Source organism: Triticum aestivum, chromosome 3D, assembly GCF_018294505.1.
Source record: "Triticum aestivum cultivar Chinese Spring chromosome 3D, IWGSC CS RefSeq v2.1, whole genome shotgun sequence".
NCBI lineage: Eukaryota > Viridiplantae > Streptophyta > Magnoliopsida > Poales > Poaceae > Triticum > Triticum aestivum.
In genome coordinates this window covers 328,214,071-328,358,249 of record NC_057802.1, presented here as the reverse complement: position 1 = coordinate 328,358,249, position 144,179 = coordinate 328,214,071, and the positions used below count along the sequence as shown (strand labels likewise).

Below are 144,179 nucleotides of genomic sequence, written 5' to 3'. Positions count from 1 at the left end.
CACTAGCTTGTGTAAGCGGGATCAGAAGCTTCATAAGAGGGCAGTGAATGCTATTGAGCCGGCGGTGCCGCATTACTTACGGTGGTCGGAGCAGCCTATTGTGTGGAGTCGTGAGGATCATCCGCCCTGGGTTGACAATCCGGGTCACCTGGCTCTAGTGGTGTGACGCCCCCGATTCAATCGTACACTAATCATGCACGCAAACGTGTACGATCAAGATCAGGGACTCACGGGAAGATATCACAACACAACTCTAAAAACATAAATAAGTCATACAAGCATCATAATACAAGCCAGGGGCCTCGAGGGCTCGAATACAAGTGCTCGATCATAGATGAGTCAGTGGAAGCAACAATATCTGAGTATAGACATAAGTAAACAAGTTTGCCTTAAGAAGGCTAGCAAAAACTGGGATACAGATCGAAAGAGGCGGATGCCTCCTGCCTGGGATCCTCCTAAACTACTCCTGGTCGTCGTCAGCGGCCTGCACGTAGTAGTAGGCACCTCCGGTGTAGTAGGAGTCATCGTCGACGGTGGCGTCTGGCTCCGGGCTCCAGCATCTGGTTGCGACAACCAGGTAGAAGGGAAAGGGGGAAAAGAGGGAGAAAAGCAACCGTGAGTACTCATCCAAAGTACTCGCAAGCAAGGAGCTACACTACATATGCATGGGTATATGTGTAAAGGGCCATATCGGTGGACTGAACTGCAGAATGCCAGAATAAGAGGGGGATAGCTAATCCTGTCGAAGACTACGCTTCTGGCACCTCCATCTTGCAGCATGTAGAAGAGAGTAGATGGTAAGTTCACCAAGTATCATCGCATAGCATAATCCTACCCGGCGATCCTCCCCTCGTCGCCCTGTGTGAGAGCGATCACCGGGTTATATCTGGCACTTGGAAGGGTGTGTTTTATTAAGTATCCGGTTCTAGTTGTCATAAGGTCAAGGTACAACTCCGGGTCGCCTGTTACCGTGGACACGGCTATTCGAATAGATCAACTTCCCTGCAGGGGTGCACCACATTACCCGACACGCTTGATCCCCTTTGGCCGGACACACTTTCCTGGGTCATGCGCAGCCTTGGAAGATCAACACGTCGCAGCCCTACCTAGGCACAATAGAGAGGTCAGCACGTTGGTCTAAATCCTATGGCGCAGGGGTCTGGGCCCATCGCCCATTGCACACCTGCATGTTGCGAGGGCGGCCGGAAGCAAAACTAGCCCCCTTAATACAAGCGCAGGCTTACGGTCCAATCCGGCACGCGCCGCTGAGTCGCTGACGTCACGAAGGCTTCGGCTGATACCACGACGCCGGTTGCCCATATCTTGTCCCACATGGCGGTTAGTGCGTATAAGGTCAACGACCCAACTCAGATCAAATACCAAGATCTCGTTAAGCGTGTTATTATGAAGTAACCGCGGACGCCGACCAGGGCCAGGCCCACCTCTCCCCTAGGTGGTCTCAACCTGCCCTGTCGCTCCGCCACAAAGTAACAGTCGGGGGCCGTCGGGAAAGTATGTCCTTTCAGGCCCCAATCCGTGAATCACTCGCGGGTACTCTACGAGCCGACCCGACTTTAGTCACCACATGTATCATGTATAAAGTATATAGTATATACCCGTGATCACCTCCCGAGTGATCACGGCCCGATAGTATAGCATAGCAGACGGACAAGAATGTAGGGCCACTGATGGAATACTAGCATCATATACTAAGCATTTAGGATTGCAGGTAAAGGTAACAACAATAGTAGCATGGACAGGCTATGCATCAGGATAGGATAAACGGAAAGCAGTAACATGCTACACTACTCTAATGCAAGCAGTAGAGATAAGAATAGGCGATATCTGGTGATCAAGGGGGGGGGGGCTTGCCTGGTTGCTATGGCAAGAAGGAAGGGTCGTCAACACCATAGTTGAACTGGGGGTCGCCGGCAGTCTCGAGGTCTACCTAAAAGAAGTAACGGAGGGGGAACACAATAAATAATAGAGCAATCAAAGCAACACAAAGAATAACATGGCAATACGCGGTGCTAGGTGTGCCCTAACGCGGTAGGAGGTGCTACCGGCGAAGGGGGGAAACGTCCGGGAAAGTATCCCCGGTGTTTCGCGTTTTCGGATAGATGAACCGGATGGGAAAAGTTGCATGTTCGCTATGCTAGGGATGTGTGGCGGACGAACGGGCTACGTATCCGGATTCGACTCGTCGTTCTGAGCAACTTTCATGTACAAAGTATTTTCAACCGAGTTACGGATTATTTTCTATGATTTTCCAAAGTTTTAATTCATTTTCTAGAATTACTGAAATTGTCTAAATCGAATTGAAGGCAGAATGTGCATTTGTTACGTAGTGTTACACTAGCCTATTTGTATGACAGTGGGACCCGAGGGGCTGGTCAACCATTTTACTTTGACTGGTCAAAAGGTGAGGTATGGCCCACATGTCATAGGCATCTAAATTAAATTAGTGTCTAGATTAGAATGGGGCCACATGTCATAGGCTATTAGGCTAATCTAGCACTAAACTGATACTAACTAAATAGCAGAATTAATTCTAGAACTAATCTAGCTAATTAAATTAGACCTAACTAGTCTGGGCCGGCCGCACACACACTCACACACACGTGCACTCACACAGCACACTACACGCAATGCTAGAGGTGAAATCTGTTATCTGTTAACAGAAGATAGCATTTTGTGATTTTCATAGGACTTAAAACCATGCATCAAATGAATTTGGTCCAGTGGTACAAAATGGAGTTTGTCAAATGTACTACCTTCACATGATAATTTTGCTCTTGCTAGTAGTTGTTTAGTCACTGTTTAGGGGCAGTCCAGGGGTTACTCAATGTAATATCGGTAAAGCTAGCTGCATCCACAGTAGTTAGCAGCAGCAATACAACAAAGCGGGTGGCTGGACAAGGGTGCGGGGCTGGCGTGGCGCAGGCTGTGAGCTATGAGCGGCGCGCGGCACAGGGCAGCGAGCGCGCGCAGAGGCGTGGACGGGCACGAGCCTGCACACGGGAGTAGCAGGAGAACTAGCAGCGGCCGGAGCCGGCCATGAGGTGGCTGGAGCTTGCGGGCGCGTTCGGGGAGCTCGGGTGAGCCGGCGGAGCGTGGCGGTGACCGGAGCTCGACTGAGCTCGGGGTCGTGGCTGTGGGACACAGCACAGGGGTTCGAGGACACGAACGGCATCGCCGCGAGGTCCTGAGCACGCCCACGTGCTTGGCCGGCCAGGAGGAGGCGACGACAGTGAGTGCAATGACGGCGACGAACTACGGTGGTGATAGTAGGAGACGGAGGGACGAGTTTAGGGGAGGGAGGAAATGTAGGGGCGCTCACATCGGTGACGGGGAGCCGCTCGTTGAAGCCGGAGGGGGTCGGGGCGGAGCTAATCGACGGGGAGGACGACGGCGGCCGAAGGCGAGGAAGTGGACGCGCGCGTCGTCGTGGTGACCTCCTGGCTCCGATCCAGCGGCTTAGTCAAAGCAGGGGAGCACCACAGAGCTTCTTGACGTGTTCCAAGGGCGCATGGTCGACGGGGAGCGCGGCGGGGAGGCAGCCCATGGCAACGGCGGCTGCGGGTCTGCGCTGTGGGGAGTAGAGGGGCGAGAAGAGGGGATGAGGAACGTGCTAGGGTTCCAGGGGGCTCGGGGGTGCTCTTAACTGCCGCGGGGAGGCGCTGGATGGCCAGCGTGTGGCCTCCCGCGGCCACGGACGACGCACGGCCGTCCAACGGGGCGCGTGAACAGGAGGTAGGAGATAAGGGGGTTAGTGGGCTGGATGTGTACTGTAGCAATGGGCTACAGTGCACAGTGCAGCTTTAGACTTTCTCCTAACTTTTTATTTTACTTTTTTTTCTTTCCTGCTTTCTTTTATTTCTTTAATGGTTATAGTTTTATAAAATACACTAACGGTTCCTAGATTAGTATTACTATATTTACTACTGCCACATTAATTTGGGTAACTATACAAAATAGTTTAACATTTTATAAATAATAAGAGGCATTCATTAAATTGGTTAAGCCGTTGTTTCATTCACATTTGAGTATTTAAACATCTTATAAAAGTGTGGTTTATCCTCCTAAATTACCTATGCATTATTTGGCACTACCCGAACATTTTATTTTTATTGTTTGAAAATTTCCTTGTTTTCCTTTAATTAAAATTTAAATTTGGATCGTTTTGAACTAACGCGAGATTAGCAACAGTAATCGAGGTGACGTGGCATCATTAGCTGAGGTTCATTGTAGCTTAAATATCCTTGCGTCACAATTCTCCTTCACTACAAGAAATCTCGTCGCGAGATTTTAAGAGGTGGAGTAAGGGGGAAAGACTAGGTTACGAAATTCTAACGGATCTTCTCGAACAGGTCGATCCATTACATAGACGTCTTCATTACTCTGTTTCCATCCATCATGATGAAGTCGGCATCCTTTCTTCGGGAACTCCATCGTACTTACGAAAGAATAAAGGGGGTATTCCGAGAGAACGGACCTCTGCAAGGTTGACTATCTGGTCGATAACATCGGGGAAGGTGGCGGAAATTAACTCTCGAATTGAAACTTAAGAAATTATCAAGAGCATAGTACGGAGGTATCATGGGAAGTTTCGAGCGGGCATGCAACCGTTCGATGACTGATACAGGGCGTGAAAGAGGTTCAAGCAACGGGGATAAGTATTGTGTCTGATACCAGAATTGGTGATCTCTCGGACGGTGGCTCGTGAATTACATGCGAGTCCACACGCGAGGAATAACTTTGGGAATAGGAGGTGTACAGGAGAGTCAGGTTTCGATCCTAGGGAACTGTGGGTTATGAGCCCACCATGTGGGTTAAAAGTAGGAAGGGCGGTGACGTCTTGCACGATCATGTAAGAAAGGTATATCAAAGGATAGCATGTCAGTTATGTTGGCAATAACGTTGGTACCAAGGGCGAGGGACGAAGAGAACCATTTTCCTGCTCGTTGAACGAGGCGGACCAATAAGGCAAAGTTCTCGTCCAGCGGTGGTTACCGGAATGTCATCAACAAAAGTAACATGGTCTTGCTGACAGGGTGGTTCAACGAGGTGTTTGCATAAGCAGAAGAATATTACTGCTTAGATCATATAGATCACAAGAAATGTTAAACAAAACAATGGAAAGGAAAATGTGATCATCAGATTAAACAGAACAACGGAAAGGAAAACACATTTCAGGGATATATCCTTCCCAAGGACAAGCAGAACATGATATCCATGACAGGATAGAAAGGAGAAAACCCTTTAGGTAAGGGGAGCAAAATTTCATGACATTACCCATGCAACGATGTTTGGATAATTGAGCAAGAAACATTTAGCATTGGGCTTCAAATGTTCTTGTTGAAAATCGGAGTACCACAGACATGCTTAGAGATAGCATTGGCATGGTCTTCAAGCAAAGATCAGACTTTGGATACACAATGGATCCATCAGGAACAACTTATAGAATAAGTCTTACAATTTCCTCATGGAAGAACGGATAGCCTTGCTAAAAAGGAAATTATAACAATAGGTCCTCCGGTCAGGTGTGCTAGGCATGACATCACCTTACTGAGTCATATAAAGACCAATGTTATAACTCTTGGAAATATGTTCCAACCATCTTATCTGACCGAGGTTCAGATCCGATTGGTGTCAGGATACCTCCGACCTAGGATGCCAGAGAATAAAAGGTACAACACAAATTGATGAGATGACAATGTAAGATTCTCGGGAAATGAACTATGGGAGCGAGTTCCAAAACAAAAGTTCATCATTAAACCAAGGAGAGGATGAGGAGGTGGCTGATGGACTCAGCGATAATTCATCAAGATTTCCAAAAAGATGGATTCGCACAATTAAGTGAACCAGGTGATAGCATTGGACACACCGAAGTATATAATGAGGTATGTTTGATGAGAACATCCACGATTAAATATTGAACGAAAATGCACCTGGAAATATGGACCAAGTAGGACGATCAAAGTTAGAATGGTGATTCGATAACAAAACTATCGGCCATTCACTTCGAAACAATAGGGTTGCTAGAGATATTAAATTATCACAACAGAGTTCACTCAACACGGGGGCCAAGAAAGAATGGTGATGGCGAGAAGAATCACTGCATCAAGAATTTTGAAGAGGTGGAGCAATCATTGCAACATTCTTGTCATAAAGGACAGTAATACTTCAAGGTAGAACATAATACAAACTGGATAGCAAGTTGCATCCATAACATGAACAAGTTTGTGATGAAAGGAAGGTAAAGATGTTGTCGATGGTAACTCAAATTACCAAGGGACGAGGATGGTACTTATCATCATGAATTTGATTGATATCCTAGGAGTCAAAATGTTGATGATGATCACGTCAAATTTTGTCGAGAGGCTCCACGAAGATGTAATAGATCGGTGATGACATCAAGTCAAAGGAATGATGAAGCGAAAGGTTAATGGAACCAAGGATACGACACAAACTCCAAACAAAGCTTGTTGTCCAAGCGAAATGATATGATGAGGAAGATCGACGTAAGCTTAGCATCATCGTCAAAAATTGTGTTCCGGGAAGAAGGACCATGTAGCACAGTTAAAATTTAGCACGATAATGATATAGCCAAACAGGCTAGGAATGGCGTGATCGGGTACAAACTCGTACTTAAAGAAGATTACCAAGAGTTGTTGAACCATAGTGCGGACTCGGTTCAGTTATCGGTGTCTTTGAGTGTTTAATAACTCAGAGCCCATGAAAAATTGTAATCAGTGAGAATGTAGTACTTGATGAAGAACTCATAAGAAATTATGTAGTTCCAAGATAATCTCGAGATACCAGGGGGGTAATACTTGACGACAGATCAAATAGAGGTTGGACTAGGGTATTGCTCTGCAGAAGACAAGTGCTTAAACTTGCACGAGAAATGGTATTTAAAGGAGAACATGGTCGGAACCACGATTGCAGAAGGCCAGATCCCAGATATAAGATGAACTTATACCAAGGGAATAATTAATTTAAGAGAAGCTTTAATGATAAGATCTACATCATGTCCATGGGCATGAACACAAAGTTCAAGGGTGACTCCCACTTCTTCAGTGCATAACCTTTCATTCACTGCTCTAGATAAAAATTATTTCAGCGTCAAAACCTACCTGGTGAATTACCAGAGGAGTATGACCCGTGAAAACTTTCGGATTCACAGAGATTAAGGAAGGCATAGGTTCAACCCATCGAGGCATCGTGGAAACATATACCACAAGCTTCGATAGTAATTTATCACTAGCTCGAAAGCAGAGCATGGTTGAGAAAGTAGAGGATACAATTTCACAAAGGCATTATGTATTCTAGGAAAGGCTCACAAGGTTATTGAATATGAAGGACGTTGTCAGATAAAATCCAACAAAGGATCTCGTGGTCCACAAAGGATCTGATGTGAGTATCGGCACACAACCAGAGGAAGAATCAATGCAAAGACATTGGACTATAGAAACAACCGACTAACTTAGAGCTCAATTGCAAAGGAATTATGATTTACAAAGCGAAGGATCAGAAGCAGACGCTCTGATCAAGGAAGGATAAGTTCAATAGACTTAGGGGCACAATCGACAACAATTTAATTGGAGAGAACCAGCTCATGTTTAAAATGACGTCTGAGCCGGAAGGATGAATCCTAGGATCTGATTGAGGATTTCTGGCACTCGCAACATATTGAATCAACGGACTCAAGATGATAGTGACAAGGGATGCCAATAAGATTACTAGACTTATGGGATTAACCATAATGCGAGCAAGCAAGAATTTCAAGAGCAATAGGCTGCTCACGATTTTCGGAAGATCGGGTACTATTTCAATGTATCTTGTGAACCATATGAACAACGGGGGAAGAACGGATACTCGGTAAGTGCGAGAAAATATCCGCAAGGGGTATTCATGAGGCAAGAACTGTAAAGCAGTAAGCTCAAAGGATTCTTGGAACAACGGAGAGCGGTTTGAGGCATCTTGTATTAACAAGAGCAACTGGGGACTAATGTAAGAATGGCAAGTGCATGTAGTTTTCTATAGGGGTTGACGGTGGAAGGGAATTGCAAACACAATGAGCACAAGTTCTCGGGATAACATCGGAGAGTATCTTCGGAATCCTTCGGCCTACCAAGCAATCATCTGGAGTGAGGGGTTCTCCAGGAGGAAGTAATTAGGAGAACCTAGAGTCAGAGTTAGTAAAATCAATTAACCCGAATAGAAGAGAGATCAGAGTCCCAGAGTATAGGTCGATGAATAAAAGATCCTAATACCACCCAATGGCGATGTGGGCCCATGGGCCGCACAGCCATGTTAGTAAAACAATTTTCATCGACTAGACTCAACTTCGGCCAAGGAGTGTGGAAGGGGGATTCCTACAGGCAGTCGGCTCTGAAACCAACTTGTGACGCCCCGATTCAATCGTACACTAATCATGCACGCAAACATGTACGATCAAGATCAGGGACTCACGGGAAGATATCACAACATAACTCTAAAAACATAAATAAGTCATAAAAGCATCATAATACAAACCAGGGGCCTCGAGGGCTCGAATACAAGTGCTCGATCATAGACGAGTTAGCGGAAGCAACAATATCTGAGTACAGACATAAGTAAACAAGTTTGCCTTAAGAAGTCTAGCACAAAATGGGATACAGATCGAAAGAGGCGCACGCCTCCTGCCTGGGATCCTCCTAAACTACTCCTGGTCGTCGTCAGCGGCCTGCACGTAGTAGTAGGCACCTCCGGTGTAGTAGGGGTCGTCGTCGACGGTGGCGTCTGGCTCCGGGGCTCCAACATCTGGTTGCGACAACCAGGTAAAAGGGAAAGGGGGAAAAGAGGGAGAAAAGCAACCGTGAGTACTCATCCAAAGTACTCGCAAGCAAGGATCTACACTACATATGCATGGGTATTTGTGTAAAGGGGCAATATCGGTGGACTGAACTACAGAATGCCAGAATAAGAGGGGGATAGCTAGTCCTGTCGAAGACTACGCTTCTGGCAGCCTCCATCTTGCAGCATGTAGAAGAGAGTAGATGGTAAGTTCACCAAGTATCATCGCATAGCATAATCCTACCCGGCGATCCTCCCCTCGTCGCCCTGTGTGAGAGCGATCACCGGATTATATCTGGCACTTGGAAGGGTGTGTTTTATTAAGTATCCGGTTCTAGTTATCATAAGGTCAAGGTACAACTCCGGGTCGCCTATTACCGTGGACACGACTATTCGAATAGATCAACTTCCCTGCAGGGGTGCACCACATTACCCGACACGCTCGATCCCTCTGGCCGGGCACACTTTCCTGGGGCATGTCCGTCCTCGGGAGATCAACACGTTGTAGCCCCACCTAGGCTCAACAGAGAGGTCAGCATGCCGGTCTAAATCCTATGCTCGCAGGGGTCAGGGCCCATCACCCATTGCACACCTGCACATTGTGTATGCGGCCAGTGAGCAGACCTAGCCTCCCTTATACAAGAGCAGGCATTCCAGTCCAACCCGGCACGCGCCGCTCAGTCGCTGACGTCAAAAAGAGCTTCGGTTGATACCACGACGCCGGTTGCCCATATCTTGTCCCACGTGGCGGTTAGTGCGTATAAGGTCAACGACGCAACTCAGTCAAATACTAAGATCTCGTTAAGCGTGTTATTATGAAGTAACCGCAGACGCCGACCAGGGCCAGGCCCACCTCTCTCCTAGGTAGTCTCAACCTGCCATGTCGCTCCGCCACAAAGATCCACACAGAGGGCCGTCGGGAAAGTATGTCCTTTCAGCCCCCAATCCGTGAATCACTCGCGGGTACTCTACGAGCCGACCCGACTTTAGTCACCACATGTATCATGTATAAAGTATATAGTATATACCCGTGATCACCTCCCGAGTGATCACGGCCCGATAGTATAGCATAGCAGACGGACAAGAATGTAGGGCCACTGATGGAATACTAGCATCCTATACTAAGCATTTAGGATTGCAGGTAAAGGTAACAACAGTAGTAGCAAGGACAGGCTATGCACCAGGATAGGATAAACGGAAAGCAGTAACATGCTACACTACTCTAATGCAAGCAGTAGAGAGAAGAATAGGCGATATCTGGTGATTAAGGGGCGTGCTTGCCTGCTTGCTATGGCAAGAAGGAAGGGTCGTCAACATCGTAGTCGAACTGGGGGTCGCCGGCAGTCTCGAGGTCGACCGGAAAGAAGTAACGGAGGGGGAACACAATAAATAATAGAGCAATCAAAGCAACACAAAGCATAACATGGCAATACGCGGTGCTAGGTGTGCCCTAACGCAGTATTAGGTGCTACTGGCGAAGGGGAAAACGTCCGGGAAAGTATCCCCGGTGTTTCGCGTTTTCGGATAGATGAACCGGAAGGAGAAAGTTGCGTGTTCTCTATGCTAGGGATGTGTGGCGGACGAACGGGCTACGTATCCGGATTTGACTCGTCGTTCTGAGCAACTTTCGTGTACAAAGTATTTTCATCCGAGTTACGGATTTTTTCTATGATTTTCCAAAGTTTTAATTCATTTTCTAGAATTACTGAAATTGTCTAAATCGAATTGAAGGCAGAATGTGCATTTGTTACGTAGTGTTACACTAGCCTATTTGTATGACAGTGGGACCCGAGGGGCTGGTCAACCATTTTACTTTGATTAGTCAAAAGGTGAGGTATGGCCCACATGCATAGGCATCTAAATTAAATTAGTGTCTAGATTAGAATGGGGCCACATGTCATAGGCTATTAGGCTAATCTAGCACTAAACTGATACTAACTAAATAGCGGAATTAATCCTAGGACTAATCTAGCTAATTAAATTAGACCTAACTAGTTTGGGCCGGCCGCACACACGTGCACTCACACAGCACACACACACACAATGCTAGAGGTTGAATCTGTTTTCTGTTAACAGAAGATAAAATTTTGGGATTTTCATAGGACTTAAACCATGCATCGAATGGATTTGGTCCAGTGGGATAAAATGGAGTTTGTCAAGTATACTACCTTCACATAATATTTTTGCTCCTGTTAGTAGTTGTTTAGTGGCTGTTTAGGGGCAGTCCAGGGGGTTACTCAATGTAATATTGGTAAAGCTAGTTGCATCTACAGTAGTTAGTAGCAGCAGCAGTACAGCAAGCGGGTGGCTGGACAAGGGTGCGGGGCTGCGCGGGAGCAACGGGCGGCGACCACATACGCGGGATGACGCGCGGAGGTGCAGCCAAGACGAGCTGCAGGCGGCAGCGCGGCAGTAGCAGGAGAACTAGCAGCGGCCGGAGCTGGCCATGAGGTGGCTGGAGCTTGCGGGCGTGCGCGGGGGAGCTCGGGTGAGCCGATGGAGCGTGGCGATGACCGGAGCTCGACCGAGCTCGGGGTCATGGCTGTGGGACACGGCACAGGGGTCGAGGACACGAACGGCATCGCCGCCAGGTCCTGAGCACGCCCACGTGCTTGGCCGGCCAGGAGGAGGTGACGACAGTGAGTGCAACGATGGCGACGAACTACGGTGGCGATAGTAGGAGACGGAGGGACGAGTTCAGGGGGGGGGGGAATGTAGCGGCGCTCACATCGGTGACGGGGAGCCGCTCGTTGAAGCCGGAGGGGGTCGGGGCGGAGCTAATCGACGGGGAGGACGACGGCGGCCGAAGGCGAGGAAGTGGACGCGCGCGTCATCGTGGTGACCTCCTGGCTCTGATCCAGCGGCTTAGTCAAAGCAGGGGAGCACCACAGAGCTTCTTGACGTGTTACAAGGGCGCAGGGTCGACGGGGAGCGTGGCGGGGAGGCAGCCCATGGCAACGGTGGCGGCGGGTCTGCGCTGTGGGGAGGAGAGGGGCGAGAGGAGGGGATGAGGAACGTGCTAGGGTTCCAGGGGGCTCGGGGGTGCTCTTAACTGCCGCGGGGAGGCGTTGGATGGCCGGCGTGTGGCCTCCCGCGGCCACGGACGACGCACGGCCGTCCAACGGGGCGCGTGAACAGGAGGTAGGAGATAAGGGGGTTAGTGGGCTGGATGTGTACTGTAGCAATGGGCTACAGTGCACAGTGCAGCTTTAGACTTTCTCCTTACTTTTTTTTTCTTTCCTGCTTTCTTTTATTTCTTTAATGGTTATAGTTTTATAAAATACACTAACGGTTCCTAGATTAGTATTACTACTACCGCCACATTAATTTGGGTAACTATACAAAATAGTTTAACATTTTATAAATAATAAGAGGCATTCATTAAATTGGTTAAGCCATTGTTTCATTCACATTTGAGTATTTAAACATCTTATAAAAGTGTGGTTTATCCTCCTAAATTACCTATGCATTATTTGGCACTACCCGAACATTTTATTTTTATTGTTTAAAAATTTTGTTGTTTGCCTTTAATTAAAATTTGAATTTGAATCATTTTGAACTAACGCGAGATTAGCAACAGTAATCGAGGTGACGTGGCATCATTAGTTGAGGTTCACTGTAGCTTAAATATCCAGGCGTCACAAGTGGTGGCGCCTCAGGTTGGGGGCTATAAGTTTACTAAGGTACTCATGGATGGAGGCAGCAGCATTAATATACTTTACTATGAAACCTTCCGTCGCATGGGACTGACCGACAAAAATCTTAAGCCGTCAAACACCGTTTTTCATGGGGTGGTGCTGGGTAAGTCGGCATATCCAGTGGGTAAGATATCTTTGGAGGTTGCCTTTGGAGATGAGCATGATTCTAGATCTGAGACTCTAACCTTCGAAGTGGTTAAGATCAAGAGCCCTTATCGTGCTCTGTTTGGGCGGCCGGCTTATGCTAAATTCATGGTGAGGCCTTGTTATGTTTACTTACAACTTAAGATGCCAGGTTACAAGGGCACCGTCACAGTGCATGGGAGTCGCAAGGTGGCCTTGGAGTGTGAAGAAGGCGATGCTGCTTATGCTGAATCAGTTTGTGCAACAGAGGAACTAAAATTTTACAAGGATAATGTTGACCCAGCAGACATGACGTCCTTGAAAAAGCCAACCACAGAGCATGATCCTTTGCTAAAGTTTAAGTCGGCAGACGACACTAAAGTGGTTGATTTTGTTCCTGGCGACTCATCTAAGCAGTTCAGCATCAGTGCTAATCTGGATCCGAAATAGGAAAGCGCGCTCATCGAGTTCATCCATGAGAACCGGGACATCTTTGCATGGAAGCCTTCAGACATGCCGGTGTACCGAGGGAACTCGCTGAGCACACTCCTAATGTTGACTTGAAGTTTAAGCCGGTCAAGCAATTCCTTCATCGTTTTAACAAGGAGAGGCGGAAGGCTATTGGTGAAGAAGTGGCCCGGCTCTTAGCGGCCGGGTTTATCGTTGAAGTTTTTCATCCTGAGTGGTTGGCTAACCCGGTGTTGGTGCTTAATAAGAACGACACTTGGCGAATGTGTGTGGACTACACGGACTTAAACAAGGCTTGTTCGGCTGATCCATTTGCTCTCCCTCGTATTGATCAAATCATTGATGCTACGACGGGTTGTGAGCGGTTGAATTTTTTGGATGCTTATTCTGGTTATCATCAGATCAAGATGGCGGTTAAGGACCAGGAGAAGACAACTTTCATTACTCCATTTGGAGCCTTCTGCTATGTGTCTATGCCTTTTGGGCTCAAGAGTGCTCAGGCGACTTACCAGCGGTGTGTGCAGAATTGCCTTCACAATCAGATCGGGCGTAATGTTCATGCTTATGTAGATGACATTGTGGTGAAATTCAGGATGAAGGAGACCCTGATTGATGATTTAAAGGAGACGTTTGGCAATCTTCGGGTTTATAAGATGATGCTTAACCTGGCTAAGTGTGTTTTGGTGTACCGGCGGGCAAGCTTTTGGGTTTTTTGGTTTCAAACCGAGGTATTGAATCTAACCCGGAAAAAATCAAGGCTATTGTGGTGGAAAGGAAAGAGGCAAGCAAGGAATATCCGGTTCAACGACTAGTTTACTACATCAGCGAGGTACTTATCGAGTCCAAACAGAGGTATCCGCATTGGCAGAAGCTTGTGTATGGGGTCTTCATGGCAAGTCGAAAGCTCAAGCAATATTTTCTGGGTCATCCCATTACGGTGGTTAGCTCAGCTCCTTTAGGGGACATCATCCAAAATAGAGAAGCCACATGCCGGGGTCACCAAGTGGGCCATTGAGCTTGGATCCCATGGTTTGAAGTATGTGCCTCGTACGACCATCAAGTCCCAAGCACTCATGGTTTTTATCAATGATTGGACAGAGTTGCAGACGCCTAAGGAAAAGCTGGATAACACGCATTGGACTATTCACTTTGATGGATCCAGGCAGTTGGAAGGCTCGGGGGCTAGAGTTGTCTTGACTTCCCCACGAGGTGATAAATTTTCTTATGTTCTCCGGTTAATGTTCCCCTATACTAACAATGCATCTGAGTATGAAGCCTTGCTCCACGGTCTTCGGATGGCTAAGGAGATGAACTTAAGCCGGGTGAGATGCTTTGGCGACTCAGATCTGGTAGCTCAGCAAGTTTCTGGCACTTGGGATTCTAAGGATCCACTCATGGTGGCTTATCGTCGAGAGGTTGATGCTATTGCGGGTCACTTCAAGGGTTACCAAGTTGAGCATATTGATCGTAGGAAGAATGAGGCGGCTGACACTTTAAGCCGGTTAGGGTCTCAGCGTAAGCCGGTGCCACCCAACACGTTCCTGGATGTTCTGCTTAACCCTTCTGTCAAATTACCTACAGAGGAGGATCTTGTTGTTCCTGACCCGGAAGTACAATTGGTGGCGGCTCTTCATGCTATTCCTGATTGGACAGTTCCATATTTGGCTTACATGACCCAGGGCGAATTACCTGAGGATGAGATTTTGGCCAGGCAGATAACCTGACGGTCTAAATCAATGACGATTGTTAATGGGGAGTTGCACCATCGCAGTGTCACAGGGGCGTTTCAACATTGCGTCTCTCCTGAAGAAGGCTGTGAGATTCCGCGAGAGATTCACGAAGGAGATTGTGGTCATCATGCCGGCTCTAAATCTCTCGTAGCCAAGGCTTTTCGTCATGGGTTTTATTGGTTGACGGCTCATGCTGATGCTGAGGATTTGGTCAGCAAATGTGACGGTTATCAGAAGTTCTCACGACGAGCTCATGTGCCAGCCCAAGAGTTGAGGATGATTCCAATTACTTGGCCTTTTGCGACCTAGGGCTTGATATGGTTGGGTGATACGTCTCCAACGTATCTATAATTTTTTATTGTTCCATGCTATATTATATTCTGTTTTGGATGTCTAATGGGCTTTATTATACACTTTTATATTATTTTTGGGACTAACCTATTAACCGGAGGCCCAGCCCAAATTGCTGTTTTTTTGCCTATTTCAGTGTTTCGCAGAAAAAGAATATCAAACGGAGTCCAAACGGAATGAAACCTTCGGGAACATGATTTTCGGAACAAACGTGATCCAGAGGACTTGGAGTCCACGTCAAGAAATCAACCAGGAGAGCACGAGGCAGGGGGCGCCTACCCCCTGGGTGCGCCCTCCACCCTCGTGGGGCCCATGTTGCTCCACCGACGTACTTCTTCCTCCTATATATACCTACGTACCCCCAAACCAACAGAGGCATCCACGAAAACCTAATTTCACCGCCGCAACCTTCTGTACCCGTGAGATCCCATCTTGGGGCCTTTTCCGGCGTCCTGCCGGAGGGGGATCACGGAGGGCTTCTACATCAACACCATAGCCTCTCCGATGATATGTGAGTAGTTTACCTCAGACCTTCGGGTCCATAGTTATTAGCTAGATGGCTTCTTCTCTCTCTTTGGATCTCAATACAAAGTTCTCCACAATTCTCATGGATATCTATTCGATGTAATCTTCTTTTGCGGTGTGTTTGTCGGGACCGATGAATTGTGGGTTTATGATCAAGTTTATCTATGAACAATATTTGAATCTTCTCTGAATTCTTTTATGTATGATTGGTTATCTTTGCAAGTCTCTTCAAATTATCAGTTTGGTTTGGCCTATTAGATTGATCTTTCTTGCAATGGGAGAAGTGCTTAGCTTTGGGTTCAATCTTGCGGTGCTCGATCCCAGTGACAGAAAGGGAAACAACGCGTATTGTATTGTTGCCATCGAGGATAACAAGATGGGGTTTATATCATATTGCATGAGTTTATCCCTCTACATCATGTCATCTTGCTTAAAGCGTTACTCCGTTCTTATGAACTTAATACTCTAGATGCATGCTGGATAGCGGTCGATGTGTGGAGTAATAGTAGTAGATGCAGGCACCAGTCGGTCTACTTGTCACGGACGTGATGCCTATATACATGATCATACCTAGATATTCTCATAACTATGCTCAATTATATCAATTGCTCGACAGTAATTTGTTCACCCACCGTAATACTTATGCTATCTTGAGAGAAGCCACTAGTGAAACCTATGGCCCCCGGGTCTATTTTCCATCATATTAATCTTATCATATCTATCAGATCTCACTCTCGTAAGTGACCGTGAAGGGATTCACAACCCCTTTATCGTGTTGGTTGCGAGGTTCTTATTTGTTTGTGTAGGTGCGAGGGACTTGAGCGTGGTCTCCTACTGGATTGATGCCTTGGTTCTCAAAAACTGAGGGAAATACTTATGCTACTTTACTGCATCACCCTTTCCTCTTCAAGGGAAAAACCAACGCAGTGCTCAAGAGGTAGCATTGGGCCTTTCAAGACGTCCAAGGATAAGAAGACCCACCTTTTGGTGGCAGTTGACAAGTTTACTAAGTGGGTTGAAGCAGAGCCGGTTAGCAAGTGTGATGCAACAACGGCGGTTCAGTTTATCAAGAAGGTGATCTTCCGTTTTGGCTTTCCCCACAGCATTATAACGGATAATGGCACTAATCTGTCTAAAGGTGCTATGAAAGAATTTTGTCAACGAGAGCATATTCGACTTGACGTTTCCTCCGTGGCTCACCCTCAGTCCAATGGTCAAGCGGAACGAGCTAATCAAGAGATTCTGCGAGGCATCAAGCCCCGGCTTATGGTTCCTTTGCAAAGAACGCCGGGTTGTTGGGTGGAGGAGTTACCTTCAGTGTTATGGAGTATCAATACAACCCCCAACAGGTCTACGGGTTACACACCTTTCTTCATGGTTTATGGAGCAGAGGCGGTTCTCCCTAGTGACATCCGTCACGATTCACCCCGTGTGGCGGCTTATGTTGAAGCTGATAATGAAAGAGCACGTCAAGATGCACTTGACCTGTTGGATGAGGAGCGTGATCTCACGGCGGCACGTCCAGCAATTTACCAGCAAGATCTACGTTGTTACCACAACCGCCGGGTCAAAACCAGAACCTTTCAAGAAGGCGACTTAGTGCTCCCGCTCATCCAGGATCAAACGGATATGCATAAATTATCACCGCCTTGGGAAGGATCTTTTGTGGTCAGCAAGAATCTGAATAATGGGTCATACTATCTTATCGACATTCGAGACCACAAGGACTCACGCAAATCGAAGGAGGAGACCCATCGGCCGTGTAATATTGCTCATCTTTGGCCCTACTACACTTGAGCCACCGGCTCTCGTGATGTACATAGTTTGATGATGTATATATTATAAACAGTATAATAAAGCCGACATCCCTGATAATTCAGGGCCTCTGTCGTTTCACTTCTTCGAAGCTGAGTCTTTATCATCATCTTACATGTTCACTTAAGAGGCTTGACGCCCAAATCACAGGGACCAAAGAGAGTTGGATGCGCAGCACATCTCAAACATAGGTCCCCGACGAGCACAACTCATAAGTATGTCACTTGGGGGCTTCCTGTTCAAACATAGGTGTATTCACCAAAGAGAACATAGAGTTACTACCCACTTGACCAGGTTATCTTGTTCAAACATAGGTGTATTCACCAAAGAGGACATAACCTTTACGGGTCATCCTACCTGTATACCAGCTGCTTCTTCATCAGGTAATCCTGATTGACCCGCCGAACTCTTAACAATCAATCTTTTATGGTGTATTCACCAAAGATCCTGAGCTTGTTAAGGTTAAAATGCCGGTTTGTCAAGTGAGAGCACGACTTACAAATAGTCAGGATAGATCCAGGCTCATACGCCGCCTTCCTTGAAACTTGGATAAATCGGCGTCTGGTGCACGATGCTACTATGACCCCGCGTACTCCTGATAAGTCTATCTTTAAATAAGACCTGAACTTATCTGGGTTCAAATGTCGATTGGGTAATGTGAGTGTCGGCTCACGGAAAGCGCGTACCTTCCAGTGGCCATCAGGCTAGTTTCATTGAAGAAGAAACTTTGGCTTGGCGGCCTGCAAAAGCCTCGAATTTTTTGATTTCTTATTTTTTTTATTTATATGTAATCTCTTTTTCTTGCCATATGGTTTTTACAAATCGGGCCAAGCTGCCCTATTTATGTCTCATATTTGAAGCATCTTTGGGTCTCTGCAACCCGCCAGGATGGCAGACTCTAAGTCACCAGAGAATAATAATCTTATGTTTAGAGTTATAGCTCTAAAAATTCTAACTGCATGGAGCTGATAGGCCGACAGTCTCAGCACACACCACAGGTACGATTTTTATTTAACAATTGTGTCAGCATTGTGGTTAGACCGGCCTTGGTTATGGACTATCCGTCCCTAGTGGCTTCAATTGGGTATCATGACCCGCCCGACGGTAAACCGCCAGGGCACTTGTGATCTGTTTGTGTGCAGGGTAATGATCAATCTGATCTGCATAAATTAACGTTGTCATAAGCATAAAGTGATGGTTTCTTAAACTGGCGGATCAGCAGTATTGCGCAAAACGGAAACGTGCACGATGGCACAGCAGACTAAAGTTTCACTAGCCTATTACATGGCTCCATGAGCCAAATAAGATCAAGTGTTTTCAAAAAAGATCAAATATAAACCGCCTGGCGGTTCACTCTTCTTAGCCTTGCTGACTTGAGGCCTCTGGGTCATCCTTTTCTGGATCTTCGTCCTCTTCCGCCATCTGGAGATTTGGTGATGACCAATCGATGCCACATAAAGCTTGAAATTCAGCCTCATCATCTATAAGTTCAGATAGGTCAACTTCAGGGGCGAAAGTATGCTTACGGATTGGAGGGATTAGACCCATCACTTTATAAGCCGGCGTGGGCATCTTCTAATTCTCCATGCTGCAAGCCGGGTGATATTTTGACAGATCCGTTTCATTTGCAATCAGACTGGCCAGAGGGCGTATTTCTTTCACACAGGCAGCAAAGTCCTTTTGATCAAATGAAGTGCCGTCTTCTTTTAAGCTTGGATATCCAGTGGCTACCTCAGACGGGTCTAGCTCTGGTAACCATGCCTTGGCCCAACTCAAAGCCGTCACAGCCGCGCCTCTTGCAGACGACCGCTTCATTTCATCCATCCTAGCAGGCAGCACAAAAAGTTTTTTCAAGACATCTATCAAAATAGTAGGTGCTTGATTAGTCGGAGAAATTGTGGCCAATGCACGCTGAGCTCCAGTGTATAGCTGTTCAACCAGTGTGTAAATAGCCTTGAGCTTCACAAGCATATCTTGGTTAAGATTCCTGCTCCTGGGACCTAAGGAAGTTATAGATTGGTTAGACACGGTTTATACTATCAAGGAAAATATTCATTTTTGATGATTAGCAAGGTGACTCACCAAAGATAGCAGAAACCATCTGGGTTACACGGTGTTTTAAACCAGTCAGCTCAGTGGTCACCTCCTGAAGAGCCGCCTCTGCTTTTTCAGCTCGCTGTGTCAAAGCCGTTTTCTCTTCAGTCCAGGCATTTCTTTCAGCCTCAAAATCGGTCTTCAGCTTCTCCTTTTCAGCCACGCTAAATTGGAATTTTGAATCGGCTTTCCGGGTCTCAGATTCTTGATTCTTCAGCCGGGTCTTGGTATCATCCAGTTGAGATTGAAGTTGAGCAGTGGCGTTCTGTACAAGCACAGATTTGCAATCACATTCATATCCGGGTATAGGAATATAAGTCCCAAGCCTTTTGCAAGCAATAACACTTGGCACTTGGGGGCTAATGTGTACCAAAAAATTCTTCATACAACGAGTTATCTGGCTAAGTCCCAAGCACTTTGTAAGCAAGAGTACTTAGCACTTGGGGGCTAATGCATATTTGCTCGTGTTTCATTACTACTTTATAATGACCCAGTTGTGCCACAGACAACCACAGCCGGCTCATGGGGGCTACACAAGTAAGTTTTGATCTTTTAACAATGATAAGTACCGGTTCATTCATGCTGATTAAAGCGGACCTTGGGGGCTACGGATGCAATGTTGATCATTCAACTCCAGTTTAACGCTGAAAGTGAAAGACGGCTTGTTGGAAGGATTTTTTTTATTACAAATGCTTTATACTCATCGCTATTCTATGTCTACAGCCTATTCTATTCTATTATACACAGTAGACTTGGGGGCTGACAGGATATGCATAACTTATTTAAGCCAGAATTCATACCTCATATTTCTGGTGCATCTGTTTCACCATATCAATCTCAAGATCGTGGCTGGTATGAACTTGGTTAAGATAACTAGAGAATACTTCACTGACGCTCACTTGAGAGTAATCGGCAATGTCAAATCTCACTTTCCGCCTTTCAACGAACTCGTCTTTGGCGGAGTGCTTGGCCAGGACGGTAGGTCGCCCTGGTTCTCTGAAGCTGGTGCCAGTAATCATAACATCTTCACCATGCTCTTCTGACAGCTTAAGTGAGCTCGAGGATTCGGTGTTCAAAGGATTGATATCTATATGATCATGGGAGAGATCTGGAATTTCTGGAGGGGCTTCATGAGCAGTTTCTTCCGGTTGTTTTTCAGAAGCGTCTGATGCTGGGACTTGCTGCTCCGACTCACAGACTTTAGGATCTTTAGCCGGCTTGGTCACCCTTTCCTTTTTACTAGGCTTTGCTTGACCACTGCACGGTTTATGACAAGTCAGTATAAGTATAAGAGTATAGGAAGTTGAAAATACAAAGTAATTGCTGTTACCCAGGGGCAGTTTTGAAAGCCGGCAGCTGGGTTTGTGATGAGTCGCTAGAAGAAGAGCGGGAAGACTCCTGATAGTTTGAGTCGGAAGAGTTAAGTGGTTGGCGAATAAGACCCGCTAGTGGGTAAAAAGAGTTTAAATTTGGAAGGACCTCGTTTCGACGCTTCCGCGGAGCTGGAGTGTTTGGTAAGCCGGAGGATAATTCTTTACCTCCGCTGGTCCGAGTCTGTCGCCGTTGTTCGTGCTGCTGTTGCTTCAAAAGAAAGTGAGGATCCAAATGATCTAAGGGGTGTGAAAAGCTTACTTTCCGGGTTACCCGTCGAAATTTCTGTCTTGGGAAAGGCTCTGAGTCGAAGGAAATAATCATTACCGTCTTCAACTGCTTGGCTGGCCCCTGTGTCATCCTAACAATAATCAGTGTCAATAAGATAATTGAAAAAGGAGCCAAGGGAGTCAAGGGCTACCTCTGACTCAGAATTGCCATTCAGTTCAAACATATCAGAAGCGCTTGATTTCTTCTTAGTTTTCTTGACGGTTTTCTTGGCGGCTTTCTTGGCAGCTTCATGGTCATATTCTTTCTTCCAAAAATCAGAGTCAGCCTATGGAAGTTATCAAAGTTGAGTTAATCAAAATATATGAATGATGAGGTAAAAGTAAATAATTTGGAGACTCACATCCGGTGGCGGGTTAAGTTTACAGAAAGGGTTCAAACCCACTTTACCGCAGTCTTCCGCATCTTCATTCAGAAGGGTCTTGGTCATTTCAGTAATTGTCTCGTCAGTCAAACGCAAGGAGCTGTGGCGTAATGGATCCTTTGTACCGCCCGTGTAAGTACACATCAGGCCGGGTCGGCGGCTCAAGGGTATGATTCACCACGAAACCCAGCACCGAACCAAATCAATGCCAGCTAACCCGTTTCCCAGCAGAGCCTTGACCTTCGCAATAGTGGGGGCAAGCTTTTTACGTTCAGCAGCGGTAAGCTTCTCAGGAAGATGATGCTTCGGGTCAAGACGCTGGACACAATAACCCGGCAGCGGATTCTCATCAGCCGGAGAGGTGTCTTTGCAATAAAACCATGTCTGGTTCCAATCTTTTGGGTGACTCGGCAAGTAAGCATAGGGGAAGATGGCATCTCTTCTTCGTTGAATTGAGATTCCGCCAAGTTCCAAGCTCGGTCGATTGGTAAACTCGTTTTGGCGGTTTAAATAAAAATACTCCCTAAAGAGTTCAACACTGGGCTCCTCTTGAAGGTATACTTCGCAGAAGACTTAAAAGTTGCAGATGTTTGACATGGAATTGGGTCCGATGTCTTGAGGATGGAGTTGAAACAAGTGCAGAATGTCTCAGAAAAATTTAGAACTGGGCGGTGAGAAGCCCCGATTCATGTGATCAGTAAAAGCAATGACTCCGTCATCCTTGGGCTGAGGTCTCTCTTCGCTTGGATCAGGGGCGCGATAATGCATGACATTCTTTGCTAGCAAGTACCTGATTTTGACAAAATCTTTGAGTGTGTTCTCTGTAACAATAGAGGGAACCCAGTTACATGAAGTAACTGTCTTTGGTGGCATTGTGAAGAGAGAAGCCTAAAGGAAAGAAAAATTTTGCCGGTTCAAATTGATTCATTAAGCCAGAAATAAAAAGCTGCAGTATATATTCAGAATGGCGGCTTAAATGGGGCCTAATGATATATGGGTAATTCTAAACCGGTGATGTAAGCCGCCATGACGAGCACCGGTATTCAATATCTGACAATAGCAAATTTTACTAAGTGTTGGGACAAACATGTTTCACAGATTGAAGCTATAAGATTGGATCTGCAGCTGTTCAGAAAAATGAAATAAAATCTATACCTAAGGTGGCGGCAGTAGAAAAGTGGGGATGCCAAGATGAGATCTGTTGCAATGATGATATATTCTGATATTAAAAACCAAGTGCTAAAACTGCTACCGCACAAGATTGGTGTCGTTTTTTCAGATCAAAACTATGCAATCTAAGAAAGAGAAGGAGGAACGGTGATGAACATCGACGAACAGGGAAACCCTAAGGCATATCTGTTAAGAGGAAAAGTGAAGGCTTACCGACGCTGATGAACAGCGGAAGAGCGCCGTGAAGTTCTGGTTCGTTCAGGGTGATGTAGCGGCCGGAGTCGAAGCAGTGGACGAAGGTCGACGGCGGCGGAGCTCACGCTGGAGCATTGCGAGGAGGAAGAGGAAGGCGAGAATGCAAAAGCGAGAGAGTGAAAAGAGGACCCATGGCCCTATTTATAAGGCTGGAAGGATAAGTGGCATGTGTGGGAATCGAGGAGACAAGAAAATGGATATGTGACGACGCGAGCGCCTTGATTTTCCGAGGTTCATTAAAAGGAAAAGATTTATTAAGATTTGGGCCGTATGTAATATTAATAACAGGTGACGTCATGACGGGTTGCCGCAATCTCAGGAGATGACGTCATGGCGGGTTACTATATAACACAGGAAGATGAAGAAGGATTTTTTCTAAGTATTGAAGATTGACATGAACAAGTTCAAATCAACCTGGGGCCAAATGTTGGGGATATGACTATTGGATATGACCCGCCCAGGAGGGGCCAGGTTATCCCAATGGCGGTTTATCTAAACAAAGCCCATGAGTATGTTGAAGATGGCGGTTCATGAAGTAGGCTTGTTAAATGGCCCAAACCCGAAGGCGGCTTAAGGCCCGTAAGTGTAAACCGCCATGTATATGTAACTTGTATTGTAAGGCATGTAAGATAAGTCACCGGGCCTGACACGTTTGTATGAGTCGGCCGGGACTCTGTAAGCCACGGGGCATCAACCCATGTATATATGGGGACGACCCGGCAGCGGCTTAGGGCAAGAAACAACAAGTCGAAGGCCAGACCAAGCGTATTCGCTCCCTGGTAATCGAAACCCTAGCAATACCACCTCAAACTGGATTAGGCTTTTACCTTCACCGCAAGGGGCCAAACCAGTATAACTCCTCATGTCCTTTGTCCCGTTTTAACCCCTTTAAGCTAACCTCGTCGCAATGGCTCCACAACTAAGTCCTTCTACTAGGACATCTGCCGTGACAATTCCATGACATCTTGGGTGGAGTCTTTGGAGCTGGAGCAGAAGCTTTGGGAGCTGTCTTGGGCTTAGAAGGGGCAGCCCCAGACTTGATGGCATCTCCCATCAGCTTTTGAGACTTTGATGCTGGTGCAACATCTTCTTCTTCTTCTTCATCATCAGATGAGTGCTTCTCAAATTCTACCATGGGATCCACTTTCTTGCACCATCTTCCTCTCTTCCTTTCCTTCTTCTTCTTGGCCTCACCAGCAGCCTCTCCTCCAGTTGATTTGGAAGTTTCAAGAGTGGAGGCTCTGGCCTTAGACATTGGAACTCTCTTGGAAGGTGCCTTCTTGTGCAGTCTGGCTTTGTTGCAGCAGCATCAGCATATTCCTTTTTCAGCACCTTCTTCTTGGAGCTGACCTCTTCCTCAGCAGCAACATAATCCTCATCTTCCGAGTTAGAGTTTCTCTTCCTCCTTGTCCTTGTAGCTGCTTTGGGCAGGTTGCTTGGGGTGCTCCTGCTACCCTCATCATAGCTGCTAGAGGGACTAGTGCCCTCACTCATGTTCACCTGCTCTTCTGACTTGTTCTGGCTATCACTCTGATCAGATATTCTGGCAAAGCAAACTGACAGCAGACCCCGTGAATAGTTATGGATGAGATAGAGTGGATGAGCATTTCGGAGCATGTAGAGGGACTAGTGCCCTCACTCATGTTCACAAAGTGCAGAGTTTTTGCAAAACAAATGAGTCAAAAACTTAGTTTTAGTTTTCCACAGAAAGCATTTCGGAGCTACCGATTTGTTAAACTCGGTGACACCAAAGCAACTTTTGGAGTCTAAACTAGTGAAATCGGTCAGACCGAGACACAGTTCGGTGACTCCGAGATTGCTAGGGTTTCACTGAGAGTTGAACTCGGTTACACCGATTCGCAAGTTTCGTTCAGACAGAAAACTACAAGTGCAATGGCCTAAGCCAAATCGGCGAGACCGATTTCCACAACTCGGTCGGTCCGAGATGAGTTTTGCGTAAACCTAACCCTAAATTTTCAAATCGAATCTAATCTAAAGGATGTTTTTGTTGGACAGGATGATCTCATACGTGGTAAAGAACATGTCATTTGCTTTGTGCTAAGAATCGGAGTAAAGGAACAACACAAAGATTCGAACTCATACCCTAGTTTGGTGATGAGCTCGCTACGGCGGCAACGGCGGGGTTGAATTCCGTTAACGGCGACGGAGACCAGCAACGGGAGGTCGCTGGCGACGAGAGGACGATCCGGAGACCCGAGGCGGCAGAGCAGGACACGCGCGGGCTGAGAGGTTTTGGAGAAATTTCCAAAATTTGACCCGTCGGTATATATATCCTGACCCTGTCGGTGTGACCGAGTGGAACAACTCGGTGGCACCGAGATGCAGAATTGCAAGCGGTTACTGCAACTCGGTGTGACCGAAAAGTTCTAATCGGTTGCACCGAGATTGAAAACCTAGATCAACACAGTGAACTCGGTCAGACCGAAAAGGATGAATCGATCAGACCGAAATGCACAGAGAGGTTTTGGAAGTTTAAGTCTATGACGAATTGGGGACTCCGAGTGCTCCTCACACAGAGTGTTTGAATCTGACTTGATCAAACTTTGTGATGTAGCATGAATAGAGTTTGAGACGAGAAAAGCATAGATAGCTAGAGGAAGTTCTTAGGCATTCTTGTCCATCCATTTGGCAAAAGGAAAAAAAAGCCAAACAATCAAAGCAACAAATGGATCTCCTCGAATGAGTAAAATATGCAACCAACATGCTCACACAATAAAATGGCAAATGAAATATGTGAGAAAGCATGCACAAACACTCTAGCATCTATCATGCAATTGGCGATGACTAGGTCATCTATATATGAGTATATTGACTTAGGAGTCAAATGAGAACATTTGATCATAGGTCATACTCATCGTTTAAGCACAAGTGGGGTTACCAGTTTTACATAAAGCATTGTTGTGTTCACACCATTAGAGTTGCTTTAGCTCAATATTTTGAGTAAAGCTCCCCCTAGATGTGATATCTCCCCTAAGAGGGATGAACTAACCTTGGGTTTTGTCGATGATGACTTCATGTAGATGTTGAAGATGTGGATGCTCAATGTTGATGTAGATCATTCGGAGCAATCCATTGAAGTGAGTTGCACTTTCAACTACATGGGTTAGGCCCACAAGGAACAAACAAGGATATCCATATACATAGAGTGAAGTTCACACAAGATGATGTCCATGAAAGCATTGGGTTACCTTGTCCCTTGTCTTACCAACAAGAGGGTTTGTGACTCCTTGAACTAGTGCAAGATGTGGAAGTTGTTTGCACTTGTCCTTGCCAAGATGATATGAGTGAAGTATGTTGGCGGAGTCACCCTCAAGAACTCTCTAGTTCTTCTTCTTTGGGATCCACATCAACTTGATGGGAATCCTTGGAGTTGTAGTCGTACTTGATGGAGTAGAACTTGATGTAGTCTTGGGAACCCACTTGACCAAGGCCTTGGGAGCTTCTTCAACTGCATCAATCTCTTCTTGAAGCTTGTCCTTGCCTTTTTGCTTGTGGTCTTGTGGTGGAAGATCATCTTGAGCTTGTGTCCCCTTGAAAGAAGTAGGATCATACTTCTCTTGTTGAGGAACAAACTTCGTCTTGGGGTATTGATCTTCTTCCCACTCAACTCCATTGGCATTGAACTTTCATTCAAAACCAACACCATGATTCTTCCGGTGCCTTCCTTGCTTGCGTACAATTTCCTCAAATTGCTTACTTCCGGCGAGGCTCTTGTAAACACCTTTCTCTATAACCCCCTTCGATAAGCTATTTTCTTGCTCAAGTGTAACTTGGCTAAGAGACTTGTTAGTGAAATCAAGAGAACTACTAGAAGCAACAATATTGGATTTAACATTATTGTTACTACTAGAAGAAGAATCTTTCTTACTCTTGTTGCTAGATTTTACTTGTGGCATGTAAGTAGACAAGAGTAAACGCTTGGCAATGTAAGAAGAACTTTTCGTGCGAAGATCATCATTGATTGCCTTTAATGAAAAAGTCTTAAGCTTGAGCCAATGTGTGTCCTTAGCATTTTGAGGGGTCCATATTCCTAGTCCATGCCATGCCAATCATTAAACTTTCTGAAATGATTATCTTGAAGGAGCATTAGTTCAATGAGCTATATGTTGTTAGGAATTACCAAAACCACCCAGGGATAGTTGCACTTTCAGCTTCCCAGACATGAAAAGTGACCCTCATAAGGGGCACCCGTTAACTAGTTGCTCCCTCCACTCCACTCAATGTCGTGCGCGCGGAATGGGAGCGCTCTTGTGAAATCACTAATTAATACGTACCCCTTGCAAAGGTTACCCTCAGTTCCTCTGATGATGACAAGTGACGCATATATGTCCATCACTTGTTGCAATTTGAGAGTCCTAGTCCACAGAGGGAAGGATGGATGAGTTTGTTTGTGCTTTTTTACTCCACTTTTTATAAACAAAGTATCTCTTGAATCATGATCTAAATTATGAAACATTTCGTTCCTTGTGTTGAGATCTTCAAAATTTGTTATCATAATGATAGGTTTGGACCACTACTAACATGTGCTTCCAACATAAACTCGTGCTCCAATCTAGTAATAACTTGTGCTCCCAACTAGTACCAATATGCATACTTTCAGCTACATGAATTTGTGCTCCCAACTAGTACCAATATGCATACTTTCAGCTACATGAATTTGTGCTCCCAACTAGTACCAACATGCATACTTCCAGCTACATGAATTTGTGCTCCTAAGAGCATCTACAACCAGACCGCTCAAACCCGTCTCAAACGCCCGGGCAGGCCACCCGGTCACTGCCGGGTCACGACTTTTTGACCCAGACAGGCCTCTCAAACGACCCTCAAACGCCCGTACTGACCGGCACCCCCATATCCCGCCCAAATATGGGGCGGATATGGGGGCGCCCAGGCACGCCCGCCACATCGGCCTGACGAAGGGGCCGCACACGGAAACGCCCGGAAACCCGGCGGTTCGACGAACGCCGCATCCGTCGCCGCGTGGCGCAGCTCCGGCAAGCCACGTAGTGCCTTGCCCGGCTATCTTATCTGGCCGGCGCCCCCAGCCTTAGCACATCTGCCTCTTCCCTCCCTCCTCCATCACTCGAGCCCGTTAGTCATGCCCCCATGCCACCGCTACTACACGATCCAGCACCGTTTCTTCCTCCTTGAGCAGCTCTGGATCCGTAGGGAAGCGGGGCTACCTCTGGAACCAAAGGAGGAGGAAGAGGAGGCGGAGGAGGAGGCGCCGGCGGAGGAGGAAGAGAAGGAGGAGCAGGAGCCGGCGGAGGAGGAGCAGGAGCCGGCGGAGGAGGCGCCGAAGCTGGATGTGGGGGAGGAGGAGGTGCCAACGATGGAGGAGGACGTGGGCGTGTGGCCGGAGCAGCACGTCATCCTGAGCTCCATCCGCTCGGAGTCGGCTGCGGAGGCAAGGCGTCGCCGCCGACAACAGATGGAGGCGGCCCAGGCAGCCCCGGCTTCGGCGCTGGCAACACAGTTGGTGCAGCACACGAGTGCTCTCGAACCAAGGAAGAATACCCAGAATAAAAAAAAGGAGGGCTCACGCGTGGAGCCCTCTCAAGCCGCCACACGGCGCACTCCCACACCCACTTGAGCGCGTGCGCTGTGCATCCGCAGGGGGTCTCTAGATGCATGTCATGACTGACACGAAAAATGCGACTGATTGCCTCAAAGTAATATTCTTTTATCAATCCATTAGTGGCCGTGAAACATGTCTTCTCTTAATTAAAAGATGATGTCTCATCAACTGTATGTCCTACTATGTATTTTATATCTAGTTAAATCTATATCTATATCTATACCTACTAATAAAATAAGGTGTCAATTTTTTCAGCCATTCACCGCCGAAAAGATTTTTTTTCTATCCAAGGTGGTACTAAATTCTTATGCTTTTGTCTGCTAGAGAAAAAAGCTTTTTCAGAATTTAGTACGTGGGCCGCGTGCTGTGACCCAGCGAAGCCAGCCCATTTATTTTTCTACCCACGCAGCTGGGGGAATTTATTTTTTCTCTCAAAAAAAGCTGGGAGAATTCTATCTTCCGCACAGGACGACAAATAGACGGAGCTTCACACAGGGCAACCAATAATGGATGGCCTATTTTTATTTCTTTCGATGTTTTACTTCTATTTTCATTCTCCTTCCTCTACCTCTTTTTTCCCTTGCAAGTTTAATTTCTTATAAAATTTATTTCTAAAATTCAAAATTCAGAAAAAAGCTCAGAACTAAAAACAAATCAAATTTTGTAAAATGTTCGGAATTCCAGAATTTTGTTGCTATTTTGAAGAATATTCGGGTCTTGAAAAAACTTTCCCATTTTTTACAATTTTTTTTATATTTCTGAAAAGAAAATGGCATTTTGAAAAATGCTCGAAATTTGGTTTAGTAAAATTTTCACAATTCAAAATAATGTTTGCGTATAAAAGATAAATATTTTTGAAAAATGTTATGAATTTTCAACACATGTTCCTGTTTCATAAAAATGTTCACAAAATCATATAATGTCCATGTTTTTATTAAAAAGATTGGTGCTTCCAAAAAATGTTTGTGAATTTTAAAATATGTTCCTATTTAAAATTTTCTTCGTGATTTTCTCAAAGCGTACATAATTTTCAAAAACATGTTCAGGATTTGAAAAAGGTTCATGTTTCCTACAATATTCAGATACTTCATAGCTTTAAATCTCCTCGGATGAAAGAAAATGTACATAATTTTTTTCTCCCGTTGCAACACACGGGCGTATGTGCTAGTAAGACTAAAAAAATAACCTTACAACATGTTTTGTTGTCTACACGACGTGCTTATGGTAACACTATATTATCAACCACTGACATGCCCTAAGAAGCGACGTCGAAGCAAGCTCTACCGGCGTGCTGTCGCAGCATTTTTTGTTGGAAACTGTGCCGATCGACATCTTGCAGAAGGAAATCCTCGTCCCGGCCAGCGCAAACACAATGAGAAGTAGAATCCACCAAACCCGTTTATAAGCACGGTTGAAAGTACAACGCGGACACCGACACACTTGTAACGATACGATAGTACAAGGCTTGATCGTAGCCTTGAGAACAACAAACTCGCGAAATTAAACGAATGCAGCCGCTTCAGTAGCCGGTACCCCGGCGCCAGGTAGTAGTACTAGTCTTCAACGAAGCCAAAGCCGCGGTATAAATACGGAAATGCTGCGGCCCGGGCGCGCCTACTGGCCGGCGGCGAAGGCCTCGACGGGGAAGGTCTTGGTGACGCCGGCGAGGCTCCTGAAGACGATCTTGCCGGTGGGCGGGTCGTCGACGGTGATCTCGTTGACGGGCGGCCACAGCATGAGCTCCTTGGCCTTGACGCCCTTGAGCTTCTTGATGCACTTGGTCTTGACGTAGCCGGTGATCTCCACGTCGTAGCTCACCTGCTTGCTCACCATCTTGAAGCGGTGCTCCACCTTCTTCTGCTGCGCGATCCACATGTAGCCGGTGGCCCGCACGAAGCCGACCTCGATCACGTCCGCGAGCGGCAGCAGGCCCAGGGGCAGCCCGAACTCCTCCAGCAGCGACGCCGCCAGCTTCAGGCCCTCCTCGTGCCCCTTCTTCACCACCGCTCCCTCCCTCTCGGCCATGGCTAGCTGCTAGCAAGCTTCGTTAATTAGGTGCTCGTGTCGTGTGTGCTTGTGTCTGAGGTTGCATTGCATCCGGCCGTGGGGGGTTTATAAGGCGTGGAGAAGAAGCAGGAGGCATGACCAAACGAGTCATGTCACGGACGGTGTGTCCTCGAATTCATCGTTGGGCTTTAGGAGTTTAGCTTCGGCGCGGGGAGGTTCGGCGTGACGATCATGGCGAAGGGAGGGATCGCGTTGTCTACTTCTGTGTGTTGCGACTTGAAACGTTTGCTTTGTGGAGTCCGGAGAGCCGGCAACGCGCGGGTGTGGTATTGCTGCTCCATTGGTCAGTTTTGCACCGTGAGAATCGAGTCGCTGTCAGCATTTTGCGGGAATTTGGAAAGTGCGACTGAGAATTCTGCGTTTGCTGGTGACGTCAAATCCCTTCCTTCATCTTTGTATGGGATCCGAGCTCTCCGTAACAATCCATGCTTTCAGAATGAGGCGCCACGTAGGATTCCCGTACTCGTCGGTTTCACTGAAGACTGACAGCATCTTCGAGACCAACAAGACAAAAGAGAACGGAAATCATCTTGTCAAACAGTGTTATAACTCGAAAATTACCGCGGAAATATTTGTCAAAACAGAAATACGTTCTGCCTGGACAGACAGGATTCGGAAGCAAATCAACACCAACATGGTCAACTCTGACCACAGAAATAACATGCTCAGAGCGATCTTCAGAAGCCGAGTGAGCCTTTACTTATCATCATCAGGCAAAGGAAGCAAATAACCAGTACGAAAGGTCAGCAGCCTCACAGGGTATAATAAAATGACAAAACATATACTACATACATTCAAACTAAACTCCCAGTTTTATTCTTGCGAACTAGTTGTCCGACAACAAAACCGCGGCAGTCCTTCATTCAACTTGTTGCTCCTTCAGGTTCTGAGATAGCAAGTGCATTATAGTTCGAACGCATACACTGATATAGCAGTTTAAAAAATACACCCACCGAAAGATCCTGCAGAACAGACTTTAGAAAGACTGCCGGAGTTCTGGTCGCACAAAATCAGCATCCGCAGTCACGGAGATGTCCACAGTGGGCCTCAGCTGAGCACAAAGTTCAATAGCGCCATGGATAGGGTCGGACATAAAATTGCTGATGCGTCTTGGTTTATTGATGCATTCTTGTCGACAGTCACAAAAAGCTTGTTGGGTCGAGACGTAGCAGTTATCAAGGGTCAACCATGACGGGCACTCGACGGGGAGCTCCTAACAGAGCATGGTTAATAGTACAGCCAACAATCGGCGGCTATATGAAGTTGCCACATCATTTATAGCCAACCTAATAGCCAACATGTATAGCGGCAATTTACAAAGTACTACTACTTCATTACTACATGGCCCACCTTACAATCTCACATTGTTTCTTGGAGCACGTGCTGCAGCCGGCTCTTAATCTGTAGCCAACTTCCCTTCTCTTTCCTCTTCTCTCTCATCCAACTCAGTAAACATACAATATTTTAATCCTTACAGCCTGCTGACTGTATCTTATTATACTTGCTCTAAGTGGCGCCCGCCGGTTTCAAAATCAAGACCTCTCGAGTCAGAGCGTACGGCTGTAACCACTAGGCCACCTCCGATCTAATGTGTCAACATACTTCCTTTTCTCCTTTTATTCTCTTTAGTTCACGAAACTTCTTTTTTTTTTCTTGTTCTTTTCTTAAATGCATGATTTTTAAAATCGATGAACGTTTTTTCCAATTTCGATTTTTTTTCTAATTTGAAGAGATCGATGAACTTTTTTTCAAATTCGCTGAACTTTTTTCAAATTTAAAGAGATCGATGAACTTTTTTTTTCTAAATTTGATGAACTTTTTTCAAATTCGATGAAGTTTTTCCAAAAAAGTTCATCGATTTAAAAATAAGTTCATTGATTTTCACAGAATTTGGAAAAAAATTCATCAATTTTTTAAAGCATCATCAAATTTTGGAAATAGTTCTTCAATTTGAAAAAGTTCACGACTACAAAAAGATTCACAAAAAAAGTTTACAAAAAACAAAAAAAATCATGAACTCGAGGAAAGTGCACAAAAAAGGACAAAAGAAAAAAAATGTTCTGAATAAAAAAGGAGAATGAAAAATATAATAGACAATAGAAAAAGGAGAAAAGACACAAGAAGGAAAAGAATGAAGAAATGTAACTAAGCACATAAGGTGAAGGTGGTTTGATGGTTAGTGCGGCGTGCCCTCAACGAGTAGGTCGCTGGTTTGAATCCTTGCGGTGCGCCACTTTTAGTTCTTACAATACACCCACCAAAAGATCGTACCAAACAGACTTTAGGAAGACCATCGGAGTTCTGGTCAGACAAAATCAACATCGGCAGTCACAGAGATGTCCACAATGGGCCTCAACTGAGCACAAACGTCAATAGCGCCATGATAGGGCCGGACATAAAATTGCTGATGAGTCTTGGTTTATTGATGCACTCTTGTCGACGGTCACAAAAGCTTGTTGGGTCAAGACGTAGTCGAAGCATGGAGCCCACTTCCTTGAGCACAAGCGAGCGGTCGTGGAGCAGTTATCAACCATGAAGGCTACTCCACGAGCGTGCATGAATGGGTTTAGGGAGTCCACAAACTCGATCACACTCTAATTGACGATCTCCTGACCCTTCTTTCCATGGACCTCATCTACATTGATGCAGAATAAAAAAAATTGAGTGCATGTTTCTCTACCAATGCATAGTCAGTGAGTCAAATACTCCTTTGAAATAAAGGAATCCAACCTGAGCCATCACAATGTATCTCCCTTTGATCACTCTAGAGCAACATCTGTATCTCCCTTTGAAATAAAGGAATCCAACCTGAGCCATCACAATGTATCTCCCTTTAACCACCCTAGAGCAACATCTGTAGCCCTTCCAATAACATCATAGATAAAATCAACAACGTGGAGTAACAGTTATCAACAAGCATACTTGAAGAAAAGAAACAATAATAAATATTGGATGATATGAAATTAATAAGTTCAATAGTAAAATGTGAAGACAATTCACACTTATGATACTTGGGGAACAACAAAGGCTATAGTGGATACCGGCACCATTGACCTCTTTACATTGAACATAAAGCCTTCTAATTGATGGGACCATTTCCTTGGGGCATACAGTGTACATACCAATGTTTTTAGAGCTCGCTTCGGTACCCCCTCCCACTAAAGTTATAAAGCGCAATACTGACCTTTGACAAATCTTATCCACTATTGTATGTACGGTGCGTCGCCCGCAGGATGTATATGCCTGTTATTGGGCCTGGCCCATTTATATATTTTTTCTTTCTTTCAAAATTCTTTTAAAATTCAAAAAAGACAACCTGATTGCTGGGATTCGAACCCGACACTCCACCTTTAGACCTGCAGAGTGATAACCAAAGGGACAACCTACCCGTTGTGTTAATTTACTTCTTCCTCGTTCTTATTAGAAACATAGCGTTTTTTTGCGAATTAGAAACATAACGTTAATAAGAAAAACATGTGTTCCGATCTGCCTTTTGTGTTTGTCCATTTTTCTTCAGGATTTTTTCATTTTCATTTTGGCTTTTTTTCCTTGTTTCTTTCAAAAAAATATTTTCTTAATTCGCAAGCTTTTAAAAAGTTTGTTAAATATTTTATGAACATCATTTAAAATTTCATGAACTTATTTAAAAAAATATAATTCCAATTTTCCTTGGAAATGCGAACATTTTTTATAACTTCAATCCGAAATTTGAAACAAAAAATTGGCGACCAAATTTTGAACCTGGAACATAAGATGAACATTTTTTGAAAATTTTCTGAACAATTTCTGGAAACAAAACATTTTTTAAATTGCCAAACAGAATTTCAAGACATAACATTTTTGACTACCGCACATTTTTCTAATAGTTGTGAAAAATTGAACAAAGACAATTTTTTTAAAGCATGAACATTTTCTGAACTTCCCAAACAATTTTGAAAATATGAATATCGGTTTGAAAAAGTTCATTGATTTGAAAAGAAGTTCATGAAGTTGACAATAAAGGTCACGAAACTGACAAAAGTTTATCGATTTGAATAAAAGTTCATGATTTGACAGTAAAGTTCAAGAAACTGAAAAAAATTAACCGTTGAAAAAGTTTACAAATTTGACAAAAAAATCACTAATTAAATGTTTTATTCATGGGACCGACTGGGCCGGTCCATTGTCGAGTGCAGAAACATGGAAAATTAAAATAACAATTTTAAGTGCCTGTTTAAATTATGATTTGGAATACTTTCTCATTCAAACCTCGCATGGATGCCTACATGGGCATGTCCACCCGCCTGGAGAAGTTGAGGTCATTCCATGAATGTCCAAAAAAACGCCATGTTCAATTCAGGTACGCCAGAAGGCTCTGTCTAATAGCGTGTTGTTTTCCTGACATTCTTGAAATGTCCCTAATTTTTTTCATGGCCTTCTATGACCAATTATAGGCACCATGCCAAGTTGTATGAGTTTTTGATAATTCTTGCATTTTCTCGATGAAAAATGGCCGATAAATAGCTGGACGTGACGCAACTTGCATCCGGTGCCGGAATTCGTTCGAACCTGACATGAATGCCTACAATTGGCATGCCCACCTACTACAAAATTTGGGGTCATTTGATGCATGTCCAAAAAAAACCATGTTCAATGAAGGGTATTCGAGTAGGCCAGAAGGCTCCGTTTGGGAACACGTTTTTTTGCCATCCATGAAATGACCCAATTTTTTCCAGTAGCTTCCAATTAAAGGCACCATGCCAAGTTGTTTTTACTATTGACATTTTCTGCATTTTCTGAATTTTTCCCGGTCAACAAAGATCAATAGATGGCCGCACATGTCGCAACTAGTATACAATGTTAGAATTAGTTCAAACCTGACATGGATGCCTTGTTGGGAAACGTAGCATGCAATTTCAAAAACATTCCTACGCTCACGCAAGATCTATGTAGGAGATGCATAGCAACGAGTGGGGGAGAGTGTGTCCACGTACCCTCGTAGACCGAAAGCGGAAGCGTTTGACAACGTGGTCGATGTAGTCGAACTTCTTCTTTTTCCGACCGATCAAGCACCGAACGTACGTCACCTCCGAGTTCTGCACACGTTCAGCTCGATGACGTCCCTCGAACTCTTGATCCAGCAAAGTGTCAAGGAAGATTTTCGTCAGCACGACGGCGTGGTGACGGTGATGGTGAAGTGATCCATGCAGGGCTTCGCCTAAGCACAACAAGAATATGACCGGACGCGTAAACTGTGGAGGGGGGCGCCGCACACGGCTAACAATTGTTGGTGTGTGTTCTAGGCGCCCCCTCCCCAAGTATATATAGGTGGGAGGGGGAGGGGACAGCCTTGGGGCGCCCCAAGTAGGAGGAACCCTACTTGGGGCCCTAGTCCAATTCGCCCCCCTTGGCACGTTTTCCGGAGGGGAAAGGAAGGAGGAGGGAGGAGGGAAGGAAGGGGGAGGCCAAACCCCTCCCCTTCCTTCTCTCTTCCCTTCTTTCCTTACCCTCAGGTGCGGCCCATACGGGGGGCGCAGGAGCCCCTGCTAGCTGCTGTGTTTCCCCTCTTGGCCCATTAGGCCCATATCTTTGCCGGGGGTGCCCGGAACCCCTTCTCGTGACCCGATATGTACCCGGTACTCTCCAGAACACTTCTGGTGTCCGAATACTATCGTCCTATATATCAATCTTTACCTCTCGACCATTTCGAGACTCCTCGTCATGTCCGTGATCTCATCCGGAACTCTGAACAACATTCGGTCACCAAATCACATAACTCATATAATACAAAATCGTCATTGAACGTTAAGCGTACGGACCCTACGGGTTCGAGAACTATGTAGACATGACCGAGGCACCTCTCCGTTCAATATCCAATAGCGGAACCTGGATGCTCATATTTATTCCTACATAGTCTACGAAGATCTTTATCGGTCGAACCGTAATGACAACATACGTTATTCCCTTTGTCATCGGTATGTTACTTGCACGAGATTCGATCGTCGGTATCTTCATACCTAGTTCAATCTCGTTACCGGCAAGTCTCTTTAGTCGTTTCGTAATACATCAGCCCGCAACTAACTCATTAGTTAGATTGCTTGCAAGGCTTCTTATGATGTGCATTACCGAGAGGCCCCAGAGATACCTCTCCGATACTCGGAGTGACAAATCCTAATCTCGATCTATGCCAACCCAACAAATACCTTCGGAGATACCTATAGAGCATCTTGATAATCATCCAGTTACGTTGTGACGTTTGATAGCACACAAGGTATTCCTCCGGGATCCGGGAGTTGCATGATCTCATAGTCAAAGGAATATGTATATGACATGAAGAAAGCAATAGCAATAAAACTGAACGATCAATATGCTAAGCTAACAGATGGGTCTTGTCCATCACATCATTCTCCTACTGATGTGATCCCCTTCATCAAATGACAACACATGTCTATGGTTAGAAAACTTAACCATCTTTGATTAATGAGCTAGTCTAGTAGAGCCTTACTAGGGACACGGTGTTTTGTCTATGTATCCACACATGTATCAAGATTCCGGTTAATACAATTCTAGCATGAATAATAAACATTTATCATGATATAAGGAAATATAAAATAACAACTTTATTATTGCCTCTAGGGCATATTTCCTTCAGTCTCCCACTTGCACTAGTGTAGCGATCCGACCTCAAACGGTCAGACAGTACTTGCAGGATTTATAACAGAGTGCAATCACACACTTATTACATCGAATGTCTCAAGAGAGAACTTATTACAAAAATATGGCTTAAGGCCATCTAAATAAGATAACCGCGGAAGCATCGAAGGTAAATGAGCCCATCAACTCCAACAGCATAGCTGAGTGCACGGCAATGACCTAGCACACCTTACTCTTCGTTTGAAAAGTCTGCGACATAATACGTTGCAGCCCGAAACGGGTCAGCACATGGAATATGCTGGAAAAATAACACTGTAGAGCAATGAGCAAAATAAATGCTAACACTACATGCATATATGGCTGGTGGAGGCTTTATGGTTAACATGTTTTTGCGAAAAGCCAATTTTTCCCTACTGCAAAGGAATATATTTTATTTAACCACAAAGTTGGTTGAAAACATTGAGAATGGAAACCCCATCTCAATCCCAATTAAATAGTAATTAACAACCCAACAAAATTAATTTAGAGTGTTGAGATCACATCAATGCTTCAAGAACCAGATACTGAAGATGTCCATAACCGGGGACACGGCTAACCATGATTAGTTTGTACACTCCGCAGAGGTTTTCACGCTTTTCCCTACAAGACTCGATCTCCTCCGTTGGATTTCTTGCACTACGTGGTGTTTGAGAAACGGATGATCGAGACACAGTCTTCCAGAAGCATTAACTCTTTCGACGGGTAAACGTACCACCTACATCCCCTACATCTGCTAGTTTACCACTGAAAGAGGTCACACAACATACTCAACTATGCCAGAGCCCATAATGGCTTGTGGCTGCACACAGAAGTTTCTAGCATGAAATATCTTATGATCCGTTTGAGCCTGGGTGGCAATCCATAGGATGATCACACGGATTCCCAGGGATCTCCTTGGACAACACTGAATTCCCCAGGTGCCCACAAACAATCCACCCAGATGTGTGTTAAAGTAGCCACCTTAAATAAACCCTTAGTTCATAATAATCTCACATCTATCATGAATCACTCAAGCAAAGCACGTCTATGAGCATAGCGTAACAGTATAAGCATAACGTAGAAGTAACTCCAGGGTTTGAAATAAAGGGCAATAGATTCTACCTCATTATCTACTTCCCAATACCCACATGTTATCAATCCTACTCATGCAATGTTTGAGGTTTGAAACTAATTCATAAAAACTAGGTAATAAAGGGGTATGATCAAAGTGTTACTTGCCTTGCTGATGGTCTGCAAACCCTAGAGACTCGTAGTAGCACGCTTCGCACTCCGGAAATTCTATCGCAAACAAACAATATCATACATAAGCACTCAAGCATAGATGCAAGGGTAAAACTCAGATGAGAAAGTCCAAACTAAAAGTTCAACTGAAGAGCTTCGATTTGCAAAAAGAATCAATCGAATCGGAGCTACGAAACTCAAACTACGATCAAAAGAAGTTCGAATTCAAATATGCTTGAAACCAAATTTTAATTTGTCAAAACCATTTTCAAGTTGGTTAACTGGAAAGAGGGGTTCGAGACGAAGATTTTTGGCGTTGGTTTCACTGGATTTGGACAAACGGTTGAAAAGTTGTGAGGGTTTGAAGATCAGGGGCAAATCTGTGATAAAAATAATCGTGGATAGGTCCCTGGCCGAAAATAGAATAAAAAGAAAAGACTAACGAACGAACGTTCATTATCAGAGATAAATGAACGAACGCGTTCGCGAACAGAGGCGTTCGGGTGAACGTTCGCTACATAGATTCGATCGAAGAAAACCGCGAAAACCCTAACCCTAAAAAAACCGATCTAGATCTACCGATTCACGGGCGGCGGCTCTGGCGGGGCTGTGGCGGGGCGGGGCGGCATCGGCGGGGTGGGGCGACGGCGCGGCGGTGGCGGCGGCTGCGGCTGCTACTGCTGTTGTGGAGGCGGCGGCGGCGGTGGTGAGGAGAGAGGGGCCGGGGGGTCCGGCTTTCAAAGCCTCGGGGGGGGGGGGGGGGGGGCGACGACTTGGGCAAGGGGCGGTGGCGAGAGGAGTCCGAGCCGGACTCCTGTTGGAGTCCGCCGGCGGCACGGCGGCGCGACGCGGGGAGGCGGTGGCGCGAGCGGGCCGGCGTGCTCGGCTGGGGCTTTGGCCCAGTCGGGCGGGAACTTAAAAAAAAATCCGCCGAAACACAAAAATCCTAATAAAATATAAATAAAATTCTAAAAATGCCAAAAACAATTTTCGCCGTCTAAATAAAATATTAAGAACAAGGTGAACATTTTTCTAGCCTAAAAATGCAATTTTGAAAAAAATGCATATTTTTCTAATTCAAATAAAATAGCAATAGAATACCAAATAAAATATTTATTTGATTTTAATGTTTTTCCTCCAATATTCCCCTCTTATTTTGGAGAAGTCATTTTGTCTCCACTCATTTATTTTAATATCGGAAATATTTTGGAGAGAAAAATTATTAAAATCAAAATGATCCTCTTTTCAAATTTGAGAAAAATTCGAATATGAAAATAAATGAAATCCCCAACTCTCTCCGTGGTCCTTGAGTTGAATAGGATTTCTAGGATCACAAACAAAATGCAAATAAAATATTATATGCATATGATGACCTATGTATAACATCCAAATTGAAAATTGGGATGTTAAAAACCTACCCCCCTTAAGATGAATCTCGCCCTCGAGATTCGGGTTGGCTAGAAAATAGGTGTGGGTGGTCTTTCCGCAGGTCTTCCTCTCGTTCCCATGTGGCATCATCCTCAGTATGGTGGCTCCACTGAACTTTGCAAAACTTGATAACCTTGCTGCGCGTAACTCGGCTGGCAAACCCGAGAATCTTGACGGGTTTCTCCTCGTAGGTCAGATCACTATCCAACTGAATTGCTTCCAGGGGCGCTGTATCTCTCAGAGGAAAATTTGGCCATCTCAGCATGGCACTTCTTCAACTGGGAAACGTGAAACACATCATGAACTCCTGACAATCCTTCGGGTAACTCCAGCTTGTAGGCCACTTCTCCCATACGTTCCAGAACTCGGTATGGTCCTACAAATCTCGGGGCTAGCTTTCCCTTAACTCCAAATCGTTTAACTCCTCGCAGAGGTGACACACGAAGATATGCTCAGTCTCCGATTTCATAGACTACCTCCTTGCGTTTTGTATCGGCCTAACTCTTCTGCCTGGACTGAGCTACCTTTAGTCTGTCACGAATCAACTTAACCTTATCTTCAAATTCTTTGATCAATTATGGTCCAAACAACTGGCGGTCTCCAACTTCATCCCACATTAATGGCGTCCTGCACCTTCTTCCATACAAAGCTTCGAAAGGTGACATCTTCAAACTAGCTTGATAACTGTTGTTGTATGAGAACTCCGCGTAAGGCAGATTATCATCCCAACTAGATCCATAATCTAGCGCATAGGCTCTCAACATGTCTTCCAGAATCTGATTGACCCTCTCGGTCTGTCCATCGGTCTGCGGATGAAAGGCTGTATTAAACTCTAGCCTGGTACCCAAAGTCTGGTGTAGTTGATTCCAAACTTCGAGGTAAACTGTGTTCCTCTATCTGATACGATGGTCCTCGGAACTCCATGCAGACATACGATCCTGGTCATATATATCTTGGCCAACTTCGCGCTTGTATACGTGGTTTTCACTGGAATAAAGTAGGCCACTTTGGACAAGCGATCGACTACTACCCAGATAGAATCATATCCTGATCGGGTCTTGGGTAATCCGATGATGAAATCCATGCCAAGCTTGGCCCACTTCCATTCGGGTATCGGCATAGGCTGCAGTAATCCTGCTGGCTTCTGATGTTCTGCCTTCACTCTCTGACATACATCACACACGGCTACATACTCGGCAATATCCTTCTTCATACCAGTCCACCAGAAACCTCCTTCGAATCCAAATACATCTTGGTGTTTCTGGGGTGTATCGAGTATGGCGAGTCATGAGCTTCCTGAAGTATTAACTTCCTGATCTCTGCATTATTGGGTACATAAACACGGTCCTCAAACCATAAAGTTTCGTGCTCATCCTCACGAAAACCTTTGGCTTTTCCTTTGCTCATATTCTCCTTTATCTCAGCAATCTCCTTATCATCCTTCTGAGCTCCTCGAATCTTTCCCAATAATGTAGACTAAACTTCCATTGCTGCAACAAAACCTCTTGGAACTATCTCCAAACGAAGTTCCTTGATATCCTCAACTAACTCCTGCGGTAATCCTCCGCTTACGAGGGTATTGACATAACTCTTCCGGCTCAAAGCGTCTGCTACAACATTGGTCTTTCCTGGATGGTAGTGCAACTTCATATCATAATCCTTTATAAGCTCCAACCATCTCCTTTGCCTGAGATTCAGCTCCTTCTGAGTAAAAATGTACTTCAAACTCTTATGATCCGTGTACACATCACAGCGGTTTCCAATAACAAAATGTCTCCAGGTCTTGAGCGCATGTACTACGGCTGCTAACTCCAAATCATGTGTGGCATAATTCAACTCATGCGGTCGAAGCTGGCGTGAGGCATATGAAACAACTCTTTCGTCCTGCATAAGTACACCTCCAAGTCCTAAGAGAGAAGCGTCGCAATACACTTTGAAATCCTTGCGTATATCCGGAAGAATCAGCACTGGGGCTGTAACCAAACGTTTTTTCAACTCCTGAAAACTAGCCTCACACTCTTCGGTCCACTTGAACTTTGTGTCCTTCTTTAACAACTCCGTCATGGGCTTCACAATCTTGGAAAAATTCTCAATAAATCTCCGATAATATCCCGCGAGTCCAAGAAAACTGCGGATCTCTCCTACTGAGGTAGGTGACAACCAATCAGTGACAGACTGAACCTTGGTAGGGTCTACTGCTATACCCTCTCCTAACATAACATGCCCAAGAAATCCAACTTCCTTCAACCAAAACTCACATTTGCTGAACTTTGCATATAGCTGATGTTCTCTAAGCTTCTCGAGAACTAAACGCAGATGCTCCTTGTGCTCCTCTTCATTCTTCGAGTATACCAAAATATCATCAATGAACACCATGACAAACTTCTCCAAAAACTCCATGAACACCTTATTCATCATACTCATGAAATAGGCAGGGGCATTAGTCAATCCAAAAGACATAACCATGTACTCATATAGCCTGTACCTTGTGGTAAAAGTTGTCTTAGGTATATCCTGTTCTCGGATCTTCAGCTGGTGGTATCCTGATCGCAGATCGATCTTGGAAAATACTTTAGCTCCTTGCAGCTGGTCAAACAAATCGTTGATTATCGGTAGTGGGTACTTATTCTTGATCGTCACTTCATTCAATGCACGATAATCAACAACCGTTCTCAAAGATCCACCCTTCTTCTCAACCAAGAGCACTGGGGATCCCCACAGTGACAAACTTCGTCGAATGTAACCGTTCTCCAATAACTCCTTAATCTGCTTCTTAATTTCCTCCAGATCATTTGAGGGCATCCGGTATGGTCTCTTTGATATCGGTCTGGTGCCTGGCAACAGATCTATCAAGAACTCAATGTCTCGATCCGGCGGCATGCCTGGTAGTTCCTCTGGAAATACATCCGGGTAATCCTTCACTACAAGCACTTCCTCCTGAACAACTCCTGAGAGGGAATTCACTTGGGTCCTCCTCGGCGCATGCCTGGACACATACTTAATCCTTTTCCCTCAGGGGTGGTGAGAAGAATTGACTTAATAGCACAATCAATGTTTCCTCCATACTTCTACAGCCAATCCATGCCTAGTATTATGTCCAATCCTTGTGACTCCAAAATTATTAGGTCTGAGGGGAAAACATGGCTACCAATGGTTAAGGGTAACCGATCACACCATCGGCTGGCCATATACTCTCCTCCTGGCGAGCTTATTAACATGGGTGACCTAAGGGCTAAGGTGGTTAACTTAAACTTGTCCACAAATCCCCATGATATGTATGAATGCGATGCACCGGTATCAAAAATAACAAGAGCGGTAAATGACTTAACCAAAAACTTACCAATCACTGCATCAGGCTGATCTTAAACCTCCTCCACGTTGATGTGGTTCACCTGACCTCTGGTGAAGGCATTGGGCTTCTTCCCAGAGTTTCCATTGCCATTTCCATTCTTCAACTCAGGACAATCGTTGGCGTAGTGCCCAGTCTTCCCGCACTTGTAACAGGTGACATGACTCAGATCCTTCTTAGTGGGTGTTGCTGGGTTGGAACGGTTCCGGTTGCTGCTTGCTCCATTCCCATTTCCATTCTTGGGGCCACTGTGATTATGCGAACTTCCTCCATTGTGGGTGTGGCCTCCATGGTTATGGGTATATCCTCCCGAGTTCGGGGTAAAACGAGGCTTCTGCGATGCTCCAGAATTATACTTCCCTTGTCCATATTTCCTTTTGCGGCTCTCTATCTGCTACTACTTCCCTTCAATCATAAGAGCCCTGTCTACCAACTCTTGGTAGTTAGCAAATGTTGCCACCATCAACTGCATACTCAGCTCATCATTCAGTCCTTCCATAAACTTCTCCTGCTTCGCGGCATCTGTGGCCACATCATCCGGGGCATAGCATGCTAACTTACTAAACTCATCCACGTACTGCCCCACAGTATGGTTTCCTTGGCGTAAGTTGCGAAAATCACTCTTCTTCATGCTCATAGCTCCAGTTGAGAGATGGGCTGTGCGGAACACTTGCTGAAACTGATCCCAAGTAACATTGGCTATGGGGAACGTGGTTGTGTAATTCTACCACCATGAGGCTACGAGTCCATCCAGTTGGTGTGCGGCAAAGTGCACCTTCTCAACATCTGTGCAACCTGCGGTGGTCAACTCCCTTCCAATCCTGCGTACCCAATCATCTGCAACTATAGGCTCGGTGCTACTGGAAAACACCGGCGGATTCAACCTCAGAAAACGGGCTAAGTTGTCAACTGGAGGTGGTGGCGGTGGGTTGGTGTTGTTGTTGTTGCCTTGATTCTGAACTAGTAGCTGCATCAAGGCATTCTGCTGTTGGATCAACTGAGTGAGCTCCGGTGGGAAGACAAATCCGGTGTCACGTCTCGGAGGCATCTGATGGGTTTAGAGGGAAGAGATTTAGAATAGAATGAGGTCTAAAGGGAATGCACTACCCATATGCACATGAAACAAACACAATTATATCACATCACTCAATTCAAACAAGGGCATACAAACGATCTAACTACCATTACAAAATACTCGGACTACTACTATATACATGGGGGAATACTACCGATAATATGGTGGTCAACTAGAAATTTTGATCGGTGGAAGACTCGATGATATCTGCTCCAGCTTCGTCTTCGTAATCATCATCACTACTGTCGGGGTCGGAGTCGGTGTCGTCGATGATGGTGTAGTCCTCGGGATGGTCGTCATCTCCTCCTGGCGCGGGGTCTCCCATGAATACTCCTAGCTTCTTCGTCAGGTCTTCATTCTTCTTTAGTAGTACTGCGATTTCCTCCTCATATCCATTGCGTGTAGACTTGAGTTCCTCTTCAAGCTCCATGTTCCTAGTCATCACCTTCTTCAGATCTATCATGCTTGCGCACATCTGGTTCTCCTGGCGGCGAATGTGCTGGTTTAACTCCTGGATGAAGGTTGCAATGGACCTGTCCCTCCTGGTGCTGATCATCTCCCATTGCTCATCTCGGTGCCCACATATCTGGTAGATGGTGTCCTTAAGATCCTTGTGATAAACTTCACCGATGCGTCCCATGGCGATGTGGGCTGCCATGCTCTTTCCTAGACTCCAGGTTGGTGCATCAAAGGAAAACTCTATGGGTTCAGTAACTGGCGCGAATGTCCTTCCTGGAACTTGAACTCGAATCATCCAATGCTCCTCTTCTGGTAAAGTGGCGGTGTAGGTCCCGGTGAAGCTTGGTATTCCGATGTTCAAGTACCTAGTGACTTCGTTCAAGTGTCGTCCAAAAGGTGTGTCTTCATCCGGTTGAGCAAACTTGTTCATTGGGTCCGCCATCTATAGAGTGAAAAATGGAGAGGAGTCAGAAATGAGTAGAGAAGAGTGACATATGGCTTATCTTAGGGGTCGCATCCTACAGTCAGCGTGTGTTCTGATACCATCTTGTAGCGATCCGACCTCAAACGGTCAAATCTCTGTGCATAAGTGTCATCCCTGGATCGGTAATGCTGACACACACAATACTTGAAGGATTTATAACATAGTGCAATCACACACTTATTACATCGAATGTCTCATGAGAGAACTTATTACAAAAATATGGCTTAAGGCCATCTAAATAAGATAACTGCGGAAGCATCGAAGGTAAATGAGTCCATCAACTCCAACGGCATAGCTGAGTGCACGACAACGACGTAGCGCACCTTACTCTTCGTCTGAAAAGTCTGCGACATAATACGTTACAGCCCGAAACGGGTCAGCACATGGAATATGCTGGCAAAATAACACTGTAGAGCAATGAGCAAAATAAATGCTAACACTTCATGCATATATGGCTGGTGGAGGCTTTATGGTTAACATGTTTTTGCGAAAAGCCAATTTTTCCCTACTGCAAAGGAATATATTTTATTTAACTACAAAGTTGGTTGAAAACATTAAGAATGGAAACCCCATCTCAATCCCAATTAAATAGTAATTAACAACCCAACAAAATTAATTAGAGTGTTGAGATCACATCAATCCTTCAAGAACCAGATACTCAAGATGTCCATAACTGGGGACACGGCTAACCATGATTAGTTTGTACACTCTGCAGAGGTTTGCGCGCTTTTCCCCACAAGACTCGATCTCCTCTGTTGGATTTCTCGCACTACGTGGTGTTTGAGAAACGGATGACCGAGACACAGTCTTTCAGAAGCATTAACTCTTTCGACGGGTATACCGTACCACCTACATCCGTACATGTGCTAGTTTACCACTGAAAGAGGTCACACAACATACTCAACTATGACAGAGCCCATAATGGCTTGTGGCTGCACGCGGAAGTTTCTAGCATGAAAAATCTTATGATCCCTTTGAGCCTGGGTGGCGTTCCATAGGATGATCACACGGATTCCCCGGGATCTCCTTGGACAACACTGGATTCCCCAGGTGCCCACAAACAATCCACCCAGATGTGTGTTAAAGTAGCCACCTTAAATAAACCCTTAGTTCATAATAATCTCACATCTGTCATGAATCACTCAACCAAACCACATCTACGAGCATAGCACATCAGTATAAGCATAACGTAGAAGTAACTCCAGGGTTTGAAATAAAGGGCAATAGGTTCTACCTCATTATCTACTTCCCAATACCCACATGTTATCAATCCTACTCATGCAATGTTTGAGGGTTGAACTAATCCATAAAAACTGGGTAATAAAGGGGTATGATCAAAGTGTTACTTGCCTTGCTGACGATCTGCAAACCCTAGAGACTCGTAGTAGCACGCTTCGCACTCCGGAAATTCTATCGCAAACAAACAATATCATACATAAGCACTCAAGCATATATGCAAGGGTAAAACTCAGATTAGAAAGTCCAAATTAAAAGTTCAACTGAAGAGCTTAGATTTGCAAAAAGAATCAATTGAGTCGGAGCTACGAAACTCAAACTACGATCAAAAGAAGTCTGAATTCAAATCTGCTTGAAACCGAATTTTAATTTGCCAAAACCATGTTCAAGTTGGTTAACTGGAAAAGGGGTTCGAGACGAAGATTTTGGCGTTGGTTTCACTGGATTTGGACGAACGGTTGAAAAGTTGCGAGGGTTTGAACATCAGGGGCAAATCTGTGATAAAAATAATCGCGGATAGGTCCCAGGCCGAAAATAAAATAAAAAGAAAAGACTAACGAACGAACGTTCGTTATTAAAGATAAATGAACGAACGCATTCGCGAACAGAGGCATTCGGGTGAACGTTCGCTACATAGATTCGATCGGAGAAAACCGAGAAAACCCTAACCCTAAAAAACCGATCTAGATCTAAACTGAAAAAAACCGGCGGCGGTTTTTACCGATTCGTGGGCGGCGGGTCAACGGCAGCAGGCGGCGGCTCCGGAGGGGCTGTGGCGGGGCGGGGCGGCTTCGGCGGGGTGGGGCGACGGCGCGGCGGCGGCTGCTTGCTGCTGCTGCTATGGAGGCGTCGGCGGCGGTGGTGAGGAGAGAGGGGCCGGGGGGTTCGGCTTTTAAAGCCTCGGGAGGGGGGCGGGCGACGACTTGGGCAAGGGGCGGCGGCGAGAGGAGTCCGAGCCGGACTCCTGTTGGAGTCCGCCGGCGACACGGCGGCGTGGCGCGGGGAGGCAGTGGCGCGAGCGGGCCGGCCTGCTCGGCTGGGCCTTTGGCCCAGTCGAGCGCGAACTTAAATAAATATTTCCACCGAAACACAAAAATCCTAATAAAATATAAAAATAATTCTAAAAATGCCAAAAACAATTTTCTCCGTCTGAATAAAATATTTAGAATAAGGTGAACAATTTTATGGCCTAAAAATGCAATTTTGAAAAAATACATATTTTTCTAATTCAAATAAAATAGCAATAAAATACCAAATAAAATATTTATTTGATTTAATGTTTTCCTCCAATATTCCCCTCTTATTTTGGAGAAGTCATTTTATCTCCACTCATTTATTTTAATATCGGAAATATTTCGGAGAGAAAAATTATTAAAATCAAAATGATCCTCTTTTCAAATTTGAGAAAAATTCGAATATGAAAATAAATGAAATTCCCAACTCTCTCTGTGGTCCTTTAGTTGCGTAGGATTTCTAGGATCACAAACAAAATGCAAATAAAATATGATATGCATATGATGACCTACGTATAACATCCAAATTGAAAATTGGGATGTTACAACTACAGTCAATAATCTAGATTACATTGTAATGATTCTAACACCCATGGAGTCTTGGTGCTGATCATGTTTTGATCGTGGAAGAGGCTTAGTCAACGGGTTTGTCTGGCATGGTGAAACAAGTGTCATGTGTGTATAAGTAGTACGACAGTATTATTTATCGCATAGTATATCGTTGATAGTATTGCAACTTTGATTGCTGGTTAGGAACTGTCGTTCGATTTCATTCTAACAGCTGCCGTGCTTTATTCAATTTTGTGTATTCGCCTTGCGACGACATATAAAACCAGCGCCGTACTGATCGCTTGCAATATGAAAAGCGTTGAGGTAGAACACATGGGCCCCCAAACATGCAGGCCCACCGGCGTGTGGCCCGAAGTCTAGAACCGTGAGCCTGTCTGAGTATTATATTCTCAGCTGAACCCCCATAATGCCCGTGCGTTGCACGTAACATCAAGATGCATTTGTATGAGTAGTTTATCTTGTGAGAGAAAAGGATGAACGAGGGAAGGCCTTATTTGCAAATGTGGAGAGGTGTGTGGGTACCTTTTTGTAAAATTGCCATAGTTTCCTTCCTATCCGTCAGATATAAATCGGACGACCTATATTGCAGGATGACAGGCACACCATTATCACCAACTCTATTTTTATAACTATATATGTTATACATATTCCCCTTGATTTTTCTTATGTATAAAGTTGTGATATAAAAGATTTTTATATTTCTTTCACAGGGAGTATCTCTCTATAAAAATATATTTATGTGTAACTAGTTACTCTTGCCTTTCTACTTCCTTACGCTGATATGTGGGGCATCTGGCAATGGGGTCCACGTGCCATGCACCAAATTAGAGTGCACAACTGCATGGTAGACTCACCCCGGTCATAGCACCGCAGTAATGCCCAATGATCCGTCAAATCACAAAAACCCCCACCTTTCCACCTATAGCAGTAAGCTGGACAGGCGAAGCAGCAATATTTCACTGGGCCTAAATCACCTTCTACCTCGTCTACTTGTTCAGAGAAATCCCCCTCTCGGTGATTGCATAGGGTTTTCTCATGGAGAACTAGGTACGAATTCTTCATCCATCCCCGGTAAATCCAAGTCCCTTGGTCGCGGGTAATCCTAGGATGGAAGCCACCGCCATTGATGCATTTTTCTTCCTACTGAATCTAGTGTGTTTCATTTGAAGTGCCCGAAGTGCGAGGACCCTACAGGTTTCTGCGCCCTTGGCGAGATGCCACACTTGTTCCTTCTCATCCTAACACAGAATTTGAAAACGCGCACAGTATGTTCCTAGAATCCTCTTTTCTATCCGGGAGGGTGGGGTTTTTTGAACATCTGTCGACTAATTTGGAAATTTGGATTGCTATATTAGGATAAAAGGTACTAGTACCATGGTCAACACTGACGTGAAGGAGGAAATTATTTCTAGATTTGGATAGGGAATACATTGTGTTCTCATATTATTTTTCTTGTTGTGCATTCCTTGCTCTGCCAGAACACATGTACTCAAGATGCTCGGCCTTGCCATAACTGAATACACCATTTTAATGGTCACATTGAAGACAAACCATGGATATAAGTTCCTACTTGGGTTCATGAACCAAGAATATCGTTGCTTTTTTATGGCCGAACTTGGATAAACTTTCTCAAGTCTTACGGACTAAAAGTTGGCGCATGAATGTTGATGGAAAAAGCAGAACCTGGTCTCAGCTTCATTGCGATCTTCCACCCTGACGTCGTTCCAATTGTTCGTCCATGTTAGTTTCGTATCTTGTTCTTGCTTGTTGCCTCGATTACTTCTTAATCCACCTATTTTGTCTAACTGATCACAATTTAACTTTAGAAGTAGCAACGAATCTCTCACGAAGATGCTACTTCTAACTAATATTTCTTATAATTGGTGGCACGTGTAGGTTTTTTCAAAGTTAAGCAAGCTACTCATTTGTTATTCTATAAGAACTCGGTCATTACTGATGGCACTAAAGTTGACCGGGACGACATCCACAAGTTCCTACACTTTATTGATCGTCTTGAGGTCCTTGTGGGGCGTTTAAATGGTGGAAGGCCACGTGGGATATGTGTGCCACTGCTATACTCGTTGAACATGTCCAACTGTGTCGAGAAACTTATGGTACGAGCTGTTTTCTATTATATATGTTGTTCATAAACCCTTGCTTATACATAGTTTTACAACTGTGATCTTCTTGAAACAGAAATTGCCCAGTTCTATTGTTCCTATACAGATGCCTGACCATGGTCGGGTCAGACTTGGGCTTGGTCACAACATGATGTTTATGTCGACCTACTCCATTCCCCTTGGAGGTGAAAAGATACTTATTCATGGGTGGTCTCAAATAATGAAGGCCCATCCATCTTGGAGAATAGGACCGAAGATTATGTTCATGTTTTTCCATGGATCTAAAGCGAATATCCTGTTTATTGACCACATTTCGAGATGAAGCCGCTTTCGGAAGGCTATGGATACACGGGGTGGCGTCTGGGCCTTGTCCTGGGGCTTGGCGGCCTCACCCTTGGTTAACTGTAGGCAGAGTAGCACTGTTCGAGGCGTGCTTTGTACGACTGAACCTGTATAAGTACTCATACTGCTTTCAGCTATGGTTGTTAAGTGCCCCTGCTGGTTTCAGTTAAGGTTGTTAAGTACTCCTGCTGCTTTTACAGTCTGTCGTGTTTCTTCAGTCCTGTCTTCCTCCAGTCGCCAAAACCAAACTAGCACCGACGGGGCCACCTGCTTCCGCCTCCCACGACTGGCTGCGCCTCAGCGCATGCATCGCCGCACCACCGTCTCCTAAATCGTTAACACCGACGTCCGAGGCCTCGCCGTCATCCTCTGCACGCTTTAGTGCGCTCACCGCGGCGCCGCCCTCTCGCGTTGTCAACATGGTCAACAAACAAGAGGAATCAGGGGAGGACTGTACATGGAGAGGATGACAGTAAGGGGCCACCATGTCCATGGCCGTACGCAAGGAAGTTCCTATTTTTTTGTTATATATACTCCATTGTCAGCATATGGAAAAAGAAAATGCTTCCTCCTAGTGGTTTCCTGACATCTGGGACCCACGACATTGTCAGCGTATATAGTCAATAGACAAGAGAACAACACAAGATCGGCTGACACCTGGGACGTAGCTGCTCGAGCAGTATTTTTTTATTGTTGAGACAGAGCAGGGTTTCAACTAGGCTGTGGCCCGTCTAGCCCAGGCTTATATTTTATGTTCACCACATGACCAACCCAGCTATTTTTTCTTTGTGAAAATGAGCCCAGTTTATTTTTTCTGAAGAATACGCAATCCAGGCCTATTTATTTTTCTACGCCCTGATGGGCTACAACTCTTTCAAGACACCTGCAAATCTTGAAAGTAATATGAAATGGGATGTAAATATAAAAAATAGATGACAAATTGGCAATTACTTTATAATTTCTGGGTTTTTTTACATTTTCAGATTCCAATTTCACTAGGCTTTAATCTAATTTAAATATATCTTCAAAGTACTTTAAATTTGGCTCGACATTTCGGTCTTAAAATAGTTTGGAACCCATAGAAATATGCGAAATTTCGTTTAAATTTTTAACCCTGGCCCTGGCCAGCAAAAAAATGGATTGCAATAAATTGCATAAGAAGTTGCAATGAGCTATATATAAATTATTAAAAAAAATAGGGAATGGTCTAACTTGTGGGCCTATTAAGTTGACGTGTATGCAAGATTTTTTTTACTTATTATATACGTTAACAAACGATTCTAGCAGACGTAACTGTTGGATGTCAATCCAACGGCCGTCGTGTTTCTTCAATCTCTGATCTTCTTGCTCCAGCCGCCAAATACAGCATCGGCGGGACCGCCTGCTCCCGCCTCCCGTGGCTGGCTGTGCTGCCGCGCATGCCTCACCGCCCCTACTACTCCGACCACTGGCCAGGCCATCCCTCTACTCACCCACATCCCTCCACTGTTGTGGCTTCGCCGCCTCTGGGTCATTCCCTTCCTGGGTCTCGCCGTCGTCCATCGCGCTAGTGTTCTCGGCACGGAGTGGTCAACGTTATAAACAAACGACAACATCAGAAGAGGGATGTACATGGAGAGGCTGAAAGTTGGGACCCACATGGTCCATGGCCGCACGCAAGCAAGTACCTCCTTATTACGCCAAAAAGAATGAATACTCCTAATGACAGCTCGGACCCACCAGCTATATCTTCGCACGCAAGGTAGTGCCTGATGTCTACTACACAACATTCTTCTTGTAGACGTTGTTGGGCCTCCAAGTGCAGAGGTTTGTAGGACAGTAGCAAATTTCCCTCAAGTGGATGACCTAAGGTTTATCAATCTGTGGGAGGCGTAGGATGAAGATGGTCTCTCTCAAGCAACCCTGCAACCAAATAACAAAGAGTCTCTTGTGTCCCCAATACAATGGTAAATTGTATAGGTGCACTAGTTCGGCGAAGAGATGATGATACAAGTGCAATATGGATGGTAGATATAGGTTTTTGTAATCTGAAAATTTAAAAACAGCAAGGTAACTAATGATAAAAGTGAGCACAAACAGTATTGCAATGCTAGGAAACAAGGCCTAGGGTTCATACTTTCACTAGTGCAAGTTCTCTCAACAATAATAACATAATTGGATCATATAACTATCCCTCAACATGCAACAAAGAGTCACTCCAAAGTCACTAATAGCGGAGAACAAACGAAGAGATTATGGTAGGGTACGAAACCACCTCAAAGTTATTCTTTCCAATCAATCCGTTGGGCTATTCCTATAAGTGTCACAAACAGCCCTAGAGTCCGTACTAGAATAACACCTAAGACACAAATCAACCAAAACCCTAATGTCACATAGATACTCCAATGTCACCTCAAGTATCCGTGGGTATGATTATACGATATGCATCACACAATCTCAGATTCATCTATTCAACCAACACATAGAACCTCAAAGAGTGCCCCAAAGTTTCTACCGGAGAATCAAGACGAAAACGTGTGCCAAGCCCTATGCATAGGTTCATGGGCGGAACCCACAAGTTGATCACCAAAACATACATCAAGTGAATCACGTGATATCCCATTGTCACCACAGATACGCACGGCAAGACATACATCAAGTGTTCTCAAATCATTAAAGACTCAATCCGATAAGATTACTTCAAAGGGAAAACTCAATCCATTACAAGAGAATAGAGGGGGAGAAACATCATAAGATCCAACTATAATAGCAAAGCTCACGATACATCAAGATCATATCACCTCAAGAACACGAGAGAGAGAGAGAGAGATCAAACACATAGCTACTGGTACATACCCTCAGCCCCGAGGGTGAACTACTCCCTCCCCGTCATGGAGAGCGTCGGGATGATGAAGATGGCCACCGGTGAGGGTTCCCCCCCTCCGGCAGGGTGCCGGAACAGGGTCCCGATTGGTTTTTGGTGGCTACAGAGGCTTGCGGCGACGGAACTCCCGATCTATCCTGTTCCCTGAAGGTTTTAGGGTATATGGATATATATAGGCGGAAGAAATACGTCAGGGGAGCCACGAGGGACCCATGAGGGTGGAGGGCGCGCCCAGGAGGGTGGGCGCGCCCCTACCTCGTGCCTCCCTCGTTTCTTTCCTGACGTGCACTCCAAGTCTATCAGGTGGCTTTCCTTCCAAAAATAACTTCTCCAAAAGGTTTCATTCCGTTTCGACTCTGTTTGATATTCCTTTTCTTCGAAACACTGAAACAAGGGAAAAAACAGGAACTGACACTGGGCTCTGGGTCAATAGGTTAGTCCCAAAAGTAATATAAAAGTGTTTAATAAAGCCCATAAACATCCAAAACAGATAATATAATAGCATGGAACAATCAAAAATTATAGATACGTTGGAGACGTATCAGCGCCTCCTTATTACGCACAAAAAAATGAATACTCCCCCTGCTAGCGGGGACCCACCATAGTGGGAGGCTGACTTGTGGGCCTACTAATTTGATGTGGACGGAGGGCTTTGTCAACTTAGTCAACAAAAGATTCTATCACCAGTGACCGTTGGATTGTTAACATCCAACGGTCGTCCTGCTTCTTCAACCTCTGATTTTCTTGCTCTAGCAGTCCAAACCACCGCGTGGTCTTGCCTCCCGTGGGCGGCTGTGCTACCGCGGAGGCCTCACTGCCCCCTACTACTCCCACCGCTGGCCAGGCCATCCCTCTACTCACCCACACCCCCTGTTATTCTGCGGCGACGGCAGCCTCACACCACAGCCAAACCAGTGAACCCTCGTACTCCTCTCCATGTGGGAATCCACTGCCGTGTCTTCCCCGGCTCCGCGTCGTCCCCTTCCTAGGCCTCGCCGTCATCCACCACCTTGGTGTTCTTGGCGCGGCGTGGTCAATGTGGTCAAGGAACGACTTCCATCCGAAGAGTACTGTACATGGAGAGGCTGACAGCTGGGTCCACGGCTACAGCTGTACAAGGAAGTGCAACCTTATTACGCGCAAAATAATGATTCCTCCACCTGACAGCAGGGACCCACCAGACGGGTGCTACCTCTTGAGCATGCGTTGGTTTTTCCCTTGAAGAGGAAAGGGTGATGCAGCAAAGTAGCGTAAGTATTTCCCTCAGTTTTTGAGAACCAAGGTATCAATCCAGTAGGAGGCCACACGCAAGTCCCTCGTACGTACACAAACAAATAAGAACCTTGCAACCAACGCGATAAAGGGGTTGTCAATCCCTTCACGACCACTTGCAAATGTGAGATCTGATAGAGATGATAAGATAATATTTTTGGTATTTTTTATGATAAAGATTAAAAGTAAAGATTGCAAAATAAACGGCGACAAAAATAGCTAGTTGACGGAAGATTAATATGATGGAAAATAGACCCGGGGGCCATAGGTTTCACTAGTGGCTTCTCTCAAGATAGCATAAGTACGGTGGGTGAACAAATTACTGTTGAGCAATTGATAGAAAAGTGCATAATTATGAGGATATCTAGGCATGATCATGTATATAGGCATCACGTCCATGACAAGTAGACCGACTCCTGCCTGCATCTACTACTATTACTCCACACATCGACCGCTATCCAGCATGCATCTAGAGTATTAAGTTCATAAGAACAGAGTAATGCATTAGGTAAGATGACATGATGTAGAGGGATAAACTCAAGCAATATGATATAAACCCCATCTTTTTATCCTCGATGGCAACAATACAATACGTGTCGTTTCCCTTCTGTCACTGGGATCGAGCAACGCAAGATTGAACCCAAAGCTAAGCACTTCTCCCATTGCAAGAAAGATCAATCTAGTAGGCCAAACCAAACTGATAATTCCAAGAGACTTGCAAAGATAACCAATCATACATAAAAGAATTCAGAGAAGATTCAAATATTGTTCATAGATAATCTTGATCATAAACCCACAATTCATCGGATCTCCACAAACACACTGCAAAAAGAGTTACATCGAATAGATCTCCAAGAAGATCGAGGAGAACTTTGTATTGAGATCCAAAGAGAGAGAAGAAGCCATCTAGCTAATAACTATGGACCCGAAGGTCTGTGGTAAACTACTCACACATCATCGGAGTGGCTATGGTGTTGATGTAGAAGCCCTCCGTGATCGATTCCCCCTCTGGAAGAGTGCCAGAAAAGGCCCCAAGATGGGATCTCATGGGTACAGAAGGTTGCGGCGGTGGAATTAGGTTTTTGTGGTGCTCCTCAATGGTTTTGGGGTACATAGGTATATATAGGAGGAAGAAGTAGGTCGGTGGAGCCACGAGGGGCCCACGAGGGTGGAGGGCGCGCCCCCTGCCTCGTGGCCTCCTCGTTCGTTTCTTGACGTCCACTTCAAGTCCTCTGGATCACGTTTGTTCCAAAAATCACGCTCCCGAAGGTTTCATTCCGTTTGGACTCCGTTTGATATTCCTTTTCTGCGAAACACTGAAATAGGCAAAAAAAACAGCAATTTGCACTGGGCCTTGGGTTAATAGGTTAGTCCCAAAAATAATATTAAAGTGTATAATAAAGCCCATTAAACATCCAAAACATAATATATAATAGCATGGAACAAAACAAAATTATAGATACGTTGGAGACGTATCAAGCATCCTCAAGCTTAATTCCTGCTCGTCCTCGAGTAGGTAAATGATAAAAATAGAATTTTGGATGTGGAATGCTACTTAGCATATTTCTCAATGTAATTTTCTTTATTGTGGCATGAATGTTCTTATCCGAAAGATTCAAGATAGAAGTTTAACATTAACATAAAAACAATAATACTTCAAGCATACTAACCAAGTAATTATGTCTTCTAAATATAACATAGCCAAAGAAAGCTCATCCCTACAAAATCATATAGTTTGGCCATGCTTCATTTTCGTCACACAAGAATGCTCTCATCTTGCACAACCCCGATGACAAGCCAAGCAATTGTTTCGTACTTTAGTAATCTCAAACTTTTTTCAACTTTCACGCAATACATGAGCGTGAGCCATGGATATAGCACTATGGGTGGAATAGAATATAATGATGGGGGTTGTGTGGAGAAGACAAAAAAGGAAGAAAGTCTCACATTGATGCGGCTAACCAACGGGCTAGGGAGATGCCCATCAATTGATGTCAATGCAAGAAGTAGGGATTGCCATGCAACGGATGCACTAGAGCTATAAATGTATGAAAGCTCAACAAAATAAACTAAGTGGGTGTGCATCCAACTTGCTTGCTCACGAAGACCTAGGGCATTTGAGGAAGCCCATCGTTGGAATATACAAGCCAAGTTCTATAATGAAAAATTCCCACTAGTATATGAAAGTGACAAAACAAGAGACTCTCTATCATAAAGATCATAGTGCTACTTTGAAGCACAAGTGTGGAAAAAAGGATAGTAGCATTGTCCCTTTTTTTCTTTTTTTTTCTTTTTTGGGCCTTTCTTTTTTTATTTGGCCTTTCTCTTTTTTTGGGACAATGCTCTATTAATGATGATCATCACACTTCTATTTATTTACAACTCAATGATTACAACTCGATACTTAGAACAAAATATGACTCTATAAGAATGCCTCCCACGGTGTACCAGGATGAGCAGTGAATCAAGAGTGACATGTATGAAATAATATGCATGGTGGCTTTGCCACAAATACGATGTCAACTACATGATCATGCAAGTCAATATGACAATGATGAAGCATGTCATAATAAACGGAATGGTGGAAAGTTGCATGGCAATATATCTCGGAATGGCTATGGAAATGCCATAATAGGTAGGTATGGTGGCTGTTTTGAGGAAGATATAAGGAGGTTTATGTGTGATAGAGCGTATCGTATCACGGGGTTTGGATGCACTGGTGAAGTTTGCACCAACTCTCAAGGTGAGAAAGGGCAATGCACGGTACCGAAGAGGCTAGCAATGATGGAAGGTTGAGAGTGCGTATAATCCATGGACTCAACATTAGTCATAAAGAACTCACATACTTATTGAAAAAATCTACAAGTCATCAAAAACCAAGCACTACGGGCATGCTCCTAGGGGGATAGATTGGTAGGAAAAGACCATCGCTCGTCCCCGACCGCCACTCATAAGGATGACAATCAAAGAAGACCTCATGTTTCAAATTTGTTACACAGCGTTTACCATACGTGCATGCTACGGGACTTGCAAACTTCAACACAAGTATTTCTAAAATTCACAACTACTCAACTAGCACAACTTTAATATCACCATCTCCATATGTCAAAACAATCATCAAGTATCAAACTCCTCCTAGTATTCAATGCACTTATATGGAAGTTTTTATTATATCCAACTTGGATGCCTATCATATTAGGATCAATTTTATAACCAAAGCAAATTACCATGCTGTTCTAAAGGAATCTCTAAATAATATAAGTGAAGCATGAGAGATCAATAATTTCTATAAAATAAAACCACCACCGTGCTCTAAAAGATATAAGTGAAGCACTAGAGCAAAATTGTTTAGCTCAAAAGATATAAGTGAAGCACATAGAGTATTCTAATAAATTCCGATTAATGTGTGTCTCTCTCAAAAGGTGTGTACAGCAAGGATGGTTGTGGTTAACTAGAATGCAAAGACTCAAATCATACAAGACGCTCCAAGTAAAACACATATCATGTGGTGAATAAAAATATAGCTCCAAGTAAAGTTACCGATGGATGAAGACGAAAGAGGGGATGCCTTCCAGGGCATCCCCAAGCTTAGGTTTTGGTTGTCCTTGGATTTTACCTTGGGGTGCCTTGGGCATCCCCAAGCTTAGGCTCTTGCCACTCCTTGTTCCATAATCCATCAAATCTTTACCCAAAACTTGAAAACTTCACAACACAAAACTTAACAGAAAATCTCGTGAGCTCCGTTAGCGAAAGAAAACAAAACACCACTTCAAGGTACTGTAATGAACTCATTGTTTGTTTATATTGGTGTTAAACCTACTGTATTCCAACTTCTCTATGGTTCATAAACTCCATTACTAGCCATAGATTCAAAAAAATAAGCAAACAACACTCGAAAAAAAGAATCTGTCAAAAACGGAACAGTCTGTAGTAATCTGTATCAAACGCATACTTCTGGAACTCCAAAAATTCTAAAATAAAGTTCTGGACGTGAGGAATTTATCTATTAATCATCTGCAAAAATAATCAACTAAATAGCACTCTCCAGTAAAAAGTTGTAGCTAATCTCGTGAGCGCTAAATTTCCTGTTTTTTACAGCAAGATCAAAAAGACTTCACCCAAGTCTTCCCAAAGGTTCTACTTGGAACAAACACTAATTAAAACACAAAACCACATCTAAACAGAAGCTAGATGGATTATTTATTACTAAACAGAACCAAAAAGCAAAATAAACAAAATAAAATTGGGATGCCTCCCAACAAGCGCTATCGTTTAACGCCCCTAGCTAGGCATAAAGGCAAGGATAGATCTAGGTATTGTCATCTTTGGCATGCAATCCATAAGTAGCTCTCATAATAGATTCATAAGGTAATTTTATTTTGTTTCTAGGAAAGTGTTCCATTCCTTTCCTTAACGGAAATTGGAATCTAATATTCCCTTCTTTCATATCAATAATTGCACCAATCGTTCTAAGGAAAGGTCTATCAAGAATAATAGGACATGAAGGATTGCAATCTATATCAAGAACAATGAAATCTACGGGCAAATAATTCCTATTTGCAACAATAAGAACATCATTAATTCTTCCCATAGGTTTCTTAATGGTGGAATCCGCAAGGTGCAAGTTTAAAGAACAATCATCAAATTCACGGAAACCTAGCAAATCACACAAAGTTTTTGGAATCGTGGAAACACTAGCACCCAAATCACACAAACCATAGCATTCATGATCTTTAATTTTAATTTTAATAGTAGGTTCCCACTCATCATAAAGTTTTCTAGGGATAGAAACTTCCAATTCAAGCTTTTCTTCATAAGATTGCATTAAAGCATCAACGATATGTTTAGTAAAAGCTTTATTTTGACTATAAGCATGCGGAGAATTTAGCACGGATTGCAACAAGGAAATACAATCTATTAAAGAACAATTATCATAATTAAATTCCTTGAAATCCAAAATAGTGGATTCATTGTTATCTAAAGTTTTGACCTCTTCCATCCCACTTTTACCAAATTTTGCATCAAGATCTAAAAACTCTGAATCATTGGGTCGCCTTTTAACTAAAGTTGACTCATCTCCAGTCCCATCATTATCAAGATTCATATTGCAAAACAAATATTTAATAGGGGACACATCAATCACTTTTAGATCTTCATCCTTATTATCATGAACACTAGAAGAACACGCTTTTACAAAGCAATCTTTCTTAGCACGCATCCTAGCGGTTATTTCTTTGCACTCATCAATGGAAATTCTCATGGCTTTGAGAGACTCATTGATATCATGCTTAGGTGGAATAGATCTAAGTTTCAAAGAATCAACATCAAGAGAAATTCTATCCACGTTCCTATCCAACTCATCAATCTTAGGCAATTTTTCTTCAAGCAAAGCATTGAAATTATTTAGAGAAATCATAAATTCTTTAACACTAGTCTCAAAATCAGAGGGAATCTTATTAAAATTTCCATAAGAGTTGTTGTAGGAATTACCATAATTATTAGAGGAATTACTAGGATACGGCCTAGGATTAAAATTTCCTCTATAAACGTTGTTACCAAAATTGTTCCTACCAACAAAATTCACATCCATAGATTCATTATTATTCTCAATCAAAGTAGACAAAGGCATATCATTGGGATCGGAAGAAACACTCTTATTAGCAAACAATTTCATAAGTTCATCCATCTTTCCACTCAAAACATTAATCTCTTCAATTGCATGTACCTTTTTACTAGTAGACCTTTCATTGTGCCATTGAGAATAATTAACCATAATATTATCTAGGAGTTTAGTAGCTTCTCCTAAAGTGATTTCCATAAAAGTGCCTCCCGCGGCCGAATCTAAAAGATTTCTAGAAGCAAATTTCAATCCGGCATAAATTTTTTGTATAATCATCCATAAGTTCAAACCATGTGTAGGGCAATTGTGTATCATTAATTTCATCCTCTCCCAAGCTTGTGCAACATGTTCATGATCAAGTTGCTTAAAATTCATAATATCGTTTCTAAGAGAGATGATCTTAGCGGGACGAAAATACTTAGAGATAAAAGCATCTTTGCACTTATTCCATGAATCAATACTATTTTTAGGCAAAGACGAAAACCAAGTTTTAGCACGATCTCTAAGCGAAAAAGGAAATAACTTCAATTTAACAATATCGTTATCCACATATTTCTTCTTTTGCATATCACACAAATCAACAAAGCTATTTAGATGGGTAACAGCATCTTCACTAGGAAGGTCGGCGAATTGATCTTTCATGACAAGATTCAGCAAAGAAGCATTAATTTCACAAGATTCAGCATCGGTAAGAGGAGCAATCGGAGTGCTGAGAAAATCATTGTTGTTGGTATTGGCAAAGTCACACAATTTAGTACTATCTTGAGCCATTGTGACAAGCAAACGATCCAACACACAAGCAAACAAGAAGCAAGCGAAAAAGAGGCGAACGGAAAAAGAGCGTGAATAAAAACGGCAAGGGTGAAGTGGGGGAGAGGAAAACAAGAGGAAAATGGCAAATAATGTAATGCGAGGGATAAGAGTTTGTGATGGGTACTTGGTATGTCTTGACTTGTGCGTAGACTCCCCGGCAACGGCGCCAGAAATCCTACTTGCTACCTCTTGAGCATGCGTTGATTTTCCCTTGAAGAGGAAAGGGTGATGCAGCAAAGTAGCGTAAGTATTTCCCTCAGTTTTTGAGAACCAAGGTATCAATCCAGTAGGAGGCCACACGCAAGTCCCTCGTACCTACACAAACAAATAAGAACCTTGCAACCAACACGATAAAGGGGTTGTCAATCCCTTCATAGCCACTTGCAAAAGTGAGATCTGATAGAAATGATAAGATAATATTTTTGGTATTTTTATGATAAAGATTAAAAGTAAAGATTGCAAAATAAACGACGACAAAAATAGCTAGATGACGGAAGATTAATATGATGGAAAACAGCCCCGGGGGCCATAGGTTTCACTAGTGGCTTCTCTCAAGATAGCATAAGTATTACAGTGGGTGAACAAATTACTGTTGAGCAATTGATAGAAAAGTGCATAATTATGAGAATATCTAGGCATGATCATGTATATAGGCATCACGTCTGTGACAAGTTGTAACACCCCGCATGTAACTTGCCATATTTGTAACTCCGACTCTTGCCATTTCCGGCTATGTGATATGTTTTTCCCTCCGTTGTCGGGTTTTGGTTTTCGTTTTGTATTTTGGTCATGTCATGCATTTTTTATATCATGTCATCATGTGCATTGCATTCGCATACGTGTTCGTCTCATGCATCCGAGCATTTTCCCCGTTGTCCGTTTTCCAATCCGGCGCTCCTATCTCCCCCGGTGCACCCCTCTAGTTTTCTTTCGTGTGCGTGTGTCAAACTTTCTCGGAACGGACCGAGGCTTGTCAAGTGGTCTTATTATACCACCCGGAGTCTACCGGTCAAGTTTCGTTCCATTCGGAGGTCGTTTGGTACTCCAACGGTTAACCGGGCATCCGCAAAGTCCATTTGAGTGTCCAGCAAAAACCCCCTCCAAAACCAGCCCAAAGCCCACCAAACTCTCTTCCATGCTCTAGGTCGTTCGATCACGATCGTGTGGGCAAAAACCGCACCTCATTTGGAGTCTCCTAACTCCCTCTACCTATAAATGAGTGGACATCCCGAAAAACGAAATCTCAGACGAACCCTAACCCTCTCCCTCCGCGCCGGACACGTCCGCCGCCGCGCCCCGGCGAATCCGCTGTTGCCACGTGTCCCGCCGGCCTCTCCCTCCGCGCCGGCCCGCGAGCCCGCCGCGGGCCCGCCCGAGCCCGCCGCCACTCCTCCGCGCCCGCGCGCGCGCCGCCCCGCACCCGCCGGCGGACCCGCGCGCCGCCGCGCCGGGCGAGCTCGTCGCCGGCCGCCGCCCGTCGCCACCTCCGGCGCCGCCGCCTCCCCACCGGGCCCCGCCGCCGGACCCGCCGCCCCGGGTCCCCTCCTCCTCCGCCGACGCCCGAGACCGTCGCCCCCTCCTCTCCTAGCTCCGGCCACGGCGAGCAACCTCCGGCCAGATCCGATCCAGAGAAATCGTGCGTTGACTTTTCCCGTTCTCAAAAATCCTCTAAGTCATTTTATTTTACATTAAGTGCTCCTATTCGAGATGCCATAACTTTGTGAATGTAGCTCCGATTCGCGCGTATAATATGTCAAATTGTTCGTCTCGTGATGCTCTTCATTTTGTTCAATTGCACTATTTTCATTAGAGGTTATCTTGATGCCCAAATCTTCGTTGGAAGAGGGCTAGTTGCTGTTAATCTCTGGTTCTTATCAGAACTTGGAGATTTGTCATTTTTGTATCATTTAATCTGTGCATCTTTTGAGCATGAGCTCTACATATGTTTTGAAGTATGCCATGCCATCTTTCCAGTGATATAGTCCTTGTATTTTTTTGGTCTTTGTGGTGACTAGCACAAGCATGCAAAGTAGGCCCCGTAATATTTCTGATTTCAGGGACTTAGTGAATTCTCTAAGTCCTTGTCTGCTGTAATTTTGTTGCCATGTAAACTTGATGCTAGAGAGAGATCCATGCATATTTTGGAGATGTTCAGTAAGGATGTTTTGTAGCTATAGTTGTAATTGATCCATTCCTGCAATTGTTTGCAATTTTAGAGCACCATAGCATGACTCAATCGTGCTCTACGTTTGCTATAAAATATTTTTGGCAGATTCTTAACATGATATGCATTTTTGCGAAGCTTATTTTAGTTGATCCACACATGCTATGCATTTGTTCTTGCCATGGATAGCTTCATAAACATGCCATCTTGCTGTAGGTATGCTTGGTTTTTCATGCATTGCTCTCTAGTGAGTGCATCAAGCTCACAAAGAGGCCTACATATTAATATTTCTGCCATGCTCTGTTTTCTGCTAAGTCTGAAACCTGATAACGAAACTTGCTATGTTTACATGCTTGCTATCATTTCTTCTGGTCCTTTTTGGCTTATGGTCAGTAAGGGACTTTTGGCATGTGCACTTAGTAGAACACTACCATGCCTTGTGTTGCTATGTTAAGTTCCTGTAGCATGTTGATTTTGTGCTCTAAACATTGCTACCTGATGATGATTTCTGCCATGCCCAGTTTTTCACTAAGTCTGTGAACCTGTAATCTTTTGCACTTTTGCCATGCTTGTTTGAGCTTGATATGTTGTGAACTAGCAGTAGCTCAGTGTTCATCTTTTGTCAAGCATCGCCTGTAGATTACTGCCATGTGCTTTGTTGCTATGTTGGGATGCTATAGTATTGTTACTTGTTGTATTTTAAGTGCTATCTTGCTGTTTATCGCAGATTAGTGTCATTCTTGTTTTGCTTGCCATTTGCAAACCGTGCATCCGATTCCGGTGATCTTTATATCGATTTCGACCGAAATCATCTCATCTTTCCAGTGGCATGCTTGGTTTGCCAAGTTACTGCCATGTTCATCATTTTCCTTCCGGAGCACGCATAGGCATCGCATATCATATCTTGCATATCATACATGTTTTGCATCATGTTGCTTGCGCATTCCTCGTTGTTGATTGTGTTTCCGTTTGTTTGTGTTCTTGTCTTGGGTAGAGCCGGGAGACGAGTTCGTGAACGAGGAACCTGTCGAGTACGCTTACGAGGATCAAGCTTTCGACAACTCTGAGAACCTTGCAGGCAAGATGACCACCCCTCGAAATCACTTCTATCTTTGCTATGCTAGTTGTTTCGCTCTATTGCCATGCTCCGCTACCTATCACTTGCTATATCATGCCTCCTATTTCAGCCATGTCAGCCCTAACCATCCTTTCCTAGCAAACCGTTGTTTGGCTATGTTACCGCTTTTGCTCAGCCCCTCTTATAGCGTTGCTAGTTGCAGGTGAAGTTGAAGTTTGTTCCATGTCGGAACATGGATATGATGGGATATCACAATATCTCTTATTTTATTAATGCATCTATATATTTTGGTAAAGGGTGGAAGGCTCGGCCTTATGCCTGGTGATTTGTTCCACTCTTGCCGCCCTAGTACTGTTATACCGGGATTATGTTCCTTGAGTTCGCGTTCCTTACACGGTCGGGTGATTTATGGGACCCCCTTGACAGTTCGCCTTGAATAAAACTCCTCCAGCATGGCCCAACTTTGGTTTTACTATTTGCCGCCTAAGCCTTTTCCCCCGGGTTTTCGCGAGCCCGAGGGTCATCTTATTTTAACCCCCCCCCGGGCCAGTGCTCCTTCGAGTGTTGGTCCGAACTGAGCAGACTGCGGGGCCCCCTCCTGGAAACTCGAGGTCTGGTTTTACTCGTAGGATGTTTCATCCGGTGTGCCCTGAGAACGAGATATGTGCAGCTCCTATCGGGATTTGTCGGCACATTCGGGCGGCTTTGCTGGTCTTGTTTTACCATTGTCGAGATGTCTTGTAAACCGGGATTCCGAGACTGATCGGGTCTTTCCGGGAGAAGGTTTATCCTTCGTTGACCGTGAGAGCTTATGATGGGCTAAGTTGGGACACCCCTGCAGGGTAATATCTTTCGAAAGCCGTGCCCGCGGTTATGAGGCAGATGGGAATTTGTTAATGTCCGGTTTTAGATAACTTGTCACTTGACCCAATTAAAATACACCAAGTGCGTGTGTAGCCGTGATGGTCTCTTCTCGGCGGAATCCGGGAAGTGAACACGGTCTGTGTTATGTTTGACGTAAGTAGGTGTTCAGGACCTCTTCTTGGTCATTGCTAGATGACGTCCGTTCCTTTGCTTCTCTTCTCGCTCTCATTTGCGCAAGTTAGCCACCATATATGTTTTGCCGCTGCAGCTCCACCTCTTTGCACCTCTTGTCCTATAAGCTTAAATAGTCTTGATCTCGCGGGTGTGAGATTGCTGAGTCCCCGTGACTCACAGATACTTCCAACAATAGTTGCAGGTGCCGACGATGCCAGTGCAGACGATGGCGTCGATCTCAAGTGGGAGTTCGACGAGGAACGTGGTCGTTATTATGTGTCTTTTCCTGATGATCAGTAGTGGAGCCCAGTTGGGACGATCGGGGATCTAGCATTTGGGGTTGTCTTATTTTCATCTGGATTTTGACCGTACTCGGTCTATATGATTGTATTTTGGATGATGTATGAATGATATTTATGTATTGTGTGAAGTGGCGATTGTAAGCCAACTCTTTATCCCATTCTTGTTCATTACATGGGATTGTGTGAAGATGACCCTTCTTGCGACAAAACCACTATGCGGTTATGCCTCTAAGTCGTGCCCCGACACGTGAGAGATATAGCCGCATCGTGGGCGTTACACAAGTAGACCGACTCCTGCCTGCATCTACTACTATTACTCCACACATCGACCGCTATCCATCATGCATCTAGAGTATTAAGTTCATAAGAATAGAGTAACTCAAGCAATATGATATAAACCCCATCTTTTTATCCTCAATGGCAACAATACAATACGTGTCGTTTCCCTTTCTGTCACTGGGATCGAGCAACGCAAGATTGAACCCAAAGCTAAGCACTTCTCCCATGGCAAGAAAGATCAATCTAGTAGGCCAAACCAAACTGATAATTCAAAGAGACTTGCAAAGGTAACCAATCATACATAAAATAATTCAGAGAAGATTCAAATATTGTTCATAGATAATCTTGATCATAAACCCACAATTCATCGGATCTCGACAAACACACCGCAAAAAGAGTTACATCGAATAGATCTCCAAGAAGATCGAGGAGAACTTTGTATTCAGATCCAAAGAGAGAGAAGAAGCCATCTAGCTAATAACTATGGACCCGAAGGTCTGTGGTAAACTACTCACACATCATCGGAGAGGCTATGGTGTTGATGTAGAGGCCCTCTGTGATCAATTCCCCCTCCGGCGGATCGCCGGAAAAGGCCCCAAGATGGGATCTCACGGGTACAGAAGGTTGCGGCGATGGAATTAGGTTTTTCATGGTGCTCCTTGATTGTTTCGAGGTACGTAGGTATATATTGGAGGAAGAAGTATGTCGGTGGAGGCATGAGGGTGGAGGGCGCTCCCAGGGGAGTGGGCGCGCGCCCTGCCTCATGGCCTCGTCGTTCGTTTCTTGACGTCCACTCCAAGTCCTCTGGATCACGTTTGTTCCAAAAATCACGCTCCCGAAGGTTTCATTCCGTTTGGACTCTGTTTGATATTCCTTTTCTGCGAAGCACTGAAATAGGAAAAAAGAACAGCAATTTGCACTAGGCCTTGGGTTAATAGGTTAGTCCAAAAAATAATATAAAAGTGTATAATAAAGTTGTCGGATCATGGGTTTCTGCAAAACCCTTAAGGTTCGAACACCGGGGTGCGCACAAAGATTTCCTCCCTACCGATCTACGCCCTAGCTCTCTAAGATCTCGCGGACGAACTCGATGAACTCGCGACACAAAGGCACAAGATTTATACTAGTTCGGGCCACCGTCGTGGTGTAATACCCTACTCCAGTGTGGTGGCGGTGGATTGCCTCTTGGGCTAATGAAGAACAGTACAAGTGGAAGAACAGCCTCCTGAGGTTCAGGTGTTCATGTGCTTGGTGTGTGGCTAAGGGCAAGCTCTAGATTAGGTTCACTTGCCCTCTACTGTGGTGGCTAGTTCTACTTATATAGGCCCTGGTCCTCTCCCCAAATATTGAGCGGGAAGGGAGCCAACAACGGTCAATTTGAAAGGGGACAGCTAGTACAACTTATCCTGACAAAAGCGGTCTTCGCCTGCAAAAGGCTCTGGTAGTGACGCCGCTTGGGCTCCATGGTGACCTCCGTCTCGCCGTCCTTCGGGTCCTGGTCTCGTTGCACCGTTATGGAAACCTTTGCTTGATGCTTCGGTACTCCGTGCCTGCGCCTGCCTCCTTAGCACCAAAGAGGAAACAAGGACGCTGCGCGCGCTAGCACCCGCCTGGTCTCGATCGTCATGGCTCACATCACGAGAGCCTCACGAGGTTTTCCTTGCCTTGATCTCTCCGCCCTCGTGAGCCTGCCTGGCGAGGCCGCTCCTGAGGAAGTCTTGCGTCGTCCGCCTCGCGAGGCTTGGCCCCTCGTGAGGGTCTTGAATGCCTTGTTGATGAAGATGGGCCGTACAGGCCTGCTAGCAGAGCCACGCCGCGGGCCGCAGGCATGCAAGTCTGGGGACCCCCATTCCCAGGACGCCGATAGTAACCCCCGGGCCCAAGGCGCGCTCGGGCTTGGCTTCGAGGCGAAGCCAAAGGTCAAGTGCGGAGCGCCGCAGGCTCCAAAAGCCTGCGGCCTCGGTCGACGCGTGGCGGTTGACTAGACATGGGCGTCTCCGCTCCATGCTGCCTCGGCAACTGCTCAACTTGACAAGTCCCTGCGACATGCAAGGAAAACCATCATTACCTGTGATCGTGGGGGGCGCTGGTTGGCCTTCTCCTGCTATAAATGAGGGAGGGGGCGGAGCCCCCGTTGCCCATCTCTTCCCATTCCACTCGCTTCTTCTTCTCTGCTCCATCGCCGGCTCCAATGGTGCCGTCGAAGAGGTTCTCCGCCGTAGAGAAAGGAAAGGCCCCTCGCGAGGGGCCCGACTCCCCGGCGCCCAAGAGGGGACGTGGTCGTCCCCGCAAGCACACCGCGACTCCCGCCCCCCCCCCCCGCTCCTGGGGTGGCACCGCTGTGCGTGGCGGGGGTCGCTCCGGTCGCGGCAGCCCCATCGATGAGGGGAGACGTGACGTGGTTGTGCGGCCTCCCCGGCCGCACTTCCACTCGGCGGAGGTGCTGCCGGAGTTCGTTGTCTAGTCGGAGGATCCGGCCGGCAGCTGGCTTCAGCTTCCGCGCTTCTTCATCGACGAGTTGCCGGCCTCTGGTCCAAGCGGGCTCTGGCTGCAGGCGGACGGCTGCTGCAGCAGGGCCTCCTGGGTCGTGGTCGAGGTCTCCGCCGCGGGCAACATAGCCCTGGCCCACGGTTGGCAGACATTCACTCGCACACGCGGCCTTGGCAGGCGGTGCACCCTCCACTTTAAGTACGACGGTGATGTGACCCTCTACGTGAGGGTGTTTGGGGAAGATGGTCGCCGCACCGGGTGCTGCCCCGAGACGACCGACAGCGAGGAGGTGCTCGGTCTCGGCAACGGCCGTGACAAGGGCGAGCCCGCCGACCACGCCTCATCCAGTTACGGGGGCTCTTCTCTCGGCGAAAGCTCCAGCAGCGGCGGCTACGACCAGCCACTATGCCGCCGAGCTCACTTCGAAGGTGGTAGCGGGTCGTCTCGTCATCGCACCTCCGTGAAGCGCGAGGAGGGATCCGGCTAAGCTTGGGACGCCGCCAGGGGTCTGCCCCTGCGGATCGCTGCAACCCTGCTTTTATTTTACTCTTATTTTCTTTCCTGCATCAAAAATGAAACCAGTATGGGCCCGGAAGGGCATGTATCGAACCATAGTTTCTTGATCTTTACGCTATGCTTGTTTTTTCTGTGCTGTGTTGTTTGTTTGGTGCAGAGATAACTTAGTCTAGCGTGTTCGGGGCTGCCTCCTCTTTGCGAAGCACGTGTTTCCTTGTGCTCGTCTTGGCTTAGCAGTTGCTCAGGAACTGCAGAAAATTCGTTAGGAAGCTCGCTAGGAGACTTATCGTCCACCCGAGCCTTGACCCAGCGCTTCATATCGCGGTACCCGACGGGCACGGATTAGGAGAGGTGCGCAAGCTTGTGGGCTCAAACGAGGGTGCCTCGAGAGAAAACAGACCGAAGGCAGAGAGAAGGGCAACTCAGAAGAGAAAAACGCTCGCGAGGGGGGCTGCCTAGCCCCCTCGCGAGGTATGCGAGAGAGAGAACACAGGTGAACTAAAGTCGGGAACAGCAGCAAACGGTGATGGAACCAAATCAGCGAGGAACACTGGGAGCAACTTCGATTAAAAGAAAATGAGCCAACTACGAAAAGCAAATGAAAAGCCGCGTCCGGCACCTAGTCTAGTTTTCAAGTCTTCTCACCAGCGTGGAGCTAAGTGCTGCCACTAGGCGTGGGAGGGAGCCCCCGAGGCCCGAGGGCGGCTCTCAGGAGACACCGGGGCATGTACATCTCCACTCATTATTACGTGAGAGTGTCACGGGCGGCGATTCTTCACAGGCACCGGGCCTTCTTCACAGGCACTGGGCCTTTCTTCACAGGCACTGGGCCTTGCTTCATGGGTCGAACTTCCGGAGGTGCTGGATGTTCCAGGCGTTCTGGATGGGCACCCCGTCCTGTGTCTCCAGGCGCATGGCGCCAAGCCTGGAGATATGGATGACCTTAAACAGGCCCTCCCACATGGGTGAAAGCTTATGCAGCCCTTCCCTGGAGAGGACCCGCCTCAGGACGAGGTCACCCATCTCGAGCGTCCTGGAGCGGATGTTGCGGCAGTGGTATCGCCGTAGCGCCTGCTGGTACCTTGCCGCCCTTAGTGCGGCTTCACGGCGGCGTTCCTCCCCCAGCACGATGTCCATCCCCCGCATGGCGTCCTGCTGCGTTTCATCAAACGCCAGGACCCGTGCGGAGCGATGCTTGACTTCGTGAGGGAGGACCGCTTCAGCCCCGTAGACGAGGAAGAACGGGGTCTCGCCCGTCAGCTTGGTGGCAGTGGTGCGGATGGACCACAACACGGACTGGAGCTCGTCGTACCAGCCCCTGCCGCAGGCCTCGAGCTTCTTCTTGAAGGTCCTGGCCTTGAGGCCCCTCAGGACCTCTGCGTTGGCGCGTTCGGCCTGGCCATTGCTCCTGGGGTGCGCCACCGAAGCGTAGCAGATCTGCATTCCAAGGTTAGCACAGTATGTTTTGAAGAGGTTACTGGTGAACTGCGAACCATTATCGGTGATGATGCGGTTGGGGACTCCGAAACGGCTCACGGTGCCCTTGATGAACTTGACCGCAGAACCAGCCGGGATGGTGCGAACGGCTTCCACTTCCGCCGACTTGGTGAACTTCTCGATGGCGACGTAGAGGTAGCGGTAGCCCCCTGGCGCCTGAGGGAAGGGGCCCAAGATGTCCAGCCCCCAGACTGCGAACGGCCACGTGAGTGGTATGGTCTGGAGGCCCTGAGCTGGTTGATGTATCTGCTTGGTGTGGAACTGGCAGGCTTCACAAGACTTCACCAGCTCTGTCGCGTCGTTGAGCACTGTGGGCCAGTAAAATCCACTGCGGAATGCCTTGCCGACAAGGGTCCGTGATGACGAGTGGTGCCCGCAATCCCCGCCGTGTATGTCAGATAGCAATTCCTTCCCCTGGTCTCTGGAAATGCAACGTAGCGAAACATCATTTGGTCGCTTCCTGTGCAACTCTCCGTCCCGGACGCAGTATGCTGTGGCCTGCCGAGCCACGTGCTCCGCATCCTCCTCCTTCTCCGGCAACGTCCCTTGCATCAGGTATTCCTTGAATTCCTTGGTCCAGCACTCCTCCTGGGGCTCGAGCGCCAAGAGTAGGCGTGCTCCTGAAGTCGGGCCACAGGCTGGGGCTCCTGTGGCAGGCGGTTGCGGGAGCTCCTCCTGAGGCTGAGCTATTCTTGACAGTGGCGGTGTTGCTGATGGCTTGAAGAGCCGTTCCTCGAAGACGCCGGGCTCTTGGGGCTGTCGCTTGGACGCCCTTTTGGCGATGTTGTCAGCCTCTTTATTGGTGCCGCGGGGCACGTGCTGTAACTCCAATCCCAGGAACTGCTTCTCCATCTTGCGTACTTCTGCGAGGTATGCCTCCATGTGCTCGTCCTTCGGCTCGTATACTTTGTTGGAGAAGTTGACAAGAAGCTGTGAGTCGCCCTTGACGGTGAGACGCTTCACCCCCAGGGCTGTCGCGGCTGTCAGGCCAGCTATCAGGCCTTCATATTCTGCGATGTTGTTGGAGACCTTCTCGCCCTGCTGGAAGCAGAGTTGTGCAACGTAGTAGAGCTTGTCTTGAGTGGGCGAGATGAGTATTGCTACAGCCCCCGCGCCCTGGTGCGCGAAGGCACCATCAAAATACATGACCCAGCCGTCGGGCGCCTCACTTCCTGGCGAGGTGGACCGGTCCTCGCCTATCTCCAGCGCCGGGGCGTCCGTCCATTCCGCCACGAAATCAGCAAGCGCAGCTCCCTTGATGACCCTAGTAGTGCTGAACTCCAACTGGAATGCCTGTAGCTCGATGTTCCACTCAGCGACCCTTCCCGCAGAGTTGGGGCTCCTGAGCACTCTCTCCAGCGGGTAAGATGAGACGACCTTGATGGGGTGGCCCTGGAAGTAGTGCCGCAACTTGCGTGAGGCTACCAAGAGCGCTAGAAGGAGCTTTTGAGGCATGGGGTACCGTGCCCTTGCGTCCCGCAGCACCGTGCTGACGAAGTACATCGGGTGCTCGATGAGGGCTGGTGCGTCGGTGGGACTCGTGTGTTGCGAAAGCTGGGATATCTCCTGAAGCGGCAAGACTTCCGGTGCCTGATCGCCAACCTGGACCTCTACGGCGTCGTCCTGCCGAGCTTGGTTCTCAGTCAATGTCGCTACGGCTCGGGCTGTGCCTTCCTGACCTTTCGTCACCTCGGCTGTAGCTTGGCGCTGCGTGCCCTTGGCTTGGTGCTCCTCCCGAACCGCCACCAGCGCCGCTCTAGCGGAGTACGGGGTGGTGGCAAGATAGAGAACTAGAGGCTCGAGTGGCCTTGGCGCCACCATCACCGGGGGGCTGGTCAGGTATCTCTTGAGGTCTTGAAAAGCTTGGTCGGCCTCCGGAGTCCAATCGAATGGGCCTTTCTTCTTCATCAGCTTGAAGAAGGGTAAGGCGCGCTCCCCCAGCTTGGAGATGAAGCGTCCCAACGCGGTCACCCGACCAGCCAACTTCTGCATTTCCTTGAGGGTTTGCGGTGGGCTCATGTCCTCGATGGCCTTGATCTTCTCTGGGTTTGCCTCGATCCCTCGGTGGGACACGAGGAACCCCAGCAGCTTGCCGGAAGGGACACCGAACACACACTTCTCCGGGTTAATTCACAAGTTCACCTGGCGCAGGCTCGTGAAGGTCTCCTCCGGGTCTTGGATTAAGGTTCTCGCCTCCCGAGACTTCACCACAATGTCATCGACGTAGGCCTCTGTGTTCCTCCCGAGCTACCGCCCTAAGGCGATGTGCATCAGCCGCTGAAAGGTCGCGTCTGCGCTGCGCAGTCCGAAGGGCATGCAGGTGTAGCAGTACACCCCACACGGGGTCAGGAAGGCTGTCTACTCCACATTTTCCACCGCCATCTTGATTTGGTGATACCCTGAGAACGCATCCAGGAAGCACAGTGGGTCGAACTCAGCGGTGGAGTCGACGATCTGGTCGATGCGTGGGAGAGGGAACGGGTCTTGCGGACACGCCTTGTTGAGGTTGGTGGAGTCGACGCACATTCGCTCCTTTCCGCCTTTCTTCGGTACTACGACGGGGTTCGCCAGCCATTCGGGGTACCGAACCTCGTGAATGGCACCCGCTGCCTCCAACTTGTGGGTCTCCTGGACGATGAAGGCTTGCTTCTTCGTGGATTGCCGTCTCGCCTGTTGCTTGACAGGGCGCACATTGGGGTGATGTTGAATCACCTCTCTCGGGACCCCCACCAGCTGGTTGGGCTCCCATGCGAATATATTCTTGTTTGCACGCAAGAATTTTACCAACGCTTCCTCTTGGCTCGGGTCAAGGCCGACACCTATGGTGAAGGTGGCTCCTGAGGACCCTTCCTCGTCGACCGGCACCTGCTTGGTTTCTGCCTTGTCTTGGGTGAACAACTGCTTCTTCTTGGTCGGCGCGGCCTCCTTGACCTCAGGGGCACCGTTGCCGACGGGCTGCGCCGCCGCAGCGGTCTTGAAGGCAAGCTTGAGCGCCACCACGGCCTCCTTGGTGTCCCCCTTGACAGTGAGGACACCCTTGCTCCCAGGCATCTTCATGAGGTTGTAGGCCAGATGAGTCGCCGCCATGAACTGGGCCAGAGCTGGGTACCCGAGAATGGCATTGTACGGGGGGGGGGGGGATGCGGGCGATGCCAAACTCGACCAACTCAGTGCGGTAGTTGTCGCACGTGCCGAAGGTGACGGGGAGGTGGATCTGCCCCAGAGAGCGGGCAGCGTTGCCACCAACCCCTGAGAAAGGCTTGCTGAGGCTGAGCCGCTCGAGCGGCACCTGGAGAAGGCTGAAGGCCTCCACTGAGAGTAAGTTGAGTCCGGCGCCGCCGTCGATGAGGGTCTTGGTGACAGCCACGTTGCAGATGGTGGGCGTGCAGAGCATCGGAAGCATGCCCGAGCCGGCGGTGGTGACGGGGTGGTCTTCTGAGCTGAAGGTGAGGTAGGCCTCAGGTGCAGCCCAGCCGGGCGGAGCCCCCGAGCGCTTGGTAGCGGCTCCAATCTGGCGGAGGAACGGCTTGATGTGGCGATCCGAAGGCGTCGCCTGGGAGCCGCCCAGCAGGGGCGCGACTGCGTGGTGCGCTGGTGCCACGTAGCGCGTGGTGAAGAGGTCGCGTAGCTCCTCCCAGGATGCCATCGTGGATCCGGGAAGGTTGAGCAGCCAGGCGCGCGGCTCGCCAGCGAGGGCCATGGGGAGCCAGTTGGCCATGACCTTGCCATCACCCCCGGCCTCATGTAGGGCCTCCTCGTATGCCAGCAGGAAGGCCGTCGGGTCTGCCGCGCCGTCATAGCGCGGCGGCATCTCCGGCTTGAACTTGGGTGGCCACCGCACCTGCCGCAGGGTGGGGGCCAGGGCCCGGAGCCCCTTGGCCCCGTCGTCAACGCCGGCCGTCGGAGTCGGTGGCGGGGCGCCTGCCATGAGGGCGGAGCGCGGTGGTGACGGAGCGCAGATCAACGGAAGGGAAGCTACGGCGCGCCCCTACCTGGCGCGTCAAATGTCGGATCATGGTTTCCGGCAAAACCCTTAAGGTTCGAACACTGGGGTGCGCGCGAAGATTTCCTCCCTACCGATCTACGCCTTAGCTCTCTAAGATCTCACGGATGAACTCGACGAACTCACAACACAAAGGCACAAGATTTATACTGGTTCGGGCCACCGTCGTGGTGTAATACCCTACTCCAGTGTGGTGGTGGTGGATTGCCTCTTGGGCTGATGAAGAACAGTATAAGTGGAAGAACAGCCTCCTGAGGTTGAGGTGTTCCTGTGCTTGGTGTGTGGCTAAGGGCAGGCTCTAGATTAGGTTCACTTGCCCTCTACTGTGGTGGCTAGTTCTACTTATATAGGCCCTGGTCCTCTCCCCAAATATTGAGCTGGAAGGGAGCCAACAACGGCCAATTTGAAAGGGGACAGCTAGTACAGCTTATCCTGACAAAAGCGGTCTTCGCCTGCAAAAGGCTCTGGTGGTGACGCCGCCTTGGGCTCCATGGTGACCTCCGTCTCGCCGTCCTCCGGGTCCTGGTCTCGTTGCACCATTATGGAAACCTATGATTGATGCCTCGGTACTCCGCGCCTGCGCCTGCCTCCTTAGCACCAAAGAGGAAACAAGGACGCTGGACGCGCTGGCGCCCGCCTGGTCTCGATCGTCATGGCTCACGTCACAAGAGCCTCGCGAGGTTTGCCTTGCCTTGATCTCTCCTCCCCTTGTGAGGCTGCCTGGCGAGGCCGCTCCTGAGGAGGTCTTGCGTCGTCCGCCTCGTGAGGTTTGGCCCCTCGCGAGGGTCTTGAATGCCTTGTTGATGAAGATGGGCCGTACAGGACCGCTAGTAGAGCCACGCCGCGGGCCGCAGGCAGGCAAGTCTGGGGACCCCCGTTCCCAGGACGCCAACAAAAGCCCATTAAACATCCAAAACAGAATATGTAATAGCATGGAACAATAAAAAATTATAGATACGTTGGAGACGTATCAACGGGCCACCGTATTTAGCAAAAAAATAATGTTTCCCCCTGACTGGTGGGACCCACCAGCTACATCTTCGCACGCAAGGAAGTGCCTCCTTATCCTCCCTGACAGTCGGGACCCACCTGGTCGAAGCGTACGTAGCGTTGTCATTCTGGTCGCAAACATGTACGTACATACTGGTCGATCAGTCTGTCTGCAGGCTGCAGCGATGAACCGTGGCCGAGTAAGGAAGGGCACGTGTCCTACTAGAGGCGCGCGCGTAGCATGTCACGCAACCCCGTTAATATCATGTACACGTACGTACAGCCAGGGTGCAAGAAAGTAAATACGACCACGTACATAAATACGGGCAGGGTCTCGAACGCCTACTCGCGCATACGTACGGCCAGGCCTCATGTACATGGAGAGATAGCGACGGCGTCCTGTTCATCAGTAGCCAACCAGTTGGGTCAGAATGGAGAAATTGTGTCGTCGTGTTCATCGGGAGGCAACGGAACGCGTGTTGTTCATCGGGAGCCAACCAGGTCAGACGGAACAGCCGATCAAAACGAGGCCTGGTGTACCGTAGAACGGAGGAAACGGCCTTGTGTTCGACAGGCCACAGTCGAAACGGGATCCTGTTCATCGGGAGGGATCTGGCGTACCGTAAAATGGAGGAAACAGACTTCTCTTGGACCTCCTACGGTCGAAACGGGGTCCTGTTGATCAGGAGGGGTGTGGCGTACCGCAAAACGGAGGAAACGAACTTGTGTTGGAGCGCTACGGTCGAAACGGGGGTCCTGTTCATCGGGAGGGGTGTGGCGTATAGCAAAACGGGACTCCACAGGCTACTGTTCATCTCCACCGTCGACCTCCGCCAGCCTCCACGGGCTATTGTTCATCCACCGTCGACCTCCTCCAGCCTCCACCTGCGACTGTTCATCTGCGGGCTCCTGTTCATCCAGCCTCCACAGCTCCTCCACCGGCTACTGTTCAACCAGCCCTCTCCACGGGGTCCTGTTCAATCACCCCTCCACGGGCTATTGTTCATCCAGCCCTCCATCGGCTACTGATCAACCAGCCCTCCACGGGATCCTGTTCATCTAGCCCTCCACGGGATCCTATTCATCCACCCCCAACCGGCTCGATCGGGGTCCTGCTCATCCAGCGGCAACGGCCTCTACTACCACGGGGTCCTGTTCATCCAACCACCACTGGGAACTGTTCACCCAACCCCCACACAATGATCACTGCTCATCAAGAGCCAGTAGGTTCGATCGGCTTCAGTTAGCAGCAGGAGCGAAGGAATTGCTCGATTGGGTTCAGTTAACAGCCAGATCGACCGATCGCTCGGGTTCAGTAGCGTGTAGCCTGCAGTGCAATCGCTCGGGTTAAGTAGGTGAACGCCTCGCTCAGGTTCAGTTAGAGCCCAACGCTCCGCACCCACGCGCGTACGTGTACGAGAGAAATGCGCAAACCTGCATGCATCGCTCGGCCCCGACCACCCACCGTAACCGGGAACTCCCCGATATTTTCCTCGCCCTTGCTTCTACCACGGTTTTTTCTATCATGGACGGCTCAAAGAATGTCATGCAGCTGCGTCTCCGGCCCGCCCAGGACGAAAAGCCCATTTTTTGTCATGATTTTTTTTCAGAGAAGTAGGAGCCCACCACATCTATGATGATACCGGGTTTTGTCACAATTATCGTCATAGAAGTGTCGTAAGCATGATAGAAAAAAAATTCGTTTGGCCCAAAATGTCATGGATGTGTCTTTTTCCGTAGTGTTCCTTCATTTTTGGATTTAACCGACGTTGGTGATCAACAACGGGTTTAGCATCAGGTTCCATATTAATCATGTGCTGACATAGAGTGGGACTAATGCCCTTTAAATCATCAAGAGTATATCCAATAGCAGCTCGGTGCTTCCTTGGAACTTTCAATTATCTTTCTTCTTCATGTTCTGAAAGGTTAGCACTAATAATAACAGGATATATCTTCTTTTCATCAAGATAAGCATATTTCAAAGTGGCTGGCAATTGTTTTAATTCAAACACAAGATCACCTTTAGGTGGAGGAGGACCTCATAAAGTTTCAATAGGCAAATTGTGTTTAAGCAGAGGACGTTGTTCAAAGAAAATCTTATCTATTTCATTTCTTTCATGCATATGTAAATCATTTTCATGGTCTAGCAAATATAGTTCTAAAGGATCAATAGGTGGTATAGCAATAGAAGCAAGACCAATTATTTCATCCTCACTAGGCAATTCTTTTTCATGAAGCTTTCTACTAAACTTGGAAAATTAAACCCATGAGATTCATCACCAAAACTAACACTGACAGTTTGTTTCTCACAATCTATCTTAGCATTAACGGTGTTCAAGAAAGGTCTACCAAAGATAATGGGACAAAATTCATCTTGTGGGGAACCAGGAACAAGAAAATTAGTAGGATATTTTATTTTCCCACACAAGACTTCAACATCTCTAACATCCCAAGTGGTGTGATGGTATCTCTATTAGCAAGTTTAATAGTGGCGTCAATTTCTTCTATTTCAGCGGGTGCTATGTCATCCATAATTTCTTGATAAAGGGTAAAGGGGATAGCACTCACGCTAGCACCTATGTCACATAAACCATGATAAAGGTGATCCCCTATTTTAACTGAGACAACATGCATGCCAACAACGGGTCTACGTTTATCCTCTTTATCAGGTTTAGCAATTCTAGTAGCTTCATTATAGAAGTAAATAACATGCCCATCTATATATTGTTCCAGGAGATCCTTAACCATAGCAACGCTTTGTTCATCAGGTCTAGGTGTTCTAATATAACTTTTATTAATCACAGTTGAAACTTTAGCATGTTCCTTTATCCTAACAGGGAAAGGTGGTTTCTCAATATAAGCAGTAGGAACAACTGGATCAACATTATAAAGTATAGTTTCTTCTTTAGCTAGTATCGGTTCCTTAATTTCTTCTTTAATAGGTGGGTGATATTTAAACCACTTCTCTTTAGGAAGATCAACATGAGTAGCAAATGATTCACAAAAGAGGCTACTATCTCAGAGTCAAGTCCATATTTAGTGCTAAACTTTTGAAAAGCATCGGTATTCATAAAAGATTTAACACAATCATACTTAAACTTAATACCCGACTCTTTACCTTTGTCGAGTTCCCAATCTTCAGAGTTGCGTTTAATTCTTGCCAAAATATCCCAGTGGAATTCAATAGCTTCATAAAAGAACCAGCACAAGAAGTATCAAGCATGGATCGATCATTATGAGAAAGCCGAGCATAAAAATTATGGATAATATTTTTTCTTGAGAGCTCATGATTGGGGCATGAATATAACATTGAATTAAGCCTCCCCCAAGCTAGAGAGATACTTTCTCCTTCACGAGCCAAAAATTATATATGTAATTCCGATCACGATGAACTAGATGCATAGGATAACTTTTTTGGTGGAACTCCAATTTCAATTGATTCCAATTCCAAGATCCAATATCATCGCATAGCCTATACCATGCCAATGCTTTTCCCTTCAAAGATAAAGGGAAAAACTTCTTCATAACTTCATCTCCTGGTAAACCTGCAAGCTTAAACAATCCACAAACTTGTTCCACATATATGAAGTGCATATCAGGATGTTCGGTTTCATCTCCTGCATAAGGATTAGCTAGCAGTTGTTCTATCATACCCGAAGGAATTTCATATTCAATATTTTCAGTAGGTGCAGTGGGTTGAGGGGTAGCTAACTGTGGTTCCGATCAAGGTGAAGATACCCCGAACAAACCCCTCAAAGGATTGTTTTCCATAGTAACAAGTGACAGTAAATTTCAGCACACTAGATAAATGTTTCCTTACCAAATTCCACTTACCAAAGGCGCTTCACTCCCCAGCAACAGCGCCAGAAAATAGCCTTGATGACCCACTAGTATATGGGATCAATTGTAGCTCTTTTCGATAAGTAAGAGTGTCGAACCCAACGAGAAGCAGAAGGAAATGACAAGTAGCTTTCAGCAAGGTAATGTCTGCAAGTGCTGAAATTGTAAGTAACTGAGTAGATTGATAGCAAGATAATTTATAATGAGCAAGTAATGATGATAGTAGCAAAAGTGCAGCAAGGTAGCCCAATCCTTTTGAGGCAAAGGACAGGCCAAAACAGTCTCTTATGATAAGCAAAGCGTTCTTGAGGGTACACGGGGAGTTCATCTAATCACTTTCACCATGTTGGTTCGATTCATGTTCGCTACTTTGATAATTTGATATGTGGGTGGAACGGTGCTTAGGTGTTGTTGTTACTTGAACAAACCTCCTACTTACGATTAACCCTCCCACAAGCATCCGCAACTATGAGAAAAGTATTAAGAATAAATTCTAACCATAGCATTAAACTTTTGAATCCAATCGGTCCCTTACGGAATAACCCATAAACTGGGGTTTAAGCTTCTGTCACTCTCGCAACCCATCATCTAATTGCTACTCCACAATGCATTCCCTTAGGCCCAAATACGGTGAAGTGTCATGTAGTCGACGTTCACATGACACCACTAAGGGAATCACAACATACATACTATCAAAATATCGAACACATATCAAGTTCACATGATTACTTGCAACATGATTTCTCCCGTGACCTCAAGAACAAAAGTAACTACTCACAAATGATAATCATGCTCAAGATCAGAGGGGTATGAAATAGCATATTGGATCTGAACATATAATCTTCCACCAAATAAACCATATAGTAATCATCTACAAGATGTAATCAACACTACTAGTCACCCACAAGCACCAATCTATAGTTCCGGTAACAAGATTGAACACAAGAGATGAACTAGCTAGGGTTTGAGATGGGATGGTGCTTTTGAAGATGTTGATGGAGATTGCCCTCCCCAAGATGGGAGAGTTGTTGGTGATGATGATGATGCCGATGGTTTCCCCCTCCGGGACGGAAGTTCCCCCGGCGGAATCGCTCCGCCGGAGGGCAAAGTGCTCCTGTCCAAGTTCCGCCTCGAGACGGCGACGCTCCATCCCGAAAGTCCTCTCCTTATTTTTTCTAGGTCAAAATGACCTATATACCAGAAGATGGGCACCGGAGGTGGGCCTGGGTGAGCACAACCCACCAGGGCGCACCTGGGCTCCCTGGCGCGCCTAGGTGGGTTGTGCCCACCTGGTGGGCCTCCTCTAGTACTTATTTGCTCCAATATTCATCATATATTCCATAAAATTCTCCGTGAAGTTTCAGCCTGTTTGGAGTTGTGCAGAATAGGTAGCCTGATGTAGCTTTTCCAGGTCCAGATTTCCAGCTACCAGAATTCTCCCTCTTTGTGTGTACCTTGCAAATTATGAGAGAAAAGGCATTAAAATTACTCCAAAAAGCATTATTATGCATAAAAACATTATAAATAACAGTAGGAAAACATGATGCAAAATGGACGTATCAGCGCGCAGCGTGACCGCGTGTTGCATGAGGAAGAAGACGGCTCGTTCCGCCTCTAGCGTGGAGACGCCCACCTTGTGGCTGGTGCGTGGGCAGTGTGTAGGGTCGGCCAGGCTAAGTTCCGCCATCAGAGGAGTGGGTGAAGCTGGGGGCAGAGGCGGGGGCGGCGGCAGGGGCGGGAAGTGCAGACGGGAGGCAATCGGAGGGCGCGGTGCGAGCGGTCCTAATCTAGCTGCAGCACGGCCGCCCGGGCCATTGCGTGGATTTTGAGGACACTCACGGCCGAAATGCCCAGGACACTCGCAAAATGATGCAGTGGAGTAGGTCACGACAGTCTTTCCGGTGATGGCGTTTGCGAAGGCATCAAAACCAGCGGCCTCAGAACCGGCTTAAGAAGGCTTCATGGCCATCTACCGCATTGAACGCCAGCCGGCGGTCCAAGCGAGGAGGCGGAGGGAGCCCGCTATGGACCGGCAGATTAGAAACGCGCCCGCGGTTCTTCTTGGAGGAGGCCTCCATCCACCCATCTTCCGCCCCCGAAGAGGAAAGGTTGACCGCGGGGGACGGGGCAACGATGATGGACTCGAGGCGGTGGGGGAGGCTCTGGAGTATCCACCGTACCAGCTGCTGGATCTATGATGATGGATTGAAGGTGACGAGACATCTGCACCATTGGATCGACCGCACTAGCTGACGCCCCATCCGTCGAGCATTCACCCTGAACCAGCAGCCGCGGCGGGAAAAGAGGATCTGGGGAGGCTGGAGAGCGACATCCGGGGGTGGGCGGTGAGGCCCCGGACGGACCAGGGGAGAAGCCCGTCCCCCCGTCCCATTCGCCGATCCACAACAGGATCCGGAGCGCGGGGAGCGCGGCGCGCCCATGCCACTAGGAGCTAAGGGGCGGAGAGGTGGCCGCCGTGGCTGGAGTGGCCTATGGCACAGAGCAGGGGGGAGCTCTGGCCCAAGTTTCCACGCCCATGACTAACGAGAAGATGATGGTGAGGTTCGCGCGGGAGCACCTGAAGTATGTCCAATACGAGTAGGAGTGGTATTGGAAGAGGGTCATAGAGAAGAAGAAGAAGACGAAGAACAACGACGAGGCATGACCTTCCTCTTCAAAGGTGGTGGTCAACATCGAGTCATCCGAAGACGACATTGATTGGAGCGACCTTGAGCGTGAGCGATGGTGAGGGTTCTGGCATCCGAGTGGGACAACGGGGACAACAGATAATGTGTATTTGATAATTTAATTAGCGTGCGCAAGCTCTAGTAATTAGTTTAGTATGTGTAGTAGTAGGTGCTATGGATGTAACTGTGATAGAGATGTCCTTAGCGGGAAGCCTACAGCGTAGCAAACAGGGGTGGTCGCGACACCCCAGCTCGTCAAAGCCGCCTGGCGGATCCTCCTACAACGGGTTGCGAGGCCACTTTCAGTCGTCGGGGCAGTGCTCAACCAAGCCACATCTAATACACATTGTCTCGTTGGTGCAATCATTCTTGTGGTGGCCTTCCTTCATGCAACTAAAGAAGCGTCCATACACCATGGAGGGCATGGGCGGTGACGGCGGTTGTTGGGCAAGTCACTCTTGCTCCAAGCGTAGCCGCCGCCAGCGACACCACTTGGCCTTCCGAGAGAGTTGGGGTTGCACCCAAGGCACCTCGCCCCATCCATCTTCGGATCTGGCGAGGGAGTTGAGGTTGCTTTAGCGTTAACCGCGATGGTGGCCGAAGAGCTCGATTGGTTGGAGGGCCAGGATAGGCCATGGTCCTCGCGGGTCTCTGTTGGCGTAAGGAGACTCTGTGCTAGGAAGAGTCGTGGTGTGGACAGGAAGGACCAACCATGGCCAAGGCGAGGTGGTGCTAGTGCCAAAGTGGCAGCCGGCGAGGGAGGCTGTGGACACGAGGATCAGAGTGGGCGAAAGCGTTGGGGCTCAAAAGTGAGCAGTGGTACTAGAAGCCTGAAACAATGGTATGCAACCTAAGGACCCTTCAGGGCTGTCACCGAACCCGTATAAATGACAACTCTTGGGAGTGGTCATCGAACCCGGACACTTCGATAACTCTTGAGGGCGATCAAGGGAACCCGTACAAATTGCTCGCGCGATATCCACAACCTAATTGGAGACCCCGATACTTGCCTGGAGCTTTACACCACAATGATTGAGCTCCGAACACACCAACCGTCTAGGGCACCAAAGCACCCAAGAAGAACAAGCTCTAGGGTGCCCAATCACCCAAGAGTAATGAGCTTCTCACCTTTTCATTTTCACAAATCACTATGGAGAACTCAAACCGATGCAACTAATGCAATGGCAAGGGCACACGGAGTGCCCAATTTCCTCACTCTCAAATCCCACCAAAGCAACGAAAGCTATGGAAGAAAATAAGAGGAAGAACAAGAAGAAGAACACCAAGAACTCCAAGATCTAGATCCAAGGGGTTCCCCTCACATAGAGGAGAAAGTGATTGGTGGAAATGTCGATCTAGATCTCCTCTCTCTTTTCCCTCAAGAACTAGCAAGAATCATTGGAGGGATTGATAGATAGCAAGCTCGAAGAAGGTTAACAATGGAGAAGAACACGAGCTCAAAAGATAAAATGCAATGGGGACGAAGACCTCCTTTTATAGGCCTATCCAAATCCAACCGTTATGCACTCAGTCCGCGCACAAGCGGTAGTACCGCTCCGCTCAAGCGAGCGGTACTTCCGCTGACACGGTAGTTTCAGCCGTAACGTGCAACTTGGAAACTCAAGGAGGCGTAGTGCCGCCGGAGTGGTACTATCGCTCCCACCAGTGGTACTACCGCTAGGTGTTGCGTGTACAGTGAAACCGTGGTAGTAGAGTAGGGCAGCATGGTACTACCGCCCACTACTGCCACTCTACTTCCGCGCATAGATAAAACATATCCAGTGGTTAAAATATAAGCAAAGGTTCCTGCGGTAGTAGAAGGCCGGAAGTACCGCGCTCTACTACCGCTGACTACCGCTGAGGTGACAAAGTATCCAGAACCCAAGAATAAGCGGAAGTGCCCGCGACACTGGAACCGTGGAAGAACCGCGCAAGCGATAATACCGTAGACCAGAGCGGTACTACCGCTAGGGAGGAACAAAAAGGCCAAGTAAACCAGATGGATGCATGAAAGCCTGAACTGCCATAACTTCTGCAAATGAGCTCCGATTTGAGCAAACTCAAGCTTGTTGCATAGATGACGACAAATACTATCCAAGAGCATAGTAAGAAGTGGCAGTGGAGTATGCCTAAGATATAGAGACACGAAACCTCTATGAGAGAAGAACCGATAAAAACTCCAACATCGAAAACATCATAGAATATGCATATATGAACTCTGTTTTTGATGAACTCGAGCTTATCATGAAGATGATCATAAGCTCCAAAACTCACAAAGAGAGACACCAAACAAGAACCAAAAAAGGTGATGCAAGGATGCAATGGTTTGAGCTCTCTACGAATGATACAATCAAGCTACTCACTTGAGAGCCCCCCTTGATAGTACGATAATCGATCCTATAACCCGGTCTCCCAACTACCACCATGAGACCGGTAAAATAGAAAACCTATCAAGGGCAAACCTTTGCCTTGCACATAGTCCACTTGAGCTAGATGATGATGATCTTGACTTCCTCAAGTTGGACCACCTTTCTTTATTGGATTGTCTCGGTGAAGATTAGTTGATTGCTCCCTCATACTCCGCTATGGGTGAGCCACTCTTCGGTACATCTTCACAATTCCATTGTCACCATAATGGATGGCAAGATTCAAGCATGATCTCTTCGTGATGCTCCACTTGAACTTGCACACCACAATCTTGATGGCGATCACCACTTGATGTCATCCTCCATGGGTTGTATGAGATCTTCCTCTTGACGCAGGCCCATGGCAACATACCTAATCCCACATAGAAGTCTCACGTAGACCATGGGTTAGTACACAAAGCATAATGGATAATGCTTACCATACCATGGGATCACTCGATCCATCTCAGTACATCTTGTGCGCTTTGTGTGTTGATCAACTTGATTCACTCATTGACTTAGTTTGGATCAACCTTGTATCATGTCTTGTACATGACCAATCTTTGGATAGTTCCTTGAATAGCACTTTGGTCATCACATAAACTCCTTGAAACCAACACGTGGACTTCAAGAAAAGACTATGGACAAATCCTTCAAATATAACTCAAGGCAACCATTAGTCCATAGAGACTGTCATCAATTACCAAAACCAAACATGTGTGCACCGCATGTTCTTTCAATGGTCTCGTCCACGGCAGCCACGATGCCCGTGCCACCTTCCTCCCTCGCGTGCCGGCCTGGAGCAACTCGCCACTCCTCGACGAGCTAGCTTGGAGCGGCGAGTTGCTGAACCACACGCCAGCTTGGAGCTTCCGCCTCTGCGAGCTGGCTTGTTGCGGCCTGAAGTGTCAAGGAGGTGGGGTAGATAGTTGTCTGGCTTGTATCCGGCGGGCACGACGGGCCACCCAACCAGATTTTATGCCGGAGAACTCATCTTTGTGCTCGTCAGATGCCATGGAGAGTGGAGAATCTGGTGCAAGGAGGAGATGGGAGCGGAGGTGTGGTTCGATTTTTGCCCGACACCTGGCATCGTTTATACAGCGGGTGGACACCCGAAGCCAATTGATATTGTGTTTAATGACGTGCGGCTCATGAATGAACGTGTGGCCGGAGTAGGTTTCTCGGCACACGCGCAAGTTTAGTGGAGAAAGGCAGGCAGACTGTAGCCGTTTGAATGCGGTGATGAAGCATGTTAGCCGGGCGTGCAGTGGGCGGCGCCCTCTCGGCTGGCGCACCGCTTCAATGCCGGCAGTGAGAAGTCACGTCCGCTCTGGACCGGCGCCTATGCGGAGCGACCGCTCTACAAAGACATGAATGTGGATAGCTGGCGCCGGGCGGAAAGCACGTGGGCATGGATGGAGGGTTTATGGTAGGCCAGTGTAGTCAGTAGCGGGTGTGGCATCAATCTGGACGCCCACAAAACCCCCACTTTGTCTCCGTTCCGTGGGAAAAAGCACGTCCGGACCATTCTGCTGACTGGAGCAGGATCGTTAGAAGGCAAAAGGCGTTCGGACCGAACGGTTACTCGTGGTTTGAATGTCAACGTTGGAGATGCCCTAATATCACAAGTTTTTTTTTGACATCACCTAATATCACAAGGTTCATTGCACACGCATGTTAATTTTACTAGTTCTTTTTTTGAGAATCTTTTTTTAGGGAAGGCCAACATGGCTAGCTTTATTGGCTTAAATAGGGATTACATCGTCCACGAGGTTTGAGACAAGACAGCCCGGGGGCACATCCGTCCAACTACCAGAAAATTTATTACAATAACTATAGTTAGCTAGCACATGTGCCGCTTTGTTTGAATTACGAGGACAATGCTTAAATTTGACCTTCCCAATCAAAGTCGAAACATCCATACACTCAGCAAAAATTGCGGCAGCTTCGTCCCACCATCTTGTTTGGCCATCACAAGATTCGATCACTGTCAATGAATCGGACTCCGCCTCCACTCGCGGGAATCCTAAAGAGCCTGCGAAGTTCAGGCCATCCCGCATTGCCAAAACTTCAGTCATGACCACGCTGGATGCAAAAGGAATGTAAATACATTGAGCTGCTAAAAATGACCCGTTCGCATCTCTGATAACCGTTGCCGTAGCTCCCACTCCTTCTGCAGCATAATATGTTGCGTCAACATTTAGTTTAACAAAACTGTGCTCCAGCTTCTCCCATCTATCTTGCACTAGGGCAGTTTTCTTTGCATTTGCCTGTTGGAAATTATTAGTTATAGCAAGGACATATATAGGCCATTTGAAAGGTGGTGGAGGAGAACCATTATGTGTATTCTGGCGTCGAATCCACCACAGATACCATCCTCCCACCGCAATGATCTGCTTCACATCAAGATTAGTTTTGAGGGGCACTTGTCTTGGTGGGGCTAACAGAATATGTTCCAGAATGATTGACCCCGAACGATCAACCTTCTTCGCATCATTGATAATATCCAAGATGCCAAGGCGTGACCAAAGCTCTGTAGCATGAGAGCATTCAAACAGCAGGTGCTTCACATCTTCAGCCGCACTGTGGCATATAGGACATGCTCCAGTTGTCCCAATATGCCTATTAGTAAGTATGGACTTTAGGGGTAAAATTCCATGTAGTGCCCGCCAGCAAAAGATTAGAATTTTACGTGGAATTTGAAGCTTCCACAATATACTCCACACAGCTGGTGTGCTGGACCTCCCTGGCTGCGCTAGTACATTTGTATGTGCCCTAAAAGTCCGAATCCATTTAGTGTGATAAGCTGAGCGGACTGAGAAAATACCTCTTCGATCCGGGTGCCAGTCTATGAAGTCCTCAAAAGCATTGTAATTAAGTGGAATTTCCAGGATCCTTCAAACATCGACGGGGTTGAAAATAGATGTAATCAGTTCTTCGTCCCAGTTTCCACTTAGAGGGTCTATGAGATCATTAACTGTAGTCAGAACAGTGTGACCACGTGGTGTAATCACCATTCTATTTGCACTACTTGGAACCCAGGGGTCACTCTAGATGTTCACCTTCTCTCCTGACCCAATTCGCCATATGTACCCCAATTTAAATGTCTCCAATCCCTTCATAATACTCTGCCAGGTAAATGAAGCCCCCTTTTTTAGAGTAGCCTATAATAAGCTACCATTAGGGAAATATTTCGCCTTTAGTACTCTTGCACATAATGAATCCGGATTGTTTAGTAATATCTAACATTGTTTTGAGAGCATTGCTAGGTTGAAAGAATATAGATCTCAGAACCCCATTCCCCCTTCACTCTTCAGATATCAAAGTTTCCACCAAGTATACCAATGCATTCTCTTATGTTCCTCATCATCTCCCCACCAGAACTGGGAAATTAAGTCAGTAATCTCTTTGCATATTCCTTTAGGTAAACAAAACACTGACATAGCAAAGACAGGAATAGCTTGTGCCACAGATTTCAGTAGGATCTCCTTTCCTCCAATGGATAACTGCTTTTCCATCCATCCTTTGAGCCTCTCTTTAATTCTTTCAACAAAGTGTTTAAAACAGTCACTTCTATCTGCCCCCACCATGATAGGTAGACCAAGATATTATCAGATAGGGCTTTTGTATCAATGTGTAACTCTTGACATATTTCAGCCCTAGAGACAGTAGAAGTGTTAGGACTAAAGAAAACACTTGATTTAGCCAAACTCACCATTTGCCCCGAGCTTTGACAGTAAGTCTCTAGAACATGCTGTAAGGAAACTGCATTAAGAGTGTCTGCCTTCATGAGAATCAGAGAATCATCAGCGAATAAAAGGTGTGATATTGACGGTGCATTTCTGCACACTCTAATCCCTTCTATGCCACCAGCTTCTTCTTCATACTGCAATAAACTGGAAAGACCCTCTGCACAAATGAGGAATAGATAAGGGGAGAGAGGATCCGCTGCCTAATCCCCCTTGTAGGGATAAAGCCATCTGTTTCTTGTGAATTAAATCTCTCCTTATGTGTAACAGATTTCACACATTCCATAATCAATTCTACCCACTGTTCATGAAATCCTAATTTGATCATCATGTCATGCAAGAAAGACCACTCTACTCTGTCATAAGCTTTGTGCATATCAAGCTTTACCGCACATAAACCAGATTGACTTGCCCTTTTGTTCTTTATCTTATGCACACATTCATATGCTATGAAGATATTGATACGTCTCCAACGTATCTATAATTTTTTATTGTTCCATGTTGTTATATTATCAATCTTGGACGTTTTACAATCATTTATAGTCATTTTAGATCATTTTTTGGTACTAACCTATTGACATAGTGCCAAGTGCTAGTTGTTATTTTTTCCTTTTTTTTACATCGCAGAAAATCAATATCAGACGGAGTCCAAATGCCCCGAAACTTTACAGAGAATTTTTATGGGCCAGAAGGAACACAGCTGGCCCTGGCTACGCCTGGGGGTGCCCCGAGGGCGGCGCAACCCACGAAGGCGCGCCAGGAGGCCCAGGCGCGCCCTGGTGGGTTGTGCCCACCTCGGGTACCCCCGGACCGCCTCTTTGCTATATAAATACCCCAATATTCCAGAAACCCTAAGAACATCGACGAAATATTCATCCAGCCGCCGCAGAGTCCAGAACCACCAGGTTTAATCTAGACACCATCTCGGATGGGGTTCACCACCTCCATTGGTGCCTCTCCGATGATGCGTGAGTAGTTCTTTGTAGACCTTCGGGTCCGTAGTTAGTAGCTAGATGGCTTTCTCTCTCTCGTTGGATTCTCAATACAATGGTCTCTTGGAGATCCATATGATGTAACTCTTTTTGCGGTGTGTTTGTTGGGATTTGATGAACTTTGAGTTTATGATCAGTTATATCTTTTTATATCCATGAAAGTTATTTGAGTTTCTTTGATCTCTTATATGCATGATTGCGTATAGCTCATATTTCTTCTCTGATATTTGGGTTTTGTTTGGCCAACTTGATCTATTTATCTTGCAATGGGAAGAGGTGCTTTGTAGTGGGTTCGATCTTACGGTGCTTGATCCTAGTGACAGAAAGGGAAACGACACGTATGTATCATTGCTACTAAGGATAAAACGATGGGGTTTATCTCTACATAGATAGATCTTGTCTACATCATGTCATCGTTCTTATTTCATTACTCCATTTCTCCATGAACTTATTTCACTAGATGCATGCTGGATAGCGGTCGATGTGTGGAGTAATAGTAGTAGATGCAGGCAGGAGTCGGTCTACTAATCTTGGACGTGATGCCTATATAATGATCATTGCCTGGATATCGTCATCATCATTTGAAGTTCTATCAATTGCCCAACAGTAATTTGTTTACCCACCGTTTGCTATTTTTCTCGAGAGAAGCCACTAGTGAAACCTATGGCCCCCGGGTCTTCTTTCTCATATATTTGCTTTTGCGATCTACTTTTCTCTTGCATTTATTTTCAGATCTATTAAACAAAAAATACAAAAATACCTTGCTGCAATTTTTCTTTGTTTATTTTATTTGGTGTTCGATCTATCAATTTACTACATAATTATCTCACGTCCGTTTGCCAGTTGAGGCGTCGTACCCCGGAAGGGATTGACAACCCCTTTAACACGTCGGGTTGCGAGGATTTGTTATCTGTGTGCAGGGGTTGTTTACGTTGTGTTGCTTGGTTCTCCTACTGGTTCGATAACCTTGGTTTCATGTCTGAGCGAAATACCTAGCGCCGATGTGCTGCATCATCCCTTCCTCTTTGGGAAATACCGACGTAGCTTCAAGCAACATCAGATATTATCCGTGATCATTCTTCCGGGAACAAAAGCGCTTTGAGTAGGAGAAATGATTTCAGGGAGTATATTTTTCAAGCGTAGAGCTAACATTTTTTAGATGATCTTATAAAGAACATTACAAAGACTAATAGGTCTGAATTGCGTTACCAGCTCTGGAGACTCGGTTTTAGGAATCATCGCAATTATTGTCACTACAAAAAAAAGACACATCCGTGACATTTTGGGCCGAACGAATTTTTTTCTGTCATACTTATGACACTTCTATGATGATAATTGTGACAAAACCCGGTATCATCATAGATGTGGTGGGGTCCTACTTCTATGACAAAAAATCATGACAGAAAATGGGCTTTTCGTCCTGGGCAGGCCAGAGACGTAGCTGCATGACATTCTTTGGGCCGTCCATGACGGAAAAAACCGTGGTAGAAGCAAGGGCGAGGAAAATATCGGGGAGTTCCCGGTTATGGTGGGTGGTCAGGGGCCGAGCGATGCGCGTTTCTCTCATACGTACGCGCATGTGTGCGAGGCGTTGGGCTCTAACTGAACCCGAGCGAGGCGTTGGGCTCTAACTGAACCCGGGCGATTGCACTGCAGGCTACGCGTTACTGAACCCGAGCGATCGATCGATCCCTTTGCTACTGCTGCTAAATGAAGCCGATCGAACACTGTTGCCTCCTTCCCTTGATGTACAGTGAGTGTTGTTGGGGGGTTTGGATGAACATTTCCCGGTGGGGGTGGATGAACAGGACCCCATGGTAGTAGAGGCTGTTGCCGCTAGATGAACAGGACCCCGATCGATCGAGCCGGTGGAGGGGTGGATGAACAGGACCCCGTGGAGGGCTGGATGAACAGGATGACCCCATGGAGGGCTGGTTGAACAGTAGCCGGTGGAGGGCTGGATGAACAGTAGCCCGTGGAGGGGTGGTTGACAGGACCCCGTGGAGAGGGCTGGTTGAACAGTAGCCGGTGGAGGAGCGCACGGTGGTGGCTGGATGAACAGGAGCCCGTGGATGAACAGTCGCAGGTGGAGGCTGGAGGAGGTCGACGGTGGATGAACAGGAGCCCGTGGAGGCTGGAGGAGGTCGACGGTGGAGATGAACAGTATCCCGTGGAGTCCCGTTTTGCGGTACGCCACACCCCTCCCGATGAACAAGACCCCCATTTCGACCGTAGCGCTCCAGCACAAGTCTGTTTCCCTCGTTTTGCGGTACGCCACACCCCTCCCGGTCAACAGGACCCCATTTCCACCGTAGGAGGTCCATTTCCTCCGTTTTGCGGTACGCCAGACCCCTCCTGATGAACATGATCCTGTTTCCACCGTAGCCGGTCGAACACAAGGCCGTTTCCTCCGTTTTGCGGTATGCAAGGCCTCGTTTCCATCGCCAGTTCCGTCCAAGCCGGTTGGCTCCCAATGAACAGCACGCGTTCCGTTGCCTCCTGATGAACACGATGCATTCCGTTGGCTCCCCATGAACACGACGACGACACAGTTTCTCTGTTCCGACCCAGCCATGTACACGAGCCCTGACGGTACGTATGCGCGAGTAGGCGTTCGAGACCCCGCCCGTATGTGCGTACGTGGCCGTATTTACTTTCTTGCACCCTGGCCGCTATATGTACGTGTGCATGCTACATGCACGCCTCTACTACGACACGTGCACGCCTCTACTACCACACGTGCCCTTCCTTACATGGCCACGGTTCATCGCTGCAGCATGCAGACAGACCGATCGACCAGTATGTACGTACACGTTCACGACCAGAATGACAACGCTACGTACGCTTCGACCGGGTGGGTCCCGATTGTCAGGCACTTCCTTGCGTGCGAAGATGTAGCTGGTGGGTCCTAGCAGTCAGGGGGGCGAATCATTTTTTTTCCCGTAATATGGACGCACTTCCTTGCGTGCGAAGATGTAGCTGTTGGGTCCCAGCAGTTAGGGGGGAAACGTTTTTTTTTCGTGAAATACGGTGGCCCGTCCTGTGGGTACCTGCTGTCAGGTGGAGGAATCATTCTTTTGCGCGTAATAAGGAGGCATTTCCTTGCTGCGGCCGTGGACCCAGCTGTCAGCCTCTCCATGTACAGTACTCTTCCGATGGAAGTCGTTCGTTGACCACATTGACCATGCCACGCCGAGAGCACCAGGGCAATGGACGACGGTGAGGCCTAGGAAGGGGACGACCCGGAGCCGGGGAAGACGCGGCAGTGGATGCCCACGCGGAGGGGAGTACGTGGGTTGACTGCTTCGGCTGTGGTGTGAGGCTACCGTCGCCGGAGAAAACAGGAGGTGTGGGTGAGTATAGAGGGATGGCATGGCTAGCGGTGGCAGCACAGCCGGACACGGGAGGCAGGAGCAGGCGGCGCGGCCAACGCTTGTTTGGGCGGCTGGAGCAAGAAGACCAGAGATTGAAGAAGCACTACGGCCGTTGGATGGACATCGTACGGTCACTGGAGCTAGAATCGTTCATATTTACTAAGTTGACGAAGCCCTCCATCCCCGTCATCTTAGTAGGCCCACAAGTCAGCCTCCCATATGGTGGGTCCCAGCTAGCAGGGGAGTATTCATTTTTTTGTGCGTAATAAGGAAGCACTTCCTTGCATGCGAAGATATAGCTGGTGGGTCCGAGCTGTCAGGGGCGGGAACGTTTTATTCGCGAAATACAGAGGCCCTTTCGGTTGGTCCCAGATGTCAGGTGGAGGAATCATTATTTTGCGCGTAATAAGGAGGCATTTCCTTGTGTGCGGCCGTGGACCTAGCTGTCAGCCTCTCCACATACAGTCCATGTCCGATGGATGTCGTTCGTTGACCACGCTGCGCCGAGAGCACCAGGGGGGTGGACGACGGCGAGGCCTAGGAAGGGGACGACGCAGAGCCGGGGAAGACGTGGCAGTGGATGCCCACGCGGAGAGGAGTATGAGGGTTCACTGGTTCATCTGCGATGTGAGGCTGCCGTCACCGCAGAATAATAGGGGGTGTGGGTGAGTAGAGGGATGGCCTGGCCAGCGGTGGGAGTAGTAGCTGGCGGTGAGGCCTCTGCAGCAGCACAGCCGGCCACGAGAGGCAGGAGCAGGCGGCACGACCGGTGCTGCTTTGGGGGGCTGGAGCAAGAAGACCAGAGGTTGAAGAAGCACGACGGCCGTTGGATGGACATCGTACGGTCACTGCAGCTAGAATCGTTTATAATGACTAAGTTGACAAAGCCCTTGGTACGCGTCAACTTAGTAGGCCCACAGGTCAGCCTCCAAAACAGTGCACCCCAGATGTTAGGGGGAGGAATCATTTTTTGGGCGGCTGAAGCTAGAATATCTGAGATTGAAGAAGAAGCACGACATCCGTTGGATGGACATCCAACGGCCACTGCTGCTAGAACCGTGTGCTGACTATAAGTTGACAAAGCCTTGCATACGCGTCAACTTACTTTTTTTAGGGGACGTGTCAACTTAGTAGGCCCACAAGTGTGTGGCAGAGAACTTATATCCCATTTGTGTAAGAGTGTACAGCCAATTTTTGAATTCTAATGGAATTTACTACAGCCCATTTACAGTTTGTTAAAAGTGCAGCCCATTTTCTAGCAAGGACATCGATTAATAATTTCAACCAACCGTTCAAAACAGAATTAAAAAAATTCCCACATTTTGATAGGATACAAAATATTTTTATCCCCAAATTTCTAGTCAGATTAAATACAATTTCAATATAAATTTGTATTACATCAAAATCCAACGAAACATTGCGCGCGCAACGATTAATGAAATTAAAATTTTCAAAATCCAAAAATAGTATTTTATAGACTAATTACGTGTTTGGTGCATTTTTTTATAGTTACTGCCCAGTTTTTATAATTACATCCATTTAATATTTATTAAAGCCCATTTTCCTGTTAAACCTAATGCATCCCTCCTAGGAAAGATTTGCTGCCCAGCGGGGCGGAGAATAACAAGTTGACCTTGCCTGGGTATTCCTAAAAAATAGTATAGCTGGGCTAGCCATTTTCAGCTTGAAAAAAATTAATATCTGGCGTGGGCTAGACGCGCCACAGCACGCCCAGTTAATACCCTGCTCTCCTCTGAACAACAACGAAAACATCGCTCAAGAAAAACTCTGCAGTGCTCACACCTGAAAACACAAATACTACTCGAGCTGCTTGGTCCCAGCTGTCGGCCGTTCCTTGTGCAATTCTCTCATTTATTGACTACATAGGTTGACAATGGTGTGGGACCGTGATGTCAGGAAACCAGGAGGAAGCAAAAAAAATAGAGGCACTTGCGTACGTACGGCTATGGCCCTAGTGGGTCCCTACTGTCATCCAGTCAAAATAAAGTCATCTCCTGAATCCTCATGTTCGTTGACCATGTTGATAATGCTCGGCGCCACGCCGAGCGCAACAACTCGAAGGACGACAGACAGGGCCTTGCGGACCCTACGGATGGTCTGATACAGCGTCCGCTGCTCATTCAGGAAGCTAGGATCATCGGACACCTATGAGCACCTTCGAGAGACTGAGACGGCATGAAAGGGTAAGGCCGCGCTTGGGAGCTCTGGTTTATTTGACACCTGTATTAAGATACAAGTATAATTTACTCGTCAGCAGAAACAACGCGTAAAATACAGGCGTAATGAAACCGAGGGCCCGAGGTCTGTAAGTAAAACCGGCGGGTTACGCGTGTAATTTGAGAGACCAGTGTATATTTTACTAGTCGAAATCGACCAACCAAGCGCTTCGCCCGAGACCATCTGCTTTTATTTACAAGCGTCAGTTTTACAAGCGGTTTTGGTTGGAAAACGATGATCCAATCACGGCCTAAGATGATGAGGTTGTCGGGAAATCATATGGTTTCACCTCTAACCTACCCGAGTTGTCGTATAGGCTATGAATGAAACATAAGACAATGAACTTCTTAAGCACAGAAACAACAGAAGAGGATGATCTTCTTAACATGCAAATCACGGGCATTAGATCAACATGCAAAACAATATGAAGCATTATTCTCAGGAGGCATGGTGAACAGCTCGTGATGCCGCATGCCACAGCATTCCAAGCTCAACTTTGCAATCAAACTCACAAGGCCTGGCATTACATAGAAAACATTCAGAACAAACTCTTAAAATATCTTACATAAGTCAACATTCATGTGACTATGCATCTCAGCAGAGTAAATATTTACTTCTGAACTGAAGACAGGAATAGGAAAAAACGATCGACGTTGCTCACAGCAAAGGGCGTCCCACTCAAAAATATCAAATGCATGTCTTCTGGCTAACATCAATGAGCAAAAATTGACAAGGTTTTCCAATTCCAATATATTAAACTAATGTCTTCTTGCTAACATCAATGATTAAACTTTGACAAGCTTTTCCCATTCAAAATATGTAATGCCTATGATTGTGGAACGGGCAGGGTTTGTCATCAGTTTGTCATCTGATAGTCCGGTGGCTCAAGGTGACGACGAATGATTAGAGAACCATTCGATGTATTGTGCATGATGAAGTATTATGGAGGACACGAACCATCTAAACATTTTGTGCAGTTCCACTAAAATCAAGCTGAGCATTCCTGTGGATTTCGTATTTATATGCTGCCAGAAAACAAAGACACATCAGCACACACATGAATATTGGCCCCAGTGTCAACCCACCAATCGGTGGACTAACAAACTGAAAGTACGGTAAACATATTACCATACCCAGATGCCCCATCATTGTTGCTTAGAGTGACATTGACAGACTTGGAGTCCTGTCCTGGTTCTTGGTACTTGTTTGGGCACTTGTTTGCACAGTGTTCCTCCGAACCACAAGTAAAGCAGCCATCTCTCTTTTTGTCTTTCTTCTTACCCTTCTTAATGGCCGACGCTGGCAGCACCATTCAAACATATAGTCCGGTGGCTCAAGGTGACGACGAATGATTAGAGAACCATTGGATGTATTGTGCATGATGAAGTATTATGGAGGACACAAACCATCTGGACATTTTGTGCAGTTCCACTAAAATCAAGCTGAGCATCCCTGTGGATATCGTATTTATATGCTGCAAGAAAACAAAGACATAGCAACACACACATGAATATTGCCCCCCGTGTCAACCCACCAATCGGTGGACTAACAAACTGGAAGTATGGTAAATAGATTACCATACCTAGATGCCCCATCATTGTTGCTTAGAATGACATTGACAGATTTGGAGTCATGTCCTGGCTTCTTGTACTTGTTTGGGCACTTTTTGCCTAGTGCACTCCATGTGTTGTAGAGTTTCCTATGCTCTCTACAGACTAGTCATGTCACCAGCGTCTACTAATACTCTGTAAAGCTTCTCGATCATTCCTTGTGTAATGTAGCGCAAACAGTGACTGCTTCTTTCTGCTAAGTGGTAAGACCAACTGGACCTACTAATGTAGCAGTTTGCCTTAGACACATTGGCTCCTTTTGTGCAGTTCAACTAAAATCAAAGTCGGAATAAAACCGAGATTTAATTTTGATATCCCTGTAAGCAACAATAGGTATAAGGGAAACAATTGCTGAGAAATAACGGTTGATGACTTGTACTCCCAGAAGAAAAACATCTACTGATCTACCTTATCTTAATGGGAAACAAAGCAGGAGAGTAGCAATTCTCAATCAGTGTGATTCATTCATATTAACTGAGACATTATCTTAACAATGCCTTGTTTCAACATGTATAAAGAACGACAAAGCAGAAAAGTACCATTCCTAAAACAATGCAACTGATTCATTTTAACAGAGACATTATCTTAACAATACCTTGGTTAAACATGTAGAAAGAACTACAAAGCAGGATAGTACCATTTGTAAAACACTGTAACTGATATGTAATAACAGAGACATTATCTGAACAATACATTTCTTAAACATGTACTCCGGCCGATCCCTAACAGAAATGGTACTCCCGCCGATGCCTAACAAGTGTTGTAGTTTTGAACTAAGATTCGGTAGTTAATTCTTAGGAAAGTCGGTACTGACCTTTCAAGGCCAAGATTTGAAACAACTCGTGAGGAAGATCTCAAAGAAATCTCAACATATATATGGAAATCCGGTCTCATTTTGTGCAATTCCACCAAAATTAAGCGAAGCAAAATGTCGCAATAGAAACAAGTTGAATAGATATCCCTGTTTTAACAGAGGCAAAAAAGGAATCAATTACTGGCCAATAAAGGAGGATGAAACATGCGGCCACAAAAATGGTAATCCCGCCAATCCCTAACAAGTGTTGCAGTTTTGAACTAAGATTCAGTAGTTAATTCTGAGAGTGGCATTGCTTAATTTTACCAGCGGCATTAGATTAACAAAAAGCATAAACAGTTCCAGGGGAGAGTGGGCGCAACAACAACATGTGCTTCCATCTACTTATAAAGGGGGTGATGCAGAGTTTGTTGTTACAAAGCAACAAGCATCATGTCTGGGTTGGTCCCATTTTTGTTCACTACTTAATGGGAAAAGACAGCAATACAATAGCTTCAATTCAACATTTATTTAAAATAGTACCAATACAAGTAGCACAACATCTCAAAACACACTGCATGATCATGTGGATGAAGGCAAGTACCAACCTGTCATGACGCACACAAGATCACGTACGAATCTGCCAACACGAATAGGAAATCCAATCGGTGTGACATTTAAGTTTGCTATAGCAACAAGTTGAATAGATATCCCTGATTTAACAGAGGCAACAAAGGAAACAATTACTGCCAATAAAGGAGGATGAAACATGCGGACACAAAAAGAAGCATCTACCTTATCTTGGTGGAAAACAAAGTATAGGACAATAGCATTTCTAAAACGGTTGCATTGATTCATATTAACAGAGAAATTCTCTTAAAACAGTTCAGTAGTTAATTCTGAGAGTGGCATTGCTTAATTTTACCATCAGCATTAGATTAAGAAAAAGCATAAACAGTTCTAGGGGAGAGTGGGCGCAACAACACCATGTGCTTCCATCTACTTATAAAGGGGGTGATGCAGAGTTTGTTGTAACAAAGCAACAAGCATCATGTCTGGGTTGGTACCATCTTTGTTCACTACTTAATGGGAAAAGAGAGCAATACAATAGCTTCAATTCAACATTTATTTAAAACAGTACCAATACAAGTAGCACATCATCTCAAAACACACTGCATGATCATGTGGATGAAGGCAAGTACCAACCTGTCATGATGCACACAAGATCACCTACGAATCTGCCAACACGAATAGGAAATCCAATCTCGTTTTGTGCAGTTGCACTGAAATCAAGCAAAGTCGTCGGTGTGACGTTTAAGTTTGATAGGCAACAAGTTGAATAGATATCCCTGTTTTAACAGAGGCAAAAAAGGAAACAATTACTGGCCAATAAAGGAGGATGAAACAAACGGTGACAAAAAGATGCATCTAACTTATCTTGATGGAAAACAAAGTAGGACAGTAGCATTTCTAAAACGGTTGCATTGATTCATATTAACAGAGACATACTCTTAAGACAACATTCGTTAAGAATGTAATTTACTTTTAACAGTGGCATTGCTTCAATTTTCCAGCAGCATTCTTAGATTAACAATAGCAAAATAGTTGTATGGGACATGACATGGGACATGCCAGCACCATGTGCGTCCACACGTATAAATGGGTGATGCATAGTATGTAGCCAAGCAGCATATCTGCGTTGGTCCCATATTTGTTCTCTTTGAAATTTTTTCCTATGTGAGGGCAGCAAATCTAGTCCTACACAAACTACTCGACCCCCCAGTTTCTTTCCCTTTTCAACAAAGAGATCGGTTCCTTACAGATGTGTGTACTGGGTTACCCCCTTTTTCCCTTTTCGACCAACAAAGCGGCTGGATAGCTAGTCTATACTACTTTCCCTCCCTCCTTTCCTCATTGAACCACGTCCTAGATTCATGCTCCACCCCACCGCACCCTTCTTTCCTCTTTGAACCAAGACCTAGATTCGACTACAGAATCGAAAAAGATCTGCATGCAGCTAGAGCAATGACAGTTTCAAAGAAACTTATACCTTAGGGTCATCGGGATGTGGCAAGGCGTGCGGCGGGAGGCCGGATCTGCCCACACTACGTACGGCAGCGAGGAAGAAGGGGTGAAAGAGAAAAGTGCAGCCGGCAGTGGATTGCCTCCCTCGTCGAAGGCGATAGAGTGAACACTGCACCTCCTCCCCTTCCCGGTGCGACGGGATCCGGACACCTCCTTCACCAGCTGTGAGGGGGTGAGAGAGACAGAGGCTAGAACGCAGTCTTGTTTAGATCTGGTGAAGAGGGTGAGAGACTGTGAATATAGCAAACCCTAGCAAAGGAACATTGAGCCTCCAGCGTGTATATATATGTAGTGCGGCGAGAGTGTGGAGAGTGCAAACCCTAGCGAACAAGCGCTGAGGCTCCAGCTTATATAGTGCACTACATATATACTGTATTACGGACTGAGCTCCGGTGCCTTAACTGCACCTGCCTTTAACTGTATGACAGGTGGGCCAGCCACATTTTGGGCCCACCTGTCATACACCCAAAGGCAGGTGCACTAAGTCAATGGAGCTGCGTCCATATAGTACTCGTGTATACTACTAATATAGCGGAGTGGTTTTCTTATTCTCTCCATAACAATCGTTTTAAATTGTGTAAGTATGGAACGAAACTCTTTATTTAACGTACTAGTGAAGAAAACTACTACTTCCGATGAACTAACGATCCACGCGTCCTGGTCGCACTTCTTGTCCTTCACGTGCGGTACACTACCCTCCCTTAAGTGAACAACCACACATGCGCCAAATTATCGGAAACGTGTGAGAGTGTGTACAAATAAAGAATTTTAATTTCAATTATCGGAAAGGTTTGAGAGTACGTACAGTTTGCCCTCAATAATTATGGTTTGTTGTGTTCGGCCTAAACTTGGTCAAACTTTACAAAGTTTGACTTCAGTCAAATCTAATAAGCAGAGTAAATAAAAATGGAGGGCTACTACGTCCATCCGGGTTTTTAGTCCACACCATTTTTTAATCAAAGTTAATAGCTGGACAAATAAAATTACAGGGGAGCTGAAGACAAAGTTGTGAGAAGGCTTAGAAATCAATACAAAACTTATGCTCGTAGTACCAACGTCGATCCTTCTTCGAGGAAACATTTGGTTCATAGCCAATTGTGTGATAAAATTGCACCAACGTGAAAGACGACTGCGTCTCCAACGCAACCAAGGTGAACTGATGAAGGATATCATCTTTGTGGGTAACAAGCAAAGAGCACTGATGGAAGACAGCTTGTTTTTCGTGGAAAATCGATCAGCTTCACCAGCCGACGCAACCATGAGGCGCAACCATGAGCATCGATAGGTCATCGTGGTGATGCATCATCCATTTGGCATCAAGTTTGGGTGAGGAACCTATGAAGTTCGACAAATCCTCACTGTGGTCTGTTTCTTCTCATTAATCAAGCTCGAGGAAGGAAGAACCACGTGGCAGAGGACAGTGAGGCGGAACAACAATGGCCATCCAATTTTGTGCAGTTCCACTAAAATTGAGGAAGACATGCCCGGGTATGGAGATACGCATCGCTGTTTGCAAAAATATAAAAAAGGGATATAGTGTTGTTACTTTGTTTTGGCAGTGGTACAAGATTAACAACGACATCTCAATTGTAAATAAGAATTAATGAAAAGTACACCAAAAAACAGAAGCATCATGATTATCTTGATGGGAACTAAACCAGGATACCCGAGAAAAAAAGCATTTCTTCATTTAACCAGTGATAGTATTAGATTAGCAGTAGCAATAGGAGCATATGGACAATGACCGCACAACCACCATGTACTTTTTGTCGAAACAACATGTATACCTCCACCGAGGCATAAATCAGGACAACTTTTCGAGTGGCATTTCCTCTATAATAGTAGGTGATGTTGGACCACCCGACGAACCCTAGCTACTATACATGGGGAGCTGGGGAGTAGTCGCATAGAAGAAAACCCGCATGCAGCGACCTGGGGAGCTGGACCAGTACAAGAAGTTATACCTCAGGTGGGCGAGATGTCGCTTAGGCGGGCGGGCGGGATCTGCCCACACGACGGCAGCGAACAAGGGCGCGGAGGACCTTCGTCCGTGCCAGCGTCGGCTCCGAGAGGACGGTGTGCATCGGCTTCCTCCATCACCAACGGCGACAACGTCAACGCTGCACCTCCTCACCTCCCGCAGCGGACGGGATTCGGCCGAATCTGTGACCACCGGTGTGGAGAGAGATAGAGTGGACACTGTGATCTTGTTTTGATATGGAGAGGGTGAGAGAGCGAGACGCGAGAAACCCTATCAAACAAGAGGCTATATATACAATGGAGTAAAAAAAATCTCTCCATAGCAGTGGTTTTAAATAGAATACGCGCGTTCCCGGAAAAAAGAAACGAAAACTGGCGGACAATTTTTTAACGTACCAAGAATGAAAACTCGATTAAAAACATGCCCCTGCTTCCAGGTCGTGAGAGTCGTCATGCACACACACATAGACATAGACATGCATCTGAGGATGGCTGGGTAAAACTGAATACGGATGGTTCCTTCTTGCCAGAGAACGGAACTGCTGGTACAGGCATGATACTAAGGGATCATGGGGGTGCTATAATTTTCTCTTCATGTAGAAGCTTGTGTTATTGCGCGAACGCACTGAAAGAAGAATTGTTGGCCATCAAAGAGGGTTTGTCGCTCACATTGCAGTGGAGTAATCTTGTTTTACCCACACACCGTATTTCTACGGTAAATTATATTAATATAATAAAGTACATGGGGAGTCTAAGCTCCAAATATCAATATCGAGACTGACTGCCTTGAAGCTACAAATATGGTGAGGATTAGGAATGAAGATCTTGATAGATCTCGGTTTGGTTTTTTGGTGCATGAGATTAGATCGCTCATGGCACTCCGAAATACTTGTATTGCTCATGTTCGACGAAACAACAACATTGTCAGTCATACTTTAGCTCATTATGGTAGGACTACTGGTCCTATCGCTGTTTGGCTAGGTTCAGGCCCTGATGGCATTGTCGAACTTTGTAACTCCGAGTGTAGCCTGGCTACGTGAGTAATACAAGTTTGTTCCCGCAAAAAAAACAAAAAGACATAGACATACATATCCGTGTTTACGTAAAATTCCATCTCCATCTCCAATCATATTTGTCCAACTGGCACATTATTTACGTTGTTAATTATATACGCAGCAATATTAACGTACATCATCTCTTGTTTGCGGGTGTCCGGACCGCTGCCACGCCCGCTCCTGACCAACCCGAACCCTCTTCATCACCCGCGCGTGCTTCCCGCCCAAAACGGTTAGTGCCGCATTCATGCCCGGCCAGAGCGGACGCGACCTCTCACTGGCGCCGGCATTGAAGTGGCGCGCCGGCCGAGAGAGCGTTTCCCACGCCGCTTCCCGGTGCACGTGGCTGCCCCGCCTTCAAAGGTCGCAATAGCCGGCCACAACATGCATGTAAAAAGTTCTTGGGAGTCCGTGCTACAGCTAGCTGTCCTCCCCCAACTCGTCAATCTCTTCCAGTAGTGCTAGTACTCCATGGCGCGATCCATCGACAAGCAGGCGGGAAAGTTATCGTATACGCAGTTTGAGGTGAGTGGCATGCCGAGCGACCGTGTGGGGTCGAGCCGTGGAGGAGGGTGAGACACGAACGCGACAAACGTGATTAAACGTTGGTTTTGCTCGATGGCGCGATCCAACGAAACGAAACGTTGGTTTCTCTCCATTTCCATTTTTTCTCCGGAAAACAAAAACTTCCCACTCCATTTTCATTCCTACTCCAAGGTTGCCCCATTACAACATTCCACTAAGTACAAAGGAAAACTAACACGCATGCTGATGCATCTCAATGATTCACAGATCATAGCCAATATTTACTTCACAACTAAAGACGAAAGTTGTGAGAGCATGTACAAAAGAAAAACTACTGATGGGGTCACTACGGCTTAAACCCTAAACCCTAAACAGGATTTAATTTCCTGGCTAGGTAGAACCTGTCGAAGGAAAGATGGATGGCACCCTCGGATCATATGATGCTTTTGTGCAGTTCCACAAAAATCGAGCTGAGCATCCCTGATGGCAAAGATATTCAAGAACTGTAATTAGAATAATAGTACTGACACTAGTTCATGAGACATAAACTCATCACAAATAGAAGCCGGTAGAAGTAGAGAAAGATCGACATGGAGATGGAGCCACGTGGGGAGCTGCGGCAGTGGAGCAAGCCGGATCCAAAAGGAAGATATACTACCTGGGACATCGGGCCGTAGCTAGAAGGGCGGTTGGGACGCGGCATCAGCCCATACCGCGGGGACCCCTGATTGGGACGCACCAACTGTGGGTTTTCTCCCTCGCCGATGTCGACCGCGTCTACGTAGAACATTGTTCCCTTCCCCCAGCGGCGGGATCAGGCCGGATATGTGACCAGTGGTGTGGCCACCGTCGTTCTATGCTTGTGAAGAGAGCAACCCAAGCAAGCAGGCTTGTAGCTTAGGCTCCTGCTAGTGTATGTATAGTGGTTTTATTTTTCTCTCCATGTCAACCATTTTATATTGTGTACGTGTCATTGAAGAGTGAAATGATGGTTGCTTCTTCCGACTAACTTACTGTGTGATTTGAATGCTCCTTAGTGGCCCCTACACGTACTCCCCCTACGTGTATGACCGTTCCTGAGTCTCACTTGTACTTATCTCTATTTTCTTGCATGACACGTGAGTAGACAGGATGTGCATAGAGGAATTTTGTTACTGCACGTTGTTACGTAGTACTGTACTACTAGTACCTACTCCCTCCTTCCGGTTCACTACTGGTACTCCCTCCGTCCTGGCTTATTGGTCCCCTTTGTACTCAATTCATGGGCTCGTTTTCCTCAAGAAATTGTCTTTACCAACGTATTAATATCGGGAATGCATGCGTGAACAACGAATGATTAAACCTTGCATGCAACATTTTGACAAAGCATTGACTTATGAACATGTGAATGTAAGGGACTACAACCTCGTGCATGCATGCAACAGTCACACGTACACATGGACGCAAAAACGCACGCGACGCCCTAATGCATGCATGTCCGAGCACACGACGGAACACACACGGTCACGCTCAAGTGCTCAACCTACACGTGCATGCACACACATACTCAGCTAGGGTGATCTAGTGACCGTATAAACACCGAAAAATGTATATATTGAGCGCAATGAGCGTATTATGAAGTCCACTGACCGTATTTTTACAAATATACAATGACAGACAATGTATTTATCTCGTTTGAAATTAAGCCATATTAACCGGAAAGGAGGCAGTATGGGCTAGCATTACTTTGCTGTGTCCCGTCAACTTGCCGTACAAGGAGAAGCTTGCAGGACGGGAGAAGCTTGCGCGCGGTGGCTCGCAGGACAAGCAGAAACTTCTGACTAATGCAAGCTCTCCCTCGCTCAGGCGGTGGACGTGCAACAGTTAATTCGGTGTCAGATTGCCAGAAGCATACACTATACTAGTACTAGTATTATTGTTCGACTTCCCGAAGAGGCGAACAGCCAAACGCAAAGTTTACTAGTACTAGTACTACTACTATAGAGGTATGTACTATACTATAGACTAGGAACCGGCTGGAGGAGTGTATGCACTCTTATTATATTTAAAAAATGTGATAAAGCAATCTTCAACACATTTGGTTCTCTTCGAGGGTTCTCGCATGTGATAATGGAAGTTGATTGCATGGAACACTCGCCACAATTCTCGCTTAATTCTGGCTCAGATCCTTTTACAAATAGGAGCAATTGGTAATATTTCCTCTTTTTTGTTATTCAGCATGTAAACAGGTCAGCAAACCTTGCGGCGCATCTTTGTGCGAACCGTGCTTGCTGCACTTTGAATGTGGCCGAGAACTGGCTTGATGAAACACCTTGCTTCCTTCTTCTTTTTTTGTGGGGTACCTCGCTTCCTAGTGACCAGTCTCTTGGCTGGTCGTCCTAAGAATGCTTATATATGAATAAAGCTCTCTCATTTACCCGCAAAAAAGATCAAGCCATATTAACCGGAAAGGAGGGAGTATGGACTAGCACCACTTTTTGGTGTGTCCCGTCAACTCGCAGAACGAGGAGACAAGCTTGCAGGACAAGGTGAAGCTCGCTTACGCCTTTTGACTAATGCAACCTACCCTCGCCCAGGCGGTGGACATGCAGCAGTTCATTCGGTGTCAGATTGCCACAGGCATACACTGTAGTACCCAACATGCGGAGTACCATCATTGTTCGACTTCACGAAGAGGCGAAGAGCCAAGCACAAGGTTTATAGTTGTACGAGTAGTACTACTACTAGAACCGCATGGTGGAGCGTCTGTACTCTTATTTTATTTTAACCTCTAATAAAGTACATATTTATTCAGGATAAGGGCGGAAAATGGCAGCCCAATGGTAGTGTTAAAAAACATCGAACATGTAATGATGATATCGATCAACCATGCTTGAATATATGTTGGCCTCCGTGCGAGCCCGTCTGTGTGTTCTCGCTCCTCGTCTCTCTCAAGGAACGGCGGGTTGGCCATTTTGCCGTCAATTGAGATCGGTTTGCTCACACTCAGGTCCCACATGTCAGTGATATGCCAATAGGAAGTGCATTGACCGACTGGCCATATGCGTACTTGGTTTTGCACCTTCAGGCCATGCTTGGAATGGTTGTATTTCAATACGGAGGCGTATAACTTACACCTGTAAGTTACTGGCCTCTGTGCAAATTCCAGCCGGAATTGAAACGACGTGTGCAAGTGTTTATTTTTTACAAGTGTATTCAAAAGAGAAACGGTGATCCAAATAGGGTCTCATACTACTCCTCCCTCGGTCACAGTTTACAGGGCGCACTTCATTCTGATGCATTTCTCTCCATGCATTTCCACCACCAGAGAGACTTTAGAGCGTATTGATGGTTGCTTCTTCTGAGCAACTTACAGTGGGAAAGGTGGGGCTTATGATTTGACTGCTCATTACTACTCACCATTAGTGCGGCGCAACAACCGAGCTGAGTCTCCCATGCGGTTGTGCACTACTCACTCTATTCTTAAATATACTACGGAGTATTTGTCTTTCTTGAGATTTCAATGAGTGACTACATACGAAGCAAACTGAGTGAATCTACACTCTAAAATATGTCTATTTGAAATTTGTAAAAAGATAAATATTTAGGAACGGAGGAAGTATAATTTTGTGCATGGCACATGACCCGGAAGCTGAAGAGGCTTCTGGCAATGCTATCAAGATTCCAGCATTTGTTTACATAATTGACGTACTATACAAATAATTTTCCAGCGACATGAAATTGTACAATGCTCTGAGCTTTCAGCTTTTGTTTCGTGTGTCTTGCCATCGATGCTCTTTCGAAAACAATAAAAAACTAACTTCCTTGCTAATGCATCTCAATGATTAGCAAATCAGAGCTAATATTTACATCACAACTGAAGACAAAGTTGTGACAAGGTGTTAAATTAAAATTGATCCATGCTTTCATTGGCAGGAACGTCCCCCCAGTTCTATCTAAATCAACAAGGCATGTTGGGAAAATAAGTAGCTGTCTGGAGCATGCAACATTCTGATCATTTTGTGCAGTTCCACTAAAATAGAGATGAGCATCCTGTTCCAAAGACATTAAGTGTGATTACGATAATAGATGACTGCTGATGAAACAATAAGCACACTAATAGAAGCCGGTCACCTTTGCAGTCTCTCTTAAGACTAACTAGTTGGAGAAGATTAAGCAAATAGTTGGAGAAGATTAGGCTCGGAGTTGGATGTGGAGGATAGGGCAAAACCAATCTCCCTTTGTGCAGTCGCACTGAAATGTAGATGTTGCCCGTGTGACATTTTAGTACAACTGCACAAAACACTCTTAAGAAAAAAGTGATTTGTGCAGTTCACCAAAAGGTCGCAATAGCAACGAGGTGAAATGGATAGCCCTGTTTGCAAAAAAGAGGTAGAAAGGAAACAATTACTGGCCAATAACAGTTGATGACACATGCGACAACAAAAAAGAACCATATTCCATGTCCTAAGGGAAGATAACAACCCGGTTGTGTTTGACTAAAACGGTGTGAGGACGAGATTGCAATATGGAAAGTACGCCGGATGAGCTACATTTCGGGCAAAGAACTATGTTAGATCCACATGCAAGATTTTCCACATGCAGCGATGTGGGAAGACGGGCAGTGGAGCAAGGCCGGAGGGGATACCTCGGGGTCGTCGGGATGTAACTAGGTGAGCGGCGGCGGGTGGGATCTGCCCATACTGCGGCAACGAGCAAGTGGCGTAGGCCCTACCGCGCCGGAGCTTGGTCAGAGAGAACATCGGGTACCGCAGATCGGGACGTGCTGCTGATACGTCTCCAACGTATCTATAATTTTTTATTGTTCCATGCTATTATATTATCTGTTTTGGATGTTTAATGGGCTTTATTATACACATTTATATTATTTTTGGGACTAACCTATTAACCGGAGGCCCAGCCCAAATTGCTGTTTTTTGCCTATTTCAGTGTTTCGCAGAAAAAGAATATCAAACGGAATGAAACCTTCGGGAGCGTGATTTTTGGAACAAACGTGATCCAGAGGACTTGGAGTGGACGTCAAGCAACCAACGAGGAAGCCACGAGGCAGGGGGCGCGCCTACCCGCCTGGGCGCGCCGTCCACCCTCGTGGGCCCCTCGTGGCTCCACCGACCTACTTCTTCCTCCTATATATACCTGCGTACCCCCAAACCATCGAGGAGCACCACGAAAACCTAATTCCACCGCCGCAACCTTCTGTACCCCTGAGATCCCATCTTGGGGCCTTTTCCGGCGCTCCGCCGGAGGGGGCACTGATCATGGAGGGCTTCTACATCAACACCATAGCCTCTCCGATGATGTGTGAGTAGTTTACCTCAGACCTTCGGGTCCATAGTTATTAGCTAGATGGCTTCTTCTCTCTCTTTGGATCTCAATACAAAGTTCTCATCGATTCTCTTGGAGATCTATTCGATGTAATCTTCTTTTGCGGTGTGTTTGTCGAGATTCGATGAATTGTGGGTTTATGATCAAGATTATCTATGAACAATATTTGAATCTTCTCTGAATTCTTTTATGTATGATTGGTTATCTTTGCAAGTCTCTTTGAATTATCAGTTTGGTTTGGCCTACTAGATTGATCTTTCATGCAATGGGAGAAGTGCTTAGCTTTGGGTTCAATCTTGCGGTGCTCGATCCCAGTGACAGTAGGGGAAACGACACGTATTGTATTGTTGCCATTGAGGATAAAAAGATGGGTTTTATATCATATTGCATGAGTTTATCCCTCTACATCATGTCATCTTGCTTAAAGCGTTACTCCATTCTTATGAACTTAATACTCTAGATGCATGCTGGATAGCGGTCGGTGTGTGGAGTAATAGTAGTAGATGCAGGCAGGAGTCGGTCTACTTGTCACAGACGTGATGCCTATATACATGATCATACCTAGATATTCTCATAACTGTGCTCAATTCTATCAATTTCTCGACAGTAATTTGTTCACCCACCGCAATACTTATGCTATCTTGAGAGAAGCCACTAGTGAAACCTATGGCTCCCGGGTCTATTTTCCATCATATTAATTTCCCGTCAACAATCTATTTCTTTCGCCGTTTATTTTGCAATCTTTACTTTTAATCTTTATCATAAAAATACCAAAAATATTATCTTATCATCTCTATCAGATCTCACTTTTGCAAGTGGCCGTGAAGGGATTGACAACTCCTTTATCGCGTTGGTTGCAAGGTTCTTATTTTTTTGTGTAGGTACGAGGGAATTGTGTGTGGCCTCCTACTGGATTGATACCTTGGTTCTGAAAAACTGAGGGAAATACTTACGCTACTTTGTTGCATCACCCTTTCCTCTTCAAGGGAAAACCAAGGCAGTGCTCAAGAGGTAGCAAGAAGGATTTCTGGCGCCGTTGCCGGGGAGGTGTGCACCAAGTCAAGTCAAGATTTGGTTTCCCGACAACAAGCCATTTCTGGTGCCGTTGCCGGGGAGTCTACGCACAAGTCAAGACATATCAAGTACCCATCAATGAGGGTTTGAATAATTTCGATGAAGATGATCTCGGAATTTTTCATTATTTACTTGATGAGTCTTTGAAGATGCTTGGGATAGGCTTTTAAGGATCCGAGCTAGCTATGTGCCCCAATATCAAATTGAGGTTTACCTAAAAAGCTTTTATGTTGGGTTGCCCGCTTCGTTCAAGCAAGTTTTAGATTCTATTTTTGAAGAGGGTTTTCTTGAAGGGGATCCCATAGATACCTATGAAAAGATGAAAATTATATTTGGGCACCCCATGAGTGAGAAAGTTGAATCCACCTCTCTTTTGTGCTTTTACCAAAACGAAATTATCAAAGAGATGAAAGCTAGCTTAGATGCAAATTTCCGTAGCGTGCTTAATCTTTCTTCCACCATTAATGGCCACGTGCTTTCTCAAAATAGAAAGATTAATGCTATAGATAATAAATTTTCTCTTTTCTTTCCCAACACCAAAGATGGCAAGACCTAGTCTATCCTCGCTTTTATGCCTAGCTAGGGGCGTTAAACGATAGCGCTTGTTGGGAGGCAACCCAATTTTATTTTTATTTTTTTGCTTTTTGGTTCTGTTTAGGTATAAATAATCCATCTAGCTTCTGTTTAGATGTGGTTTTGTGTTTTAATTAGTGTTTGTGCCAAGTAGAACCTTTGGGAAGACTTGGGGAAAGTCTTTGCGATCTTGCTGTAAAAAACAGAAACTTTAGCGCTCATGAGATTAGCTACAACTTTTTACTGGAGAGTGCTTTAGTTGATTCTTTTTGCATATGATTAATAGATAAATTCCTCACGTCCAGCATTTTATTTTATAATTTTTTGAGTTCCAGAAGTTTGCGTTAGTTACAGATTACTACAGACTGTTCTGTTTTTGACAGATTCTGTTTTTCGCATGTTGTTTGCTCATTTTAATGAATCTATGGCTAGTAATGGAGTTTATGAACCATATAAAAGTTGGAATACAGTAGCTTTAACACCAATATAAATAAAGAATGAGTTCATTACAGTACCTTGAAGTGGTGTTTTGTTTTCTTTCACTAACCGAGCTCACGAGATTTTCTGTTAAGTTTTGTGTTGTGAAGTTTTCAAGTTTTGGGTAAAGATTTGATGGATTATGGAACAAGGATTGGCAAGAGCCTAAGCTTGGGGATTCCCAAGGCACCCCAAGTTAAAATTCAAGGACAAACAAAATCTTAAGCTTGGGGATGCCCCGGAAGGCATCCCCTCTTTCGTCTTCGTCTATCGGTAACTTTACTTGGTGCTGTATTTTTATTCACCACATGATATGTGTTTTGCTTCGAGCGTCTTGTATGATTTGAGTCTTTGATTTTTAGTTTATCACAATCATCCTTGCTGTACGCACCTTTTGAGAGAGACACACATGATTCGGAATTTGTTAGAATACTCTATGTGCTTCACTTATATCTTTTGAGCTATATAGATTTTGCTCTAGTGCTTCACTTATATCTTTTAGAGCACGGTGGTGGTTTTATTTTATAGAAATCATTGATCTCTCATGCTTCAATTATATTATTTTGAGAGTCTTAAACAAAATGGTAATTTGCTTTAATTGTGAAATTAATCCGAATGTGATAGGCATCCAAGATGAGCATAATAAAAACTTCCATATTGAGTTCATTGAATATCATGAGAAGTTTGATACTTGATAAGTGTTTTGAGATATAAAGGTGGTAATATTAGAGTGTGCTAGTTGAGTAATTGTGAAATTGAGAAATACTTGTGTTAAGGTTGGCAAGTCCCATAGCATGCACGTATGGTAAAAGTTGTGTGACAGTTTTGACACATAAGGTGTTCTTTTATTGCTTTCCTTGTGAGTGGCGGTCGGGGACGAGCGATGGTATTTTCCTAGCAATCTATCCCTCTAGGGGCATGCGTAGTAGTACTTTGCTTCGAGGGCTAATAAACTTTTGCAATAAGTATATGAGTTCTTTAAGACTAATGCGAGTCCATGGATTATACGCACTCTCAACCTTCCACAATTTTCTAGCCTCTACGGTACCGTGCATTGCCCTTTCTCGCCTTGAGAGTTGGTGCAAACTTCGCTGGTGCATCCAAACCCCGTGATATGATACGCTCTATCACACATAAACCCCCTTATATATTCCTCAAAACAGCCACCATACCTACCTATCATGGCATTTCCATAGCCATTCTGAGATATATTGCCATGCAACTTTCCACCGTTCCGTTTATTATGACACGCTCCATCATTGTCATATTGCTTTGCATGATCATGTAGTTGACATCGTATTTGTGGCAAAGCCACCATTCATAATTTTTCATACATGTCACTCTCGATTCATTGCATATCCCGGTACACCGCCGGAGGCATTCACATAGAGTTATATTTTGTTCTAAGTATTGAGTTGTAAGTAATAAAAGTGTGATGATCATCATTATTAGAGCATTGTCCTATGTGAGGAAAGGATGATGGAGACTATGATTCCCCCACAAGTCGGGATGAGATTCCGGACTTCATAAAAAATAAAAATAAAAAAAGAGGCCAAAGAGAAAAAAGAGAAGGCCCAAGAAAAAAAGAGAGAAAGAAAAAAATTAGAGAAAAAGAGAGAAGGGGCAATGTTACTATCCTTTTTCCACACTTGTGCTTCAAAGTAGCACCGTGATCTTCATGATAGAGAGTCTCCTATGTTGTCACTTTCATATACTAGTGGGAATTTTTCATTATAGAACTTGGCTTGTATATTCCAATGATGGGCTTCCTCAAAATGCCCTAGGTCTTCATGAGCAAGCAAGTTGGATGCACACCCACTTAGTTTCTTTTGTTGAGCTTTCATATATTTATAGCTCTAGTGCATCCGTTGCATGGCAATCCCTACTCCTCTCATTGACATCAATTGATGGGCATCTCCATAGACTATTGATTAGCCGCGTCAATGTGAGACTTTCTACCTTTTTGTCTTCTCACATAACCCCCATCATTATACTTTATTCCACCCATAGTGCTATATCCATGGCTTGCGCTCATGTATTGCGTAAGAGTTGAAAAGGCTGAAGCGCGTTAAAAAGTATGAACCAATTGCTCTGCTTGTCATCGGGGTTATGCATGATGAGAACGTTTTGTGTGACGAAATTGAAACATGGCCAAACTATATGATTTTGTAGGGATAAGCTTTCTTTGGCTATGTTATTTTGATAAGACATAATTGCTTGGTTAGCATGTTTGAAGTATTATTGTTTTTATGTCAACATTAAACTTTTATCTTGAATCTTTCAGATCTAAATATTCATGCCATAATAAAAAAAGAACTACATTGAAAATTATGCTAAGAAGCATTCCACATCAAAAATTCTGTTCTTATCATTTACCTACTCGAGGACGAGCAGGAATTAAGCTTGGGGATGCTTGATACATCTCCAACGTATCTATAATTTTTGATTGTTCCATGCTATTATATTATCTGTTTTGGATGTTTAATGGCCTTTATTATACACTTTTATATTATTTTTGGGACTAACCTATTAACCGGAGGCCCAGCCCAAATTGCTGTTTTTTTGCCTATTTCAGTGTTTCGTAGAAAAAGAATATCAAACGGAGTCCAAACGGAATGAAACCTTCGGGAGCGTGATTTTTAGAACAAACGTGATCCAGAGGACATGGAGTGGACGTCAAGCAACCAACGAGGAAGCCACAAGGCAGGGGGGCGCGCCTACCCCCTGGGCGCGCCCTCCACCCTCGTGGGCCCCTCGTGGCTCCACCGACCTACTTCTTGCTCCTATATATACCTACGTACCCCCAAACAATCGAGGAGCACCACGAAAACCTAATTCCACCGCCGCAACCTTTTGTACCCGTGAGATCCCATCTTGGGGCCTTTTCCGGCGCTCCGCCGGAGGGGGCATTGATCACGGAGGGCTTCTACATCAACACCATAGCTCTCCAATGATGTGTGAGTAGTTTACCTTAGACCTTCGGGTCCATAGTTATTAGCTAGATGGCTTCTTCTCCCTCTTTGGATCTCAATACAAAGTTCTCCTCGATTCTCTTGGAGATCTATTCGATGTATTCTTCTTTTGCAGTGTGTTTGTCGAGATCTGATGAATTGTGGGTTTATGATCAAGATTATCTATGAACAATATTTGAATCTTCTCTAAATTCTTTTATGTATGATTGGTTATCTTTGCAAGTCTCTTCACTACAAAAAAAGACACATCCGAGACATTTTGGGCCGAACGAAAAAAAATTATGTCATACTTATGACACTTCTATGACGATAATTGTGACAAAACCCGGTATCATCATAGATGTGGTGTGGTCCTACTTCTATGACAAAAAACATGACAGAAAATGGGCTTTTCGTCCTGGGCGTGCCGGAGACGCAGCTGCATGACATTCTTTGGGCCGTCCATGACGGAAAAAACCGTGGTAGAAGCAAGGGCGAGGAAAATATTGGGGTGTTCCTGGTTACGGTGGGTGGTCGGTGCCGACCGATGCGTGATTCTCTTGTACACGCACGCGCGTGGGTGGGAGGCGTTGGGCTCTAACTGAACCCGATCGATTGCACTGCAGGCTACGCGTTACGGAACCCGAGCGATCGATCGATGGCTTTTAACTGAACCCGATCGAGCGATTCCTTTGCTACTTCTGCTAACTGAAGCCGGTCGATGCTGCCTCTGGATGAACAGTGAGCGTTGCTGAGGGGGTTTGGATGAACAGTTCCCAGTGGGGGTGGATGAACAGGATCCCGTGGTGTTGCCTCTAGATGAACGGTGAGCATTGCTAGGGGGGTTGGATGAACAGTTCCTGGTGGGGGTGGATGAACAGGACCCCATGGTGTTGCCTCTGGATGAACAAGACCCCGATCGATCGAGCCGGTTGGGGCTGGATGAACAGGACCCCGTGGAGGGCTGGATGAACAGGACCACCCCATGGAGGGCTGGATGAACAGTAGACGGTGGAGGGCTAGATGAACAGTAGACGGTTGAGGGCTGGTTGAACAGTAGCCCGTGGAGAGGGCTGGTTGAACAATAGCCGGTGGAGTAGCGCGCGGTGGAGGCTGGATGAACAGGAGCCCGTGGATGAACAGTCACAGGTGGAGGCTGGAGGAGGTCGACGGTGGATGAACAGTAGCCCGTGGAGGCTGGAGGGGGTCGACGGTGGAGATGAACAGTATCCCGTGGAGTCCCGTTTTGCGGTACGCCACACCCCTCCCGATGAACAGGACCCCCATTTCGACTGTAGCGCTCCAACACAAGTCCGTTTCCTCCGTTTTGCGGTACGCCACACCCCTCCCGATCAACAGGACCCCCATTTCGACCGTAGGAGGTCCGTTTCCTCCGTTTTGCGGTACGCCAGACCCCTCACTACTAGAAAAACGGCTACAGCTAATATGGACATTAATGGTGCACCATGTATGTGGTGCGCCACTGCTATATAGCAGTGGCGCACCAGATATAGGTACGCCATTATTGGCCACATTACTAATGGCACACCTGGTGTGTGGTGCGCCATTACTAGTTTTGAAAAAAAGATTAAAAAAATTGTTAGCAGTGGCGCACCAGGGGCATGAGCTATGGGGCACTCCTAGGTGGTTGATTGCCTGGCATGAGCTAGATGAAATGATCCATTTCTCCTGATGTGAAATGACCCCTTTCTCCTGAAATGTTGATTAATTTCCGTTTCGGTTGAGAATGGGGCACTCCTAGGTCAAGAAAATTAGCATAGGTCATGCCCAATTTTCTTGACCTAGAAGGTGCCCGATTCTCAACCGAAACAAAAATTAATCAACATTTATAGTTTGACCTAGAAGATGCCCAATTTTTTAACTCTAGTAGTGTACTCCTGTTAAATGCAGTCTAGTTACTCCTGTTGTTCAGATTCACGATGTAAGCTCATAGTTTAAATGTTTGTTTAATAGATGCCACAAGAAACAGTTGTCCCTGAAAAAGAATAAGTAGAAGAATACCTATAGGAGTAGATGGAAGATCATGGAGACATAACATAGATGGCATAACTAAGTTACCATAAGTAAGTTACCATGGAGACATAACCAGAAAAGAGAATAGCTTTGCGATGGAAGATCAATGCATTTTAAGACATCAACAATTTTACTCCTTGGCAGGAAAGGGGTTTTATTGGTATTATCATAAAAGTTAATCCTAACAAAACTCCCACCATTAGAATTAATAAGGGGACCTCCAATACCAACCTAGTACACCAAAAATATAAGACTGAGTTAGGTTACAGGGAGAAGTACAGGGAGAAGTTGCGCAATGCCAAAGACATAGTTGTTTACAGTATGCGCTTTAATATAGGAGTAGTAAATTAAGGAGAAATTTCAGATTTTTTTTAAGAATACCAAATTCAGATAGATAGATTCTGATGCAAACATCTATATAAATGCAAGAAAATAACAATCACAAGTGTACCTTCTTGATTTTGCAAGTGGACAACTAAAGGTCTCCATAGTCAAGTTCAGTAGGTTTTTTTCCTAGACTGCATTTAAGAAATAACTCTAGTAGCCTTTTTTCCTATTTAGAGCGAACATGGCCAACAATGATGAGGCCGGCGGTTCGGGCAAGCAATTCTGGGAGCTGTCCCAGGAGATGGAGGAAGAACCTCACCGCTATGAGGATGCCGCGGAAGACACCGATCCCGACTACACAACCCCTAGTAGCGTCGGGGATGACACCGCTGATGGTGCCGCCGAGGATGCCACCACTGATGATGGCAGTGCACGCACAGATGGCAGCCAACCGAAGAGGCAACGGAAGGACCGGCGCCCGAACGTGCTCGGCACCGTCAAGGAGGAATTTGCTGAAGTGTCCTCCAGTGGGCATCCAACGGCGCCCAAAGAATTAGTCAGTGGGTACGCGGGACAACTCGGGTGCATTCTCCGGAGCACCATCTCGATCAACACCGAGAACCTAAGGCATCGTGACCGAGGGAATTTGCGCAACCTCCTCTTCATGAAGCAGCACAAATGATACAAGTTCCCCGGTGACTTCGCAAACACACGCCTCTCAGGGAATAAAGTGAACAGTGCCGCCCTCACGAAGATGAGCACGGCCCTGGCTACTTGGAGAGCTGCGGTGAAGAGAAGGATTCTAAGAGCTGATAGTTATGAGAAGATCAAGGAGACAAATCCTTCGATCAGCGAAGCTGACTACCTGGAGTTCAAGATCAAGTGTGAGAGCAACGCATCTGCGGAATCAAGTCAGTGGGGGAAAGATATGCGGACTTGAACTTAGGGGTCCACAAACTCGGCCCGGCGATTATAGAGTGGCGGAACCTATATGGGACAAGGAGGAGGCGGAGCGTGCTGAGCAAGGCCTACCGCCCCTCTTCGATAAGTACCATGACAAGCAGACCAGGAACTATGTTAGGGCCCGGTACAAGGTGGACCCGGTAAGAAAGGAGCTTACCACGGATCCGAAGACCAAGGCGCTTGAGCTTGTTCTAGTAAGGAATACACCCCCGCGTAATTAGCTCCATATGGTTGCATTCTAATTAATGAAGCCAAATTTCTAAATGGTTCACGTTCCTTCCGCAGGACACTAAAAGCAGTAGCGCGGGGTCTCAAAGCTCCCCTTGGGACACCACTTTAAATAGGGCGTTGAACATAATGAAACACAAGGATAAGTTTAGTAAGCCGTCGTCAGCTGGTCGTGTGGCCGGCAAAGGCTTGTCCATGAAATGGTCGGAATACTATAAGGCTGGGCGAAAGGAGAGAAAGACCAGCTCGGAAAGCCAGGAGCGCGAGGTTAGAGAATTCAAGGCACAAGTGGCGCGGATTCCGGAGATAGTCGAAGAGCAAGTGCGAGACCAACCGGGAGCGATGATCACCGCCATTGTGCCTACCTTGATTGAGGGGCTGCAGGCGTGGATTGCGGGCGGCAAACAGGGGCCGCCCCCGATTCCCAGCTTCACGGGCAGCAACTCGCACAACGCGCCGGCGCCATTGGTGTCTCCGGCGGAGGCGGCATTGGTGTCTCCGGCGTTGGCCCCAGCATTGGAGCTTAATGCACCCGGGTGTGGGAATAATATGCCGGCCGGCACCTCGGCAGCAAGCGGCCCCTCCGTCACTTGCACGCGCGCCGTTGGCGGTGCCTCAACATTAGCCGAGCTCGACGCCATCACGGTAACTAAGCCTCGGCCGATGACTTCATCTCCTTGCCTTTGACTGGGCATCCCTGACGCCCTACATGTTTTCGCAGGGCGCCGCCGACGTTCCATGCACTCTCCTGCACTTCATGGATGGCGAGTTGATTGATGTCGCCAAGGCCAGAATCGTTCAACCGGGCAACCGCGTGTTCCATGGTAATCCGATGCCACCCACCGTGTATAGGGTTCAACTGGTTCGGGTGCTGCGGGGCTGCGACGACTTGTTACCTCCATGTCAACCCCCTGGGGCCGACGAAGATGATGTGATGACCCTCAGTGCATGCATAAGCTGGTCCATGCTTTGGCCGAAGAGCCAGATTCGTTTGGGGGCGGGGGACACCACCCCACAGACAACACCGCCAGTCGTGCCGGCGCCAAGCCATGGCAAGACCGCCGCAACGCTACCGCTGTCAGCTGATCCGGACATGCATATGGCACAGGATCCGGACGGCGACGATGGTACATTTACCAACATCGATAAGTACTTCAACGAACATGGGTACGGTGATGAATTCTTGGGGCCTCCTTCTCAAGAACCCAACCCTGCAAAAGACGACCGCGATCTAGCTGGTACCGCGGAGAAACCCAATTGCAACAGGCGTCGTCTGGCGTTCAGTTCTCAGGAGACGCCTCCAGCTGCCGCCTTCACAGAGCCTCAGATAGCTGAGGTGCGAAATATTATCAGCCCCAACACACTCAAGAAGGTGGTCTCTGAGCAGAACTCGATCCCATTACAGCAGAAGAAGCAGAAGGGACGGAAAAGAAAAAATAACAAGGGTGCGAGCCAGCCGGCACCAAGTATGATCCGTGCTCAGTATGGGCCACCTTCACCTAAGGATATCTCGAGGAGGGTGCATGTGGCGGGTAGGCCGATGCTACAGACTAGTCTGCTCAATGCTGTAACCGGTGCTATGCGGAGTCTGCATGACAGTGTTCTTTCTATGGAGAAGCGGCGTCTCTCCGAGAATGATGTGGCATACCCGGTTTTCATGGCCAAGGTGCCAGAGGGCAAGGGCTTTGTCGATAGCATCATCGGGGATATGATCGTCCTGCGGTTTGATGACATCTTCGCTATGTTTAACCTTCATCCGTTGCACTACACCTTCATTCGGCTATTTTCGCTCAGTATGGAGATGCGGATCATTAGAGACAAGACCCCGGACATCGTGATAGTCGACCCCTTCTACATGCGTGCCAAGATCTTGGGCAGCACTGGGGATCGGCAAGTCGCGAGTTCATACCTTGAAGGCGTCATTCTGGCGAACCCAGATAAGGATAACTTCCTCGTGCCTTACTTTCCCGAGTAAGTCATCCCCTCACCGCCCCGTAACATATGATTTCTTAGATTTCGATCGTTCTTTTTTTTCTTCTAACATTCCGTGTTTTGTGCAGTGACGCACATTGCACACTCATCCTCTTAAGCCCGAAATATTCCATGGCCACGTATTTTGACTCGGACCATCAGTCGAAGAAAGACTACACAAATATCAAGAAAGTTCTTGATGATGCTCTCCCCGGCTACGCCAAATCTGGAGGCACCTTCAGGAGGCCAATTTGTAGGTATGGCAAGCACGTGTTCACCCACATAACGATGTTCCCCTGCGTCAAGTAGCCGCCTGGCAGTCAGAAGGATGCCTACTATGCCCTCCATCACATGCGGGCGATCTTACGGGACCATAATCACCTTCTGCTACCAACTAATCTCAAAGATTGGGCCGCACGCTTGTCGGCAATCCAGGACGCGGACATCAGACAAGAATTCTTTCGCATCCAGTCGGAGTTTGCGGAAATCATCTATCAAGATGTCCTTCGTACCTCGGGGCGGTTCTACCTCAAATATCAACCGTACAACAGTGAAATAGAAACAACGATACAAATGCAGGCTGACAACGATCGCGATTTCATGATCATGATGAAAGACGGCAGCTTTATCCACGCTCCAGTCCCTGAGTCGAGTCAAAAGTAATGATGCTATGTAGTTCTGAAATATCAACTAGCTCATGTTGTAATTAAACTTTAATGAACTTGTATGTCTCTTTAGTTTGGACAGTCGTTCAACTTATATGTAATCGATGCTATTTATTAGTAGGACCATGAATCGTGCTATTAATGTGTTGCTTTTCTCTTCCGATCCTTTTGTTGCATACTTATATATTGCTTATATATTGTCTGTGAATTGCTACTAACGTTTTGTTTGTCTAGTGCATAGAGATGTCGTCGTATGTCGTGTACAAGGGTAAGGTTCTCGGAGTCTATGACGACTGGGAGGAGTGTCGGAGACAAGTTCACCGTTTCAGTGGTAACCGTTACAAAGGGTACACCACTAGGGCGGAGGAGGAAGCTAGATACATGCGCTATCTAGCGGGAGAGAGGAGGGAGTGGAGGAGGAACCGGATGAAGATCATTTTCATCGCGATGATGCTCATTGTGACCGCAGCTCTCTTCTATGTGATGGTAGTTTAGATGATCGATATCGACTTTGTAATGTGACGACAAACTCGGCTAATATATATGATGAACTTTGCTAATGTCTCGAGACCTAAACTTGGCTAATGTTTGAACTTTGTTCGCTATTTCGAATTTGGAGACTAATATGATGAATTCTATTGTGTGTTGTTTATATTATGTGATGTGTAACGTATTTTGTAACCTGTGCAAATACCAGATATTTTGTAACCTGTGCAAATACCAGAAAAGCAAAAAATAATAATTCCTAATATTCATAGTAGTGGCGCACCATATTGAGCATTAGTGGCGCACCAAGGCTAAATACCAGTGCCGCATTATGGGGCATAGTAATGGCGCACTTGGAGGCATACGTGAAGGTAAATATGGCCCCCTAGGAGGCATAGTAATGGCGCACTATTGGACATAGTAATGGCGCACTATGTGGTGCGCCACTATTATCTGGGATACTAATGGCGCACCAGAGGTGCACCATTACTATTTGTTACTAGTGGCGTGTTAATAGTGGCGCGCCTATAATGCGCCATTAATAGCAAAAACCGGTGCGCCACTAACAGTCGTTTTTCTAGTAGTGCCTCCCGATAAACAGGATCCCGTTTCGAACGTGGCCGGTCGAACACAAGGTCGTTTCCTCCGTTCTGCGGTACACCAGGCCTCGTTTCCATCGGCTGTTCCGTCCAAGCCCTCCCGATGAACACGACGACGCATTCCGTTCCGACCCAGCCGGTTGGCTCCCCATGAACACGACGATGACGCTGTTTCTCCGTTCCGACCCAGCCATGTACACGAGCCCTGGCTGTATATATGCGCGAGTAGGCGTTCGAGACCCTGTCTGTATGTACGTACGTGGCCGTATTTTCTTTCTTGCACACTGGTCGTTGTACGTACGTGTACATGCTACGTGCGCGCCTCTACTACGACACGTGCGCGCCTCTACATCGACCAGTATGTACGTACACATTCGCGACCAGAATGACAACGCTACGTACGCTTCGACCAGGTGGGTCCCGACTGTCAGGCACTTCCTTGCCTGCGAAGATGTAGCTGGTGGGTCCCAGCAGTCAGGGGGCGAATCGTTTTTTTGCCCGGACGCACTTCCTTGCGTGCGAAGATGTAGCTGGTGGGTCCCAGCAGTCAGGGGAAACGTTTTTTCATGAAATACGGTGTCCCGTCCGGTGGGTCCCCGCTGTCAGGTGGAGGAATAATTATTTTGCTCGTAATAAGGAGGACACTTCCTTGCTGCGGCCGTGGACCCAGCTGTCAGCCTCTCCACGTACAGTCCACGTCCGATGGAAGCCGTTCCTTGACCACGTTGACCACGCCGCGCCGAGAGCACCAGGGCGGTGGACGACGGCGAGGCCTAGGAAGGGGACGACGCGGAGCCGGGGAAGACGCGGCAGTGGATGCCCACGCGTAGAGGAGTATGAGGGTTCACTGGTTCACTGCGGTGTGAGGCTGCCGTCCCCGCAGAATAAGAGGGGGTGTGGGTGAGTAGAGGGATGGCTTGGCCAGTGGTGGGAGTAGTAGGGGACGGTGAGGCCTCCGCCGCATCGCAGCCGGCCACGGGAGGCAGGAGCACGAGGCACGACCGGCGCTGGTTTGGGCGGCTGGAGCAAGAAGACCAGAGGTTGAAGAAGCACTACGGCCGTTGGATGGACATCGTACGGTCACTGGAGCTAGAATCGTGCATATTGACTAAGTTGACAAAGCCCTCCGTCCCCGTCAACTTAGTAGGCCCACAAGTCAGCCTGCCACTATACTGGGTCCCAGCTAGCAGGGGGAGTATTCATTTTTTTGTGCGTAATAAGGAGGCACTTCCTTGCGTGCGAAGATATAGCTGGTGGGTCCAAGCTGTCAGCGGCGGTAACGTTTTTTCGCGAAATACAGAGGCCCTTTCGGTGGGTCCCAGATGTCAGGTGGAGGAATCATTATTTTGCGCGTAATAAGGAGGCATTTCCTTGCGTGCGGCCGTGGACCCAGCTGTCAGCCTCTCCACGTACAGTCCACTTCAGATGCATGTCGGTCGTTGACCACGTTGACCAGGCCGCGCCGAGAGCACCAGGGCGGTGGACGACGGCGAGGCCTAGGAAGGGAACGACACGGAGGCAGGGAAGACTCGGCAGTTGTTTCCCACGCGGAGGGGAGTACGACTGTACGAGGGTTTACTGGTTCGTCTGCCGTCGCCGGAGAATAACAGCAGGTGTGGGTGAGTAGAGGGATGGCTAGGCCAGCGATGGGAGTACGGTGGGGCGGTGAGGCCTGCGCGGCAGCACAGCCGGCCGCGGGGAGGAGAGAGCAGGCAGTCCCGCCGGCGCTTGTTTGAGCGGCTGGAGCAGGAAGAGCAGAGATTGAAGAAGCACGACGGCCGTTGGATGGACATCCAACAGTCACTGCTTGTGCGTCAACCTTTTTTTAGGAAAGCCTCAAATCTGTGGAAAACATCATACAACCCATCTGCCATTATTTCTAATAATTTACAGCCCATTTGCTAATTCTTAAGGTTTTTTTGGAGCCCATATTCTTTTTGTTAGCATTACAGCCCATATTGTGGCCACGGTTAAAAAATTATACGAAATTTTGCATATTTCGGTGCGGTCCGAACTGTTTTTAATCCCGAAATTTCGAGTCACATTCAAACTGATTTTAAAAATAAATGTATATCAATATAAAATCCAACAAATTGTCCACGCATAAAAATCAATGCAATTTAAAATCTCGAAATGAAAAAAAGAAATTTGAAACTAATTGCCGGTTTGATGTGTTTTAAAAATGTACAGCCCATTTCTCATTACTGATAGGCCATTTTCTCGGCCAGCCGAATGAAGCTCTCCTCGTCTTGAAAGATTTGCAGCCCAACAGGCCTGACAAAGCGACTTACTTGGCAAATCACAAAAAAACTGGGCTGTGGCCGTGGACCCAGCTGTCAGCCTCTCCACGTACAGTACTCTTCCGATGGAAGTCGGTCGTTGACCACATTGACCACGCCGCGCCGAGAGCACCAAGGCGGTGGACGACGGCGAGGCCTAGGAAGGGGACGACGCGGAGCCGGGGAAGACGCGGCAGTGGATGCCCACGCGGAGAGGAGTACGAGGGTTCACTGGTTCGGCTGCGGTGTGAGGCTGCCGTCGCCGCAGAATAACAGGGGGTGTGGGTGAGTGGAGGGATGGCCTGGCCAGCGGTGGGAGTAGTATGGGGGCGGTGAGGCCTCCGCGGCAGCACAGCCGGCCACGGGAGGCAGGAGCAGGCGGCACGACCGGCGCTGCTTTGGGCGGCTGGAGCAAGAAGACCAGAGGTTGAAGAAGCACTAAGGCCGTTGGATGGACATCGTACGGTCACTGGAGCTAGAATCGTTCATATTGACTAAGTTGACAAAGCCCTCCGTCCCCGTCAACTTAGTAGGCCCACAAGTCAGCCTCCCACTGTGGTGGGTCCCAGCTGGCAGGGGGTATTCATTTTTTTGTGCGCAATAAGGAGGCACTTCCTTGCGTGCGAAGATATAGTTGGTGGGTCCGACCTGTCAGCGGAGGGAACGTTTTTTTCGCGAAATACAGAGGCCCTTCCGGCGGGTCCCAGATGTCAGGTGGAGGAATCATTATTTTGCGCGTAATAAGGAGGCATTTCCTTGTGTGCGGCCGTGGACCCAGCTGTCAGCCTCTCCACGTACAGTCCACTTCCGATGGATGTCGTTCGTTGACCACGTTGACCACGCCGCGCCGAGAGCACCAGGGCGGTGGACGACGGCGAGGCCTACGAAGGGAACGACACGGAGCCGGGGAAGACACGGCAGTGGCTGCCCACGCGGTGGAGAGTACGAGGGTTGACTGGTTCGGCTGCCGTCGCCGGAAAATAACAGGAGGTGTGGGTGAGTAGAGGGATAGACAGGCCAGGGATGCGAGTATATGATGGGGCCGTGAGGCCTGCCCGGCAGCACAGCCGGCCACGGGAGGCGGGAGCAGGCGGTTCCGACGGCGCTGGTTTGGGCGGCTGGGGCAGGAAGATCAGAGACTGAAGAAGCACGATTGCCGTTAGATTGACATCTAACGGTCTGACGCTGGTAGAGTCGATTGTTGACTAAGTTTCTTTTTTGATAAACCTTGTGTACGCATGAACTTAGTAGGCCCACAAGTCAGCCTCCAAATCTGTGGCAGACAACATAGAGCCCATTTGCTATTTTTTAATAATTTGCAGCCCATTTGCTAATTCTTAAGTAATTTATTACAGCCCATTTTCTGCCCAGGACCACGGTCAAAAAGTTCAACCTTATTTTGCATATTTCGGTGGAGTCCGAACTTTTGTAATCCCGAAATGATAAACATTTTTTAAGAACTTATTGATTTGCCAAAAAAATCGTTTTGTTTTTGTAAGCAAATAAGACGTGGGACAATTGAGTTGGTTTAAGGGAAAACCAGTGGTAAAAAAATCAGCGCTGGGAGGGAAAACAACAACAAAAATAAGGATGTAAATATGAAAAGTGAATTTTATGTATTTTCAATATAATGATACGTGTATATGAACTAGTAAAACTATAGGTAGAGATTAGAAAACGGATGTAGGACATGCGTTTCAAGAGGAAAATAGAACTGGGCTGTGTGTTTGATTCAGTAAAAAAAGTGCCTGCGGATGTTGTAAGACAAAATATAACTAACGCTGGCGGGCCAGAGGCCAGTAGATACCTGCTGGATCTTTGTGCCCCGTTGTCGTCATGGGCTGGGCCTGTTAAAAACAAAACCAAGCCTGGGCAGTCTACAGCCCAGTTGAAACTTGCTCGACCTGAAAAAACAATATACGTGCTCAATAAACGAGAGAATTCTGCAAGTACAGACTGATAACTGGGATGCAGCAGGGATATTGTTTTTTCATCGTGATAATAAGAGCATGCACTTGTTTCGAAAAATTTGGAGAACTGGGAATTCGAACGGCAGGTGCTTATGCTACCCATCAAATAAAAATCAGGTGCCTGAAAATTCGTTTCGAAACAAATGATTCAGCTTTATATCCACGTCGACCCTCGGCATGATGGTTGGAAGCAAATGCCAAGTTCATACCAAAAGATCGTTAACAACAATACCAACTTGCGGACGACAAGGTAGTACAAGTACCAATACCAAACTAACTTATAATCTTTTTACTCCTGGCCCTAGTGTTCGTCTGGTAGAAAATCTTGCAGAGGACCAGCTCCCGCTCCTTCTCTTGCTCCAGGTCCCCGAGGTGGTACTGGTGCATCACCCAGTTGGTCCTCTGCTGGTCGAAGTTCTTGTTGGTGTGCAGCACCAGAACCTTTTTGCTGCCCGTCTGCCGGCCGTTGACCATCACCGGCAAGGTATTGCCGGTGTTGTGCCACATCGCGTGCATGCCGCACTCCGACTGTATCTTGCGACGCGTCCACGTGCCCCTTTTGAACGCCCTGGAATTGCGCTGGAAGAAATGCTTGCTTAGGCCACTCAGTGTGATACCTGCAGTATTGTCGAATACAGGTTTTAGTGTACGTAGTTGGCATTTTCATAACATCTTTGGCATGTTGCAGTCACTTGTTTCACTTTTTATTAACTGTCAAATTGTAATTGCTTCACCAGGTCTGCGTCTAAAAAGAAAAATAGAGCTATAAACAAAGGAATATGTTTGTGCAAGTAGACGGCCGATCGGTGTCTTACCTGGAAGTTTCTCAGGATGGGTGTAGCATATGCCGTGCTCGCTGTCGATGGTTGGTATGAACAAATCGATGAGAGGGTGAGATCTCGCGCTGTCAGCACTCACTTTGGCCTCAAGGTGCTCGATCAGCTCCTGATCCGTGGGATCGAACTTGACGCCAGCCGGCAGCACCGGCCAATCCTTCTTCGACTTGCATGGGTTAATTCCAGTTATATGGTACTCAATGTATGATCAATCGACTGTTTTAAGTGAATGATGAAAGATTTCGACAGATAAGTGGTACTCCAAATCTGAAGTCCAGAATACCCGAACACGCCGCCGGGATTCTTGTGTCACCTCACGCGCAGCGTGTTGTCACGTCAATTCAATGTGTGGACATGATGAATAATTTGACCGACGTATACTAGTACTGCTACTGTACTACTTACTAGTCGTATTTAGTGTCACATTTTAACCATAGGTTTAACTAACAAGTACGCACTTGAAGCCTAAGTGATATATATATATATATACTGCACAACATCTCCATCATCATTATCAGTACATCCTGCGCAGGTGAGTTAGGATGCACTTGATCCCAGAAAGGTATCTATCCTTCAAACCAGAGGAGTGCTTCAAACTAACAACAGTACATAATATCCAACAAAAGAGGGTCGTGCTACAGCAGCAGAATACATGGCTCAGTCTACATATCAGTACGAATCAAGTTGTGCATATTTGCTGTTGGCATGAACCACATCGCCGCATGTCGGGTTTGCAAAAGCCATCCATCGCATGGAAGCTTGATGCCTTTCACACACTGAAGATTATCTGGCAACAAGCTGTGTCGACGAATCTCTGGATATGGTGATTCATGAAACCCATGGTATGATGTGTAAACACAGTCCCCCCTGGCGAATGGAAGTTGCATAGCACGGTAATCATCGCCGGTGATATGATCGATGATTGGTTGGATGATCGGATAATTGAGCCCGAGGAACATGGAGTGGTTGCCGAGGCTGTAAACCCGCCTCCAGTTGAATACGCCTGGCCCAACGGAGCTGGGATCTTTCTCGAACACGAAGCAGCCATAGCCATCAATGTCACGAACGCCCCAGGCATTGTACTGCATGTGGTTTGATGAAATGGTTTGGTCAATTTGGTACGTGCAAATGAGCATCAAATGACCACCGTCAGCTGAACGAGCGATAAACCACCACCCATCGGCTGGTATGATTCCAGGTCCTGGAATCATGAAGGCCAGCGCATTTGCGTCTGCTGCAACAATTCAAATTGGAGACCAAAAGGACAAAAATAAACAATCATGTTCAGAGTATGTGTGGAATTAAGATTATTATAACAGTGACACATATCATAGACAGAGAATTGCAATGCCGTGGTCATAATCATACCCCAAGTTAAAAAAATAAGCCAATGGCTTTCATATTCTAGCAATATATCATGGTTCAAACATCATGTAACAATGAGAGGAAAACAGATATGACAGGGCCTACTCATATTCTACCATAGCACTTACTACAGTTATCATATCAACTCTAAGCAATAACATGCGTTGTTATAAAAATCCTGGAAATGAGAGTAACATATAGCAATCATGAGGTTATACTCATAATATCTATTCTAACAATCATTAGATACCAATTGTTCTCATATCAACTCTAACAATAACATGTGTGGTCATAAAAATCTAGGAAATGAGAGGAACATATAGCAATGATGTGGTTATAGACATACTATATATTCTAAATTTGTAACAATGAACAGGCAGTCGTATTCTTAAGGTAAAGATGAGATGAGATAGAACAATTACACGACGATAGATTCCACCAGTATAGGCAGCCAATCTGTGCGTCGACCGCATAAACGATGCCATCGTGCACTATAGCATCAGACAGAAGTGTTGGGTAAAGAGGATCGACGATGAGCCATAACCATGTATGGCGACCGGATTCCAGATAGACTAATCCCATGTTGAACACGGCAATGAGCTTGTAATCCATGTAGTCTTCTGATGGTGTGGGCACTTCGCAGATTACAACCTTCAGCAAACAGAGGTCGAGCCAAAAGCTCGACGCGTCTCGTGCGTAGTAGGCAGGAGTGTCCGGCGGGCCGCGAGGCTCGATGGCGGCGGTATCCAAAGATGGAAGGGTGATCTCTCGCTGGGTGTAGATATCCACGAGACGCCACGGACTACCGGATTGGTGGATGAGGACGATCCAGTTGGCCTTCATGCCCGCCCAGTAGTGGCCGCGCATGAAGGACAGGTGGACGGGTAGTGGTAGCATGTCGAGGGGCACCACGGCAACCTCCGTAGGATCGTCAAGTCGGTGTCTGGGCCACCTGCGAGGATCGGGCATCAGCAAGCAGGGTGTCTTGAAAAGAGCCGGCCGGTTGCAGACGAGTAGACGGTACAAAGACACCGAGCATGCGGCCAGACGGACGGTGCTGAGTAGGTCCATACGATTACAGATCTGCTCCAAGAGAACATCGGGGAGGGAATTCCAATCGCGGCTCTGCGTGTCAGTCGGTTCTGCCATTGGGGTTTTCGGTGCCTGCGAGCCAGCGGGGAAGTGGATTCGGGCGGGCGAGCGAAGAAGCTTCTCCTCGTGTGGCCGAGCAGTGAGCGGGGGGATATGGTACGCGCGAGCTACCAAGGAAGATAGCGCGGGCGGGCGAGCAGTGAGCGGGGGGAAATGGTGTGCGGCCGACGATGGGGAAGAGAGGAGAAGAGAGGAGAAGAGTGGAAGACGGGGAAGAAAGTGCATTAAATCTCAATTCTACTACTACTACCAGGATATACCGTCCTTCGGAGTGTAAATAGTTACACCGATGACATGTGGGTCTACCACAAGAGGGCCCATATGTCAGTTAATGGAGGACAGAAGCGTGCTCTACTGGCAAACATGATGGCAGTACTGGGTAAGGCTGATTTAGTAACACCAACACGCTGGTTCAGCTTATTAATTAAGTGTCCCATCTGCTGCAGCGTGTATTGTCACTTCACTGCGAAGACTAGTTGAATAGTTCTCTCTGACCGAGATGGGGAATAATGGATCGCGAAGACTTCCTTTCTACATTATCCCTATGCCTCTACGCTCACTTCACTCATTTTGCTCCGTACGTAGTCACTTGTTGAAATCTCTAGAAAGACAAATACTCCGTATTTGGGAACAGAGGGAGGATTTTACTCCGTATTTGGGAACAGAGGGAGTATCACCATATGGAGGGAACAGAGGAAGCTTGAAATATGAACATGTCAATGGGAGGGAGTAAGCCCCATGCATGCATGCATGCATGCAACATGCAACACTCACACGTACACATGGACGCACGCAACACTCACGCACCCATGCGGCACACAGCACACGACGCAACACACACGCTCACGCTCAAGTGCTCAACCTACTCCCTACGTCCGTGAAAGACTGTACATTTAGAGATTTACACATTGACCAGGGCATAATTAACGCCCAAAAGTAGCAGACTTATGTGTGCATGCGACCATTGAGAGAAGAAGATTAAATGAAGGTCGTTGCATGCTGTAATTAAGGATAGACATGTAGCCTATACCTAGAGCACAAGTTGGTGCATTAGTCAATCAATATCGATTTAGATTAAAGGCTAAATGCATTGGAAGTGTAGATGTACTACACTCTTTGTTTTTTAGCTGATTTCTTTGCTCTGCCAACTGACAGGTGGGACCCAGAAACCAGGTGACAATTTAACCAGTCAACAAAGTGCCACGTCGACTATGTGGCCGGTCAGTAGGGTGCAATACGGTGCTCTACGATGAGCTAGTGATCGTATAATCACCGCAAAACTATATATAGTGACCGTAAAGAGCGTATTGTTACATACGTTGACCGCCAGTGTATTTTTCTCGTTTCAAATTAAGCCATATTAACCGGAAAGGACGCAGTATGGACTAGTACTAGTACTGCTTTGATGTGTCCCGTCAACTCGCCGAACGAGGAGAAGCTTGCTTACTACGCCTCTCCCTCGCCCACGCGCGCGGTGGTTCGCAGGACGAGGAGAGGGTTTTGACTACAGCGCCCCTCTCCCTCTCCCTCGCCCTCGCCCTCGCGGTGGACGTGCAGCAGTTCAATCGGTGTCAGATTGCCAGAAGCATAATGTGTACTGTAGTATCATCATTGTTGGACCTTCCGAAGAGGCGAAGAGCCAAGTGCAAGGTTCACACGAGTACGAACTGTTGAACCTCCCGAAGAGGCAAAGAGCCAAGCGCAAGGTTTTATAGGAGTTGTCGTCCTAGTAGGAGCGTACTACAACTATAGCGAACGATGCTACTGTATGATGCCGCCACGTCACGTATATCCAAAGCTGTGCCACCTTTTTTTCTCAAAGAGCGTGTTGGAGCCCGTGCAACAACCACACAAGTTGCACGTACACATAACACATTTACTAGTAATAAATTCTAAAGGACAAATGCCAGTATGCCACACAAGTTCATCTCCAATTCATGTGATAAATTTGTGCACGACTAGTCTACATATATTCACAGCGCTACCGTTCACAATTTACCGTACTCCACTTACACGTTATAGATGGGCTACATGTCCTCCTCCAGGTTCCAGTCCCAGGTGTTCTTCATGGATGGCACGATCCATAGCGGTGGGCAACGGGAATCATTGTCGCAGCTTTCTAGTCCGGTTCCACACGATGGAGACTCATCCAAGCTGAAGCGGCATAAATCAGGGATAGCGTGTCCCAGCATGTCGTTCATCCGGCGGTGCGCACTGAAGACACAACCATGCTTCATGAACGGCAGGCCTTCCGTGTCGTGCACGGAAGGTGGCATCCGCTTCACAATGGGGTAGCTGTCCCCAATGAAAAGCGAGTACTCTCCAAGAGTGTTCCTCGGCACCCACGTAGCATCACGGGGGTCGAACTCGGCGCCGTTCATCTGGTACACGCGGCATCTCAGATCTGGACACATGGTGACGTACATAGTCAAGGTCCATGCATAATAATGTTGTGCTCAAATATGGCGGTCAGTAATACTGTGCAGCAAATAGTACTACTCCGGTATAGAGGAAGTAAAATAACCGGCTTATTATATATAGCCACTCTTGGCTACATGGATGAGATAGTAAGACATGGAAAAACAAAAATGGTGGCAGCTAGTGGGTTCAAGTCTTCAAGGGCCTAGCTAGCTATACGCGTCCTCCAAGGTAAAAAGTACTCCTACTAGTACGTAAGTAGAGTACTAGTACAACAATGAAAGAGAAGGCGAGAGGGTTAAAAAATGGAATACCTGGGTAGATGGTGACGGTCCGATCGTGGTAGATTGTGTGACCATGTTGCACATCAGTGGTACCATGGGTAACGACTGCTAAGATAGTTGATCCCAATATGCCAAAGTCAGCTACAAGGTTCCAGGTTAGACCGAATCGCGGATGCAAATGCACATCCAGGATCGGCGATCTTATTTTGATCGCGGGATGACTGGTCCCTGCAAAATAATGGAGTACCGTTAGGGATGCAAATGATGGTTTGTGCATTCCGTTTGTAATCTCCCGTACCGTAGGATGGCAACCAGATGAAACAAGTCCCCTGGCTTGTCACCGCGAAGATGCGGCCTAGATGGCGCACGGCGTCTTCGAACGTGTAGGGGTACAAATCTGCCGCCGCCAACATGCGCCAGCCTCTGCCGTTACTGCCTCTTGCATTGATGGCAATCCTTATGTCGAACACCGCGATGAGATAGTAATCGTCGTAGCCGCGTCGCTTTGTCGGCGGGTCCGCAATTGCTATCTTCTTCAATCTCATGTAGGCATCATCATACGTATTCAAGCCCAGCCAGTCCGGAAGGCCGATCCCAATGGTGGAGAAGGGGTCTACCGGAACGGCCGCACTGCTGTGGATGTTGTGCAAAATGATGGTGGTATCCGGCCGGAGGTATGCAAGCCAATCTTCGTTGGCACCGACCCAGACCTATATATAAGACGGTGGGCAGCGGAGAAATTACGGGATGGAAATGGAATAACTAAGTACTACATGATCAAACTCCATTACTGACCTGCTCATCGGACAAAATCCGACTACCTCTCAACGTCGGCAACTCTAGCGGAGTCAACGTGCAACCATGGCCAGGGAGCGGTGGACTGTTCGAAGGATTGTCCCATAGAAGAACCTTCTCCTCGAGGACGCATGGAAGACCAACAAGCATGGCCTTTTCCCAAGCCATTTTAAGCACCGTCTTGAAATAGTTGGTGCAGGAAGCACCGAGTCTTGCGGCGGTGAGGACGTCGGAGCGGCGTGCGATTTCTCCCAGAGGATCGTCGTCCAAGGTCTCCCAGCCCCGACGAGGAGGAGAACCGCCTGGCGAATCCATGGGAGCAGCGACGAACTGCCTTCTCTTCGGGGGAGGGGAACTGGCGAGGAGGAGATAAGAGCGTAGTAACCGCAGGGCCTCGTCCCTTCCAACTGTAGATCGTTCCTTCCAACTGTAGCGAAGGGGTGAGGCTATTATTTACTACTAGTACTAGCATTATGGGACGTTATGGGATTGCATTATACTGTAAATAATAGCACTAGTAAGAAATTTTTGGCACTAGCTAGTAGTTTTTGGCGTGGATTAAGAAATTTTGGGTATGTTTTTGCTATTTTTTGTACACGCCAACTAGTGTCAAAAAACGTCTTACATTATGTGACGGAGGAGTACGTACTCGTACTGTAGCAGTACTAGTACTACTTTCTCAACTAGTAGTGCGAGGGTACTACTAGTGCTATGTACTGTACTTCTAGTATAGTGCACCAGTTTTGAACTCTTGAATCTCAGGGCCAAGGAGCTACAGTTGGAAGTGGAGGGTACTACTGTTCTCTAGAACCATCGCTGTACTATCAATGCAGGGAAAGTACACCTGCGTAGTGGCCTAGTGGGTACTCTCGGTGCTCTATTCAGCCGCTCCTCTCACGTAGCTGGCCTACTCAGCCGCTCCTCTCACGCACACACTAGCAGCCTGTTTATCAGCGACGGTTACTGCGGGGGCAGAACATTTGAGTTATTTGATACAGCGAGACTAGGCTTTTCGCTTCCATTTGTGGAGGTGTAATGGATCTCGTCGAACTTTGTTAGTAGTTCCTTCTTTATGAATGAGATGAAGCAAAGCTTTTGCCTCCGTTTCAAAAAAACACGTCAAGAGGAATTTCTTTTATAGTAGAGCCGATAATGGAGTGAAGTCCATGCGTGCAACGCCACAAGCTACAGAGTAGTAGTAGAGCACTTTACGTACAGAGCCATATTGCACAGTTCCCAATGCCCCGCCAGGCTTTTCCGGCTCCTCGGGCTTAATTGGGAGGCGCTAGTTTAAATATGCTACTAGCTGATGAGGAAGCTGCAAGCGAGGTGCGGCTAGGGCGAGCACGCGAGCCACGAGATGCTGGGAAGGAAAACCCGTTCACGTGGCTAGGCTATCCAGTGCACCCAGATTGTGGTGCCGCACGTCCGTTTGACTTCAAAACTCAAACTACCCGTGTAAAATATTGGCTCGCAGCGAAGTTACTATTTAAAAAAAGGCCGCCGTGCGTTCGGCCGGGATCGAACCCACAAAACGAGGTATACACTCCCGCGACCACTAGTAGTACTCGTTGGAGTACAACGCAACCTAGAATCGCCTTTTGTCGCTAGTAGTACATTGTTCCTTACAAGAAACCCCTAATAATGCAAGAAACCACTAATAATGCCAAGAAACTACTACCACTTGCATACGTGGCAGACTTAAGATAAGACTACCTTATCAACCATTGTACATGCTCTTACCAACCAGCCCTACCAAGAAACGACTACTCTACAAAGTGCCGTTATAGGCACGTTTCAACCCATGGCCCTGTTTGGATACATTTGTTGTCAATCTAACCCTGCCATCCAAACACCACTTTGGTTAGAGTTAGTTCAGGGTTAGAATCTAACCTCTGACTTAGAGTATCCAAACAGGGCCCATGTCGCCCATTAAGTCAACGCCTTCTATTCGACCGGGCGTTATGACTTGTGGGACCTACATGTCAGTCTGCACAAAAATCCCCGAGTGACCTCCTACCTCCGGCCCGTCCACCTAGTCATCCTCGGCCATGGGACGCAGCTACCGCCGCCGGCAGAAGGCGAGGTCAAAACCGCCGGCGGTGCGGAGCCCATCTTGCGGCAGCCCGGATGCCAGCTCCGTCCGGCGCTCGCGGCCGCTAGCTAGCCAAGATAGCTCCGTCCAGCTGCTTGTCTGCAAGGTTTGCTAGCTAGATTGGCACGGCGGCGCGGCGGCTTGCTCGCGCGCCGCGCTAAGGCCAGCCATCTGGCTCAAGCGAAGGCCAGCGCGGCGGCTTGCTCGCTCGTGAGTCACGCTCGGGCCAGCCTGCCAACCCGTGCGGAGGCCAGCGCGGCGTCCGGCCCGTCCGGCGGAGCGGCGGCCAACTCGCTCATCACCGGCGCCACCGACGAACACGCATCAGTACTGTTTGAAGTAATGTTCAGGAAAAATAATGATTTGAGGGGGAATAACAGGATAGAAGGTCAGATGTGGGTCCCTCGTGTCAACGGTCAAACAAAATGTGTTGGTTTAAGCTGCCTCGTCAGCACGGACGTGTGGGCCAACCCTGTCATAAATGGGTTTAAACTAACCTAATCGGTAGGTAGTAGTTTTTGGCGTGGATTAAGAAATTTTGGGTATGTTTTTGCTATTTTTTGTACAATAGATTCTTCCTAGGGCTGGTTGAAAGTGGTAGTTTTTTGTTAAATACTCTACATATTGTAAGTAGGAGTGAAAGTTAAGCTTTGGAACCCAATAAGCAAGGCTAGTTACATAGTGCATATGTGTACATGATTGAAAGTAAATATCAACCATGAGTGACTAATATCTTGATGGAAAACTCGAAACTATGGAATACTAGGGAAAAATTTGCATGGTTGGAAATACTAGCAATGTTCATGTGCGTTGCAACGAATCATAATTAGAATAATACTTATTCACAAACTTGATACAAAACACTCTAATTTTGATATACATATATCACTAGAGATATATTATGTTTCAATTAGAATATATTCCTTGGGCTGTTTTGGTGAGGTCAGGGAGGGATGTGGTTGGTTTTAAGATACTAATTATGGGTTTTTCTGCAAATTGGTAGACAAGTGGGATGTTTGTGAGAAAAGGCAACAACTTACCTCACAGTCGTTAGATGTAGATCTAATGGTCACAAACGACGGATGGCAGACACACCATCATCACCAACTTAGTCTTCTGTAGGAGTACTAGCAAGATCCGTGCATTGCACGGAACATCAAGATGCATTTTTTTATAAAAACACTCGTTGTGATTGACCCATGCGGGAGTAATCCCATGTGTAAAAACTAATGATATCTCGAGAAATAGGAGATAAGGTGAAGAGGAGTGGGGCGTGGTGGTGATTGGTGGTCGGACTGAGCGGAGGCATGGGGATTGACGACGCCGGCAGCGGCCACCAGGCCAGTTTGTTCCAGAGGCTTCCTTTCTTAATTGCTCAACAATGAGGTTGTTGGAGATAAGGATGAACGAGGGAAGGCCTTGTCTGCAAATGTGGAGAGGGGTGCGGGTATCTTTTAGTTTAATTTCCATCAGTCAGATATAGATCGGACGGTCTATATTGCAAGATGGCACGCGTACCATCATCACCAACTCGGTTTTTTATAAGAGAAGAAATATAAGTATGGAGATACAAACGTATTATCGATACTTGTTTCCGTAAACTAGCATCTACATTCTATTCAACGCCTCAGCATGTGAGGCCTTAGCACAATGACTTCTCGACTGTGTAAAACAAAGGTTTTCCCGTCGCCGATAAGGAGGGGGTGACGGCGGCGCGCTTTTTGGCTTGCTCTAGTCCTAGTAGTCATACTAGGTGGTCTAAGCACGTGTAGATTTATTCTTTTTCACGTCTCGTGTTCGCCGTACTGCCACGACTGTTGATGAATAGACGGTAAGTTATTCACGGGGAAACCCTTGTTGAGCGTGTTTGCGAGAGAGAGAGAGACAGTGTGCGTGTGTGATATGTCTAGAGACTGAGGCAATGATAACAGATTCTTTGTGTCTATGTGTGTGGAGGATAGAGAGAGACATGTACATGGGGCTTTGTGTTGTGTAACGTGGAGACACATATACATAATTAGAGAGTGAGTGTGCGAGATACACATGCGGACATGGGGAGAGATGAGGATCCAGATTAATGGGTGTTTGTGCGTGTCTGTGTGTGTTTGTGCGCGCGTTTGTGTGTGAGAGGGAGTGTGTGTATGTGGAGTAGAGAGACCACTAATGATGTAAACCTAGTATAAGGGAAGGGGGAATGGTGTGACATGTGTAGTAGCGGGATAGCATGGGTGCGGGCGGGGGGAGCAGACTATTTGGAAGAGACATCGATTGTGTGTGGGAGAGGGGTGTGAGAGCGAGAGAGAGAGAGAGAGCTAGCGACGGAGAGAGAGAGAGGAGAGAGAGGGGCGAGAGAGGGGGCGTTTGTGTCCATAAATGGCGTATAGATAGGGAGACAATGTTGATGTTGTTTGAAATTGGCCTATGTACGGAGACGCAAGGGAAGCGAGTCATCGTGTGTGTGATAGGGACTTCATGAGAGATCTAGAATAGATGGTGTAGAGAACAATGTGCGAGATCGAGAACGATGATACATTAGGGAGCTATGGAAAGAGTCACGACATATATGTATACAGGGAGGAGCTGGGGCGGGTCCGCATGTGGGAGAGATAGAAAGAGGAGAGTGGTGCACAAGGAGACAAAGTGTGCTTGTTTTGCAGTGGGGGTGGTGTGTGAGGTGAGTGTGCGAGAACCACATAACTAGGGAGATAGACGTTTGGGGGCGACGTTTTGTGTGTATGGGAAAGATACACTCTACATAGTGCGTGTGCTTGGGAAAGAGAGATGCCGGGAGACCTAGCTAGAGAGTGGGGGAAGAGATGTGTGCATGCCCAAGAGACAAAGTGATAGAGACCTATATTGGGGTCCGGACTTTAGAAGAGAGAGGGGTGTTAATGTGCTCGTGTGTTGGTGTTTGGGGGAGAGAACGACTTCTCTGTGTGTGTGGGGGGGGGCGACGAGGGGGGGGGTTGGCTTCAGATAAAGAGTGAGGTGTCTATATTTGAGGGACTTTAGCGTAATTGAGATATACATGGTCAATAGTGTGTGCACTCAAGGTTGATCAATTTGTTTCACAGTTTGGACTATGAGATAACGATACTTTTGAACATGCGTGATATACTTTGATGTACCAGAATTACAAACCTAAGATTGGAATTTTGGAATTCGACTCCATCATTAGCTTTTGTAATTCATTTAAACGGAGGTACATTTTTAAGCCGGGATTTCGTGATTTCAAATTCATATATCAAACCTAGAGATATACACATACGGGCATGTTCAAACTTTATAATCATCCACTTTATTCATACACATACACATTTTTGCTTTTGTCATCATATTTAGGATAAACACATTTGGAATTTCATTTGAATTGGACCATATGATGGTATTTGCTTGTAGTAGCTCAATGATCCATATTTGAATTGAATGGACAATCTAAGTTTCGAGTTGGAGACATTGATTTTCAAAACTTGCACTTTTTTTGCGTGCAAAACAAACAAATTCTCGGCCATGATATCATAGTCGGCCGTACAAGAGCAGAATATAATTTCAGGCGCCAAAAGCTTTCAAACTTCCCGCTCACATCGAAATATCTCGCGCCCGAAAGTTTAGCCCTGCGATATTCCTGTTTTACCCCTGCCACATGAACGGAAAAGGGCTGCTTTGGTAACTCCATTGTTTTCCCCTCTTTGCCCCCAACATTCTTCCCCAGAGCCCCTCCCCTTCCCCTCCCCGACCCCCCAACCACGGCAAGCCGCCGAATCTAGTCCTCCGCCGCAGCGGTGGACCTCACACCCCGACGGATCTACCTTCCGCACCTTGGAACCCCCAACTGCCAACTCACCACTTCACCGGAGCCGCTTCAGCGACTGGCTTGTACACCACTCCAGATCTCCTTGACCGCCATCATGGTCCACCGCACCGGATCTGCTTAACCGGCACCCTCATCCACCATAGTGTAGGCCCTTCACTGACTCCCTTGTTCGTCCCTTCGTTGGCCCTTCATACAAGCCCTCGTCCACCGCAACAAATCCGCCTCACCGGAAGCACTATACAACGCGCCCGCCGAAAGCCTTCGTCCACTGCACCGGACCCGCTCCACGGATGCCATATTCAACTCCACCGGCCCTGCTTTACCGACGCCGCAGCCTCATCAGGTTATTTCGATCTGTACTCCTTCGGTTTTTCTCTTTATCGTGCAACTTTTCACTTACCACAGATGAGCTTTCTTGTATGTCGACAGGCGTCGCAACCGTAGCACCGGAGCCGCTTCAGCGACGGCGACAGCCGGCCCAAACTCAACCGCAACACGAGCACCATCGACGATCCTTAGCTATCAATTATGCCAACGATACCCATACGCCGCCGAGAATCAAGTACTATTATCCAACGGCCGGTGCCTACATTCACTTTCTTAGCATAAGCACCGCACCTTTGAATTTCTTCAGGGCATCATTCAGTTTTTCATGAGACGCGTTATTCTGCTTGCACCTGTAGGGCCATACTTCTGGCAGTGAACATGTGGTCCTAAGTATTACTGTACTTCCTAGATATCACTGCCTACCATTTTACTTCTTGCATGCTATATTTATGATAATGGTGTTGTTCTGATGCCACCTGTTGGTTCCATCAGACTGCTTCATGTTCTCTATGCTTAATTACACATCAGCAAACTAGCATGTGGTTCCGCTGGTTTTTGTTTGTTTTACCCTACATTTTCTGATGCTAGCTATTACATCACTGCTACGAGCCTCTGTTCATTACTTTTGTGTGTGTTCTTGATCTTCCCAAGTTGCATGACTAATTTCATGCTTCTATTAATTATGGAGCTGCCAACCCCATCAAGCAAAATATTTGTTCTTTTGGGGCTGGCACCTCGAACAAGCATAAAAATAGAGGGAAGCAGATATATTGTCGTGTATGCACACACCCTTCTTTCATTAGTTTAGATGAACCATTGATGATCAATTCGAACCAGTGCATGCGATTAAAATTAATTTTACCTAAATAGAGGGTGCAGAATAAACTACAACAAGTAGATTTGCAACCACGGGATGCTGACGATATCTTCAAAGAACATTGCAACAGCAGCGAGGCTTCACAGCAACATATGGTAAGCCAGTGTGTTTTAGTACATGTGAAATGTAATGCGTGTGGGCTGCTTTCTTGGCTTGTGCCCTCAACCTGTAATCCTACAGAATAACAAATAGTTCAGTTGTCTGCTTTGCTGTATTGCTTGATTCGAATGCTTGTTTGTTACTTGTTACGCTATACCTGAGTTGGCCAATATGTCAGCAGTGCCTGCTGTACTATCGTAAAGAAATGCATGCCTAGTTCATTTGAGTCCTTAACTTTTCCTCTGAACTTCATCACAAGACTGTCTTCGTAGTTTATATGAGGCCACACTGTTAAGTGCTTTCTCAGATTATTTCAACTGCTTAGATGCCTTGGCAACTTAAATATAGCGGTGGTACACTCCCTTTCAACTAGGGATGTCAACTGGGTCCCGTTTAATCCCGATTAAAGTCCACTAGTGGTATGATAGTTCAAAAGAGTTTTTGTTTTTTGAGGAAAATGAACCAGGGAGCTAGCAAAAACTAACTAGATGGGACTGGCGGATGTCGTTTATTTGCCACTTACATCCCTAGTTTCATCTTACCATTTTAATTTCTTTTCGGCTGATGCTGCTTCGAACCATTTAAATATAGCTTGCCATGCTCGGCAATAATTCGTATGTCGTTTACCATGTAAGCTTACTGCCTGGATCATGCGATAACTATCTCTTACTTATGTCCAGCGGAAACCTTTCAGGATGCCGTTCACACTAGGACACAATGTACAACCCCAGAATCTATTTGTGGAAGCAGTGCGCCATCCATGTTACCAGATGGTAGCAGTTCAGAGGCAACACCGCCGGAGAGCAGTCTGAGCACAGATATTATAGTTCTTGAGGCTCTACTAGAGGCAGAAAGAGATGGTGTGGCTGCCATGAATGAGGTAATCTCGATCTTGAAGCTGGAAATTATGCAATTAGCTGCACGCATTATGCAAGCAACCCAAGAATTGGAGGAAGTAAGAATGTTGCATTTGAAGACGGAGGAGGTCCTGCTGCTTCTGCTATCTGAAGCCCAGGGTAATCCCAGTTCTTCTTTAGATAGCAGTTGAAATTGTCATTAGATTATTGTACTTGCATGTTGTGTCATGTCTCTGAATGGATTATGTTGTAAGACCCCCTATGTTGTCCATGTGTTGTAATGATCCGAATTTTTTAGGCGAGGTAATCCTCAGTACTTGTATGATTGACATAAGGTGAACTGTTTTTCGTGTGAGCATATTGTATTGGATGAAATAACTGTTTGACTCAAAGTGTATCCAACCTACTGAATTCGAAGATCACGGCATTTCTAAATCATAATCATATATAAAGGTGGAATAAATCTTTGTTGTGGTTTTGAAGAAATAAATAACAAAACGTAGAATTATCTGTGGATATTCGTAATCGAATAAAAATTGGATTTGGATTTAGTTGCCAGGGCCCAGGGCAAACGTGAATGCTAATTCTCCCAAGTTTTGAACGAAGCGGCTAAACACCCACTATCATTTGTGGGCTGCCCGAAGCAAGTGTTTGCGAGATGGAAATTACTGTCTACCCCTGACACTTGACATCCTTATCGACCGGATTTACACTGCTGTCGATAGGGGTAGACTAGTAACTTCAATCAGACGTGACACGACGGCCTCTGAGCCCATTCAGACACGGTGGGCGCCAAACGTGGGCGGCAAAACACATTTGATTCAAGCTCGTCCGAAAGACATGTGTCTCTCCCTCCATTTCCCCATTCATCCACGGTGGGCGGCAAAACAAACTCTCCTCGTCCGAAATCGATGTAGGCTAATATTTTAAATAGGGGCAGATGTGTAACTTCCCTCAGACGTGACACAACCGCCCTACCTGTCAGCCCCGTTCATACACCGTGGGCGCCAACCGTGGGCGGCAAAACACCCTCTCCTCGCCCGAAATCGTTACCGGCAAATATTTGGGAGATGCGAGATTACCGTCCTATCCCCAACCGACGTGATGTCCGAAATTTTAAACGGGGGATAAGTTCGTAACTTTCCCACATTTCAGACAAGCGCGTCCCAAAGTTTGAGATCCCCCTCCCCCTCCATTTCCCCATTCATACACCGTCGGCGCCACGACAACCTCCCCACTGCGGCCAGCCTCCTCCGTCCGCCACCCCATCCTCCACCTTGCCGGAGCCGCTACCCCTACCCCGTCGTCCACTGCAAGAGATGGACGTCTCTCATCCACGGCGCCGGACCAGGATCCTTTCATCGCGTCGTCTCGCTTCATCGGCGCCGTCGTCCACTTTGCCGTTGCCGCTCCTACGACCGCCTCGTCCACGGCAACAGGATTTATCCCCCAACCCGGCCGTCTGCCATCTAAAGTCTTCTTCCCCGCCGCCGACAGCCATCGCACCCGCAGCACCCTCAACGTATCAGCAGGGGCCTACACGGCGTCGCAAGAGAGGTGGTACTCTTCCATATGTGCTTAAGTTATTGATCTCACCCGGAAAATAGATCTTAAATTGTTTACTGTACTTTTCTTGTCCGTACCAAATCGTAGTGGCTAGTTGAATGCAAACATTGGTTGCGAAGTAGCTTTGTCCGGTTTGCACCTTCAGATCCGCCATGTCACGGTCACTATACTCGTAAAGCTTATGGTTTCCCCCCTTTATATTCACTACCATCATCGTAGGTGCTTCACTGCTTCGTGTCGTGCTAGCACTGCTCCTCAAGACCTCAACCCATCAAGCGAAACAACATGCCACTCATAATTCCAAAGCTTACGTGTTGAAATACGAATCTGATATGATGCTCATATTACTAAAACAGAGAACGTTTAATTGGTCACCTAATGTTCCTATATTCGTTTCGAAAAGCATGTGCGCCACCCACTGGTCCAGCTAGTTCCACTTTCCTGATTTTACTCTTGATGCTTAGGGTTTTCCCCTTTTATCTACTCTACTATGATCTGCGTAGGTGCTTTCTGTCATACTAGCATTACTCCACCCTTCAAGCTAAACAACACAACACTCAAAATTCCAAAGCTTAGTTGTTCAAATATGATTGTGATATGATACTGATATTAGTTAACAGACACATTTAATTGGTTAGCTAAAGGTCCCACTTGAGTTTCCAAATGCATGTCGCGACATATAGAGAGACAGCAGAATTGCATTTCTTTGTCACTTGTTGACTGTACTTTCTTGTCCATACCAAATCTTAGTTGTTATTTCAAAGCAAATATCGGTTGCTAACTACCCTTTGCGCGGTTTGCAGCTTCAGATCTGCCATCCCACTGCCACGGTCAACACTATACTCATCATGCTTACGGTTTCCCCATTTTATGATGACCACGATCAGCCTACGTGGTTCGTGTCGTAATAGCACTGCTCCACCCATCGAGCTAAACAAGCTTAGTTGTACAAATTCAAATCTGATATTATGCTGATATTAGTAAAACTGAGAGATGTTTAATTGGTCAGCTAAATGTTCCTACTTTAGTTTCGAAATGCATGTGAGCCACATATGGAGAGACCGGAAGGAATAGTATTTCTCTGTGCGCTCTGGTTCATCATGGGTGGCCAACCGACATTGTATAGAAAGACTTGTAATATCTTCAATCTGCTTGCTCTTCTGCTCTTCTTTAAGATGATCCTCTTCTCTTGCGGTCGACTGGTCAGGTCGAGTTATTCTCCCTTAGTATATTTTGAATCTGTCAGGTCAGGTCGACTTGTTCTTCTTTACTATATGTTGAAGCTGTCATCTGCGAAGTATCATCACTTCTGGAGCTCTCATATTTTGAGTAGTAGGCCACATTATATTAATGCACACACCAAATTACAGCATGCATGGCACCTCTTAGAAGAATTGCAGAGATAGCACAAAGGGGTTTACAGGGAGGAAGTATTGGATTAGAATCACTTCTGCATTACAAAGATAATCTCACTTGTTTTTATGTTTTCATGCATGTCAGGTATTGAACATTATCAAAATGAATATGAGAATGGGCGCACGAGAGGAATATTGCGGAACAATCCACTGGCTAACAAACTTGGCATGGTGGAGGATGGCCTATCTTATTCACCCATCAAGGTGCATGCTCTAACTTGGCAAGGTTGTATTGGTCGCACATATTTTGCATCTGACCTCTTGCATTACTTCTACTTTGTTACACCATCTGCTTAGTTTAAGCATCATATATGAGTATATGCCATACCTATCCATTTTCTGTACCTATTCCATGTGTCGTCATACTATGTTTTTCCAGTCAAATGTTGTTCTTTCGTAATAGATGTCCAAAAGGAAGAGGGTGATTGCAGATCCTCAAGGAGTACAAACTAGGTATTTGGAAAAGGTAGTGATACCTGTTAAATCAGATAGATCAGCAGCCACAGAAAACACAGGCCCAACTGTAACAGACTTTACCCCTACTCCAGTGGCCAAACCCCTATTAGAACTGCTGACAGCCCAGCGTCAGGTACTGTCTATGATATCAATTCAAAATTTGAACTCCTAAATTTCTGCATGTGCCTTACCTTCTCTCTTGTATGAAAACTAATTTCAGATGAATCTCCTTGCTCAAAGGATCATAGGATCTCACGACAATACTGGGCTCTGCATTGCTCTTGTCAGTACCTCTTGCCCTTTGTCAGCATACTTACACTCATTGCTGTTTGATTATGTAGCATCACTGTAAATGTTCGCTTCTTTATCCTCCCTTTGCTTGAAATTATAAGATCTATATTTACTCTTAGATAAATGTAGAATTAACACAATGGTTATGAAGTTTTGGATTGCTCATGTAAGTACCTGTTCTCATGTACTCCCTCTGTATCGAATTAATTGTTGATCAATTGGATGTATTTAGAACTTAATAGTGCTAGATACATCCATTTGAGCGACAACTAATAACGGACGGTGGTGGTATTACTGTACATGCATCGCGAGATAGTTGATTGTCTAGCATTACTCTGCATCTTATCTGCCCTGCCCTCCACATTCTCCAAATTATCATATCTACATTTACTCTTACCAAAATGTTGAATAAAGCCAATGCCATTGCACACGTTGATGTCTGCATTCCTCTTGTCAGTACCTTTTGCCTTGTAAAGCTGTACTTAATTAATTGCTATTTGATTATGTATCATCAGTCTGCACCTGAGCTTCATTATCCTCTATTTCTTCCAATATTATTTGATCTATATTTACTCTTTGCAAAATGTAGAATAATAGAAACGCTCATAAAGAATTTTCTTTGGG

At 46.4% G+C, this 144,179-nt stretch overlaps 1 protein-coding gene across 1 annotated transcript; it reads right to left on the bottom strand.

The window, feature by feature from the left end:
- Positions 1–30,072: 30,072 nt before the first annotated feature.
- Positions 30,073–30,984, bottom strand: LOC123074587 (uncharacterized). The gene has a single exon (XM_044497384.1). It carries the CDS (start codon positions 30,715–30,717, stop codon positions 30,307–30,309), a length of 411 nt encoding a protein of 136 aa, XP_044353319.1. The 5' UTR covers positions 30,718–30,984; the 3' UTR covers positions 30,073–30,306.
- Positions 30,985–144,179: the final 113,195 nt, after the last annotated feature.

Bases quoted from the DNA above. Each gene is read 5' to 3' on its own strand.
- LOC123074587 (XM_044497384.1), bottom strand. From the start codon at position 30,717: ATGGCCGAGAGGGAGGGAGCGGTGGTGAAGAAGGGGCACGAGGAGGGC.